General features: G+C 51.8%; 9 protein-coding genes across 15 annotated transcripts; 3 read left to right on the top strand and 6 right to left on the bottom strand.

Annotated features, from left to right (window-relative positions):
* Window positions 1-6471: 6471 nt before the first annotated feature.
* NODAL (nodal growth differentiation factor) lies at window positions 6472-8684 on the bottom strand. Its single transcript, XM_075724111.1, has 4 exons — window positions 8573-8684; window positions 8324-8428; window positions 6723-7513; window positions 6472-6624 (listed from the first exon to the last, which is right to left on the bottom strand). The coding sequence occupies exons 1-4, from the start codon at window positions 8682-8684 to the stop codon at window positions 6472-6474; spliced, it is 1161 nt and encodes a 386-aa protein (XP_075580226.1).
* Window positions 8685-10207: 1523 nt separating this feature from the next.
* ASH2L (ASH2 like, histone lysine methyltransferase complex subunit) lies at window positions 10208-20626 on the top strand. The gene is made up of 16 exons (XM_075724016.1): window positions 10208-10243; window positions 11044-11113; window positions 12051-12196; window positions 12932-13020; window positions 13374-13468; window positions 13602-13697; window positions 13995-14090; window positions 14333-14408; window positions 16508-16601; window positions 16979-17196; window positions 17417-17584; window positions 17943-18136; window positions 18578-18670; window positions 19027-19125; window positions 19450-19509; window positions 19958-20626. Exons 4-16 carry the CDS (start codon window positions 12948-12950, stop codon window positions 20063-20065), a joined length of 1470 nt encoding a protein of 489 aa, XP_075580131.1. The 5' UTR covers window positions 10208-10243; window positions 11044-11113; window positions 12051-12196; window positions 12932-12947; the 3' UTR covers window positions 20066-20626.
* Window positions 20627-21332: 706 nt separating this feature from the next.
* STAR (steroidogenic acute regulatory protein) lies at window positions 21333-24217 on the bottom strand. Its single transcript, XM_075724179.1, has 7 exons — window positions 24154-24217; window positions 23423-23536; window positions 22838-22965; window positions 22598-22756; window positions 21810-21994; window positions 21524-21617; window positions 21333-21440 (listed from the first exon to the last, which is right to left on the bottom strand). Exons 1-7 carry the CDS (start codon window positions 24215-24217, stop codon window positions 21333-21335), a joined length of 852 nt encoding a protein of 283 aa, XP_075580294.1.
* Window positions 24218-28267: 4050 nt separating this feature from the next.
* On the bottom strand, window positions 28268-37569 carry LOC142595527 (G protein-coupled receptor kinase 5-like). The gene is made up of 16 exons (XM_075723976.1): window positions 37518-37569; window positions 32586-32681; window positions 32300-32437; window positions 31396-31499; window positions 31062-31162; window positions 30897-30988; window positions 30742-30821; window positions 30526-30666; window positions 30256-30446; window positions 30134-30171; window positions 29449-29538; window positions 29146-29354; window positions 28927-29064; window positions 28708-28845; window positions 28480-28611; window positions 28268-28375 (listed from the first exon to the last, which is right to left on the bottom strand). The coding sequence occupies exons 1-16, from the start codon at window positions 37567-37569 to the stop codon at window positions 28268-28270; spliced, it is 1848 nt and encodes a 615-aa protein (XP_075580091.1).
* A 1925-nt stretch (window positions 37570-39494) lies between these two features.
* On the bottom strand, window positions 39495-42886 carry LSM1 (LSM1 homolog, mRNA degradation associated). The gene is made up of 4 exons (XM_075723934.1): window positions 42841-42886; window positions 42291-42359; window positions 41223-41338; window positions 39495-39665 (listed from the first exon to the last, which is right to left on the bottom strand). Exons 1-4 carry the CDS (start codon window positions 42884-42886, stop codon window positions 39495-39497), a joined length of 402 nt encoding a protein of 133 aa, XP_075580049.1.
* Window positions 42887-43116: 230 nt separating this feature from the next.
* On the top strand, window positions 43117-48685 carry BAG4 (BAG cochaperone 4). The gene is made up of 4 exons (XM_075723931.1): window positions 43117-43194; window positions 45202-45462; window positions 45825-46052; window positions 47172-48685. The coding sequence occupies exons 1-4, from the start codon at window positions 43117-43119 to the stop codon at window positions 47673-47675; spliced, it is 1071 nt and encodes a 356-aa protein (XP_075580046.1). The 3' UTR covers window positions 47676-48685.
* Window positions 48686-54155: 5470 nt separating this feature from the next.
* On the top strand, window positions 54156-64060 carry DDHD2 (DDHD domain containing 2). Its single transcript, XM_075723930.1, has 16 exons — window positions 54156-54330; window positions 55604-55794; window positions 56682-56771; window positions 57143-57263; window positions 58304-58393; window positions 59602-59737; window positions 60684-60892; window positions 61039-61109; window positions 61298-61417; window positions 61629-61724; window positions 62201-62329; window positions 62436-62591; window positions 62672-62774; window positions 62858-63022; window positions 63521-63683; window positions 63970-64060. Exons 1-16 carry the CDS (start codon window positions 54156-54158, stop codon window positions 64058-64060), a joined length of 2106 nt encoding a protein of 701 aa, XP_075580045.1.
* A 625-nt stretch (window positions 64061-64685) lies between these two features.
* Window positions 64686-71753, bottom strand: PLPP5 (phospholipid phosphatase 5). 2 transcript variants are annotated; one of them, XR_012831785.1, is made up of 9 exons: window positions 71698-71753; window positions 71379-71487; window positions 69838-69928; window positions 69515-69578; window positions 68620-68744; window positions 68051-68221; window positions 67392-67702; window positions 66614-66779; window positions 64686-64745 (listed from the first exon to the last, which is right to left on the bottom strand). XR_012831785.1 is itself a non-coding variant. In XM_075723932.1 (7 exons), exons 2-7 carry the CDS (start codon window positions 71481-71483, stop codon window positions 67533-67535), a joined length of 726 nt encoding a protein of 241 aa, XP_075580047.1. In that variant the 5' UTR covers window positions 71484-71487; window positions 71698-71753; the 3' UTR covers window positions 66907-67532. The 2 variants fall into 2 exon arrangements, 1 of the variants encoding a protein (XP_075580047.1); XM_075723932.1 differs by lacking the exons at window positions 64686-64745; window positions 66614-66779 and having other exon boundaries at window positions 66907-67702.
* A 2349-nt stretch (window positions 71754-74102) lies between these two features.
* NSD3 (nuclear receptor binding SET domain protein 3) lies at window positions 74103-121172 on the bottom strand. 6 transcript variants are annotated; one of them, XM_075723963.1, is made up of 25 exons: window positions 121100-121111; window positions 116282-116895; window positions 111715-112442; window positions 108054-108122; window positions 107435-107594; window positions 106834-106988; window positions 105508-106011; window positions 104595-104721; window positions 100571-100671; window positions 98011-98056; window positions 97275-97405; window positions 96579-96707; window positions 95767-95893; window positions 95158-95355; window positions 94378-94548; window positions 89925-90074; window positions 87432-87588; window positions 86638-86840; window positions 86055-86167; window positions 84962-85231; window positions 81402-81518; window positions 80869-81010; window positions 80189-80295; window positions 79615-79819; window positions 74103-78023 (listed from the first exon to the last, which is right to left on the bottom strand). In XM_075723963.1, exons 3-25 carry the CDS (start codon window positions 112396-112398, stop codon window positions 77782-77784), a joined length of 4308 nt encoding a protein of 1435 aa, XP_075580078.1. In that variant the 5' UTR covers window positions 112399-112442; window positions 116282-116895; window positions 121100-121111; the 3' UTR covers window positions 74103-77781. The 6 variants fall into 6 exon arrangements, with proteins under 6 accessions (XP_075580078.1, XP_075580080.1, XP_075580079.1 ...); XM_075723965.1 differs by having other exon boundaries at window positions 111715-112370; XM_075723964.1 differs by lacking the exon at window positions 116282-116895 and having other exon boundaries at window positions 111715-112370; window positions 121100-121172.
* Between the last annotated feature and the right edge of the window lie 2321 nt (window positions 121173-123493).

Below are 123493 nucleotides of genomic sequence, written 5' to 3'. Positions count from 1 at the left end.
TGATGAGGGGCAGGGCTCAGCCAGGCTACAGGTGAAGCAGCTGAAATTCGTTCCAGAGGAGCCACCGGTAGCTGAGCGCTGCAGAGAGGGGCCTGAATCCGAGCTGCCTTCTCCTGCCCTGCCAGGGGAAAACCTGAGCCTCCAGCTTCTGTCCTGCAATTCCTGCTTCCCAACATAGCGGATCTCTTCCGGCATGCAAGTGAGTGCTTAACTATGTTTTCTTCTGGTTTTTTTTTTTATCCATGCTGAAACTTTCCTGCTTCTTCACACTTGTTTCTCCTCTTCATAACTTGGTGGGCAGGGATTAAGACTTCACAATGACCTTGGAAGAAGAGGGGGGTTAACTGGTAGGTTAGAAATAAGCCTGTTTGGTTTTGAGAGGGAAATTTTAATCTGAGACAGTAATTTTACTGTGGGAGCGTTCAACCTGAGCCCCCAGGGAAAGGATCTACACTTGTAATCTCAGTGCAGCTTAACGAATACGCGTTACAGAGCGGTCTCCTAATGTGCTGCCGCGTTGCTGCTTCAGAGATGCTGCTGCTGGTGGCATCTTGTGGTGTGGGGGGCTGAGGCACCTCAGAGAAGGAGAATGCATATTAGGACATGGCCTCCGACTTCCAAAAAGACAATGAGTGTCTGTTCAAATCAGTCTTGGTAGATAGCATTTAAATATCTGCTAATTAAGCTCAATTGTGACATTATGATATGCAAGCCTTTAATAATGAGTAACAGAAGAAACAGAGACAAAGCAATTGCTGCAGATAAACTTGTGTTTTTTGAAGATAAGATTAAGTGTTTCTCCGAAACCTTAATTGGAGCAGATTGAAATTTATTGCCCTCAGGTGTCATTTTATCAGTGTTGCAACTCCCTACCAGTTGCTGGGTTTGGTTATGATGTGCGTTCGGAGAGGAGCTGCTGTTGCTGCTGGAATATGCGCTGTGACCTGCAGCTGCCTCTGCCGTGTCTCTTGCTAAATTAGTATTTTCAGATAGAAATGGCACTGCTAGACTGTTGTGTTGCTGATGGCGTCGTGCAGCAGTTCGGATCCACGTGTCCTCGGAGCCCTCCTGCTCTGGTCACTGCACATCACAGCAACCTTCAGCTTTGTTTTTTGGAGCAGGCAGCAGAAGACTTGTCTTTTTTTAAGAAAACTTACCGTGTTGATGTTAATTTGTCCAAAGGCAGTTACTTTAGGGTAGACTAAAAAAGCCATGACAGACTTGTGGGGTGTTTGCAGTAATTAAGTCTATGCACTCGGTGCTGAAGCTCATTTCCTTGCTCTGTCCTAACCGAAATGTTTGTAATTACTGCTTGAGCGTGCGTTTACAGCTGAAAGGGCTGTATTGATGCAGCCCTTGGCAAATAGGTTTCATTGGAAAAGGAGCGTTAGACACAGGATGGGGTTCTACCCCTCTTACTCTCCCGAAATTCTCTTCCACAATTACGATGCCCGTTCCCTTTACCGGGCAGCGTCCCGCTGCGTTACCCAGGGGTGAGGTTTCGGTGGGGGACGCAGCACTGGCGACCCCGGCTGACCCCGGCAGCGCTGTCCTGAGCCCCTCTCAGAGGTGCCCCTGCCGCGGTGCGTCCCGAGCCGTGTCCTGAGCCCCTCTCGGAGGTGTCCCCGCCGCTGTGCGTCCCGAGCCGCGGGCTGCATGTCCAGGCGGCTCCCTGCGGAGAAAAAAGCTGATTTCAGCCTTGCTGCTTTTTTAGCTGTGAGTTTCTGAGCTGCGGTGGCCCAGATGTGAACGGGAGCCTCGTGGTGCTGGGTTTTTTTTGTTGGTACGAAAGTGACTGCATGGATTTTTTTGCAGTAAGCGTCAACTATTGCAAGCAATGCTTTTAAATTCTGCTCCCTCCCACCCCCATACTAGAGGGTAACAAGTGTTTAAGTGTTAAGTATTTTGTCCGTGCCTGCGACAGCTTTGCATGGGTATCTGCGTGCTTATGTAGATCTGGGGAAGCATCAAAGCGCCAGGTGCCTCCGACAGCAATTCATGGCTGATAATTCGGAGAGAGGGAGACCGCCCTGTGAAGCACCCGGCCAGCTGCGAGAGGGGCTCCGGGAGGGTCAGGGCTCCTGCTGGCTTCCCGGTGCGGGGTCCTGGGGCCATGGGCACATCAGCGCAGTCACTGGGGGCAGAGCGAGTCGCTACCGAAGCTGTGAATGCGTGATGCAATGACGTGGCACTTGCGTGCATCTGCTCTGGTGCAATTTGTCCCAAGCCTGTGTCTTGAACTACTCCATCCATGGTGTGGGACCACGCGATTTCGGCATCCCCTGCTCCGGTCCGCCTCCCTCCTTTACACCCCCAGCCGGTGCTGCATCCTTCAGCCGGGCACAGGATCCGTCTCCCACGTGCATTCATGTTTCTAGCGCTCCAAGCTTGCCTAAGCCGTGCAAAGAGCAGCTCAGCGTTTCCCGGGCAGATCCCTGCTCGACCGGGGTCTGTTCTTCACACGGCACTTGCACCGACAGGCTGAGGAGCCGCTTTTGCGGCGGGCTGAGCCCCCAGGCGAGCGCAGGCTGCTGCCTGGCTGCCCTTGCGCGCACGGCAGGAGAGGGGGCAGCTGTGGGTGGCTGCCTCGCACAGCTGGGATGCTCCGGGGAGGTCTGAGGGACAAGTGTTGGCTTTGTCATTGCATTTTCTGTCCCTGCCCCTTTTTGTCTCGAGCAGGGCAGAGCAGCGTGCCTGCGTCCTGCTCCACGTCCTGGTCACGGGACGAACAATGCTTGTCTGACCCAGCTAGTGCCTTAATCCACCGTTTGTACAAATATTACCCTGGGCCTTTGATAAGCCTTTCGGTCTTTTTTTTTTTCTCACTCTTTTCTCGTGCATCCAAAGTAAACCGTGCCTATCTTCCCTCCCTGACCGCTGTTCCTCCCGAGGCGCGGGCGGCAGCTCGCACACAGGCTGGTGGTGGCTGCGACTCGCTGCCGTTGCCGGCAGCCCCTGCGTGTACGGCACGGCGGAGGGAAGCTGGGAGGCAGGCAGGGTCACAGGTCCCCGTCCTGATCCCAGCTGGACTGCGGCTGCTCCACGCTCCGGCGCTCCCCGAGCAGTCGCTGCTGGCATCCAAGTCTTGCAGCATCGGTAGGCAGCACTCCCGTTACGGCCAAGGCGCTTTTCCTGCCTGAAAGCTTTCCCTACATCAGGAAGGCTCCATCCTTCCCATGCCAATGTGTAAGGATGCTAAAGCCAAGCCAGTCCTTCTAAAAGCGGGGACCCTGCCAGCTCCCCAACACCATTGGGAGGGCAACGAGATGCTCCGCTGCCTCAGCACTCGCTGTTGGGTTTCTGCTCTGCAGCAAAACTCCCACTGAGAAACTGGTGCAAAAATGGGTCCCTTCTGCCCCGGGGAGGCTCACAAGAGCAGCTCTGCGTGGGGAGAGGCGAGCAGGGCTTGGCTGCGTGTGGCAGCCGCACCGTTCCCTGCCCGTGCAGCGGGAGCGGGGTGACAGCCTCCGTGTCCCGTTCCTGCTGTCCCACCGCGCAGCGTCCCTGCCCAGCAGCCCCTGGCCCCGGGGTGCCCAAGGGTCGCACCGGTCCCTGGAGAAGGGCTGAGCGCGGGGTGCGGCGATGCCTGGGGGGGGGCAGCCTGTGCCGGGCAGGACCCCTGCCGCAGGGCTGGGGCTGTCCCCCTGCTTTATTGCCCGGCGTGTCTGGGCTCCCCCTGCCACGCAGCTGATGTGTATTGGGGCAGGAGAAGGGCCAGGCGGCAGAGCTCTCCCCGCTCAGAGATTGGGTCTGCGCTCACAGCCCAAGCCTTGCAAAGCCGGGCTCGCTAGCAGATACCTCGCCTAAGCACGGCGGCGCAGCTTTATTGTCGCCGTCCGCACTTTGATGTTTTCCTTACAGCCCTGGAATCTCAGCCTTTATTTTTCCACCCGGCTCTTCCCAGGGAACAGCTGCTTTCCTCCCCCCTGCCCCATGACAACTTTTGAACCCGTTGCTCGATTTCAAACAGGCTTGATGGAGGGGCAGAGATGGCACAGATACAGCTTCCAGCAAGGCTGACGGACGCAGGGGGCTGGGGAGGGCAAGGAGCTGGCGGGCGTGGGAGAGCGAAACCTCCTGGCTTCACTGCTGGTGTGACAACAGCTTTTGAGAGGGAGCAGCAAAAGAAGAGGCAAAAAAAAAAAAAAAAATTGAATTTTATTTCATCAAGAGCCCAGATGGCCGGGGTTTCTGTGCACGTCTGCCTCCTGCCAGGGGTTAGCCCCACGCCTCCCTCACCCACCCTTGACAGCTCCTGCAAATGACCCTCTAATGACGGGATGGTCCCAGTGTGAAACGCTGTCGGAATATGTAAGCGGCCCAGGGTAGGGTCTGCGCGGGGAGGGGGGACCAGACACGCTTTGTTTATCCGCCGGCTGGGATGTGGATTGGGGATAATCAGGCTGGGCTGGGATGTGGAGTCGGGGCTGCTGGTCCCAGGAGGGGAGGGATGGGGATGGTCCCTGTCCCGCACGGCCACCCAGGCCACCCGCTGCCAGCCCCAACACCTGTGGTCCCGCGCGTCCCCTCTGCCGCGCTGGCCGTAGCCGGGGGCCGGCAGTGGGTCCCCACGTGTGTGCCGTGTCCCCATCCACGGCCGTGGGAGGGGGCAGCTGGGAGCCTGGGGGACCCCAGACCCATGGCCAGCGTGAGTTCGGCCAAACCCAGGGACTGACCCTCGCTGCCCCAGGAGGAGCGTCCCCGCAGGGCTGGCACGTAGGAGGGCATGGTCACCCCCGGGGGCACTCGAGACCACGGGCATCGTCTGGGGCTGGAGCTCTCCTGCTCCGGCTCCCATCCCAAGGGAGAGCTGCCTGTGCTGGCCGCTGCGTGTGGCTTAAAATTCATTGGTATTAGAGAATATGGCCCTTCCCCTTATCTCCAAGGGGTAAATAAAGGCGGAAAATCCCCTCAGCCCTCCTCTTCCACGCCTGCAGGTGCTGCCCCGCTTGCTCCTGAGGAGCCCCCCATCAGGAAGAGCTCCTTCGCTCTCTCACGCCAACTTTCCCGTTCACGGAGCTGTTAAGCATCTTTTGCGCCGTTCGAGGGGACCCCCTTGCTCTAGCAAGTTCCCATAGCAGCCCACTCGCTCTGGGTGTTACCGCCCGGCGTTGCCGGTTTTGCCGGGCGGTAATGGAGCAGGCTGCAGCCGGAGGTGAGCAGCGAGAGCCTCTGGGTGCAGCAGATGCACAGAGAGCTGGAGGGAACTGCACCCTGAAAGACCATTTGACAGCAAAAATGGGCTGTGGAAATCAGCAGAATCTACCAGGCATTTTTAATATATATAATTTATTGATGAATTATACAAACCACAGCCCTTTCACTACTGCCCCATTCAGCAAGTGGTGGGAAAGCCTTGAGCAAAGCCGTCGTTTTACAGAGGAAAGCAGCACAGGAGCCGAGATGTTCAGGGCAGGTGGGAGGGCTGGCGGGGGCTCAGACCCACCGAGACCAACCTCAGGGCTGCTTTATTTCCAGGGGCACCTCACCCGCCCGTGCAAACCCCCTCTGGCTCTGGCTGAGCGGATGATGCTTTGGAGAGGGATGCGGGAGCCCCAGGTCTTTTGCATCGTTCCCTGCATAGTCCTGGGCGAGGAGCTGTATGGTGGAGGTCGCTGCCTCCCTGCCTGCTGCCAGCAGCTCCTCCCAGGGCCCTTCCTCCCGTTCCTCCCGTTCCTCCCGGGGCCGTGCTCAGCCCCGCAGCTCAGGGCAGGCTGACATGAGCCCCTGCCTGCCGCTGCCCACGTGGTGCTGCCGGATGGGGCTCTGGGCACTGGGCTAACATGTTAACTTGGCGTAATTGCAATAGAAATCTGATAGGGCTTTAATAGAAATATAATAAGAGTCTTAAGAGAAATGCCTAAACCCCGGAGGAGATTGAAAATCCCAACAGTGCAGGTGCTCAGCGTGGGCAGACACTGGTGCCGCAGCGTCCTGCCGAGAGCCCGTAGCTGCCAGCGATACCTATCGCGGGCAGGAGGAGCGTCGCTGTGGGCAGCGTGTCGTGGCAGGGAGCGATGCTGCCGTGGCAGGGAGCAATGCTGCCGTGGCAGGGAGCGATGCTGCCGTGGCTCCAGCCCTGCGCCCCGGCTCCTGCCTCTGTGGAGCAGCACCAGCCCTCGGCTGCCCCGGCGCACACCGGCCGCCAGCACCGCGGCTCCTGGCTAAACGCAGCTGTCGGCACCCACCGCCTCGGTGCTGCAGCGAGGTCTCTGATGGCCTTCCCTGCGCGTAGCCTGGACCCGGCCATGCACCGCGGCCATGCAGTGCTGCAGAGCTGCTGACAGCTGGGCACCCCGCTCCTCCCCTGGCACAGCCAGAGCTTCACCAACCCATGGGCACGCAGGGTTCGGAGGTGGCGGGGGCTCGGTGATGCCCCGGTCTGCATGTCGGTCGTGGGTTGGGCAGCCAGTCCTCAAGGCCACTTTCTGGGCAGAGATGTGCCCCTTCCCGGCAGGGGACAAGCTGGCCTCAGTTGCAGCCGCACTCCTCGATGATCATGTCCTCGTGGTGGCGGACGACGATTTCGCCCTTCTCGTAGTAGAGCATGGAGAGGGGACTCATCCTGACCGGGGAGCAGGCGGGGCAGGGCACCTGGTTGGGTTTGTAGAGCTGCAGCAAACTCTGTGGGGAGACACGGGAAGGGCAAAGCATCACCCCCTGCCGCAGGCCGGCAGGGCCAGGGCTGCCTGGGGGGAGTGGAGGTGGCAACCCCCTCTTACCTGTATGTAGGCGTGGTTGGTGGGCTTGAAGGTCTCGTCCACAGGCGACGGACACCGCCCTTCGCACCGGTAGGCGTTGTACTTTTTGGGGTAGACGATCCAGTTGCCCCAGCCAGTCTGCTCGAAATCCACCATCATGTCCACCCTCCTGCACAAGGACTTGCCCTCCTCTCCCGGGATGGCAGCAGCAGCGTCGCTCACTTTGATCCTTTGCTTCTCCTTCCTGTTCCTGCGATGCCGGCGGGTCCCCACGCCCTGGGAGCCGCTGTCACGCATGACGTGCTTGGAGGTCTCTGCTGTCCTGATGAGGCTGTGGTCTCCTGGAGACTTGTCCCTAGAGAAGACGAGCAGCAGGACTCTGTCCGTCACGTCCCGGGGCAGGGCTGGCTCCCTGTGGCCAGTGTTGCTCGAGGTGGGCGAGTGTGTCGTGGCAGTGGCCAGGGTGGCCGACCTGCTCGCCTCCCACCACTCCCTTCCCGTGGGACCGTGGTGTCCAGGGGCCACGGCTTGGTGGAGCCAGGACCGGAGCAGGCTGGTGACCTCAAAGACTTTCCAGGAGGCCTGGGTGGAAGAGGGGCTGCCAGCCACGGTGCCCAGGAAGAGCTGGTGGACGCAGGTCCTGCTGCCCCGGCACCCCCGCCGCCGGCTGTGGTAGATGTCCAGGGAGACGTCGTGGGCTTGGGAGGTGCCGGGCAGGTGGACGCGGAGCTCGGCCAGACTCACCTCCTGGCTGCTGGAGAGGGAGGACATGTCGAAGGAGAGCGCCCAGCGGGAGCCGTTCTGCAGGGAGCCTGAAACCCAAGGGGCACGGTGAGGCGACCACCGGCTTTGCCAGGGAGTGCCAGCGCCGGAGGGGACCGTGCCCTCGCGTGCTGCCGGGGCACAACCCCTGCCGCGGGAGCCCAAGGGTCGGGGGAAAGCAGCTGGATCCACCCCAAGAGCCAGCGAGACCACCGGAGAGTGCCGGTCCCAGGGAGAGGGATGCTCGGGGACCATGTGGGTCTCTGAACAGGGATGCCTGGGGACAGTGCTGGTCCCGGGACAGGGATGCTCGGCGATGGTGCAGGTCCCTGGACAGGGATGCCTGGGGACAGTACGGGTCCTGGGGACAGTGCTGGTCCCAGGGACAGGGATGCTCAGGGATGGTGCGGGTCGCTGGACAGGGATGCCTGGGAACAGTGTGGATCCTGGGGACAGTGCTGGTCCCAGGGACAGGGATGCTCAGGGATGGTGCGGGTCCCGGGGACAGTGTCAGTCCCGGGACAGGGATGCTCGGGGATGGTGTGGGTCCCGGGGACAGTGTCAGTCCCGGGACAGGGATGCCCGGGGACAGTGTGGGTCCCGGGACAGGGATGCCCGGGGACCGTGCTGGTCCCGGGGACAGTGCTGATCCCAGGACAGGGATGCTCGGGATTGATGCGGGTGCCGGGGTCAGTGCCGGTCCCGGGGACAGGGATGCCCGGAGGCAAAGGCGGTCCCGGGGACAGTGCAGGTCTCGGGACAGGGATGTTCGGGGATGGTGCGGGTCCTGGCGTCAGTGCCGGTCCCGGGGACGGTGCCGGTCCCAGGACAGGGATGCCCGGGGCCGCGGCCCCACTCACCGTGCGGGGAGAGGCTGAGGGCAGCGGCGGCGGCGGCGCGGAGCGGGGCGGGAGGGGCGCGGAGCAGCTGCAGCATCAGCGGGGGGCAGCGCGGCGGGGCGCGGGGCGCGGCGCGGGTGGGTGCGTGGGCCGGTGCTTGGGCCGGTGCGTGGGTGGGTGCCCGGCTGGGTGCCCGGCTGGGTGCGTGGGTCAGTGCGTGGGCCGGTGCCCGGGTGGGTGCGTGGGTCGGTGCCCGGCTGGGTGCCCGGGTGGGTGCGTGGGTGGGTGCCCGGGTGGGTGCGTGGGTGGGTGCGCAGCCCAGGCGGAGCAGGGCGAGGGCGCAGAGCGCCAGGGCGGGCACGGAGCGCAGCGGGGCCCGCATGGCTGCAGGGGCCGCCCGCAGCCGCCCTATTTGTACAGCGGCCCCGAGCACCGCCCCGGGCGGCCCCGGCAGCCCCCTCCCCGCGGCCCCCTCCCGCCCGCCCTCCCCTCTTCTCCCCGTCCCTCTTCCCATCCCTCCGTCGCCGGCTCCATCCCTCCCTCCGTCCCTATCTCCATCCTCCCGCCCCTCCACCCCGCCCTACCCAGCCCTGCCCCATCCCTCCATCCCTCCATCCCTCCATCCCCCATCCCTCCATCCCCACATCCCTCATCCCTCCATCCCCCATCCCTCCGTCTCCCCATCCTTCCATCCCTCATCCCTTCATCCCCCATCCCTCCCTCTCCCCATCCCTCCATCCCCCATCCCTCCCTCTCCCCATCCCTCCATCCCCCATCCCCCCCTCTCCCCATCCCTCCATCCCCCATCCCTCCCTCTCCCCATCCCTCCATCCCCCATTCCTCCCTCCGGGCCTCGTCCCCAGCACCGTCCCTCTCCGGCCCTGCCCTGCCGGGGGGGGATGGCGGCCCCCCCCTCGCTGTGCGGGGACCCCGCTGTCCCCGTGTCCTGGTTTCGGCTGGGACAGAGTTCATTTTCTTCCCAGCAGCCGGCACAGTGCGGTGCTTTGGCTTTAGTGTGAGAATGGTGCTGAGAACACGGGGATGGTTTAGGTGGTGCTGAGCGGTGCTGACACCAGCTGAGGACTTCCCAGCTTCCCAGGCTCTGCCAGGGGCACAGCCAGAAGAGTTGATCCCAACTGCCCAAGGGCCATTCCATACCATACGGCGTCATGGGCAGTATAGAAACTGGGGGGGGTTGGCCGGGGAGCAGCGATCGCTGCTCAGGAACTGGCTGGGCATCGGTCGGCGGGTGGTGAGCAATTGCATTGTGCATCGCTTGCTTTGGATATTGTTATTATTATCATCATGATATTGTTATCATTACTACTACTATTTTACTTTATTTCAACTATTAAACTGCCCTTACCTCAGCCCAGGAGTTTTCTCACTCTCACCCACCGGGGAGGGGCAGCGAGCCGAGCTGCTGGCCGGGGTTAACCCACGCCAGCCCGGCCCCGGGGACCCCGGCAGCAACCCCGGCCCCGCCCCCCCCGCCGCCCCCGCCCTGCCCCCCTCGGCTCCCGCTTTTCCCAGCGCCGCCCGGAGCAGGAGCAGGAGCAGGGCAGGGGGTGCTGATGACCCCCTGAGCGGCCCCGCACCTCGCGCCCCGGCCGGGGGTGACGTCACGGCCGAGCAGGGTGACGTCACGGCTGCCCGCCGTGCCCGTGCCGGCGGCCGCCGGCAGGTGGCGCGCTGCGCCCCGGGCCCCACCGCCGCCGTTGCCCTTTGAAGCGGGAAGTCTCGCGAGAGCGGCGCCTTCTCGCGAGAGCGGCGGCGGCGGCTGAAGATGGCGGCGGCGGCGGCGGCGGCGCCGCCGGCGCCAGTGGCGGCCGTGGCCGGGATCGTTGCTCCTGTGCCCGAGGGCGCGGAGCCCGCCCCGGACCCTCCCGCCGCGGAGCCTCCGGCCCCGCCCGAGCCGGGCGCCACCGACGCCGAGACCGGGTATGGCCCCTCCCCGCCCGCCCGCCGCCGGGCCCGACACCCCCCCCCCCCCTCCCCGCACCTCTCAGCCCTGGAGCCCGTGAGGCTCCCGGGGGGCCTCTCCCCCATCCCCGTTACCCTGGAGCCCGTGAGGCTCCCGGGGGGCCTCTCCCCCATCCCCGTTACCCTGGAGCCCGTGAGGCTCCCGGGGGGCCTCTCCCCCATCCCCGTTACCCTGGAGCCCGTGAGGCTCCCGGGGGGCCTCTCCCCCATCCCCGTTACCCTGGAGCCCGTGAGGCTCCCGGGGGGCCTCTCCCCCATCCCCGTTACCCTGGAGCCCGTGAGGCTCCCGGGGGGCCTCTCCCCCATCCCCGTTACCCTGGAGCCCGTGAGGCTCCCGGGGGGCCTCTCCCCCATCCCCGTTACCCTGGAGCCCGTGAGGCTCCCGGGGGGCCTCTCCCCCATCCCCATTACCCTGGAGCCCCTGAGGGTAGAGGGGGCCTCTCCTCCCATCCCCGTTACCCTGGAGCCCGTGAGGGTCCTGGGGGGGACTCTCCTCCCATCCCCATTACTCTGGAGCCCGTGAGGGTACGGGGGTCCCCGCCCCTGGGAAGCCGTGGGGTTCCGGGTGGTCCTTCTGCCCCAGCGACACCGGGGGTGCCCGGGGTCCCCGGCCCGTGCTGCCCGGGAGGGCCCAGGCCGTGCCAGCCCCCGAGGCCAGGCTGCCCCAGGCCAGGCCCCAGGGCCAGGCTTCCCCCTGCCACGGTTACACCAGGACTGGGGTGGGAGCCTCTCTCAGGGTCTCGTTTCTGCTCTCGCAGGGGGGATGCCGCCCTGGTTGATGTCACCACAGCGCTGGAGACGGAGTCTGCCAACGGCAAGGACCCCCTGGTAGGTGGCTGCGGGCAGCCGGGGCTGGCTGGGAGAAGCCCAGTGCTCGGGGGTGAGTTCTGCAGAGCTGGGACAGGTAGGGAATGTGAGAACACCCAAAGCTGAGCGTGCAGCCTCTTGGTGAGGGTGCTGCCCGGCCGCCTTTGCCACCGGCCGCCGCAGTTTGCTTGTCCCTGCAGCGGAGCAGCGCTCGTGCTGGAGCCTGTGCGGGTCTGCGAGAGCACAGATCCTGCACTTGGAAATTGTCCTTCCCTCTTGCGGGTCATTGCGGGCTGAGGTTGAGGCTTAGGGATACCTCTTCACAGACTGCTAGCCCTCTTTGTTCGCCCATTCTTTTGGGTTTTTTTTTCCCGTCTCACCAGCAACGCATTTTCCCAAAGGGTTCTTGTTCAGTACTGATCTAGTGTCTTTGCGCAGATGACAGGAGATGCAAAGGCGTAAGATAGCTGCGGGTTGTACATGGTGTAGAAAAAGGGCAATTGTGGAATTTTTTTTCAGGAGATAAAATGTTTCTGTGTGACAAATGATGTCTGGTAATGCCTGATGTCTTAAGACTAAGAAGCATCCTCAGTTTTCCAAGATTACTAAGTCGGGGTAAGACGAAGACATAGAAGGAGAGAAGGTAGTTATTAAAAGAACAAAATCTGAACACGTTCCTGTGGTTCAGGTGAGAAGGACTTTCCATCTTGTTAGCTCCAGTTTTAGTTCTTTAAAGAATTATTTTGGAAATTAAATCCTCAACCCATCTGCCTAGTTCTAAGTAACTGAATCTACAAAATAGTTCCAGCTCACTCCCAGCATGGCTGTGGATCAGGGGAAAAAAATTTATTGCCTCTAAATTCTCCTGTCTTGACAGGTTACTGCACAAAACTTCTTTCCTGTCTGATTCGGTCAATCTTTAAGCCAGTCCAAGTTTGCTGATCTGCTCTGGTTGTAGGAAGCTGCCGGGGACAACTCCGAAGCCTTGGATGCTCAGGCAGGCTCAGTGGATGAAGAGAACGGACGGCAGCTTGGAGAGATAGAGCTGCAGTGTGGAATTTGTACAAAGTGGTTCACAGCAGACACGTTTGGCATTGATACCACGTACGTAAGCTCTGCTTCACGCTGGGCATGAAACTTTGGTTAGCAAAACCAGAAGTATTTAGAGTGTGAATGGAAATCAGTAAACTTGGAAACCAGTGTTATGTAAATAACAAAAGTTTTACCCAACACAGCGGAAATGTTTCTGTTCATGCATTTCAACTTTAAAAAAAAAAAAAAAATCATCTTTGTCCAGACCTCTGGACTGTCAGAGCCGCCTTGGACTTAGTGCCTTAGAGGCCTGTAAACATTATTTGACAAGCAGAGGGGGCTTCAACAGACATTTTCGATTGCTGTGAACAAAAAATAAAATCTTCCTGTAAGTGAAAAGTAAATTTGGCTTTCTTTCTAGAACATATGTGGGACTGACCTTAGACTTGTTAAAAACTTAACTTTTTTGGTTGTATTTTGTCCCTAGAAAGTACTCTAGACTTCCAGTTAAAATTAATTGACTCAGATGGAGCTCCTTGTCCGGAGTTTCTGGGTTGTCGTCTCTTATTTTGCTGAATGAATTTCAGGACTTCTCTAAAACAAGATGATGACACTTACCTTGCTTACATTTTTCTCAAAAGCTTTGTGGCTTTTCTTGATGCCCGTGATAAACCTAATTTGATGGAAATACCATTGAACCTGTGAGATATTTCTGGTTTTGGGGAGAGAGAGAATAATTAGTCTCTCAGCCTGATGTAGTAAGGAAAGTGTACACCAGAACTTACAAATCAACGTGCTTTTTTCCAGATCATGTCTGCCTTTCATGACCAACTACAGTTTCCATTGCAATGTTTGCCATCACAGTGGGAACACATATTTCTTAAGAAAACAAGCAAGTAAGTGTAGAAGCACATCCGTTGAAATTTTGTGCAAGATAATTCTAGAGGCTTCATTTTATCTAAAGTCGGCGGGAGAGTTCTGCTGAAACTTTTCAAAAATGACCAAAAAATCCCGTATTAGCAACAAGCATGTACGACTTTTTCTAAAAATGTTTTGCTACTAACTTATTAAGATGGTGAAGATCTTCTGTTTAGTGAAGGCTGCTGAGTTAGTACAGAACATGTGAGGGTTTTATTGTTATTCAAGATAGCATGGATGCTGTGTGGTTAGTAATTGCTGTGCACGTGGGTGTGTGTTTGATCTTCCCTATGAAGTGCAATTCTAGCTCTGGTGTATTTCTGTTTTTAAGATCTCAAGGAAATGTGCCTTAGTGCTCTGGCCAACTTAACGTGGCAGTCGAGGACACAAGATGAGCACCCGAAAACTATGTTCTCAAAAGATAAGGTACGGCTGTTAGAAAAATCACCGTGGATTTACGAAAGCTGTGATTTCAGTGAAGGGCAAGTTCAAACAAATACTGGCAGCGAGACTTTCAGACCCACGCTGTTAAGACTCAATTTTGTTTTCTTTTTTACAGGATATTATCCCATTTATTGATAAATACTGGGAGTGTATGACAACACGACAGAGACCTGGGAAAATGACTTGGCCTAATAATATTGTCAAAACTATGGTAAGTATTTGGAGTTAAATTTGTGGAGGATTTTCTGCAAGTGGTACAGTTGTCTGACGTTCATGTTTGCTGAGGCCTGGACTTAGAGCTAAATGGTGAAGATTCTAGCGCTTCTTATTTGACTTGGTAGTGTTAGGTTAATGGTTGGACTGGATGATCTTAAAGGTCTTTTCCAACCTAAACAATTCTATGATTCTATGTGGCTGATATACGTACTACATAGTAAATACTATGATTTAAATGCTTGTTAATGAACTTGGTATGATCTTACCCCGTGCAACTCCTCCTCTATTTTAGTGTAAAGAAAGAGATGTGTTCTTGGTGAAAGAGCATCCGGACCCGGGCAGTAAAGACCCAGAAGAAGATTACCCCAAGTTTGGACTCCTAGACCAAGTACGTAACCAGAGATGGAAGGACAGTGTGCCGTGGGAAATTGGGAGGAAGGGGGTGGGGGTTCTTTTTGCTGCTGCCTTATGCTCGGTTAAATGAGCAAAACTTAGTGAGGTCGTGCTGTGAGCCTGCGTTGTGCCGAGCGGTGTGTTGGAGTGCTCCAGCACCTGGAAGCGCCGCATTCAGGCTTTGAGCGGTAAGTCTGGCCGAATCTATACATCCAATTTTTTTTTTATCTCTTTCAGGATCTTGCCAATATTGGTCCTGCATATGATAACCAGAAACAGAACAGTGCTGTATCCACGAGCGGAAGCTTAAATGGCAAGTTCTTTAATTGGGCAGTTTTTGAATATCTGGGACTAAGCTGTGTTTTCCCAGTCCTATAGCTGGGTGCCCGTGCAGTTACGTCAGTTGAGATGCTGCAGTTAAACCTGTCGTGTGACCTGAGGTTATGCTTATTATGTTCAAAACAAGGTCAGCCAGCCTTACCATGCCTTTCTATAGAGAGAGATTAATTTTACCTTCTTGTGAAAGTTCAACTTTTTTTCTTCATGGCAGCCAGCTAAATCAAGATGCTTGCAAGAAAGCTGAGCTTGTCAGTTTTCTTCCATAATGATTTTAAGTTACCTACTCGTATTATTCAGATTTCCTGTTTCCCTCGCTCTGAAGTTTGAATAGTTGGGGAAAGTGTGTATTCTTCCTTAAAATCACTGCTTGTATTTTACTGTTATTCCTGCTTGCAGAATGACAGCTGTGCTAACGACTTTGCCTAGCTCGCTGCGATTACTTAGAGTAATCTTACTGTACTAATATTAACTGCCGATGAGATTTCTTGTGCGCAAGGCTACACTGTTCTATATTAAACACATTCACATAGTACCTAACAGGAGGTGTTTTGGGCTTTGTGAAGCAGGGTTGTAGATATCTAAGGCTGCGTTGTCTCCATTTTGTGCACTGGTTGTTTTTTATTTAATTTCTGGGAGATTGACGAATATGTGGTGCCACTTCTGTTCTTACAGGTGGAGCCTCTTTGGGAGGTGAATATTTACCTTTCAGCTTCTAAAACTTAAGTATTACTGTTTGCAAAGCTTTTTTGCTCAATTATCTTAGAAGCTAAAGTCAATTAAAAATCAAAAGCGTGCCCTGATGTGATTGCAGTAATACTTTAATACAAAACAACTACTTCACTTTCTAATCTTTAGCAGTTAGAAGCTTTTAATTATCATATTCTGCCCCACTTGACTGGTTTAAAGTTTTATTTTCACTAATGTTTATTTTTGCTTTGTACGATTTGACCTGATATTGTTGTATTTTTAAATCTTAATGCCTAAATAAGTGGTCTGAATCTGTGAGCTGGTATGATATTGTGATTGTTCAGGCAAATAAGTGATGACAAACCGGAGAGCCTAAATGTTCGTCTGCACTAAAACCAGCAAGTGCTAGTTGAGAGTTAAGATCATGTCATGTTTGTGCAGAATATGGTATTCCTTCAACGGTTTGAATCCCATACACCGTAAGGGGAATGCTGATAATTTAAAAGCTGACTATATTTTTGTTACGACACAGTATGCGGTTCTTAAAGGTGTTTATCTACAGTACATAAAAATTCTATAGTTTTCCTTGTGAATCAACAGTGATCTTTTTTGAAAGAGTGTAATGATAAAATGCATATACAATTTAATGTATTAAAATGTTATGCTGATATTAGTTTGATAACATTTGACATGTAACTTTTCCTATACTGTAGTTTCATTTATGAGTAAAAATTGGGTGCTGTAATATGAAATAATACACTGTTCAACCATAGTACTGATTTTGGTGATACTGAAGAGAAACACCTCTAATTGCTTTTCATTTTTCCTCAACTTAGGAGTATTTTATTTTATAGATGGAAATTTAATGTTAAGTGCTTATTGGTGTGAGAGTGTTTCTCCAGCATAGTGTGTCACTGGGGTGATGACTTGGCTTAAAATTAGATCGTGTGTGCTGTAGGTTGGGTTTTCTGCTGCTTTTGGAGAAATAAATTTGAACTGTGACTGGAATCTCCATGAAAGCAAATAATAATAATGCTTCTGAAGTGGATCCCAATGCTGCTGTCCGTAGATCTTTTGGTGACAGAAAAGATTCTTAATTCTCACCTTAAAAGCTTGAGTTGAGGTCATTTCGTTGATAAATCTCACTTAGCTTCCAGTCTAAATTTAGACATTTCAAAAGTTGACTGTACGCTACATAAAAGTTCTGGATTTTGCTGTGCTCATTTTCAATAAGTCCTGTTTCACGTGTAGCTGTGGAAGAACGTATCTGAGCTCCTGAACTGATTTTAATTTGGCTGCCTCTGCCCCGTTCTGTTTGTGGAGATTCCATGCTCACGGGCTCGCTCTGGTCATCAGCTGCTTAACGTGCCGTGGTTTCTGTGTTAGGGGGAATGGCTGCAGGAGGCAGTGGGAAGGGACGGGGAGCGAAGCGCAAGCAGCAAGACGGAGGGACCACAGGAACAGCCAAGAAAACCAGAAGGTAAGAGGAAGGATGATGCGGTGGCACAGGGATGAGCATCTAGAGCGAGGTGGTGTACGCTAGTCAGAGGGCCAGCTCTACTTCTGATGCCTTAAGCTGCCTCTCGCCTGTCTCTGCCCTTGGTCGGTTTATGGGGAATCATGCCATAACCCTGTGGTGTTGTTGATAGGTCACGTGCTAGAAATTATTTGAAATAGATGAGCATAGGCTCATTTCGTAGATGAGCGTACGCTCGTTTCACACAGACTCTTGGAAGCAAAGCGGTGCGCAGGCCCTGAGCACTGCAGGTACAGCTCTGTAAGAGGTTATCCTGGGCTGACTTGTGACTGAACCGTAGCCACCGTGAGATGCCAACCTGTAGTTTTTGTGTTTCGCAGCGACCCGTTGTTTTCTGCTCAGCGCTTACCGCCCCACGGTTATCCTTTGGAACACCCCTTTAATAAAGATGGATATCGTTACATCTTGGCTGAGCCTGACCCCCACGCACCTGACCCAGAAAAATTGGAGCTAGACTGTTGGGCAGGAAAGCCTATTCCTGGGGACCTCTACAGAGCCTGCCTGTATGAACGAGTCCTCCTAGCACTGCACGACCGAGGTACAAAGCTTGCTAATCGTACGCAAGTTATATGGCCAGCCCTTCTTGTGAGGGGCCATCTTCTGTAACCTCGCATTGCCGGTTACTGAAGTTTCAGACTTCATTGCTTTAAGAGGTGCAAATGTTAAATCCCCTTCTGTATGTTCATTTGCCTCTTGACATCACCGCATGTTAGAAATCACAAATGAACCGCTCATATCGTCTTTCTCATCTACTGCAGCTCCTCAGTTAAAGATTTCTGATGACAGACTGACCGTTATAGGCGAGAAGGGCTATTCAATGGTACGAGCCTCGCATGGAGTGCGGAAAGGAGCGTGGTACTTTGAAATATCCATGGATGAGATGCCTCCGGACACAGCTGCCAGGTTGGGCTGGTCACAGCCATTAGGTAAATAATTTTGCCAAATATTTCTTAGCAGTGGATTCCAACTGGTTCCTATATTTCTTTCCCCAGTAATTTAGACCTAAGGGGGGTAAGTCATGTTCAGCTTGCCTGCTTCTTCGCTGCTTTTTTTATGGGGAAGCTCTTTCTGCAGGTGATCTAGACTGTGCAGAACTGCAGTATGGGTGGATCCTTTATGCTGTTGCATGCTTGGCCTTGCTTAATGTTGTAGTCAACGCGTTTGTACTAATAGCAGTCTTACTTGTTAATTGAATGTAATTACTGTTCCAAAACTTGAAGTGGGACACGCAGAGGTGCTCCTGCTACGCTGTGCATGTTCATGAAGAAACGTTGGTTTCCGCAGGGAACCTCCAGGCGCCTCTGGGATATGACAAGTTCAGTTACTCCTGGCGCAGCAAAAAGGGAACAAAGTTTCACCAGTCGATAGGGAAACACTATTCATCTGGCTATGGACAGGGTGATATACTGGGATTTTACATCAGTCTTCCAGAAGATACTGAGACTGCCAAATCACTGCCTGACACTTACAAAGATAAGGTGAGGTGTGGAGTTCGCTATCGGATTAAGCGTTGGCTGGGTGGACAAGTGGAAAACAGGTTGCTGTAGCCTCACTTTTTCCCTCTTTGAGTGTGTCCTTCCCATCCTACCTCTGGGTGCCACTGTGGTTCGTAGCAGACAGGTCCAAAGCGTTGATCTCAAGAAAACAAAATACCCAGAACCACCCAGAGGTTCTGCGAGGGAAGACTCTGCATGGACTACTTCAGTAGAACAAGATTGCCCACATCTTGTTTCATCTCCTCTTCCCTTCCTGGTTCTCAACTATTTGAGATGCGTGAATCGCTCTTCATGGGTACTCTGACGCAACAGGCACGCCTGTCCCAGAGCAGGGCTCCTGTAGGTCTGCTGTTCTTTAATATGTCACTAAAAGTAGCGTTTTTTCTGGCTGGCTTCTGAAGTGGTTGTTTTCTAACATTTCAGGCTTTGATCAAATTCAAAAGCTACTTGTACTTTGAAGAGAAGGACTTCGTGGACAAAGCAGAGAAGAGCCTAAAGCAAGCACCCGGAAGCCAGGTAAGTTAAGTGTTGGTGGGTGGAGGATGCAGAACTTGAGGAAGAGTGGAGAGCCTGCTGAGACTGGCTTATTGTGTGTATTAATTGCTTGCATTTAATGAGCACAAGGGGAGGCTGATCATTAATTCTTCACCAAAACCAAGAATGCTTTTATTAAAGCAGCAATAAAGGTGAACTTAGCAAACCAGCTGCGCCCTTTGCTTGTAATGTTATTGCTGTCACTTAAGTAATTGTCTGGCATCAGGTAAAGGGGAGTGTAGCTTAAGCTGCCTCTTGAGGATTGCTTTGTAGTTCACAAGGAAGGTCATGAAAGTTAGCATCAATGGAAGAAAAACCCTCTTTGTTTTTCTTCTCAGATAATATTCTTCAAGAATGGTGCCAGTCAAGGAATTGCCTTTAAAGACATTTTTGAAGGAGTTTATTTTCCTGCTATTTCTTTGTACAAAGGCTGCACAGTAAGTAACATATCTTTGAAAGATATTTCCTGAGTCTGTCGTGGTTTTAGTAATGCATAGAGTGTGGGCGCTCTGGGAGCGTGTCGAGCAAGTGAAGAGGAAAGCTGGGAATTACTTTAGTGAAGTGACTCGAACAATGCTGCTGCTCGCTTCTGTGATGTGACTTTATCAAACTGCTGAACAAATGTTCTCCTTTCATGCCAAGCATGTTTGTTCCTGTGGTCTTGCACAGGGTGCAGGCAGGCTCAGGAGTGTGTGGGGGGGTGAAATTAAAAGAAATTTGCCTGGTTTTTTTGGATCTAATGACAAATTTGTCTTCCGCAGGTTTCTATAAACTTTGGGCCGTATTTCAAGTATCCACCCAGAGATATCACTTACCGTCCGGTAAGTAATAACTGAAGCTTTTTGATAGCCTTGCAGTATTTAAACAAAAGGTGGTTGAGCTTTTGTTGTGGTGGTGGGAGTCGATTTATACCAAGCCTGCATCTGTCCTCATCAGTCTTTGTACTTGCATAGTGTAGCCAAAAAGACTGTATTTAAAAATATTTAAGGACAGATAGCCTTAACAAATTATTTAGTTCAGATTTAGCTAAGTTGTCTTGTTCCTCTTGACAGATTATAAAGTCCCTGTTCCTGCCTGTGTTAGCCTCTTTTATCAGTAAGAGGGCTGAATTCTTATTTAAGGAAACACTTGGAAAATTCCTCCCCGCCCCCCCCAATGTTTTCAGGAGGGAAACAGTCCTGGAATGGTGCCATACAACAGGGCAAGGCACCCTTTGTCCTGAGCCTGTGCTTCAGGACCCGAGCTAACTGCCTTTCATTCCCTTTGCAGATGAGTGACATGGGCTGGGGTGCTGTCGTCGAACACACGCTGGCAGATGTACTGTATCACGTAGAGACAGAAGTTGATGGAAGACGAAGTCCACCCTGGGAGCCATAAACAGCGTAGGCGGCGCAGCGTTAACAAAAACGACACAGTGGGTATCCAGTCAAGTGGTTTTTATTCTAGAGGAACATGCATCACTCAGAGCGATCAGCCAACGAGCGAACAAGCTGAAGCCAACGCAGCTCTTGATGGCAGGCGTTATGTATATTTGTTACCTGCTGAAGATCCACGCCCTGCCACTATGCTGGAGTCTAAGTGAATGCAGTTCTGGTATGTATTGTGCTATTTGTGGGCATCTCCTGGAGTCTTCAGTAACTTTTACAGTGTAGCTAGCTGAAGGAGCAAGTAGTGTGTTGAGGTAACTTCTCATGCGGTGTACCTGGGTTGTAACAGTCATTTGTTCGGCGAGAGCAGGCTGTATGTACACTCACAGAAGCAACGTTGACACTTCTACTCGACTGTGTTTAACTAATTGTAAACAACAGCTTCCAGCCAGAAGGATTGTGTTGTAACAAGACTACTGCATGTAAGACTGAAATTTGGGCTTCCGTCCAAACTGCATTTTTTTTCCCCACAAACTGGAAACCAGTTTAAAAATAAAGGCTTTAACTCTTAGTCTTGGTATTTTTGTCTTGTGACTTGTTATGAATGAGATTTAAACTCAAAGTAGCTACACTTTAGAGATCTCGCAAGCTGAAGATCTCCTCCTGCTTACTGCATTGACAAGTTATACAGGGCCTCCTGCCAATGATCGTCATTGCAGAGCTTTGAATGAATAAATACTTGGACGCTTTGTGTGTGTCTGTACAGGAAAAATAAATTAGAGCTGCTTCACTGGGGGGAGAAGGGAGTAAAATTTTTAGGTAAGTAAGTGTGTGCTGCGTTTGTGTTTTGGGGGAAGGCGGGGAGTAAAATTTGAGGTTAAGTCCTGTGCTGGTCCTCCTGCCTTCCCAGTCTGGGACCTCACTCATAACTAATTAGCCAAGGCCTTTAATAGTAAACATCACTAATTGAACCTTTATTTATTGAAACTAAGTAGTTAGGGAGGTCACAGGGGCCTGACTGGGCCAGCATATGCTCAGCAGAACGCAGGCCTGCCTCTCACCTCAAAGTTTTGGTCCTGTGTTTGCACAAGGATTACCTAAATAATTAGTTTCAATAAACGAAGCTTTATTTAGTGAAACAATGTATTAATTAGCAGTGTCTACTATGAAAGGCCTCGGCTAATTAGCACAGGCTGTAATTAAATGGTGTCTGACTTAGCCCATTACAAGAGTCCCTGCTTTACCCCTGAACAAAGCACTACAACACGAGGCTGCGGTCAGCGGGGCACAGCCAGCGTCCGGGCCAGGCGCTGCCGCAGGTGGTTGGCAAAGTCGACCTGCGTCTGGGACAGGACCTGGTTGATGATGGTCTTCGGCAGCCAGCCCTGCAGAGGGGCAGATACAGCGTGAGCGCGGCTTGCCTCCACCGCAAAGCCCGCTTCTTGGAAATGTCTGCGGCAAAGCTTACCTTCAGGTCGATGCTGAGAAGCCACGTTAGCTTGGTTTGCGAAGGACTGCCGGGCAGCGGGCGCAGGACCATACACGTGGGACCGTTCTCGGCTCTGTAAGGGGAGCGCGCACGTTAGAAAGCGACGTCTGACAACTTAGCCTCGAAATTACAGCTGGGCTGAAGCGCTTTGTGAATTGCAGTGCCTGCTACTCAGACGAGCCTAATTACGCTGAGCCTGTGCTAAAAGCTGCTGTGTGACTCTGACTCGTGAAACACCCTGTAAGGGAACGCAAAAGGCAATTACCTTATAAATCCTTCCTGTTCTGGCATAGCTCCGTATTTTGTGGACATGCCGGCCAGGACGCAGGTGGAGCCGCGTCTCTTGGAGCACCGGACGCTCACAAAGTCCCGTGGTCCGACAATGTTACCGGGGGTAGCGGCCGCCTTCTCGTGGGTGATCACTGTGTCCTTTCCAATCTTCTGGAGGATCTGGACAGTTTAGAATTAAATGTTAATTTGAGGCGTTTACTGCAAACATAGCTAAAAGCCAGCTTGGATTACTGTGTGTTCAAATACATGCTCTTACAAAAAAAACCTCAGTGCTTATCGTGAGAAAAATTGCAAATATGTGCTTCATCCCAGAATACAGAATGTTAGTTTTCAACACCTGAGAAGGGAAGGTGTTGCTCTTCTTCCAGACAAGCTGTGGGATAGCAAAATCCTCTTCCCTGCACATTGGGGTACTGTGCTATTTCTCCTCCAGCAACAGCACAAATGTAACAACAGAGCTGGCCCCTGCCTTGCACGGGCATTCCCTGCAGAGCAAGTACCGCGCAGCCCTCCAGCCGCAGACAAGCTCTTACAGCCCCGCTTCTGCTGCAGCAGCGATGCGATCGCTGCAGAACAAGCTCTGCGTCTGCAGGAGGAAGCGGACAAGATAAAGCCTGGCTTCTCATTTCCCAAAGAACGGGAGGAGAAGTCCCCGTGCTCCTGCTGCGATGGGCAAAGCCATTCTTTGGCCCTTCCGCCTCCAGACAAAGCAGCAGGCGTGCATGAAGCCTGGCCGAGACGGCGCTGCCGTGCGCTCCCTACCTTGACTTCTTTGACGTTGGGATTCCACTCTCCCATCTGCTCCATGTTGTCCACCAGCTCGCTGTACACTGCGTCCAGGGGCTGGTCCACCACCACCTCGAGCCGGAACACCTTGCCCACATCCGGGAGCACCTTGCTCAGCACTTTGTCTCCATTACCCTGGGAGAGGGAAAGGCAGAATAAATACCACAAATATTTACAGGAGGCCTGTGGCATTCTGCTGCAAAGCAGAGCACCTACCACCACTGTCTCGGTCTTCCAGCCGTCCTGGTCCCCGAGGATGCTGAGCGATTTCTGGAGGGCTTCCTCTCCTTGCTTGAGGTAAGACATTTCCATCTCGCTGAAGGGCTTCTCCTCCAGCCTCGAGCCTGCACGGGATCGGGCAAAAGCAGGAGTGAGCGTAAGAACATTGCACAGTTGACTAATGAGTCATAGAATTGTTTAGGCTGACAAAGACCTTTAAGAGCATCCAGTCCAACCATTACCCTCACACTGCCAAGTCCACCACTAAACCAATTAAGGGCAGAGTAGCAACCCCACGCCTCCTGGCTTGGTGGCTGGATCATTTATAATGAAAGTAAAAACTAGGAATCATTAAGATGATTGGATAATGCCAGCTAAGCTTTATCTACATCACATACACTTCTCCGTGCCCAGGAGCTGGGGAAGAAAACTCAATTCCCACCGCTTGCCAGCCTTCACCATTTGTTTAGCAAAAGCACAGGCGACCACGAGCAGGTTTTCCTCCAACCACTCTCCCAAGACCCGGCCCGTGACAGGCGCCAGCCGGCAGAATGGGCCAGACCCCCCATGGTGGTCACTTACTGAGCAAGGAGCTCCTTCGGCGAACCTGGTTAATCCACGTGCTGGGGCCCGTGCTGCGGCAGGCGAGCTTGCTCAGCTCCTGGCTGATGGCAACAGCGGCTTGTCTTCGCAGACCTGAGAGCAGAGAGCGCATCACTCACCAGCTGCAGAGGGTTTGCTGGGCTGTGCTCTTTTTTTTTTTTTTTTTTTTTCCAGTTTAAACATACAACATTGAATGAGTCTCTGCTTGTCCCCTTTTACCCACTATCTTCACTGAAGTCCCTGCAGGCACAGGGAGCTGCTGGCTGCCATTGCGCTGCTCTGGGACAGAAGCTGTCCTACGCAACCCGGGCTTTGCTCCAGGTCCGAGCCACACAGCCCGCGAGGAGCGGATGACAGTCGTAAAAATACCGAGGAGCAATCATGCGGGTGCCCAGGAAAGGCCGTAGGAAACGGAGTACAGGCAGACAAAACCCTTGCAGCCAGCAGGAGTGTTACCTAGAGCTACCCTCTGCATTTGGGAATGGCACACAGCCGTCCCCCTCGGACCCCAGAAATGGGGCTGGTGGCAAAATGGGTCGTGGAGACAGTAAAACACGAAAGCCAAAAAGCAACAGGGCGTGGGGTGGGGAGAGCATCCCCGGAGGCTCCATCCTCCTCCCGCCCTGCGAGCCCTGCTGGCGCTGCCCACGGCAGGCAGCCCGTGGAGAGGGGCTCCCCCAGCCCCGCGGCCCGGCCCCCCGGCCCCTCACCGGTCATGTTGCGCAGGTGTCGGTAGGAGATGGCGGCGCAGAGCTTGAACGTCGCGGGCAGCATCTCTCCGGTCGGGCAGGAGCCGTGGGCTGCGGGCGGGCGTATCTGCGGTGAGCACTCCTCTGCCTCGGCCCTCCGGGCGCTCGGCCTTAAATACGCCCGCTGAAGGATGCTGGCTTGTCAGCAGAGAGATAAGAGCCATCACTTACGGCAGGGCCCCGGGGGCCAAGGCCAGACCCGGCCCCTCACGCATCTGCCGGGGGCCACGGGTCACCGCTGGCGCATCCGGCAAGCAGATGCACGCACGGGGCGGGTGCTCGTACGCCGGGCTGGCACGATGCTGCCCGGCCAGCCCCGCTCCATGCGGGTCCAGCCACGGGGGCACGGGCAGCTCCCGAAACAAGATGAGGGCAGGAGACGGAGGCGCAGCCGCCCCGCTCGGCTCGTACGGTGCTTCGCGGGCAACCCCTGCGCCAGGGACAAACCCCGCTGCGCAGGGACCTGGGGTCTGCGGCATGGCTGACCCCGCACGGATCATCAGCCGCCGATACGATCAATTCTGACAGGTAACAATGGATAAAGGCGGAAAACAGCGGATAACAACAGATAAGAATGGATAATGATGGGCACCACCACCTCGCAGCAGAACCATCCTGGAATAAGCGGAGCCAGGCTCAGCCCAACCCCAGCTAACACTGGACACAAGAACCGAACCGGGGCAGCCTGTCCCCACCCCAGGGAACCGGACCCCCCTGCAGAGCCCTGGCTGCGGCGGCTCACGAAAGCCCCAGTGCACGAAGCCAAACCCCGCCGGCAGAGCGGGACCTGCCGGCATCGCTGGCACCCGTGAGCGTGCGTGGGACCGGTGGGTGCACGGCAGGGCAGCACCGGGGATGCTTCACGCACGTTGCACGGACGAGAGCGCTGGGGACGGCGCACAGCCCTCCCTTTCGCCCCGCAGAGCCCGGCGCTAACGCAGCCTGTCCTCCAGCCTGCGTAAAGCTGAACGCTAAGTACATCGAGGGCCGGGAGCGAGGGGCAGCCCCGTACCTCCCCAGAGGCCGGTTTATCTGCCACGGGGCTGGGAGCGGTGGGCGACGGCAGAGCAGCGATAACACTCAAGGATGAAATGACATTTCTGGGATGAGTTACGGCCCCAGAGACCAGCACTCCCAAGAACCCGTGAATCACCAGCTGCTTCCTTTGACGTCAGCCCCTGCACCCTCCTGCGGGGAACCTGACCTTCCTCCCTGCTGTCGCAACAACTTGGCCAAGGGGGAGGTCAGCCGCTCGCTGCGCCGGTGGCCGGGCCCCGGGGAGCCCCTCGCCTCCCCCAGCCCGCCCGCCGAGCCCCCGAGAGATGATTTGGGTCCTACCTGCCATCCGGGAACGGCCCCCTGCTCCGGCCCTGCCGCCCCCCGGGACGGCTCCTCTCCATCGCCGGGGCTGCTGTTCTCCATCACGTGCAAGAAAAGACACCTGGCATTCACATCGGTGACGCGCAATTAGGTGGAGGTGCCGGTGGGACCAGGAAGAAGCTGGAAGCTGCGCCATCCCCTTCCCAAATGTTTACTGGGAAATCCCCACCGCAGCTGCGCTCCCCGCTCGCCCACCGGCACTGCAGCCCAGCGCAGGCGTGATTCCCGGGGCTTCGTTCCCCTGGTCCCCCCATGCCTGCGCACAGAGGGAGGAAAAATCAGGAGTTTTTCAAATCCCTGAGCTGCTGCCGGGAGCTCCGCAGCCAAACACACGCCAAGCCCCGACAGGTCTGCGGTGCCCGGGGAGAGCGGGCGAGACCCTCCAGCAAGGCGGGCAGCCCCCGGCCCCCCACAGCCCCCCCGCCTTGCCCTGCCCGGGCAGCGAGGCCGCCGGAGCACTCCGGCCGGGGGATGCAGCACCGAGGACCGGGGTGGCAGGGAGACCCCCCGGCCGCGAACCAGCCGGGCCCGCTGCTCTCCCAGACGGAGCAGCCGCTCCCAGGCACGAGGCCTTGGCACAAGGACGTGCTGTTGTTTGTGAGAAGAGCCAAAACAGAGCCCGGGCAGAGCCACCCCTCCGGCTCCGGGCTGGGGGGGCTGGAGGGGCACGAGCCCCTCTGTGCCCCTTGGGAGGGGACGCGCAGGGACGGTCCCGCTGCGCCATGGCGCACACGGGCAAACGCTCCGTCCCCAGAGCAGCACGCGGAGACCCGCAGCTTGCTGGAAAGCTGTGCCAAAAAGGCACCCGGGACCCTCCGGAAGGTCTGGTTAACCGGGACCACCACCCCCCGACCCTCGCCGGCTCCCAGCACCACCTCGGCATCTCCTCTGGACGTCTCTTGGGGGTCCCACGCCGCCGCCGTGCCGCACGCTGCGTCCGCTGAGCCTGCGAGGAGAAGGGCCGGCAGCCCTCCCACGGCACCCGGGATAGCACCGGGGACGGCGCCGGGCAGCAGCAGCGGTGCCGCAGGCATCGGAGTTGGGATTCGGGTCCCGGCACCTACCTCGAGCACCGGCGAGCTGCCTTCCGTCGGGGCAGGAGGGAGCACGGCTGGCCTGGCCGGCTGAGCCCACGCGTGCTCCGGCACCGCTCGCCTGCTCGGGGCAGGATGAAGCCCCGGCCACAGCCCGGACCCGCCCGGACCCACCCGGACCCCCGGCTGGCGATGCCGAGCTGGGCCCTGCCGAGCTGAGGGTGCTGGGGGTGCTGGGGGCAAGGGGGGAGCGCGGCCGCATCCTGCACACGCCAGCGAGGGGATGCCCGGGAAGACGGCACGGCCCCACTCTGCGACGGGCACCCAGCACCCTCCCACCCACGCCGCATGGCGGGAGGAGGGAGAAAGTACTGGGGGAGGCAAAACAGCCACGAAAGCCCCCGCAGCACCCGCTGAGCCCCCATCCCCCGTGAAACGTCCTCCACACCCCACACCCCCCGCCGCGTCCCCAGGCAAAGTCACCACACGGCTCCGTTTGCAGCTTTTAGCTTAAAAATGTACATCCAGGCGCTCAACGTACAAATATTTACAACTGTTTACAAATGTACAAAACCGGATCGAATGTAAACCAAAGGTGCCGGAGGCAGAGATGCACCGGGCCCAAAGGCACAGGGGCCCGGGAAGCACGGCCCCCCCAGCCCGCATGCGCTGCCTGCCCCTTGCACGCCCACGTGCTGCCCCTCGCACACCGTGTGCTGCCCCTCGCACGCCCACGTGCTGCCCCTCGCACGCCCACGTGTGCTGTCCCTCGCACGCCCACGTGCTGCCTGCCCCTTGCACGCCCACGTGCTGCCCCTCGCACGCCCACGTGTGCTGCCTGCCCCTTGCACACCCACGTGCTGCCCCTCGCACACCCACGTGCTGCCCCTCGCACGCCCAGCCCCGCGAGCGCTGCGCCCTCCTGCACCCCACCAGCCCCGGGGCAAGGCTGGGGCACCCCGAGGCTGCCCTGAGCTGTCCCATAGGGACAGAGGGAGCCCCCCCTGCCCCATGCCCACCCCCAGCCCAGCCATGCTGGAGAAAATTCCCTTTTCTGAGTCCAATTCACGTTGTGGTGGCCAGAGCAAGAGGGAGGCGGCTGTCCCCTGGGGAGGGGACTCTGTCGGGGTGACCCCATCCCTCCCTCTGCGGGGACCCCGCGGCACGGCCGGGGGGAGCCTGGGGCACCCCCCACTCCAAGGCTGCCTTTGTTTCTATTTGGAGAGCGCAGATAAACCCGCAGCCCCCCCGCGCCCGCAGAGGTCACGCACCGAGCCGGCGATAAGATAACGGGCTCAAACGCAGCAAAAATAGGTCCCTGCCCCGGCCCCTTCCCCTGGCAGCGGCCGGGGGGGCGGAGGGGGGGTGGTCCTGCAGCAGGAGCCCCCGAGAACAGGCTGGATGCGCCGTGGGGCTGGGGGAAAGGGGGCCGGGGAGCTGCCAGGGTTGGGGTCAGGCAGACGCTGCTCCTGCCCCGGTGCCCCTCCGTCACCCCCTGCCCGCGCCGGCAGCCCGCATCCACCTGCCCAGCGCCCTGCCTCGCCTCCGCCAGCAGCCCCGGAGACCCCGGCCCCCCCGCCGGTCCAAGATAACCCTGAGAGGGCGCAGGGTGGGCTGGGGGCTGCCCGGCCCCCGCGGCTCCCCCGGGACAGCGAGAGGGGTCAGGACGGGGCCGGGGCTCGGCAGGCAGAGTTGGCCGCGGGAGGGTGCGAGTTCACGGCAGCCGGGTGCTGGGGGTGGACGGTGGTGCCGATGGTGTACTCGGCCGGCTGTGAGGGACAGACAGACAGATGGCAGGTGGTGAGCTGGGGGGGTCTCAGGGAGACCCCAGGGCACACTCCCCCCCTGCCAAAAATACCCCCCGGTCTCTTACGTGGCGTCGGAATAGCCTCTGCAGAAGGCTCCGCTTGGGGGGCTCGGGCAGCTGCCTCCAGTCCAGGTCAGGGGAGCGGGTCCCGCTGGGTCCAAACACGTTGAGGTCCTTGAAGCACTCGGTCTCGATCATCTGGGGGGGGTCAGGTCACCGGGGGGCCAGGCACGGGCAGCCCCGGCGGCACTGCAGCAGGGCAGGACCCCCCCCGGTGCCCCACGCCCCCGGTACCTCGTTCTGCCAGGGGATGGAGACGCTGCCGGTGGCGAATTTGGCGTAGAAATCGTTGTCGGTTTGGTCCAGGTTGACGCCCTTCACCGTCGAGAACTGCTCGATGTCCAACACGTCCTTGCAATAAACCGCCCGGGGCTGCGGGAGCCGGAGAGCCGTCAGCGGGGGGAGCGGGGCTCACCCCCCGCCGCGGGTGCCCACCCCTGCCCTGCCCCTTACGTCCGGCACGAAGGAAGGCGTCATGATGCCGGCCTCCAGGCGCTTGAAGTTGATGGCCCTGAAGAAGGGATGGCGCTTCACCTCGGCCGCCCCGTCAGCCCCGCAGCCCAGCCGCTGCTTGGGGTCCTTGGCCAGGAGCTGGGGAGGGGCACGGGCAGTCACGGCGGGGGCACGGAGCCGGCCCCGGCTCCCGCGGGGACCAGCCGCTCCCCAGCTCACCATCTTGCAGACGGCCCGAGCGTCCTCGCTGAACTTGTCCGAGTACAGCTCCTGGTCCTCCCGCACCCGCTTCTCCACCTCCTCCCGCTTCACCCGCTCCTTGCGGGCGCGGAAGGGCGACTGCCCCTCGATCATCTCGTACACCAGGCAGCCCAGGCCCCACCAGTCGGGGCTGAAGGCGTAGCGCTCGTTGTTGATCACCTCCGGGGCTGCGAGGCACGGCCCCAAAGCCGTCAGCGGCCGGGCGCACCACGGCACGGGGACCCCCGGGCCAGCCCGGCCGGCACAGCCCCCCACGCTCACCCATGTAGCCGACGGTGCCCACGCGGCCGCGGATGGTCTCGCCCTCGGGGATCTTGATAGCCAGCCCCAGGTCGGAGATCCTGATGTGGCCTGGGGCAGGGAGGGGGTTGAGGGCAGCACCCCAGGGAAGGGCCATTCATTCACATTCACATTCATAGAATCAGAGAATCATAGAATCGTTTAGGTTGGAAAAGCCCTTTAAGATCATCCAGTCCAACCAGTAACCTACACTACCAAGCCCACACTAAACCAATCAAGGGTAGACTAGACTAAACCATGTCCCCAAGTGCCACCTCTGCCTGTTTTTTGAACCCCTCCAGGGATGGGGACTCCACCACCTCTCTGGGCAGCCTGTTCCAATGCTTGACCACCCTTTCCATGAAGACATTTTTCCTAATTTCCAACCTAAACCTCCCCTGGCGCAGCTTGAGCCCATTTCCTCTCGTCCTATCGCTAACTACTTGGGAGAAGAGCCCAACACCCCCCTCCCTGCCCCCTCCTGCCAGGCAGCTGTAGAGAGCGATCAGGTCTCCCCTCAGCCTCCTCTTCTCTAAGCTAAACAATCCCAGTTCAATCCTGCACGTCCTCCCCAAAACACAGCCGGAGACTCCCCAGGAGGCACACGAGGACCCATCCCCAAAGCCAAGAGCATGGGCAGAGCCAGACCCAGTAGCTCCCTCCTCACCATCATCATCCAGCAGGATGTTCTCCGGCTTCAGGTCCCTGCAGGGACAGACGGACAGACGGCTCAGCACGGCGCGGTCCCATCCAGCCGCCCCGCCGGCCCCGCGCCCACGCCCCGCTCACCGGTAGACGATGCCCTCCTGGTGCAGGTGCTGAAGCCCGCAGCAGATCTCCGCCGCGTAGAAGACCACGCGCTCGTCCTCGAAGCCGGGGTTGCCCATGTTGTAGATGTGGAACTTGAGGTCGCCGCCGTTCATGATGGTCAGCACCAGGCAGAGCGCGTCCTTCGTCTCGTAGGCGTACGCCAAGCTCACCTGCGCGCCCGCCCCGGCCGTCAGCGCCGGTCCCGGCCCCCCGCCGCTCCCCGGCCCCCCAGGAGAGCGCGACACGCACCACGAACCGGCTGTTGACCTTCTCCAGGATCTGCTTCTCGTTCAGGGCCATCGCCTCCCCTTTCCGCTTCTTGATCCGCTTCTTCTCCAGCTTCTTGCAGGCGTACATCTTCCCCGTGGCCCGCACCTGGCAGGCGCACACCTTGGGGAGGGGCGGCGGCGGGGTGAGCCCCCGCCAGCCCACCATCGCCCCCCCCTCCTCCCGCCATGGCCGTACCTCTCCGAAACCGCCCTTGCCCAGGATCCGGTACTGCCGAAACGTGTCCTTGGTGACCGACTGCCTGAAACGCACAGCCCCGGGCACGTCAGCCCCGCTGCCCCCCCAGACCCCTCCCCAGGACCCCTCGGCCCCCCCCAGGCCCCCCACTAACCTCTCCAGGTACTTCCACTGCAGGAACCGGTCAAAATACATGCTGTCCCGGTAGTCGGCGAAGGGGTCCCCGCTCAGGTACTCGTGCAGGGGGCTGTGGGGGGAGCGGGGATGGTTGGTGTCGCCCGCAGCCCCCCCGGCCGCCCGCCGCTGGGCAGGGCACTCACCGCAGGCAGCGGCTGAAGAGGTCCTTGCAGGGGCTCTTCTGTAGGTCCTGCAGGCAGCGGCTGGCGTGGGGCTGGCCCACCTCGGGCAGGAAATCCGGGGACTGCAGAGTGGAGCAGACGGATGCACCCCCATGCCCCGGCTGCATCGCTCCCGCATCCCACCTGTGATCCCGGCTGGGTGACAGGTGCCACTGGGATGCCCGGAGAGCAGGGACGTGGCTCTGTGGCCAGCAAGGGACCCCCCGTGCCCCCCCGCCGCTGCCCCTGCTCCCATCCCATCCTCACCCCGTGCTGCTCCAGCTGCCTGGGGCGGGAAAAGCCCCCCGGCACTCACCTCCTGCTTGAGGAACCTGCGGATGATCTCCTCCCCCATCTCCTTCCGCTTCTCATCCGGGGAGAGCTCGTAATCCGCCTGGGATGCCCGGGGAGAGGAGGATGCTGCAGACAGCGGCACTGGGCACGGCCCCCCCCGCCGAGCCCCCGGCCTCCCCAAATGAGGGGGGTCTGCCCCGGCTGCGGAGCCGCCTGCACCCACGCCACGGGCAGCTGCCTGCGCTGGGGGCTCCCGGTGGTGCCGGCAGCTGCAGGGGGGCTCCCACAGCAGGGAGGGGAGGCGGGCAGGGGAGCGGGCTGCCAGACCCAGGCCCGCTGCAGCCCGGGCAGCTCTGGGTACTCAAAAGGGGGGCAAGAAAAAAAAAATTGTCCTGCAAGAGCTCTAAGAGCCGGTACAAGCAGGGGCCATTTTACAGGCACAGCCCGCACGGCTGCTGGGTCTCTGCACGCCCGAGAGGCTCCGGCTGCTCCCCCCGAGGCCCCCGGCTCCCTGGGCAGCCCTGGAAAGCCGCCGCCGCTCCGCAGGGCACGCACCCGCTGCTGCCACAACCCGTGCAGTAATGGGAAAGACGGATCATTTTATCAGGCTTGTGTTTCCCGTTTGCCAGCATCTGAAATCTCCGGGCACGGAGGTAAACCTCACAGCAGGCGCGGATGGATTCTCCAGCAGCGTTTTGAGCTTGCTGGGGTGGCCAGCCCCCTTCCCCCGGCACGACCCAGAGAGAAACCTGCAGCGCACTGGGATGGGGTGGTCTCTGCCCCCCCTGCAGCGTCCCGGGTACCGCTCCGCAGCCGCTGCCCCGGGGCTCACGCTGCAAACCTGCCACGGGACTCGGCAAAACCCCGACCAGCCCCATCCCGGGAAAATGCCTCTGCGTGTCACCATCCCCGAGCAGAGCCAGCGCGGTGGCATCCCGCGGGGTCCCTCACCACGGCGTCCAGGAAGCGGATGCAGCGCAGGAGCTCCGGCCGCGTCTCGCAGAACTGCCGGAAGAGCAGCCGGCCGATGGGCTGCTTCTGGCACAGGCTGCCGTAGTCCGGCTCTGCAAGGGAAGGCGGGATGTGCCGCGAGCCGTGCCGAGCACATGCCGCAGCCCCGCGCCCGTCGTGTCCCCACCACAGCTGCGACCCGGTGCCGTGCCGGCAGCCGTGAGCCGGTTCTGCCGGTTCCCGGCGCCCTCCCCGCCTCACCCAGGCCCTTCCGCAGCTCATCGCACTGGCTGATGTGCGGGAACCGGAGGATCTCCCTCCACTTCTTGCTCCTGCCCTTCCGCTTGCCGCCACCTCCTGCAGCCGAGGGGAGAGGAAGAAGAGGTCACGCTGGAGGACGGGCATCGCTGCCCCGGCCCGGCCAGCGACGGGGCCGACGCGGTGGCAGAGCCCCTGCCCGGTCCCGCAGAGCCTCCCAGTTTGGGGCTTCCCCCCCCATCCCACCACTGCTGGTCCCCAAAACCCACGGCTCACACACGTACCCGCGCACCGCCAGCACCGGGGCTTCGGGCAGCTCTAAAGCCGCGTGGGAAAACAAACCCCCAGCCCTGGAGAGGCTCTGACCCCCGAGGGGACCCTCGCCCCGAACAGCCGAGGGGATCCCCACCCAGTCACAGCTCCCAGCCCCGCTCCAGGGCAGGAATGGGATCGCCCTTGGCATCACCCGGTGCCGGGGGAGGCTGAGCCCGGCGGGTGCAGGCTTCCTGCCCGAAAACAGCTGCAGCCCCGCATGGCTCCCTCCCGCACGCATCTGGCTTCCTCACCTCCCTACCGAGCTGCTCGCCCTGCACGTGGGGCTGCAGCAGCCCGGCCCCTGCCCCCTCGGGACGGGGGGTCCCCAGGGACGAGGAGGGGGGCAGAGGGATGGCCCCACAGCAGCAGCCGCTCCTCGCGGGCGGATGCTTGGCGCGTGAAGTCATCCCTGCAGGGACCTGACATCAGCGCGGCTCCGCGCTGGTGGCCGGCCAGCACCGCCCGCCGCCGGCCCCAGTGACGCCGAGGCGAGCCCACGGGACGCCGCGGTGCTGGGCTCCGGCGGGGCCGGCGTTTCGGCCGGGCAGAGCTTCCTGCCGTCATCGGCTCGCTTCCTCCGGCAGGAATAGCCCCGCGCCAGCCGGCGGAGCAGCCTCGGCGGCGAGAGGGCGCGGGTCCCCGGGCACCCCGCTCACCCTGACACCGGCGGCACGGGGTGCTGAGCACCCGGTGCCCGAGGAAGAGGAGCAGCCGCCGCCCTCGCCCCGCGGTGCCCGGGCTGGAGCCCCCCGGGCAGCTGGCAAAGGAGTGATGCCCAGGCAAGGACCCTCCGCCCGCCCCAGGAGCCACCCGACACGGGTGGCCCAGGCAGCCCCGACCTCGCAGGGATGCTCAGAGGCCGTGGCTTCGTGGCCGGGCTCAGCTGCCCGTGCAATTCCCTCCCTGCCACTTCCACAGACTCTGCAGGTATCAGCCCCCGGCACCCTGCACCGCCCGACGCTTCACGGCGCTCCTTCCGAATTTCAGCTTGTTTGCTGTGACGGTAAAAGTAAATTAACGCCCGTCGCCCACGCCCCAGCGCGTCTCCCCCGGCTGAGCCCCAGGGACGTGCTCTTGGCCGGGCTCTGCCGGTGCTCGCTGTGGGCTGGGACGCTGCTGCTGGGGAAAGGCTGGGGGCCGGGTGGGAGGGAGGGGAGCTGAGCGCGCGGGGAAGTTCAGGTCAGAAGCGTTTCGCCTCCACGCATGCTCCTGCTGCGGCATCCTCCTTCCCGGCCCGGTCCCCGCCGCCGCGTGCCAGGCACGGCACAGCCAGGGCGGGCGGGGATGGGCCCCGCGTCCCCAGCGCACGTCCTGGCCCCAGCGCATCCCTGGGTCAAACTACACCAAAACCGGCCCGCGGCAGAGCCCACCCAGCTGCCACCGAGGCCCAGGGCAAAGGGGGAGCGGGGCTCGGAGCGGGGACCTGCTCCTCCTCCCGTGGAGTGCTCGGGCAAAGCAAAACCCGTCCCGTTCCCTGCCCGGCACCCCGGCCACCGCCGCCTCTCTCACCCCAGCCGGTCGCCGCAGCGAGGAATGCAGGGATGGGGTTCCCACCAGGACGCAGAGCTACAGGCTGTGCGAGACCCAGACTCAAGTAAAAGGGGAAAAAAAAAAATATATATACAATCCTCGTGCCCAGCCGGCGCAAACCCCCGGGCAGGCAGGAGCCCCGCCGAGTGCTCCATCTGCTCCTGCTGCACACGGCCGCTCCCAGGGGATTCAGCTCCCCCTTCTCATCCCAGAGCATCAGGCTGCACCCCGCGGACCGGAGCTGTGAAGCGGGGTCCCCCCCCCCCCCGCCACGGCAGCCCAGGCAGCTTTCCACGGCAGCTGGAAAAGGAGACGTCGCCGCCACCTCCACTGCAGGCAGCACACGTGTCCCTGCGGGCGCTGAGCCCCGCCGCGGGGCAGGACCACCCCAGCCCACGGCCCCCGCCGCCGCCCGCAGCCCCCTGCGGAAGCGACCCTGCCCTCGCCTCGGCTTCCCAGGGTGGAGCCGGATCCCGGCAGCCGGCGGAGCCGCACGAAGGGCTGGCAGCCCTTCCTGGCCCGGCGTGGGGCTGCAGGCAGGGCAGGGGGCCCGGGCACAGCCACCCGCCGCCAGCACGGACCCCTTGGTGCTGGGCAGCCGAGCGCTGACGGGGACACTCCGGGGGCATCCAGCCCCTCTCCCGCAGCATCCCTGCGGGGTCGCGGCAGCGGGGAAGGAGGACGTGCCGGGAGCAGGCAGCAGCCGTGCTGGGGCATCCCACCGCTGCCTGCTCCCTGCCTGGACCGACGAGAGCCAGTCGCCTGCCAGGCAGCGACACGCAGCAGGGAAGACAAAATGAGAAATCGGCGCTCGCCTTGGCCCTGCTCCCCCCACGTGAACCGTGCCGGGGAAGCCCGTGAGGACGCTGCCGCCGGCGGCGACCAGAAAAGCTGCCAAAAGCGAAATAAAACCGTTCCTGGGTGGGAAGGAGCCCACGTGCCAAACGGCACGGCGCACGCGGGGAGCTGCGGTACACCAACACAGCTGCCGGTAGCGAAAGCCCCGCGGCAGGTGGGAGCGTGTCCCCCCGGGCCCCCCACCAGCAGCCGGCATGCGGTGGGACGGCACCGATGCCCAGCGAGCTGCGGACCCAGCTGCGCCCGCCCCGGCAAGCCATAAAGCCTTACTCACCGCCTCTTATCTCCTCCGTGCCCGCACGCTCCTGGGTTTTTATCCCGGGCACTTCCGCAGGCGGACAAGCCCTTCTGGCTCCCGGAGCTTTAGGAGCCCTCGGGGACATCGGCGCTCCCTCGAAAGCTCCGTCAGGAGCCGGGCACGGAGCCCAGGGAGCCCGGCCGGCCAGAGACCCCTGCGACCCCCGTGGGGCTGGGCGGGGGGAGCAGCCCCCCCAGGCCACCTTTTTGGGGGGCAAAGCCCCCAGCTGGGCGGCAGGAAGGGCCGTGAGGCCAAAGCGAGGGGCCCAGCAGCGGAGCAAGGCCCTTCCGAGGGGCGCAGCAGGCGGCAGCAGCTCGGGGAGCCCCCGAACCCGCGCCCCAGCCCGGCGCCGGCACCCACCCACGCCGCGTCCGAACGCCGGGTCCGACGCTGCCCGTGGTACGGGACCGCTGCTGCCAGCGCCCCCAAAAGCACTGGGGGTGCGGGGCCGCCTGGCCAGGCCGAGGCCCCCCAGCACACCCCAAGGACGGAGGAATTTGGCCAAACGCAATCGCAGGCGGCGATGGCTGCTCCAGGGTGCCGGGGCTGGACCTCGCCGAGCACCCCGCGCCCTCCGGCACGAGGCCGGCCCGCAACCCCCACACGTGGGGACCCCCAGCCCCGGCCGGCGGGGTCTCAGCTTTCCGCTGAGGCAGCTCCGGTCCTCCCCATGCCACTGGGGAGGGAAGTGGCCACCCGGCCGGGACCCAGCCCTCGTCCCGCTCTGCTTCTCGGTTTCCGGCACCTCTCGCAGCCGTCGCACGCCAACATTAACCCATTTGGCGCCCACGGCAGCAGAGCCCCCCTCGCCCTCGCTCCCGAGGCCGAAAACCCCTTCTCCAGCTCTGGCTCGGACGAGGCTCTGACTCACGCGGGCGGCCGTCGTGCATCCCGTGGGACAGGAGCAGGGTCCAGCCCCGAGCAGGGAGCGTCGGTGCGAACGCCTGGCCGGCCGCTCCAAGCTCCCGACGCCAAACCTCTCCCTCCCCGGCGAGGGCACCGGCACCTCTGTGGCCCCGGCACATGAGCGGTCCCTGCGGCGTCTCCAGTGCTGCTGGAAGCGACCGCGATGGGGGTGAGGAAACCTTTAGAAGACAGGGATTTACAAAAATAAAAAACGGGATCACGTCCGAGCCGCCCCGTTCGCTGCCTCGCCCGCGGGGCTGCACCAGCATCGGTGGCCCTCGGGGCCGTTTGCTTTTCGGTCGCAAAGGTTTAGCAGCGAGGGCGCCGGTTTTCCAAAGGAAACCAAAAGCAAACAAAGGCGCCCGCGCTCCCCCCGGGAGCCCGTGCCAAGCCCTGCTTCTGGAGGGGTGCGGACGCCCGCAGCCTTTCGCCCCCCAGGCCTCGCCCCGGCCGCCGGCGAGGCTCAAACCGGGGCGGCACCACCGGCACCACCCTGGCTCCGCCAGCGCACCGGCAAGGCCGTGTTTTTCCTGGCAGCGCCCATTTCGCTCAGGCCTGCACCGAGCCCTCCTGGCACCAGCGAAGTTTTGCTCCCACGAGCCCCGTCCACGCCAGACACGTCCCGCTGGCACGGACAGACGGACGGCCGGCCGGAGCGGCTGTCGGCCGACCCCACGCCCCGCGCCCGGGGCGCCTCGGCACACGCGCCGCTTGGGGAAACGGCGCCCGAATCACTTTTTCAGTTCTCTGCCCCGCGTCCCTGGGTGTGCAGGGTGGGTGGCTCAGACGGACAGACGGACGCGTGCCGCAGCACCCGGTAGAGCGGCGGGGCAGCCGTCCCCTGCGGGGGCTCGGCGGTGCCAACCGGGAGGAGCCCACCCGGCCACCCAGCACCCCGGACGGAGGGGTCCTGGGGTGCCCACGGCGCGGGGGGCGGGGGGGGGTGGCCGGGGCCGCGGGTGCCGGCCGGGAGCGGGGTGCGGGGGGGTGCGGGGCGCGGAGCCGGGATGCGGGCGGGGCGGCGGTACCTTCGCGGGCCTTCAGCAGGACGGTGTTGGCCACGATGTTCTCCAGCTCCATGGCGCGGGGGGGGCGGCGGAGCGGCCCCGCCGCCCGCACACCATGCCCGGCGCGGTGCTGCCCCGGCCCGGCGGCGCGGGGCGGTCCGGGCGCCTCCCGCCGCAACCGGCCGCCTCCGGGGCTGCGTCACCGCCGTGACGTCACGGGCCGCCCCCTGGCGTCACGGGCTTATGTAAGGGGCAGCGCCGCGCCCCGCCGCACGGGAGCGCCCGCCCCGCTCTGGGGTCCCCCCCCCCCCCCGGGTTGGGGGTCGGGCGGTGCCAGCTCCTTGCACCCCAATGGGGGGGGGGGCACCCACCCCTGGAGCCCCGGCAGCGGAGCAGCCTTCCTCCTCCTCCTCCTCCTGCGCAGCCCCCCAGAGCGACAGGGAGGGGAGCCCCGGCCCCCTCGCACCACGGGGCTGGGACCCCCCGGGGCCGCCCCCGAGCCCCCCGCACCCCAAACGCCCCGCTGCCCCCCCCCCCCCCCCAGCACCGGGGGCAACGGCAGAACGAAACCGAACAAGCCGCTTCCTCCCGGCGGCGATTTCCCAGCTGCAGGAGCCTCCACCGTCTCCATAAAGCTTTTTTTTTTTTGCTTTTTTTTTTTTTTTTTTTTGTTAAAGCAAGAAATTGCATTTCCTTGTTTACGCCTCGTCCACCACCAAACTCACAATATCCCGCTCGAGCCTACGCGAGCGAACACGACCGCCAAGACGCGTTTTCTCCCCAAAAGCGAGACGCCCGCAGCGCAGGGAAAGGCGTTTGGGGGCTGCCCCGGCGGCGAGGGGGGCCAGCCCTCCCTGCGCCCGCTGTTCGCTGCTGGAAAGGGCTGCAGCCAGACCCGCTCGCACCCGGTGCACGCGCCGGCGAGCGGAGCAGGGCTCGTCCTGCAAAATGAGCCACTTGGAGGAGAAAACCCGCTCGTGGGGACCCCCTCTGCCCCCCCCGCCACCAGCACAGGCGCTTCCCGAGAGCGTTTCACTGCGCGGGGAAGTGAGCGGAAAGGTTTCGCAGGAGAACCCGCTCCGCTCGCCGCCGAGGTTTGCTCTTTCCTGCCTGCACGCAGGAGGCTCCCACAGCCTGGCAGCTGCCCAAAGCCAACGCAAAGCCAACCCAAAACTAACCGCTGCCTCTGCCGCTCACTGCCAGTGCCGCGGCGCGGGACGGCTCCTGCCTGACACCGGCACTGAACACCCCGAACAGCGTCGGGACGAGCTCGACACGAAGGATTCTCCCACCTGCCGCGGCCACGCCAGCTCCTCCAAAGCACGGAGGCGAGGAGACGCTGCCCGAGGCAGAGGGGCTGCTGGGCCCAGCTGCGGCAGCAATTCGTCCGCAGTCATTAGCGGCTCCACTGCCCGGGAGCGGCCGCAGCCCGCATTCCTTGTAGGGGCACAGGGGCACCCAGGTCCCGCTCCCCATCCTGGAGGGAGGGATCTCACCACAGCCTTAAACTTTTCCTCAGAGCGAGCCCAGCCCACAGCAGGACCAAGGCTCTCGTTTCCCCCCTGCACAGCGCCTGGCGGGGACAAGAGCTGGCACGAGGGTGGTCGTCCCAAGAGAGGGGAAAGCATCAGGTCCCGAACATAGGCAAAACTATTGTTGAGCTCAAGGATTTATTTACACGTCAAGGAAAACTCTCACCCAGAGTCACGTGAGGAGGAAAGAGCAAACAAACCCCAAAGGACCAAGCGATTTGCCTCCCGAACACAAACGCTCGCGCTCCCCAGCACGCCTGACCACCCTGAAGGGCAGCCGAATGCCTTCTCTCCTCCTTCTCCGCAAGGAGAAACTAAAGGCATGATTTTTTCTTTACAGTTATCTGCACCACAAAACACAATCTGAAAATAAAAACTGCCTTTCCAAAGAGATCGGCCCGTGCGTGGGCCGATCACGGAGCACCCCTCGCTCCGCTGCGGAGGGAAGGTCCAAGGGGCAGCACATTTAGTACTCGTCCAGGGTGTCCGCCCGCGGGACGGAGAGGCCCCGCTCCTTCAGCGCCTGCACTTTCAGCTTCTCCGACTCCTGCTTGGCCTGCTGCTCCACCCGCTGCTCCTCCAGGATCTCCTCAATGGAGACCTGCTGCAGAGGCGTGTCGCTCTCCTTCTCCAGGTCCTGCAAGAGAAACAGCCCGTTTAGCACTGCAAGGCAGCCGAGGCACGCAGCTCTGCTTCACGGGATGCTCCGGGCACTGCGCCGCCCGCGGGGCGCTGGGGCTGGGCCGACGTCGCCTCTGCCGAGTGCATCTCGCCGGCCAGGGCAGCGCCGGTCTGGAGGGGCCAAAAGCCAGCGGGGACGGCAAAGGCCTGGGGCGGATCTGCACTCGCGTCCCCACCGGGACGCTGACGCACCCCCCTCGTGTTTGGCTTTCGGTGATGTCCGAGCACTTCCCACGACTGCCTGGCCAGGCCCTGTGCTCCCAGGGAGAGCGGGCATTGCTGCGCCGTGGACGACACGCTCCTTCGCTCTCACCAAAGCTGTCGGAGCAGGACGGTTCCCAAGGGGAGCAGCCGAGCCGTGGCAGGGCGTGCCTCCCAAGCTCACTAGCTCAAAGGAACCCTGGGGGTTTGGTCCTGTGAAGGCTCGGGTTCTCCCTGGGGCACGGTCACAGAGCTGCACGTGCAGGGCAGCCTCCTCCAGGCGAGCCCCGGAGGCCCCCGGACCACGGTGAGCCCGTGCCCACGCATCTTCCATGAATCCAGTCAAAAGGCAGAGGCGTTGCAAACCAGAGGTGCTGGAGGCACCCTGACGGGTGGGGGTGCAGGCAGGGACCCCCCACACAGCCAGGGACACCTGGGGACACCCGGGACAGCTGCCCATGGGAAGGGGCTCCCGGGGAGCAGCCGGGCTGAGCTCAGCCCAAAGGGCCAAAGCGAACAGCGAGCGAAATGGTGCTCGACTCCTCCCAAAAGCCCATCCCGGCCGGTGTGCCCTGGTGCCAAGCCAGCAGGGAGGTGACAGCCCCACCACCGACACCCTCCAGCAGTGCCACACAGCCAGGGCTGCCCCCGGCTCGCCAGCCCACGCTGCTCTTCACCCCTCACGTTGTCCCGGAGGAGCTGCAGCCGCGGGACGGCACCTCCGCCCCCCGCCCTTGGCTACCCGTGGACTACAGGCTGCCCAGAGAGGTGGGGGAGTCCCCATCCCTGGAGGGGTTAAAAAAATGGGCAGACATGGCACTTGGGGACATGGTTTAGTGGGCATGGGGGTGTTGGGTTGATGGTTGGAGTGATGATCTTAGAAGCCCTTTCCAATCTTAATAATTCCTGGTTTTTACTTTCATTAAAAATAATCCAGCCACCAAGCCAGGAAACATGAAATTGCTACTCTCCCCTTAATTGGTTTAGTGGTGGATTTGGCAGTGTGAGGGTAATGGTTGGACTGGATGACCTTAAAGTCTTCTCCAACCTAAATGATTCAATGATTCTAGGATTTTCTCAATGGCTCAGCCTGAATTGGCCCCAGGAGGAGCTCAAATTTTAGCCCCCCCCCCCAACGGGACAGTGACCGTATTTCACAGCAGGCAGGCAGACAGACGGACACCCAGCTCCAATGTCCGCCTCAGCAGCGCTGCTTGGAGTCACGTCACCACAAACACCACCAGCTCAGTCCCAGACCGCAGCGGAGCCGCTGCCCCGGGCAGAGAGCAGGCAGAAGGAGCCGCTTACTTACTATTTCCCCCAGCAGAACAACGTTCTCGCCTCTCACAACAAAGATGCCTCGAGGGATGTCCCCATACTTCTTGCCCACGTGGATGCGCTCCACAGTCTGGTGCAACACCAAGTTTGCTGCAGCAATCAAGAGAGAGAGAAAATAACCCATATTTCACCGTGTTTTCTAGCTATAAACAGCGTCCCATCCCAGCCAGGCAGAAAACCCAGAGCAGCGACGGCACCGGCACCTTCACACCTCTCGGCGGGTCCTCTGAGCCGGATCACCGAAAGCACCGACCGTCTCCCTGGCTGAAATGCAGCGGCTGCAGCGATGGACGCGGCACCTCGGGAGCAGCGGGGCAGCGCCCGCGCCATGAGGCAGCCTCTGCCCTCCAGCTCCCGCAGCCGGCGCAGGCAGGGCAGTGAGCTCAGGCCGCGGGGCCCCAACCCACCCAAGCACCACGTGGCGACGACAGCAGAGAGGCCAACGGCGTTGTTGGTGCTGCAGGTTCTGGGTGAGGAGCGAGGCGCTCGGTCACGAGCACAAGCATCACCCGTGCATCTCAGGCTGTTTCTGCCCAAAAAGGGATGCCAGAGCATCGACACTGGACACAATCAGGAGTGGGGGAAGCAGCCGGTTCTGGGAAAAATGTCTGTGAAGCACCAAGTCCGGGGGGACGCGCAGGCGAGCGTTTAATTCACAACACAAACACACTCTAAAAACGTGACCTGCAATCACATCACCCTATGCCTAACTACGCTGATTTAAAACTCAAGTTGTTTTTAGCCAAGGAAATGCACGCTCCTGCTCAGGACCGGCACGCGGTGCGGCCGCTGCCCTCAGCGGGGACCACGAAACGGGGAACTCTCCCCAAATCCAAACTCCCTCGTTACCGTGAAGTCACCGTTTGGGAAGGGAGCTGCTCCGGTAAGCGCGGCCCCAATGGGCACGCGAGCATCGCCCAGCTTGTGTGAACGGGCACCATGGGGCTCTCCTCTTCCTCCTCGCCAGCCCCTGCGCACGCTGACCCCGGAGCGTGCCCAACACCCGGCCCGAGCCCCCGGCAGCCCCCCGGCGCAGACCTACCGAACTGGTCGATGCTACGCAGGTACCCGATGAGCGTCCGGCCGTCCCGCAGCAGGACCAGGTGCTTCTCTGCAGGAGGAGAGCGGGAGGGTCAGCCACGGCCCCGCGTGGGCATTAACCCCCCCGACCCCCCCCCAGCGTGGGGAAGGCGGCGATGTGCGCCGAGCTGCGCCAAGGGGAGCGAGGACATTTTTGCAGCGGCCCCACGCGGGGCCGGTGCCCACGGCGGGCAGCTCCGCTGTGGCAAGAGGGGTCCCGAGCGCCCCACGGGGGGGGCAGCACCCACGGGGAAAGAGAAGGGGTCCGGCCCCCCCCGGGCGGCGGGCACCCACGGGGGACGGCGGGGCCCAGCTCCCCCCCCGGGGGGCTGCACCCACGGGGGACGGCGGGGCCCAGCTGCCCCCCCCCGGGGGGCTGCACCCACGGGGGACGGCGGGGCCCAGCTGCCCCCCCCCGGGGGGCTGCACCCACGGGGGACGGCGGGGCCCACGGGGAAGGGTGGGGCCCAGCCGCCCGCCGCGGGAAGGGCGCGGCACCGCGGCGCACTCACTGTCGATGTCCTGGATGAGGCTGGCCGTGCCGGGCATGTAGTTCATGGTGCCGCCGCGCCGCCCCCAGCGGAAGCGCCGCCATGCGCCGCCGCCGCCACCGCCGCCCCGGAACCTCCCGCCGCCGGGCGGGGCCCACCGCGCCGCTGCCCTTTTAAGCCGCTCCGGCCGTGCGCGCGGGGCGGCGGCTGATTGGTCGGCGCCGGCAGGACCTGGTCGCCCATTGGCGGCGGGGCGGGCGGCGACCATTGGCGGCGGGGCGGGGCGGGGCGGCGGCCATGGAGCCCCGCGGCCGCGCCGCCGAGCCGGGCCCGCCGTGGCCCCCCGGGTCCCCCCGCCCGCCGGCGGCGGCGCAGGTAACGGCGGGGGGGAGGCGGCCGCCCCGATCCCGGCTCAAGCCGAGCCTCCGGGGCTGGGGCGGAGGGCAGGCGCGGTTCTCCGTCCCCTCGGCCCGTAGCGGCGCCGGGGCAGAGCCCCGCGGGGCGTGGGCCCTTGCCGGGCGGGCGCCGCCTCGCTGCGGGCTGCCCGCCGGGGCCGCGCCGCGGAGGAGGGCAGGGCCGGGCCGGGCCGGGCAGGGCGGGCAGCGCTGCGGCCCCAGTCTCTTGCTGGCCCCGCTACCGGGCAGCCGCGCCTCCCCTCACAGCCGGGACCGGGAGGGTCCCGCCGCCCGGGTGAGGCAGCGGCGGCGGCGCGGAGCCCGGCTGCACGGGTCCGCTCGGCGGGGCCGTCGCCCGTTCCCCCAAAGGACCCCGGCCCGAGCGGCAGGGCCGCGTCGCCGAGCCGTGCCGAGCCGTGCCGTGCCGTCCGGACCTTTAAGCTCACCCCCCAAAGTCCGATTTATTTATTTCCCTCAGCTCTCGCAGCTTGATTTCCAAAAGGATCCGTGTGCCTTAAAAATCCGCTCTCCCGTCCCGCGGGGTTCGGGCAGGCGCTTAGCTGCAGAAAAACGCACAGAACGACAAACGCGGTGAAGTTTTACCTTCGTATCCAGTTCAAGGTGACATTTCTAGGGCAGGTATTTTAACGAAGAGACCACCGGGGAAACGCCGCCATCCTTGGATGGTTTGCTGCCGGGATGAGTGGTGAGAGCCGGGCATCGCCGGCCAGGACGTGCCCGGTGCCGGCTCACCGGCCCTTCGCCGACAGAACGGCCTCTTCCCCGGTGTGAGGATCCCATCCCCGCCGCATCCCCCTCGTCCGAGGCACGGCAGGCTGCAGGTGCCAGCCGCATCAGCGGCGGCATTTGCACGGCAGAGCCCGCCGGCGGGAAGGAGCCGGCAGCGCCAGGGCGGCAGCTCGGGGCAGAGCGGGGGGAAAAAAGTGTCCCCGGTTCCACTGTGCCCCAATCCCATGATTAGCTCTTCCCGGGATCTCTTCTTTGTTGTTCTGATTGCAGCAATAGCTCTTTTTTTAGAGGCCATTGCGCAAACGCTGCGTGAAGGGGAAGGCTTTACTCTTTCCAAAGAGGTTGTCTGCTGTCCAGTCGTAATTGCGGTTTGTTTTAATCCTACGGGACGTGTAGCTTTGATGCGGCTCTTTCGTAAATCCTGGCACGCAGGTGATACAACCTCTGTGAAACAGCTCGTGGGCAAAAAACTGCTTTGCCCAAAGCTACAGGGAGTCACCCGTGAGCTCCTGAAATCCTAACGCTTAATTGTCGCCTCTGCGGTTTGACGGAAGCTCACGTTCGCTACACATTGATTACGTGAACGTATTCAGATAAATTCTCACAAACGTTGTGGACGTACAGACCTTTCATACGACAAGTTCTGCAACCCGAGTGCTCCCACGGCTGCAGCACGCGACCTGCGGCTGGGTCATCTGAACACCCTGCTCCCCGGGCCCCAGAACTGGTAGTTCTCGTCCGCTTGCATCATTTCTGTTTGCAGACTGAAAGTGGAAATGAACTTTCCTGGAGCGTTCTTCATCCCCCAGTGTCATTGGTGACTACATTGACGTGGTTGAACCTCCTCCTGTGAGGAACTGCTCGCCTATTTCTGAGCAAAGCTTAGCTGGGTGAAGCATGGTTAAGCTTAGTCCACCCCCTCTCTTCCCACCCTCCGGACAAATCTATCCCGCTGTAATGCCCCCGACACCACCTGTCTCCCCGAGCGTGCTGCGAGGGCAGTGGGACCAACGCGCGAGGCAGACGGGCGTTTATTGACAGTGGCCAACAGAAAGCCACGTTGGAGCAGAAAAACCTAAACCTGGGGCAAATCAGCTTGGGGACGAAGGAACCCCTTAGTTAAACGCTGCAGGAAGGGTCAGTCCTCTTTCCCCAGGCTGCTGCTGGGCCGGAGCGGAGCCCCTCTGCCTCATGTCCATGGCCCATCACCTTTCCTCTGCTCTTCCCTCCTCCCCAGGCAATGGATTCTCCCTACGCAAACGGAGCCTACAGCCCCCCGTACCCTCCGGCTCCCAGCGCTGCCCCACACTACGCTGGCCTGCCGCAGGCACGGGGGTACTACTGCTCCGGGCCCCCGCGGACCCCCTACCCTGCGGAGTCCACGGGCATCTACCGGCCCCCGTCGCCCGCTCCCCCCTGGAGCTACGCCCCACCGGACTGCCCCGCCGAGGGGTCCTCTCTCAGGAGGCAGCAGGTTCCTGGCTACTCCCCACCACAGGTAAGAGGCTGGGCACTGGCTGCAGCGATTTCCAGCCCCGGTGCCGGTGCAGCTGCTGGGCTTGCAGTTCCTGGCGCGCAAGAAGTTGTTTTATGGGGCCGCAGCGGAGGGAAAGCCCACGGTGCCTCCTCTGATGGATCCGTGGGTCCTAATGGCTGCTGTGCCTTGAGCAGCTCGCCCCGCCTGGTTTTATTCATATAAAAACTGGTGGTCACCCCGTTCTCCAGAGACTCCAAGCTTGTGAGCTAATAAGCAGGAATCGGGCAGCAAGGCTGACGCTGCGGCTGTTCCCAGGGCTGCGTGGGGGGAACGGTGCTTGGAGTGACTCCAGGGGTAACGCCTGTTCCCTGCTTCTCTTGCAGACCCCGGGAATGCCCATCCCACAGTATCCATACGGAGACAACAATCCAGGGGTCACGCCGCAGCCCAGACCCCCGGAGGACACGTGGGCTGCCCCCACCACCTACGGGGTGCAGCCGCGGTACGCGTGGCCCGCTGCTCCGGTGCACGGGAACCTGTTCGTCTCCGATTCACACCCAGCCTGGACTGGCAGCGGAGCTCCTTCCCACCCTCCCGCGTGGGACTCAAAGGTACAGCTGATGCTTCTACAGCGCGTGCCTGTGCTAGCTCCCGGCTGCGGTCAGACCTCCTAGGTGATACAGCTTCCCGCAAAGCCTGCCTCTGTCTCCTGGGAATGCCCCTTTCTCCGAGCACAGTTAGTTTAGGCAGAAACAAAGCAGCAGGTATCCAGAGTACTGCCAGCAAAATCTCCTGTCTGCAAACAGAAAACCAAAATCGACGGCTGTGATTCCAGAAAGGTACTGGAGATACCAGATGTCCCAGGCCAGGTCTTGAAACGGGTCAGACCTTGTCCTGCTTGTCCAGCTCTTTCCTCTCAAGCAGCTGACATTGGCAGAAATCCTCCCATAGAGTGCGGGACTAACCTGCGGGGCAGTTTGCAGACTCTGCTATTCCTCTACAAGTACTTGTTTTGGGCACAGTCATCCTCTACCGAGAAATGTTTTAAGCAAAAAATCTGAGGAAATGATGCACTTGGTGGGGTCTGTTCATGCCGGCTTCCTCTGGGTTTGCTCAGGAGTCAAATGACTCTCCAGAGGTTTGGTCCGCAGGCCGCAGCGCTGGCGTGTGCAGCAGCAGCCCTGATGGGGGGATGTGTGGATTTGGGGGTGGGCACTGCTGTTATCTGGGAACAGTTCAAACGTGTGCCACCTGCAGACAAGTGTCTTCTCCAGAATATCCAAATGGGACCGTGCTGAAATCTATTCAGCATCTCCCCTGTTCACGGGTAACGAGTGTTCAGTGGCTCATGCTGTTTCTTCTAGACACGTGCCTCTTGCTGGGGCTCTGCTCTTTAACGGCCGGGGACTGGAGCGTGGGTCCTGTGGCCCTCTTTGGGACTTCTCGCAGAAACCAGCCCGCTTGGCAGGACACAGGGTGCCAGCCCGCAGGGACGTGATGTGTTATGACATCACGGTGTGTGACAGTCTCGAAAATGCTACCCAGATCCCTGGTAACGTCATGCATAACCCCGTCTGCCCTGTCCTCCCAGGCATGCACACCTCAAAGTAGTCACGGTGTCATCTGCTGCCCAATTCCCTCAGCCCTGCTTGCCTGCCTTTTGAGTGCAAGATTAAAAACCTGGCTTTAATGCACTGAAAGATTTTTTTTTCTTTTCTTTCTGACTGTAGGATACTGCTTACGACAAACCTGAGCAAAGTGCACACCAACACAACTACTATTCCGACGTCAATCACCAGCACTCTGGGACAGTGAATGACCACAAGCCAGCCACTCCGCCCAACGCCAAGCCATCCCCCTCCAACCCCAAGGTGCAGTACAGCGCACAGCCCCAAATGTACGACAGTGCCTCCCGGAAGCTTTTGGCTGGGAACCGGGAGGTTGGTTTTAAACCTGGTGACCAGCCTTCCACAAATTCTGCAGCCATCCAGCCAGAGATTCAGAGAATCCTCCACATTATGGGGGAGGCTGAACAGCTGGAGCAAGACGTAGATGAATTTGTAGGAAAAAAGACAGATAAATCCTACCGGCTTCTGGAGGAGATGTTGACCAAGCTGCTGTTGGAACTGGATTCCATCGAGACTGGGGGCCAGGACAGTGTTCGGCAGGCCAGGAAAGAGTCCGTCCACAGAATTCAGGCCGTACTGGAAAAACTGGAAAGAAAGGGATTGTGAAAGCACATCAGCCACAACACACAGCCTGTTGTTGAGGTTCCAAAGAGTTTTAGTTCTGTTAAATCTCAGCTCTTTCTGCTATGTACTATTGACAATGGAATAGCAATAAGTCCCGAGTTAAAAAAACAAAACAAAACCACCAAAAAACCCACCCCAACCCAGAAGCCCAGCCCCAACAAATAACTTGCCAGTGGACACATTAAGAGAGGTCTGAAGCAGCAAACTGAATTGTTTGTTTGTTCCAGGCTTTGGAAAAGCAGAACCGTCCAAGGTACTTCCGCTGTAGAGCTCCCCGGGGGGATCCGCATCCTCTTTATCAGCAGGAAGAAAATCACCGTATAAAGTTCCCCAAAGCAGGCCCAACCTATAGGTGCCTCCTGCAGCCACAGCACTCCCTTGAACAGCTGGAACACTTGTCAGATGCGGTCACAACGGTACTGCAACGTGCAGCCACAAACCAAGACTCTGGCCTTGTCAGTCACTGTGTGTCTTTTCAGCTTCAGCTTCCTCATCATAGGAACTTGTGTGTCGTCGTGGGGTTTTGTTTGGTTTTAGTGCACTCAAGTAGCTACACTGAAGTGCTGCAGAAAGGGACCACGCTGGCGGCCCATCAATGCAAGCAGATGTCACGTCGTGCTGTTCCTACTCTGTCGTGATGAGCCAGTCCCCGGTGACCCCGTGGACACGGGAACACAGCCTGGAAATCTCAGTTCTGCCACTGAAAAGGACGGGTACAAGCAGAGGAATGACGTCAGCAGAGCAACCTGAAATGGCAGGCTGCTTGGAAACGCTTCCCAGGTCACTTGGGTAAAAATCCACTTTTTAATTGTAATGTCCTTCCACATACTGCAAGTTTTGTATTCCGCTGCAATGCCATACTCATGGCACTGTACGATACGGAGGGGAAGGGAATGGCTCAGCCTACTGTTAACCTTCTGGTTACAACATGTTCAGTGAATCATCGCTGTGTGTGACGAGATAATAAACCCTTACACCTTTTAAATGTTATTTTGTAATTAAGACGTCTCAAAGTCTCTTTTCTTTAAAAAGAAGTTGTGGGCAAGGTTGCGTAACTTAGACCTGCTGGTAACCAAAGCACCAGCCAGGCTGTCTCAGCAGCTGAGGTTAGGGATAAATGCAGCAAGTTACCTCTGAGAATGCTTGTTTGGGGGTGCCCCAAATGCAGAGCAGCTTGCCTCCATCGCTTCCCAAGCGCTGCAGATGCTCCAGGAGCCTTCAGCTGTGGCTCTAGGGCCAGCGGCCGTGTTTTGGAAGGGGTCTGGAAGGGGTCTTGGCACGCCCGAGGCTGGGAGGGCTCTGACCGCATGCCCTGCAGGCTGACGGCCAGCCGATGTCCTGAAGGCACGCAGCAGGTCCCACATCATTCCCAGACAGGGCTGCATGCACGGGACTGACCTTTGCAGCTCCTTGGATGTGTCCATGATCACGTGTGGTGGTCAGGCTGCAAAAATGGCCCCGTCCGAGGTGAGCCAGGAGAGAGCTGAACGTCCTGGGACGCGTAAATGCTTGGTTGCTATTTTATTTCATCCTCTTGTCAGGCAGAGAGCAGCTGGGCCAAGCTATCCGTGCTTCGGATACAGCATGAAATCTGACTTCTGAGGGTCGGTGGCTGTACTGGGAGATAAAGCAGAGCACAATGAACAGACTGATGCCCTGTTACTGTACTGCATACAGAAAGCAAGGGCCCAGCCCCAATGAATGCCACCTTTCTTTCTCTGGTGAAGGCAGTAGTGTCATCAGCATCTCCAGGAATTAATCTGTGCTTTGGGTTTGTTTGTTTTTGTGAAAATACTCATGGTAGGATGGTTTCCACACAACCAGCCTTGCTACTGGTGGCTCTTTAAACTCAGAGGAATGCAGAGCAGCACTATGGTGTCTCTGCCCCGTTTGTTTTATCGTATGGTTGAAAGTCTTGTTAAATGCTGCCTCTAATGTCCTGAAATCTTTCCCAAGAGACTGCTGCGGGTTCACTGAACTAGCTTGATACAGTAATAACTTTATTTAGGTTTTCTGAAAGGGAACATGGGCAAGAAAAGCCATCCGCCCCTCTGAAGAAATGCTTGGGTGCGGGAGGCAAAAAGCCGAGTCCTTATGCTATAGGGTTGCTAGCAGCCTCAGTTCCAGATTTATTGAGTCCTATTCTCTGACCCTTTAGTATTTCCTGCAAGGTTTGACTATAAAAGGCTATAAAGGAGATGAAAAAGTAAAGAAGGAATGCAAGCACCCAAAGAGACCTAACTTGTCACTTCATAGAAAAGTCAAGAAGCGAAAAATCCAGCCAGTGGAGCGGGACGAGCCGCTGGGCTCGCAGCACACGGGTGGCAGCCCGAAGCACGCTGTGCAACAGGCAGAGGCTGCAGGGGAGGCTGTGCTGTGAGGCAAAGGGAAGCTTGGGAGGAGAGTACTGGCGACGCAGGAGGGGAGAACAGCCTCTGCCGCGTTTCTCCTTGGTGCTCAGGGCATTACTGAGCTCTGAAACCACCTGTACCTGGCTCGAAGGCGCTGCTTTCCGCTGGAGGCGGGTGCATGTTTCATCCCCGTAACTCATAGTCGGGCACGGAGCCAGCCCTGATGAAACGTGTGACCACCCTACCCTGCCGCTTCGCTCTCCAGCCCTTTCAGGTTTGGCACCAAGTCCAGGCCACAGTCTCACCCCATCTGCACTCTCTAAGGAATTACCAAAGAGCTCATTTCTTCCTCTGTTACCACATTTGTTTTTTTATTTGGTTGGCATGGCTGTTGAAATAAAGGTTTGGATTCCCTTCGTGCAGGACCTAGCCAAGTCTGAAACTTGTTGCAAGAGCTGGGGTGTGTAAGTCATACTTCAGCAGAGAAAGTGAAATCATTCAGCTCGTCAGTCAGCGCGTATTGACTTCTACAGCACGGAGCGCTGCTACAGCTGCAAGGGACAGCTCGCGGTGTAGGCAGGCCTCCTTCACCCCCCTCCTAACAGCAGGGTCTCCCCCTGCTTTGCCGAATCAACCCCTTTACAAAACCACACCGAGAACGGGCAGAACTGCAGCCTAGCTTTAACCCTGAGAGCTGCTCCACAAGCACAACGGCCATCCGCCCTAGGGCAGGGCTCCCTCCCGGCGACCCACGGGCTTTCACAGCTCCTTCTGCTACTGTCACTTGAGTAAGGTAGCAACAAACAGGGCACTGATGCGTCAGCCCTGCTGCTTTTTTGAGGATGTGGTGTTACGAGCAGAAGAGCTGCAGCAAGTCACTGCTTTCAGGTACATGAAAAGAAGCAGCCAGCTTCAGTTAGTCTGGAATCTGCGGAGCTGGCTGAAACCTTATTTTCTCTATTTGTTTCAGTAGCAAGAATCGCATCAGGAACAAAACCGCATTGTTTATTGCATCCTGTTTGCTCTAATGCTCATTTCCCTCCCCTGTCAGTTGCCAGGGAAAAGGGGTAAGTAGGTTCTGGCTGTGCAAGGAGGAGTGTGGAGCAATCCCGATACCTTGTAAACTCAGTAGCACTGCAATGCAGTCAGCTAGGAGAGAAGAAAAAGCTGTACACTCAGCTGCTGCATGACCAGTGCTCTGTGGACTGGGACAAAGGTTTCCCCCTGCGGAGACGTGGTAAGAATGGTACCTTTATCTGTTCATGAGAAAAACTGAAAGTACGTGCGTGGCATACGAGCCAAAGTCTGGGAGGAAGGAGGGAGGTGGGTTTCTTCTTTGGTCTTTTGGTGCTGAACCTATGAAGGTAACGTATTCCTTTACGATTCCTCTTCCGGAGCGTAAATCCCTGCATGTGGGAAGGACTTGGCAGAGGGTTATGTAAACCTCTAGTTAAAATCACATGAAAGAACATTAAAAAGGGAGCTGAAATGACAGGTTATCGTTTCAGCGAGGCTGGTTATTTGAGCAGCTCTGTGAGAAGACGTGGCTGCGTATGACGTTTCCGAGTCCCACGAGCAGATGGTGGGTTTTACGTGTTTTCCCCAAAGCTGAGCTGAGCCGAGAGCAGGGATCAGGGCATACCTTCCACTCCACAGCCTGCAGAAAACTCCCGCTGACGTAACCGCATCCATCGCTGCTGCATCCCCGCTGCCTTCCGTCTCCTTCAAAGCAGGACCAAAGTGGGTCACGGCTCGGATGGCGATCTGAAAGGAGAAAGACGCTGCAGCAGAGGTGCGGGCAGGAGCTGCGTCAGCACCGAGCTGGCACAGGCCCTGCACGGGCAAGGCTGCACGGACAAGGTTTGCAGCCATTTGCTCTACAGGCGCAAAACTGAGGATTTTTAGCACTTCTGGCCACTCAATCTTCCAAGCCAGTAACTGCGGTGGCGGAGGTGAGCACTGGGATGACAATTCCTGGCAACTGGTTTGTCTTACAGCATCCACCCACATCACAAAACCCCAAATTAGAAAGCGTATCTCTGTATTTATCGCGAGGCTCATCTCTACAGAAACCAAACTCTTGTTCTGGGGTTGCCTGTCGCTTCTGCAAGCAGCACCCGCCATCAGGAATTTCTCAATCTCCACTAAGGCGAAAGGCGCACGGTAGGATTGAAAGACAAACATCAGATCAGCGTCTCGCAGTTTCTGCCGCAGAGCCCAAGTGTTTGTCCATGCCGCACGTGGGAGGCAACTGGCACGAAGGCACGTGCTTCCCGGCGATGCTGCGCCAACAGCAGGCACCCCTGCCCGCCCGCATCTGGCTCAGGGGCGTAACGACCGGCCTGGAGCCAAGGCTTAGGCTGGAGAGTCCTAATTACCGCTGGCATCGCCTGCCTGCGATGGTGCGTGGGCATGGATCCACTCGGGCCGCTGCCAGCTGCGAGGGCTGCACAACCCTCCTGAGAGCTGCGGCTGCGGGCAGGGATTGCGGGCAGGGGTTACAGGCCAGGGCTGCGGGCAGGGGTTGTGGGCAGGGGCTGCGGGCAGGGGCTGCGGGCAGGGATTGCAGGCCAGGGCTGCAGGCAGGGATTGTGGACAGGGGCTGCGGGCAGGGGTTGCAGGCCAGGGCTGCAGGCAGGGGTTACGGGCAGGGGTTGCAGGCCAGGGCTGCAGGCTGGGGCCATGGGCCAGGGGTGCTGGCCAGGATTGCAGGCAGGGGCTGCGGGCAGGGGTTGCAAGCCAGAGCTGCGGGCAGGGGCTGCGGGCAGGGGTTGCAAGCCAGGGGTTGCAGGCCAGGGCTGCAGGCAGAGGTTATGGGCAGGGATTACAGGCTGGGGCTGTGGGCTGGGGCCATGGGCCAGGGTTGCTGGCCAGGACTGCAGGCAGGGGCTGCGGGCAGGGGTTACGGGCAGGGGTTGCAAGCCAGGGCTGCAGGCAGGGGCTGCAGACCAGGGTGGCAGGCAGGGGCTGCAGGCAGGAGCTGCAGACCAGGATGGCAGGCAGGGGCTGCAGACAGGGGCTGCAGGCAGAGGTTGCAGGCAGGGGCTGCAGACCAGGATGGCAGGCAGGGGCTGCAGGCAGGGGCTGCAGACCAGGGTGGCAGGCAGGGGCTGCAGGCAGGAGCTGCAGACCAGGATGGCAGGCAGGGGCTGCAGACAGGGGCTGCAGGCAGAGGTTGCAGGCAGGGGCTGCAGACCAGGATGGCAGGCAGGGGCTGCAGGCAGGGGCTGCAGACCAGGGTGGCAGGCAGGGGCTGCAGGCAGGGGCTGCAGAGCAGGGTGGCAGGCAGGGGCTGCAGGCAGAGGTTGCGGGCAGGGGCTGCAGGCCGGGGTCGCAGGCAGGGGCTGCAGAGCAGGGTGGCAGGCAGGGGCTGCAGGCAGGGGCTGCAGATCAGGGTGGCAGGCAGGGGCTGCAGGCAGGGGCTGCAGGCAGAGGTTGCGGGCAGGGGCTGCAGGCCAGGGTCGCAGGCAGGGGCTGCAGACCAGGGTGGCAGGCAGGGGCTGCAGGCAGGGGCTGCAGGCAGGGGCTGCAGACCAGGGTGGCAGGCAGGGGCTGCAGGCAGAGGTTGCAGGCAGGGGCTGCAGAGCAGGGTGGCAGGCAGGGGCTGCAGGCAGGGGTCGCAGGCCGGGGTCGCAGGCAGGGGCTGCAGGCAGGGGCTGCAGTGCAAGGGCTGCAGGCAGGGGTCGCAGGCAGGGGCTGCAGGCAGAGGTTGCGGGCAGGGGCCCGCTCCGTCCCCGCCCGCCCCACCGGTGACGGCAGCCGCGGCGGGGCCGGGCGTGGGGCGGGCCGGGCGGGGAGCACCGCCCCGGGCTGGGCGGTCGCGGGGGCCGGGAGCGGGGCCTGCGCTGCCGGCCGGGCCGCGCCGCCGGAGGAGCCGCCCGGGGAGCGGGGGGCAGGCGGCTGCGGGGGCCGCACACCCACGGACACGCGTGTGCGCCACGGGCAGCGGCGGGGGGGGGGGGAGCCCGCCGGGTCCGACCCCCCGCGACCCCCGGCCGGCCTCGACAGGCGGGGATCTGGCGGGGAGCGTCTTCTATTTGAGCCGGAATAAGCATTTCTGAGGGTCTTTAAATTCACCCACGCGTGTCTCCCGTGCCCAGGCAGGAGCATCATGTCTGCTCGGGAGCAGCCGCAGCCCCCCGCGCCCGAGGCTGCGGAGCCGGCCGCCGGCAGATACGAAGCGGTTGTTCCCCACTGGTTTTACTGCAAGGTCACGGGCGGCAGGGAGCGATGGGTCCCTTTCAGCGCGCAGGACTCGGAGAGGCTGGAAGAGGCTCACGGCTCAGGTAGGGCGAGAACACGCGTGGGAAGGGGCTGCCCCGTCAGGAACCGCGGATAAAATCCATCCACCGCCCCACGGGCTGGGGGATGTCACAGCGCTGCTCGCCTTCAGCTCCTACCATTTCTATTTTTAAATTGCCCTTTGATTTAAATACCTAGTCCCGGCTCTTAAAATCACTATAAGGAGCTGGCCTGGTAAGGTCCATGGGAGAGCATCAGGTGTGTGCTCAACGGAAACGCTGTCCGGGTATCGGAGGGAAATTCCCTGAACACATCCATGGCTTCCAGCCAGGATGCAAAATTTCCCCTGGGGAATTTCAAATCGGGACCTTTTTTTGGCAACGTGCCTGCTCCTAGAGCTGTAAACGCACGAATAACGAAGCTGTTCGGATGCATCGAACGGGCTGATCTCATTCATTTGATAATGCTCTAAATTATACATAATCATAATGCAAAGCACCCTTCTGCTATGGATGGGAGAGCGCTAGCAGGATGGCAGAAATTCCGCTGGGGAGGTCTCTGCCGTGCGGACGCGTGGTGCTCTGCCCGGGGTCTGCTCTGCGCGGCACCGCTTGCGACGAGGCCCTCGTGCCGCCGAATATCGCCCGTCTGTGCAACCCGCCGCCGGGACTGTGCTTCAAGCACCGCTGCTGCCGCTGACAGCCGTGGGCAGAGCACTGATGGCCCAAGGGTTGCTCCCATCCTCCCTCTCCCAGGAAGCTTCGGATTAGAGGCCGTGCCACCGGTCCTCAGTGCCGCAGCCGAGACGAGCGCGGCCTGGCACGGGGCTGCCGGCGGCGTGGCCAGCGGGCAGGGCCAACTGACAGAATTTTAAGTCTGTATCGGGATCTGTGCGGAGTTCTCCATTTTAGAGGGGAATGGCTCAGAGACCGGCAGACCCGCGCTTCCACCATTAAGCAATGCACTTCCCAGGGCCACAAATTCACATTTTACCATCTAAGTGAGGCAGGAAGAGTCCACGGAAGCCTGTGCCTGACCTAGAGAGGAAGACAGTTGTAGCTTAATGCCTTCACCTTACCTTCTGCCTCTGGGGGAAGTTTGACTTGGGGCGTGTCTCCAAGGATGCCCGGTGACGCTGTTCTCTGGGCTTGGGTACGGAGAACATGGGCGTCTACTGCCATTGCTCATGCATGCTCGTGCGTGCTGCCCGCAGAAGATGCTCGAGTCTCATCCCTCTGTTCTGGCGCGGCATACGGCTTTCTGGTAGCATGCCTTTCTGGTCCTCTCGCGATTAATTTCAGGCCTTGGTTCCTGCAGGGAGAGACAAAGAAGATCTGGTTGTCCCAACGTCGGGGGGTAGGTACGACGTGCACCTGAAGAAGAGGCAGCGCGTCGCAGTATACTGGGAGGAGGAGGTATCTGAAGTGCGTCGCTGCACCTGGTTTTACAAGGGAGACAAGGACAATAAGTATATTCCCTACTCGGAGACCTTCAGCGAAGAACTGGAGGTAAACACGCTTTTCCTGGTAGCATCCATCTCGCCAAGAAGCATCTTGGCTTCTCATCGTCAAATACTGGCCCTGATGTCCCAAACTCCTACTGGGCAACTGGCACCACAGTCACGCCTGAGGACATGAACTTGAAAGAGGCTTTGGCACGGCATTTTCACAGCTGATTAACAAAACTGTAAAGGCTGCCAGTGTCTCCCTCCCAGCCTGCTGTAGCTGGGCGGCCTCCCCTTCCTCCTGCCCTCGGCCAGCCGCGTCAGCACCCTTCTGCTACGCGTTTAGGTGCCCGGGTGCTCTCGGCATGCTGTGCGGCTCTGGCGTTGCTTGCAGCCTTGCTCTAGCAGCTTTGCTCTGGTTTTTTCCTGACCCTGTCTGCTCTAACTTCAATTTGACTCCCCTTGTGAGAATCATCCTCGCCATGCTCATAGTTTCACCAAAGCCAAGGGAGCTGTGGATGCAAGAAAGAGAAATCATCATTACAGGGACCCACTGAACGCTGTGTAGCATTAGGGACTTCAGTGGTCTGTACTGTTAATGGCTGGAAACTCTTCTTTGGAAAGATATATGCATAGAGATACATAGATATTTGTAGAAAAACATACATCTTTGCAATAATCTGTATTCTGATGTACCAAAAAATACAATTCTAAATTGATGGGGAAGACTGCAGCTGCCGTTAAAGTGGGGGCTTCTTGGAAACTCTCTAGCAGGCGATGCTCAGGTGACCTTGTTGCTCCTTCAGCTTGACCTGGCTGATTTCTCTGCCTCTTCCACAAAGTGTGTTGTGTTGATAAGAGATGCCGTAAAATGGGTGGGGAATGTCCCAAGTGGATGAATATTCATGGCAATACCTTCAGCTGACTGACAGAGGGTGTTCTTTTCCTCAGGAAGCTTACATGATTGCTGTGACCCTGGACGAGTGGAAGAAGAAACTGGAGTCCCCTAGCAGGGAAATCATTATCTTGCACAACCCAAAGGTGAGGAGGGCCTGGTGTGTTGACCACCAAGGACACCCCTTCGGTTCTCTTGACGGGCTGTCCTTATGCTCTGGCTTTATGCTGTTTCTTTTAACCATGTCTGCTGAGAAATCTATTCTGTCCAAGTGGCATTCCCCTCGCCTACCTGCTCTGGGGTAGAGGGCAATGCCACCAGAGACTCTGCTTCACACCTTAACATTTCTTTTCAACACACCTTTCACTCTCTTTGTGCAAAGGGCTCGTACCAGCACGGTTAAACGTTGCGGTCTGGTACCACCCTGTATCACCTACCAGCTGTCGCAGCAAAATTTCTCCTCTGATTAACCGTGGTATGCAGCGCAGCTTAATAACAGGCTCTTCTTGTTTACAAGCTGATGGTGCACTACCATCCGGTTGCCACCTCCGATGACTGGGGCTCAACTCCTACGGAACAAGGTAGACCTCGGACCGTGAAGAGAGGAGTAGAAAACATCGCTGCCGAGATCCCCAATGGTGAGCTCACTTCTCCCTCCCTTCCACCCATCCAAAGCTACAGGGTCTGTTTTTCCAACCCATTTTCTCAAAAAGATTGACGGAAGCTTCCATGATCCTTTAAATGAAAGGCACATCTAAAAATTTTGTGCCGAAATGAACTGGATGGTTTTCAGAAACCTTCCTAGCAGCAGAGAGCCCGCAGCGTAAATGAATGTGCAGAGGAGGCAGACACACAGGGAGAAGGCAGAGCGCTTCCAGCTCTTGCACTGAGACCAGAGCTGTTGAAAGCACTGCAGTGCCTGGAATTACCCGAGGTCTTGGCATGTATGTCCGTAAAGGCGGAGTTTCTTTCTGTGGTAGGGACACGGGTTTATCACTTACCTACATGCAGGTGACGCTCTGGCACACGTGCCCTCCCCATCTCTGAAGCTGTGCGTCAGCTCTGCCCCCTCCCAGCTGTCCCACAGCTCCTGGTCAGGCCTCAGGACTTGTCCCTGTGGTGAGGACAGGCAGTTACTCCCATCTAACCCCTTCATTTTCCGTGCGTGCATGCCTTCAGGAAAGTATATATGCAAACTAAAGCGTGTGGGAAGTAGAGAACAAGACCTAACTCCACCTGGTGCCTACCTGAGAGATGCAGCAATGCCGGGGCTGAGCACAGGGCAGCTGGACCGAGTCCTCCTGGTCCTGCCCTCTCCTGTGCTGAACGTGCCCCACGGCCGCGTAGGTGTGAACTGCGCGGACCCTCCGCTCCCGCTGAAGTGAGGATGGTGGCAGAAGGGGCATGAGCCGCCTCGCCCTTCTCTACTGTCCTGTAGGTCTGGATCCATCCCAGGGCGGGCAGCTGAATTTAGCAGGACAAACAGTTCAGAAACGTGAGAAATCCCACTACCCTTTAGGCATAAAATCCAGGCACTAACTCAAGATTTTTTTACCTGGCTGAGGTGAGGATGGGAGGCTCCGCTCTCCTTGCAGAGCATGTGGTTTCAGCGGGTCGGTTCCCCATTAAGTGATGTCTCCCGCAGGGTCTGTGCTCTGAACTCTTCTTTCTTCCTTAGGAGAGCCGCTGCAAATCGATCACCTGGTTTTCGTGGTGCACGGGATCGGCCCAGCGTGCGACATTCGGTTCAGGAGCATCATCCAGTGCGGTAGGTGTGGAGCCCGGCCGGGGTGCTCTTTCCATATGCTGCTTTTAACGGAGCCAGTAAACCCTCATCTGCATGGACAACGTGAAACGCTGTCAGAGCGCATTCAAACCATCCTGACACTCACGTTGGCAAGCCGTGCAGTCAGCTTTGCTGACTGCAGTGGCGAGCATGAATGCAACGCTCACTAACCCATTAAATCCTACCATCTGGAAAGGTTTGGGCAACCACTTTTCATCACTGTGTTCTGCTGCTGCTCAAAATAGTGAGTTTCCCAAATCGGATACAGATTTTCCAAGTAACTGTCTAAACCTGCTAAACTAATTAGTAACCTGCTCAGTCTATTGCTACGGGTTAATCTCACTGGGTGAAGTCTAACAGGCAACACCCCATCCAGCAGCCTCTGGAGTGATTTTGGACCAAAACCAGGGACGCTGCTTCTGGCTCAGGAAATCCCCAAGCTGCAAATGCCTGGACGTTAGGAGACGTGCGAGAAGAATTGCTGGTCTTCCGCTCTCCTCTAAGCATCCGCTGTTGATCAGTATTGGAGACAGGGTACTAAACCAATGACTCTGGTCTGACCTGTTCATTATTATTTGCTCCGAGTCTTCGGTTCTGTAGGAGAGGGGATCAGTGAAACTGCCTGGAAGCCCGACATGATTTAACTTGTAGAAATCAAAAGAGCTGAGATTTTTCACAGCAGACTGTCTTTAGTTCCTATAAAATATACCTTTGCTTTAATGCAGTCTGTTCTTCTATATGTTCATCTCATAAAACTATTTTCAAGGCTGCTGATCACTTGAAATGAAGGAAATCAGCCTTTCTCCCTCATAACTGAGTAATTTCAAGTTCATCTCCTCCCTCAGGACTCCCTTTCTAACACATGCCTCTTTGCAACAGATACATTTCTTTTAAATTCCTACAAGTACCTTTCTTATTCTGACTGCTGTGTTAAAGCCCTGCCCATGTGGAAAGGAGCCTTGTTACAGATGGGACAGCAAAATCCAGCAAACACACGTGTAAGGACATGGAGCCTTCCCCTGATCTTGTAGTTAAAGATTCAAGGTCTTAGGTTAGCAGCAGCAGATTAAAGACCCTGGTGGGATTTCCCCTGGTAATGATCTTTTCTTTTATCTTATTAAGTGTTGTTGATGCAGCAGGCTTGCCCTGTAGCCCAGTGGATCTTGGTAAGAGTTCATGCTCTTTTCCAGTGAACGACTTCAGGAACGTTTCCCTGAGCATGCTGCAAGCGCACTTCAAGAAAGCTCAGGAGCAGCAGCAGATCGGCCGGGTGGAGTTTCTACCTGTGAACTGGCACAGCTCCCTCCACTCTACCGGGGTGGACGTGTAAGTATCCCCAACAGCCACGTCCAACAGCCGGTGTCCGTGCGAATGGCAAAGCACACAGCCAGCCTCCTCCTGTGTAAACTCTGCTTTTTCTGGTGGCTGCTACAGGCAAAGGGAAAGCTGTGAGTGTTTAGGGCTGTGAGCATGCAGGGGTAAGCAGGACAGACGGGGTCCCGCAGAGCACCTCCGTGCCAGACCCTGTCCCCACCATCTTTTTGCAGCCCTGTTTTGCAGAGCACAGCACGTGCCTGCTCTGATCAACATCCAGCCAGAGAAGAGAGGCTTCTGCCTTTCCCTGGCTAATGTCAGGAGGGACCGTGGACATCCACACCTTGCTAAAGGCCTCTGGAAACTGAGTACCCTGCAGTTTCTGCACTCAAGCACTGCTCCCCCCTAGGAAGGGGAGAGAGCAGGTTAGGCTCCTGGGTAAGAAAGGCCGGGCTCCTTACTCCTGCCTGGAGTGTAAGAGCACAGGCTGTGCTCTACCTTCGGTCTTGGCATGAGCTGAGGCTCTGGATTACAACATAGAATCATAGAATCGTTTAGGTTGGAAAAGCCCTTTAAGATCATCCAGTCCAACCATTAACCTACACTACCAAGTCTACTCTAAACCATCAAGGGTAGGCTAGACTAAACCATGTCCCAAAGTGCCACCTCTGCCCGTTTTTTGAACACTTCCAGGGATGGGGACTCCCCCACCTCTCTGGGCAGCCTGTTCCAATGCTTGACCACCCTTTCCGTGAAGACATTTTTCCTAATATCCAATCTAAACCTTCCCTGGCGCAGCTTGAGCCCGTTTCCTCTTGTCCTATCGCTAACTACTTGGGAGCATCACGTCCTTTGAACTGTGGCAGTCCTCCTCTGAACTTAGATTTTGCTTCAGAGACGTGGTGGGGTTTAGCGGCACCCCTAACTGCAATTCCCTCCCTCTCCTTTCCCCCCATAGTGACCTGGAGCGAATCACTTTGCCGAGCATCAATCGCCTGCGTCACTTCATCAACGACACCATCCTGGACGTTTTCTTTTACAACAGCTCCACCTATTGCCAGACCATCGTGGACACGGTGGCGTCCGAAATGAACCGCCTGTACCAGCTCTTCTTGCAGAGGAACCCGCTCTTCAAAGGGGGGGTCTCCATTGCAGGGCACAGCTTGGGTAAGGGGTGTCACCCGCGGGTCCCGTGAGTGTCACCGTACTATGGGAGCAGGGAGGGTACTGGCCTTTTGTCTCAGAAAGGAGATGGCTCGGGGCTTTTCCACGACGAGATGCTGATGCTCTGTCTGCCTGCGCCTGGTTTCTAGGGTCGCTCATTTTGTTCGATCTCCTGACGAACCAGAAGGCCGCTCCCGAGGAGGACGAGCAGAGCGAAGAGGTACGTGCTCGCCAGCGCTGCACGGACCCGTGGGGTCCTCCTGCAGCACTCGCACGGGTAGCTGTGCTGGTGCAGCGTCACGCTGACCTCCTGCTTCTGTGGCTGCCTGGGGAAGGGGGAGAGACTCCAAAATGCACAGGAGAAAATCAGTGAGCAAAAAGCATGATCCCTGATGGCTCTATTCACAGGGGTCCAGGACAGCCTCAAGCAATGGGGGTATTGAGGAAGTAAAAGAAATCCTGAAGAAGCTGGAGCTGTCTGAATATTGCGATGTTTTTGAGAAGGAGAAAATGGACAGGCAAGCACTGGTAAGGAGCTCTCCTGTTTTTCCATCTTTTGTGTTTCTTCTTTGCTTTTCTTCCCAGTCCTCCCACCCAGCACACATCTTCCTGTACTGAGTCACTCACACATTAAATGTCTCCGAGGAGCGCAGCAGGAACAGAATTACAGAGAACAGAAATACCTCACCGCACACACCTCTCTGCTCCTGTACTAACATCTGGGTTGCTTATTTTCCAGTTCTTGTGCACAGAGAAAAATCTTAAAGAAATGGGAATTCCCTTAGGACCAAGAATGAAGATACTTCATTACATCAGCTCCAAGATGGAGATGCAGGTTTGTCTCCTGCACGGCTTGTGCTCATCCAGGCCACATCCCATCGCTCTCAGACAAGGACCAGCCTTCACCACTTAGGATCAGTCCCCGAGCACCCTGATCTCCTTGTTCCTGGCCACCCTCGCTCAGGCGGCTCTCACGGGCTTGTATTTGGCTGCAGTGACAGAGCTGCTTGCTGCTCCCACGTTACGCTGGCGTTACCCTACCGCAGGAGCACTTTATCCCATGGCCTGTAAGGGTGATCACAGAGCGGGAGGACTTGTTAACAGTGGTAGAGACTGAAGTTAGTGATGCCAGCAAGAGATGTGGGTGGCTGGAGTAGGATGATGCTGCCAAGACTGCCCTGATTCTGGAGGATACGGGATGCCGGGCAGTTCGTTGCCTCGCATACTTGCTCGTGGGCGGGTAGGACGGGCCGTGGCGTGGGCTCGCTGCAGGAGCCACACTAGCGGGGTTTCCCGTTTGTGTTGCTGCAGGACCAGAGAGCAGCAGCTCCCGGGCGCAGCAGGGAGCACAGAGCTGAGCCTGGGTCCCCGTCACAGCGTGACCCAGACAGTACAGATGATGGCAAGAATTGCCAATACCGGGACGTTGGCTTAGGACAGGTAACTACCGAGCTCGGCACCATGCTCTAACTGCAACAACAAGGCGCTTGTAACACCAGCATGGAGTTTGTCTCATGAAACAAATCTGAATCTCCCTCTCTCCTAGGTCTCGGCAAACTATCCTCAGCTAAACTACAAGCCCACCATCTTCTTTGCTTTTGGGTCTCCCATCGGGATGTTTCTCACGGTGCGAGGAGTGAAGCGGATCAACCCAAACTACAGCCTGCCCACCTGCAAAGGCTTCTTCAACATCTTCCACCCTGTAGGTATAAGAGCCAGAGCTTTCCTGCGTGAGACGCGTGGAGCACAAGCCCTGGCTCACCATCTCCCTCCTCCGTACAGTTTGACCCGGTGGCGTACAGGATTGAGCCGATGATCGTCCCAGATCTGGAGTTTGAGCCCATGCTGCTGCCTCATCACAAGGGCAGGAAGAGAATGCACCTAGGTAAGGGAAAGGGCAGCCCCTCTCCCCCGGCCTGGGCAGCTGCTGCAGCCCCCAGCCCGATGCCGACGCCTCCTGCCTTTCAGAGCTGAAAGAAGGGCTGACTCGCATGAGTGTGGACCTGAAGAACAACTTGCTGGGATCCCTGCGGGTAGCCTGGCAGTCCTTCACTCGAGCCCCACTGCCAGCTGTGGAGGCGGCGAATACCGACGCCGAAGTGGAGGCAGAGGCCAGCGCGGAGAAGCAGCCAGGTCGGTGGTGCGCGCGGGGAGCCGAGGATGCAGGGTTGCGACCTGCCCACGGAGCAGCGTGCTCGGGCTCCCTGCAGCCACGCCAGCGAGGTGCCCATCCTGGCATCAAACCCAGGCGCTGCTGCCCTCTTCTGTGCTCAGCAAAGGGGTTGCCTTTGGGCTGCAGATGCATATCGCTCTCCAAATGCTGTGGCCTTCCCCTGTTATTGCCTGGTGAAGGGGGAGAAGAGGCGACCTGCCTGGTCAGTATCAGCCTCCCGGGGGTCTCGGCACACCACATCGCTCTGTAAGCCTGCCGAGCCTGTCACCCTTCTCTAGCCGTCTCTTGCAATACTGTTTTCCAAGAGAGAGCCCTGGGGGGGGGAAGGACCGAGCACTTGAGCTGCCTCTGCTCTGCAAGAGCCCACAGTGGGGCAAAGGGAGGGCACGGTGATGCTGTTGTAATTTCATGGCTGCTGGTGCCCCTTGGCTGAACCATACTGTTCTTCATTCTTTCAGAGACAAAGCCAGATGAGACCCCCGCAGCAGTGAAGGAAGAGGCCACCCTTATTAATGTGGGGAGGCTGAACGGAGGGAATCGCATAGACTACGTGCTGCAGGAGAAGCCAATAGAGAGCTTTAACGAGTATTTATTTGCACTACAAGGGCATCTCTGCTATTGGTAAGCTTGTGCATAACCATCAACGCTTCAAATTCATGTCTGATGTAAGCAGAACACCATCATTTTTTAAAGTCAATGTATTAAGAAAAGCCGTAACTGAGTAAGCAAGATATGCTCCTGCCTGCAATGCACAGCGGGCAGGTAGGGACAGAGGAAGGAAGCCGTTGTAGTTCTCCTAGTCCAGTACTGCCTGCATTTGCTGAGCACTGCATCCATCCCATAACCATCACGGATGTCCTGACAGTGGAGGGAAGCGTCCCCCTCCAATTCCCATGTCGTCTTCCAGGGAATCGGAAGACACCGTTCTGCTGGTTCTGAAGGAGATCTACCAGACGCAAGGCATTACACTGGATCAACCTTTGCCAGGAAGCCAGTGACCAATCTGCGCTGTTCTGGCCGCTTGATGTAAGTCATCTTGCCTACACCTTCCTTCCGAATTTCCTAGGACACCTCAGAGGGCATCTGGTCCATTTGAGGGAGTACTATTCCTTATTTACAGCCCTGTGTCTAAGGCAGGAGCGTGTCGGGTTTTTTCTTTGCCCTGTCAGCATGTTTGGCTTCTTCCCACTTATCCTGCACGTAAGCACTATCAGACCCGAGGAGAGCTAATAAACTGCTGCTGCCGACAAGGGCAGCGGCGCCTGTGCACGGTTACGATCAGCTCAATCCACCAAGGGAACGACCAGATGTGTGGCTGTACTCCAAGCCTCCCAGGCTAAACATTTCTTATAGACAGGTAGCGAACCAGAGCGTGGGCCCTGCGGTTCTCGCAGGGGTGCTTTCACCCTCTGCTGCTAATTGCTGGCTGATGGTGGACTAGGGGAAGGCGCATCCTTATGTTTTCTTGCCCTCAAAGCCCAGTGCTGGTAATAGTTGGGTAAGGGAGGTGGGGCTGGGTGGATTTTGGTCTGCCCTTGGCATGATGTGCCTATGTTCTCCTTTTGCTTTCTTAGATCCAATTCAACCGAGTACTCACCAGGAAAGTCCAGATTTCTTCTCTGCCTTCCTCTCTCCTCTGCTGCTGTGTCCCCCACATGCTGCTTCCCAAGTACTTGCTGCTACCTGGAGATAAAGATGATTTTCCTCCATTTTGGGTAGGGGCGGGGGGAAAAAATATCAAGGGAAAACACCTCTGCTGAAACACACACACCACTTGCACTGTGACTCCCTGTGGCAACATGTACTTTTTACCCTCCACCTTGTTAAATTACCACACTAGCTCCTCTAGCACCGAAGCAGGCTAGCTGTCTGGGCTAGGAGCTGGCATCGAGGGCCTGACTCTGCTCCTTGCATGGTGAGGGAACTCGCAGCTTGTGACATTGAGGACTAAAAGCCTTAAACACGCAGCGTGGAGAGAGCTATAGCAGCCTTGTCGAGCGAAGGAGATTGCTGACTTCTCCCTGCCCTAAGAGAGCACCAGGCGCAAGGAGTGCGGTCTTTGGGAGGTGAAGCCCAGGGCACAGGCGCCTGCTGTTAAGCGAGCAGGAATGTGTCTACCAGCCATTCTCATCTCCTTGAATTGCTGCTGCATGGTTTGTGCACCCGTGGGTTGTGCCAGGCAGCACTGCCCCATAAGAGCTCGTCAGAGCGGCACGTTTGTGCACACTTGACCCAGGCGCTCCTGCCTGCTGTAGTGACTTGTCAGCATCCTCACCCAGCCCGCAGCAGCCGGCAAACCAAGGGCCTCCCTGAGGCACTGCCTGCATCTTGCGTAGGACCAAGCTAGTGGCCAGGTGTAACTATACAGGAGGAAAGCTTCACCTCCAGATCAAACTACAGCTATAGCGGGGGAAAGCAGCTGCTCCTCAGCAGCGTCCAGGCAACTTGGAGGCCTGGAGGCACTCCGTGCTTTGCAGGGGCACGGAGCAACGCTACCATCCTGCTGCAGCATGGCTTTCAGGGTGGCTACGGGGATCTCATGCCAGCCAGGCTCCAGTCATTTTCATTTTAAATACACAAAATGCAGCCAGCACGTCGGAGCCCAGATCTGTAGGGTCTGGACACTGTGTCCCAATGACCCCACTGAAGAAACACCACCAGCTCTGCGGGCAGTTCAGTCTGCAGGTGCCTGTGGCGTGCTAGCTCTGCTCCAAGGGGGACTGGGCCAGAGAGCCTCCAGTGATTCCCCCTTTGCGACCAAAACCACCCAGGCTGGCTCACTGGCTGGGCTGAGGCCACAGCCTCGGGGCAAGGCAGAGGCGGACCCTTCAATGATGCGTAAGGTCGTTGCGGTTCGGAAAGAGCCAGACCACTTTCCCTCCCACTGACTTTTGCCCTGCGTGGGGTAAGGAGCCTTTTTTCCACAGCCTGTTTGTCTGTCCTCCGTTGTACTACGTTATTTGCACTATTTGAAAGGTTTTGTTTGCAGCCTACAACCCTCCTCCCATCCCAAAGGAACTGAAGCTGTTCATTTACCTGACTACAGAAACAGACATGCTGCTCAGTCGGCGCCTGAACTACTGATTGCTAAAGCGTCTCCTACAAGAGTAGGAAAAGGAACAGTCTTAACACGGGACACTCTCATGATCAGCTTTTTAAGTTATGCACTTTGTTTAAAAAAAAAAAAGTTAATTACATTTTAAATGTTATTTAATGTCTTTTCCAGCAAAAGCCAAAATAAATTAAGTAGATGACTGTGGTGTGTGCATGTTTGGGGGGAGAGGAGGGGGTTGAAGAATTCACATGTGCTCAATGTTAGAGGAAAGTAAAGCTATTTCTGTAACTTCTGTTGAAGTTTCAGGATCATAGAGGGCTTATGTGGCCCAAACTGAAGATGACGGACTGGCATTTTCATTACTGCCATGTCCTGAGCTTGGCAGAGGCACACGTGCCTCGCTCTGCTACAGCCTCACCTTTGCTGTTTGCATGTAAATACACTTGGTAAGAATACTGACATCTATGGAGGAGACTGGTGACAAATAACTACTTACAACAGTCCTGCCATACAGCTGTGCCTTGGATTGCTCAGCAGCACTCTACCCTTCCATTGTCTGAGAAAACAAACCACGGTGTAGAGAAACAAGCACCTCTGAAGGGATGCTTTCAGACACCATTTCATTTTCTGCTGATTGTCATCTCTTTACAACCGTATTAAAGCTGCAAGGAAAGACATACAAAATAAACACCCACCTAGAAACCCCTGCAGACGCACCAAAGGAAATGGTTTACACAGCAATAAACTCAGTCCTTGAAGTAAAGTTTTTAGTATCACAGCTCATTAAAAAAATTAAACTCCTTTATTTGGAAAATTAGAAAAAATCATGGCTAGCACAGTAACACAAATAATGACCATGCTAGTTTGATCTTCCCTCTCCCCCACTTAATCCATGGTTAAAGACTGCAACCTCACACTCTTTACTCCAAATTAGCTCAGCTGCGATTGAAAAGACGGACTTAAACCCAGCACCAGGAGCAGGTCCTGTGCTTCATTTTGATGTACGCTTCCCATGAGAAGGGATGGGACAGCTCGGCTGGATTGAAGGGAGACGACTGACGGCACTTTCTGGACTGGACACAAGAACACCCACCGGCCAGGGCACATCAGATTGTCATGTTTCTAGTTCTTGCTTCAGGACCTTTCGTACCCAGGCTGTCCTCCTGCAGGCTTGCACGCCGAATGCCTCGCTCGCTTTGCAGCGGGCCCAAAGGGAGGCACGCCTACAAAATTTGGTTAATGAAGCAACACAGGCCCTGAGCAGGACAACTTACCAGCACTGCAGAAAACATCTGCTTGGGTTCCAGGTTCATCCTCATTAGAGCCACTTCTCGCAGACCAACCTCCCCAAAGCCTTCCCCTGCCCTGGCACTCAAGGAGCAGCAGGAAAGGTGCTGGCAGGACAGAGCCCATCACTATACATCTAGGTGAAAGCTGGAAGCTGCAGGCTTTTCTTGCTGCGCTGGCAGTTGTTTGCATTTGTACAGAAATGGTTTGTGGCACATGGAGTCCGTCAGAGGAGGGTAATACTGCCTGTAGCAGAGGTACGCAAGCACGAAGCCAATCGCTGAGCCAACCGACACATCTGCGGGCAAGACCAGAGGAGAGTTAACTTCCCTTTACCCTCACAATCCTCGCCCGTGAATTCTCCAGCAGGCAGCTCTTCAGCCTGCTCAGAGCTGAGCTGGATTGGTGACTTGACCCTTGGCTATAAAACTAAGCTCAGCATGTATTTCAAAAACAAAGAGAAAGGCATCATCACCTTGCAGGCAGCAAACCAAATTACCACCAGAGGAGTCACCAAAAAAACCAGGTTGCCATCATGGACTCTGAATTCCTCTGCACAAACACGGGCCCTCCCCACGCTCAGAGGCCCCCGCGCAGGGCACCCAGCTGTGCCCCCCACCAGGTCCGCAGGCGGACGCCGACCCACCTTGCCAGTGGTGCTTGTAGTCGCAGGTGCGGGACACAGCGATGAGGCTGGCAAGGAAGAGCGGGAGGAGGAAGGCACAGAGCCGCAGAGCCCTGCCTCCCCGGCCGGGAGTGAAGCAGTGCAGCTTCCCAGCTACGTAGAAGGCAGAGAAGGCGAGACCAGCGAAGGCAACTGAAAGAGAAGCATGTCGCTTCAGAAACGGCTCTGGGCTCTGCCGCGGGTCCTCAGCCAGATCCTCACCCTCTCTCCCGCTGCAGTGGAGGAGCTGCAAGAGGATGTCTGTCCTGCCCACGTAAACCAAGGGAAGCACCAGCCTGGGAGCGACAGATGAACTACAGAAGCTGGTGCTTCGCAGGTGTCCCTCCTGCCAGGAGCTATAGACAGCTTCACTTTACATTTGTCACCCCATTGCTTTGCAAAGAGAAAGTTGAGGCCCCCAAACAGGCCAATGAATGTAGCCAAAGCCGCGGGGTGCATGAAAGCAACCCCGAGCTGCCCTCCCCATAGGCTCCTGCTCACCACGGTTCATTGTCTGGCACTGCAGTGGGTAGGGGACATGGAAAACTTACACGAAGCGTGCCCGCTGGGGAAGCTTTTGCGTCCCTCAGTCACTATGCCAGGGTCACCTGTGCACACCAGCTCCACGTTCGCTCGTCCATCTGGGAAGCATCGATAGAAGAAATCCGGCCGTGGCCTAGGGCAGAGAACAAAGCACATAGTGCTTGGGTGTGCAGCGCTCCCAGCACAGCGCTCAGGAGACACCTGAGCACCCAGCCCTCCCACGGAGCACCCACATCCAAATGCAGCCACCAGCCACCTCGCACAGCTCCCTCCCTTCTGCAAAGGGAAGGCGGCGCGATCCAGGCTGTGAGAAATGCAAAACTGAGCGTCGCACCCAGCTCCGCTCCTGCCTGGGCAGGCAGGGCTTGGCAGACAAGAGCCAGGCTGCAGCAGCGCACCCTCACCGGCCCACCGCCACTCGGGCAGGACCCTGTTTAGCCCCTGAGGATTAGCACTGTGCTGGTTCTCCCCCTCCAGCCCAGCGGAGCAAACGCCTTACAAGAACCAAATTCCCACGTGGCCTCAAAGCGCCCCGGTCGCACAGCCTGCGGGCACACCAGAGCAAACCTCTCAGGCTGTGACTCGGCACAGGTAACTTCTTGCCACCCTGACCGGTCCGGGGAGATGAAATCATCCCATCCGCTCCCTGTACACGTGCCAAAGCGCTCCTCCCTGGCGCATGCCTGAACGTGTCCATCTAAATGATGCCCGGAGACAGCAGGTCCCTGCCAGTGTTTGTTCTAATATTTGTCTTTACAGCTAGAAAAAACACATTCTTGCCAGGCTGGGTAGGTCCAGCTTCTGGCCCTTACTCCTACTATTGTAGCCCTACCGCTGCACAGATGTGCCTCCCCTCCCCTCCCCGCACAGCGCGGCGCGGATAAGAATGAGCCAGTTTCTCACCTCCCCACAATGAGCTTCAAGGCATTTGTAAAAACCCCGTTCAGGGTGAGAGCAAGGCTGGCAGCTAGGAGAGAGCAGAGAGGTCACGTCAGCATCGTCCCCGCCTGAATGTGCAGCTTTGAGGCAGCTTCAAGGCACACTCAGGCACAGGCAGTGCTCAAACTTCAGCTGGAGCCACACGGCTCAGCTTTGATACCCCTGGCACAACGCTTGTGCCCCAGCAAGAGCAAAAGGACTCATCTGTGAGACCCCCGGCTCACAGCCACAGCATCAGGGCAGACCCCTCCGGGGACTGCAGCTCTCTGGGATAAGAAGGAGCTCACCAAGGCAGGCTTCCCGTGTGTCTTCTCGGTCGGCGTTCATGAACGCCCTTGCCAGGACAATGAGCAATAAGGGAGACAGAAAGGCGATGAACTGCCACAAAACGAGAAGATTGTTAGGTGTCTGTTAGCAAAGCAGATTTAAGCACTCTCACCAGAACACAACAGCAATTCCTCAGAGACTATACACTTTCCTTCCCCAAAGCCAAGCAGCAACCAAACACTACACTTCTATCAGAAAGCAAAACCAACGCCAGCTCTATCTGCAGCGAACCTTGACTAGCCCCATTGCTCCCCAGAGCATGGCTATTCCTCCGTTTGGCACCCAATGGCAGCACCTCATGTACAAAAGCAAGCCTGTGGGCTGCTGGACACTGCCTGTGCCGAAGCATGAGAGAAAAAAACCCAACAAAACAGGCAGCATAAATAATGCAGTGCTCCAAAAAGCCCCTCTCTGCATCCCACTGCTTCCTGTGCTTTACCCACTCAGCACACACGCTCGGCAGAGCAGCAGAGCCTTCCCTCCTCTGAGAAAAGCCCAGCACATCCTCAAGCTCTCACACAGCACCTCTGGCACGAGAGCGCTGCTTTGGCTGGCTTCACGTCACTCCTGCCCGCAGCTCCCTCCTCTCCTGCTTGCAGGTTCCCTTCACAGCATCAGCCACAGCACCTCAACTCACCCCATCCCCGCAAGCACAAGGATTAGCTCTTTGTCAGCAACACCCATGCTGCTTTGTCAGCAAAAAATACAGGAGCTGCTGATTCAGAGAAAACCAGTTATCATTCCCATCTCGGTGGTGACTGCTGCTGTGGGATGTCACCCAGGGACGTCCATGGTGTGCCTGATGGGCTCCCAAGAAGTCTGCTACCACCTAAGTCTGGCACACGTCATGCTTCGCACCGCCAAATCCAAACGCTACACCGAGGTTCTGTCTTTTAGCGTTCAGTGCCCACCTCTTGCAGAAAATCAAAAATGGTATTTGCTAAGAAAGTGGATGCTTGCCCAAGCCAGGAGCCACAGCATCTCACCGCAAGACCCCCACTTCAGAGGAAGACACAACCCCTTTAACGGGCTATTGTCTACTTGAAATCCAATGCTTAACAGTTTTACATTAGACCCTTTTAACAGAGCCTAGAGACCTAGGGAAAACATTTTCACAGTAAAATTATAGTAAAACTTTGCTGAAAATAGCTGCTTCCAAGCAAAATGTTTCCTGATAGTGAGAGATCCGCTATCCCCTGTGGTCCTAGCAACCGGGACGTGAAGCTGACTGCAATCACCAGTGGAAAGTCCCCACTAGTTTTTATAAACTTAGTTAAAATCCCAAAGGTTGCTTAGATGGTAAAGCCTAAAAAGATGACAAAGATGACAAAAATGACTGTAAATGTTGTCTAGCTTCCAATAATATATTGCAGTTTCAGCGACACACATGAAGAACTACAGGCATTCGCAATACAAGTCTTTTGGTGAGTAGCTGTGCTTTAAAAGGATCTTTTATAGTTCGAGAAAAAACGAAGTAAATGCAGGAAACCGCCGAACTTACAAACATGGGGACTGTGGGTACGTGATCCACTTCTACGTAGGGGTTTTTATAAAGCCACATCTCTTCGGGCTGTACCACGCGCTGAAACGGAGGCAAAAACTCCATGATCCTGGAGAGGGAAAAGGGGGGAGGAAAAAAAATAATAATAATAAAAAAAGAACAAGCAGATTTTGGGCAGGCTGCGGCCACACAACCGGCGACGGAGGGAGGCCGGGCGAGCGGGAGGGGAGGCGGCGGGGGGCCCCGGCAGCCCCCGGCCCCCCCCGGTGCCGCCCCGCCGGCGGGGTGCGGGGGCCCGGCCGCCCCGGCCCGCACTCACAGGAAGGCGGCCAGCAGCAGGGCCCGCACCGCCGCCTCCGCCGCCGCCTCCGCCGCGCCGCCCGCCCGCCGCATGGCCGCCCCGCCGACGTGGCGCCGCCGCCCTCCCCGGGGCGGAGCGGAGCGGAGCGGCCCGGCCCGGCCGCGGGAGCAGGAAGCCCCCGGGCGGGGAGGCCCCGCGCCCTCGCAGCCGCCCGGCTCCCTCAGGAGCGCAGCCCCGGGGCGGGGAGCGGCGGGCGCCGGAGGCAGGGCGCTGCTGCCCGAGGCAGCCGGGCCCCGGGCCCAGCCGAGGCCCCGGGCCCCGGGCCCAAGCCCCGGGCCAAAGCCCAGGCCCCGGGCCCAGCCGAGGCCCAAGCCCCGGGCCCAGCCGAGGCCCCAGGCCCCGGGCCCAAGCCCAAGCCCCAGGCCCAAGCCCCGGGCCCAGCCGGGGCCCAGCCGAGGCCCCGGGCCCCGGGCCCAAGCCCAAGCCCCAGGCCCAAGCCCCGGGCCCAGCCGAGGCCCAAGGCCCCGGGCCCCGGGCCCAAGCCCAAGCCCGGGCCCAAGCCCCAGGCCCAAGCCCCGGGCCCAAGCCCCAGCCTGGGCCCAAGCCCCAGCCCGGTACCCCCCGGCCTTGCCGCCACCGGGAGCCAGCGAGAGGGACGGAAAAGCGTCAGAACATTCAGAACGATTTATTGAAGTCAACCTCAAGCAAAAGTTCAAATCAGTGGAATGTCATTAAAAACCTTTCCAAATTAATCCTCACGGAAGCAAAAACACATCTGAATTCCAAAGTATTTGTAAAATAAAAAAAGGCAACATCTCAGTAAATATAATGTACAAAAATTATATGTTCCTACCATCACACACATTCAGTAAGAAGCTAAAATATTACAGGCAATTCTAGATACGCTATAACTAGTTGACGGTAAGCTATCTATATACAGGTTAACCAAGCTTTACAGGTTTCACACTATGCAAGAGAACATAGGCCGAACAACAAAACCCCCAAAATATCGTATATCTCAAAGTCTATGCGGCAACATCAAGTCATAATACAGTAATGCCCCAGTGGAACATCGCCAGGGAAATTTAACACTACTTCGTTAGTGTCAAGAGCTTCTAGTCAACTTCCAAAAACTCTTAAGATATCGACTTCAGTGAATATTGATGCTTTGCTATTAAAGACTCGAGTGATTTCGTTAAAATAACATTTCACAGAATCTACAAAGTTTGTTACAGATAAAGTCTACAGAAATAACGACTCTACAAAGGTCATCCTTACAGATAAAGAGTACATGGGAATGGAAACGGAATCTGCAGGTATCTGCGTTGTGCACCGCCACTCGCGTGGAACCACGCGGGTTCGGTTTCTCGCAGCGACCCAGGAGCGCGCACACCCCACGCGAACGAAGCCCCTCACGACCAGCCAGCGGAAACAGTTATCACCTTGTCTTCTGCGGCAACGCGACCGGTTTGTTTGAAAAGGAAAAGTGACACCAGAAATGAGATACAGCTCGACCAGTGAATAGGAAACGCTCTTTTCATCCAGCCTGTTTGTAACCCAAAAGCGAGGAAGAACTGCTCGGAAGGGTGCGGTGCCCGGGGGGGCTCGGGTGCCAGAGAGGACCAGCACCCAGCCACCGCGGCCGCGGCCGGACGGGACGGCGCTGGGAAAGGCAGCTGGCTTCTCTCTCACCCCCCGGCAGCTGGTACCACGCGAGACACAGCGAATGAGCGAATGGCTTTGGCAAATTCATACGCGTTTTCCCTTTCTGATTTCACATTAATTACAGAAGTCTTCTACGCAAAGCACAGACAGAGGTTCAGCTTAACAACTCCCCTCCCTCCAGAGCAGTGAGATAGCCCCTCACGGGGTAGTGAGGACCTGAGCTTGCCACTCAGGCATAGAATGTCATAGGAAACAGCTTTTTTTTTTTTGCTTTTTTTTTTTTTGCCTTTTTTTTTTCCTTTTCTCCTCAGAACAACATTGTGAATACATCCAAAGTGTAGGAGTGTATCGTAAGTGCAAACGTTTTTGCTACACAAAAGGTAAACGGCAGGGGAAAGTTCATGGCAAACTGAAAGCAAACGGACAGCGTTACTCCACGGCTGCCGTCCCTCGTGCGACACGCTGCTTGAACACGCACAAGTCTGAGACAGCTGCTTTGAAACACTCTCCCGTTTGCCATAGATTCGCTGTGCAGTGGGAGCAGAAAGTAACTTCAGGGAACTTAAAGACATTTTCAACGTAGTATACAAAAAAAAAAAAGTTATGTATAAATAAAAAAAAGCTGTATAAGGAACTGCAGAGCTTCAAGTACATTAAACCCTGAATTCAATGAGGCAGAGGTTTCAATGTTAAAGTGACTACTTCGTACCAGCGTTGGACATCCCCCCCGCCCGCCTCCCCCACCCCACCCACATATTTCTGTAAAGTTTCAATATATACAGATTTTATGCTCATTGTTAATTACGTCTAGTAATTGTGTCTTTCCCATTCTATCCTGAAACTAAGATACAATAAGTTTTTTAGAAGAAAGGCCAAAATTCAACATTCCAGCCCTATTACTCCATTTTAACAGATTCTCTAAGACCATGATGGTGACCAGAGAAGGTAATTTGCCCACAAAATTGCCTTTAACGTTATCCTTCCTGAGCTGCAAATGCCTTCAACAGTCTATTGATAGGACAAGTCTATACTAATAATCTGAAAGCTACAATAACTAATGCTTGCACCATGTATTTAGAAAATGGTAGTAACCAGCCATTGCACCATTTGGCCATTGTCTGCAGAAGGTCTGCGCTGTGCTAAGGTGCGAACGGTAGAGTAAAAGCTCCAGTAAACAACAAAATCCCGGTAACTTTGCAGAGCAACTCGGACACTGCATGCTATAGAGAGCGCACAGGCGACAGAGTGCGTGGTGCTATCTCAAACATTTAAAACAAAAGTAAGGGAAAAGCGTGATGGGGCGTTCCAGTTAATGAACAACCGACAGTCTTAGACAGCAGATTGAGGTTCTCAACCGGAATCACCAGCAGTTCTGTGGATTTCTTCCAGGCCTCAGCACGAAACGACCAAACTACCCAATATTACTTATCCCATTTTATAGACACCGCACGAATTTGATTCAGCAGCTGACTTCCTCTCTGCTGATGCCAGTTATCAAAACGCAGCCATTAAATCTTTTCATTACAAACGAATTGCATTATCGTTCTATTCAGTTTGTGAAAACGTGGTTAAAACGCGTGCATACTTTAACATTTTGTGTTTGGTATATAGAACAAACCCCCTACATTTACCAAGATACTTTGCATTAGGTATTTTCTTATCTCAGACTGTTAAAAGTTTTTTGAAAGATTCACCTTCTCTCCAATAGCGTGAAATCCAGTTCAGACTTTTTGTTCATAAGTATGTACAACCTTACAAACCAATCTCCTATTTTCCCTTTTAAGTCCAAGCCCAGCTGTTGGCTATTATTAACCTTTTTTTTGGTGGAAAAAAGGAGCACCTGTAAGAAGTTTGAAAACAAAGTTAACCAAGACATCAAGTGGCATGGCACAGGAGTAGCAGCAGGCCTCAATTCACAGCATTTTACAAGTTTTTAAGCCTTCTGTGAACCTTCACATGTTCTGCGATACTGAGCGCACCGGCACGTCACAGCAGTACGTCTCACGTGGCGACTGATGGTCCATGGCTCTTGTCTGCTCCCTGCCATGTCAAACGCTCGTCAGGGCGTTCTGGTGCTGCCACACCATTTGCCTCCGGTCAGGAAGTCACCACGGACACGGAATGAAAAAAGCACGTAGGTTCACTCACATGATAGCATATTTGCAATATTCAGAATGCTCTAAGAGAAAAATCATTTGAACATTACCAAGCCTAATAAATAATATCAAGTAAACACATCGGGCCTTACAGACACTGTAGCCAGAGCTACGTTTGGAATTTCTGAAAAGGTTAAACACCCCCAGTAAGAGCTTAAAAAGAGACATATATATCACACAAAACGTTAAGAAAAATAAAATCCTTTTTGTAAATTTTTTTTTGTAAAAAATACCAAAATATAGCACTGCTTTCAAGCAAGAGTAGTGTTTCAGACATTCACTGTAGTACGGACCACAAGATGAAGTGCTTTACAGATCCCATTAGCCCCCTGTACCATGAACTGACCCACGAGATATCTGCACAGTTATGCCACCCGAGACACCCACAAGTTCGTAGGAAAGGCATCTGCAGACTGTTCAGAAGATGAACTGCCAGATCAGTTAAATGGCACAGCAGGTGCTTAAGGAGATTGTAGTGTATTTTGTAATTTTACAATTGCACACACAAAAATTTTCCCCCTGTACATAAATTTGAGGACGAGAAGCACACCAGCCAGAGGCAAGACATTTTCTAAAATCCCACATGTACTTTTTCAGCTTACTACTTTCTTGTACTGAGAAGTCACCATGTTCCTGTAGGTTTTATGTAAGCAGTTTTCCAGAGACAAGGTTCGTAATTCTTAATTCAAAGGCTTAATTTAGCCAGATGCCAGCAACACTTGACATCAATTCTTTTCATTCAGGATTGTTTTCAATACCCATTAGCAAAAAGCTAGCACAAAGTTAGCTAATATCAGTATACAAGTTCACTCTAACTATACCAGGGCAGGGGGAAGATGCACAGTGCTTTCTAAGATTGGGGGCTACGGGAGAAGAATCACCAAAGACTAACTTCAGCCTGGGGAAACTAGTCCCCCTAGGCTCCTTGCACAAGAAATGGAGGAGGACAGGTTTTCAAAAGATCTGGAGCCGGAGCCTACCTAAGCCACTTCAAAAGCCTCACTGAAGGAGCCTGCCTCTCTGCTGATTAACAGAGGAAATGGGGAGAGAACTGTCGCCTGAGGCTAAAGTGGGCTGCTGTGAATACGGCCCGCTACCCAGACAGAAAATACCCTGTTCACTGAAGAAGTGCTGAGATTTTTCTTAGCTCCATTAACAATGAAGATTAAAGTGAGAAGATCTCTCTCAGCAAAAAAAAAAAATCTAAAAATTCAATCAAAACAAACATGCACATGGGTCAGATTCCTTAAGCACGCAAGTTTCCTTTGGAGCTAACGGGAGTCTGAGAAAGCAGCAATAAAGAATCACGCTAATGTGACTGCCATAGAGCAAGTGCAGACTTGGCCGATGACAAATACGCACAGAACAATCCTCCATCGAAAGAAGTCAGTGGCAGAGCTCCCACTGGCAGGATTAATACCTCAGTTCTGAGTGTGCTGCGCTATGTGACCGAGGCCAGGAGGCTCTCCTAACTAGGAAGGTTTTCCAAATTAGGTGGGATAAAGAAATGACCGTTGTGCAATTAAGCTCTTTCTGAATTTCAACCTGTCTGCAAACACCGATTATAGCTCTCGAGCAAGGAACCATGATTTCTTCCCTCCTTAAACAATGCTAGGTCTTGTGTTACAAGCACTTCCAAGAAGTTGTACACCTGATTTCTCATAGGAAAAGCTTTACAATAATATTCATAAGTTAATATGATATATAACCTACCTTCTCAAAATGCCTTTAAAAATTAAGTACTGGAATGGAGGCATTTCAGGGTCACCTGGTCTGAAACCCACATCTGTCTTTATGGCATCTCAATGTTACACAGAGTGGGGAGGCTTGACTCTTTTCATAAACTAGACATAAAAGTTACATTGGCTTTGCTATTTTGTTTTTAAAGACACGTTGACTGATCAAAACCAGATCTTCAACACCCTTTAAAAATTAAATAAATAAATATGTTGCTATGCTTTGCTTTCTACACTCAAAGAACATATTTTAAACAGAATATTCTTTTCACTGTCAAAAGGTCTACGTTTTTCTTTGAAGGCCAAGACGTTTCTGGTTTCCAACATTAAGAGCTGCTGTAGCACATTCAAGGGTAAAAGAAAGACCAAACAATAAAAAACAAACACCACTGCCTGCTTCTGCTTGCTAAGATTAAATGGTCCCGTTCCGAGTTCACACATGACGGCTCCAATGACAAAGACTGAATGTGTCATAGCAGTCTCTTCAAGTTCATCGCCTGTTTGCCCCCCTTTTCTCCCCTCCCTTGTTAGTTTTTAAACCAAATTCACTCCTTTGCTTCTTCTACAGGATTCTGTGGTTCCAATTTGCACTTTATCTTGCTCCAGTACTCGGGTGCCACAGGAGATTTGGGGTCATGTGCGGAGCAGCAGAGACGGCCATCCAACGCCGATGCCACCAGGGCTCCCTTCTCGTGATCTTTACAGAACGAATGAGGGCAAAACTCACAGAATGAAACTGCAGGATTGCTACAGACGTCGCACTGATGCCACGGACATTCCCACTTTCCTGAGGATGGGAGGGGAAGGGAGAAGAGAGAGACAGGAAGCTGAAATTAGTGCATTTCGGGGACAGCACTGGCCTTCAACCCTTACTCCATGTTGTAATCGTTCAGATGAACGCAAAGAAAGTTCAGAAAAATCAGTTCTTACTGTAGCTGCTACTTCTGCTTCTCATTTACAAGAACATGACTGGAAACAGTTCTTAAGTCACTTTGCATTTTTTAGGCCTCGCTTGGCTCAAAACATTGCTGCATGCGTAACCAAAGCTTAAAATAGTTAGATCAACCTCCTTTGGCATCAAGACAACAAATATTCTTGCAAGATGGAGAGTTTGTTTTGGTATGTTTTTCTGATTTGTGCGCATCTCTTATTGATCTGGACACAGTATTCGCTCAGACAGGTATCTCCAAATTAAGTTTTAGTTCAACTGCAGTGTACTTTAATGCTGAAGATCAAATGATTAGTTTTGACAAACAAGCGAGAAGTGGCTCAGAGAAGAAGTTGTGTAAAAATATGTTTGAGCATAAAAACCCCAGATCCCCCAAACCATTCAGACATGTATTTGTATGGCCATGTGCTGAACTCTCAGACTGCAAAGGTATACTGAACATAGCCAAAAAGGAAAATCAAAAGCTTCTTGCTGCTGTCTGCAAGCCTCGCTGAAGTCCCTTTTGGCTGGGTTACTGTTGAGAAACAGAGAGCACTCCCCTTCACAGGGACATGACACACGGCCCGTACGGTGTGCCGAAGCCCGCATCCCAAAGAGTGAGAACAGCACCAGGATGGGACTCCAGACCTCTAATGAAGTTGTGACTAGCTTATCTGGGCCAGGCTAACCCCGCTGCCCCGAACTTCAAAGAAAAACAAAGCCAAACAAAAAAACCTAACTCACATTGCTCTTGGTGCTGAGATGCTATCATTTCTTTCGCCAGCAAATAAGCTATTTTGAGGATAGCTTCCATGTTTCTAATATGCTGAAAAGGCATGTGACAGATTCAACTTCACTCATGGCAGCCTCCTGGTTAATTTAATCATAGACTAATCTGGGCTTCCAATTATTTTCACCAAAGTCTTTGGAATTGGGAAGATTAAAGAGATAAGGACTTTTACAAAATCGTGCAATTGGATTCAGATGTTGTATTGCTGAACAACTTGAGCCCTGGCTACAAAAAGCTATGCCTTAACATGGAAAAAGTCAAATAGATAAGCCATCAGGATACAGCAGATAATTTAAACGCATTTACTGATTAATCGAGCCCTATGCATCATGCTTGCTATGTCAGTGGTTTGAACTGTCATTTGATTTGTGCTTGGTGATCTTGCAACATCAAGATGATGCTTATATTTCAATCAAAATAAGAGGAGGGAATTTGATCCAAGAAAGAGATGCAACAATAAGAACATTAAAAAGTATCACAATGCCTCTCTGTCCCTTGGTTCTCATTTAGGAACACTGCCACCTGATGTATTTCTAAAAATGAGCGGTATTGAAAAAGCAAATATGCTGCATTTCATGTAAATGAGTACTGAATTTCAGCTCAAACATTGTCTTGCTGCAGGAAGAACAGAGGAATAGGAAGCCATACAATCGCTCTTACCAAAAGGTGGTTGAGTCAGGTTAAGGCATAGGAGGTGGTATGCTTTGGGACAGTCCTTTTTATCACACATGACTAGTTCTCCCCCATCTCCACACTGGAAACAGTTGTCTTCATGCATCTGCTTCTGCTCTGTTTTTATTTTCCGTTTCTTCTGCTTTAATTTTGCATTCTTCACCTTCTCTTCATTTGCGGTTGCAAACGCTGTCTAGCAATTACAAAGATCACAGCATACAGTCACTTTATAAACCCCTTGCATTAAAATTAATTTAATCAACTTTGGGTTATAATTTGCATGAACTATGCTTAAATTAAATCCACTCGAAAAAGTTTTTAAGCTATAAAAGCCAGAAATGCCCATCCATATGTATATGAATTAACACAATTTGGTAAATTAACTTCACCCTAGACACAATAGCGCTACCGTGCATAACTGTAAAATCTTTATAGACTTTCAAGGGTGGAAAGTATTACATAAACTAAAGTAAAAAGTTAAATAAAACAAAAACCTCTCTTTGCCCTACTCCCACTAGATCTCCGGATTTGGGAAGAGAAGCTTCAGTTTTCATCCATGTACCTTTGGACGCACTCCTAGGAAACCACTGCAGTTTTCTGCTCCACAATGACATTCAGTCCTACCATTGCCCAGGCAATCCAAATTATAATTAAATGTTAACTCCATTCCTAAAATGTAAAGAAAAACAATTCGCCCACACAGACACTGAGGAAGGACAGGCTTGTGACAATGACATTTCATTAGCATTTATCTCGTCATAGTCTGAGCGATCTAGCAGCAATGTTTTAAAAGAGCAAGCTTGAAACAGTGCCTTGATTTCATAAACTTCGAACATAGCAAATTCTGCCTAGATCAGACACAAGCAGAAGCTACACTATCACGCAGACCCGGTTAAAATGACAGATCACGTCAAACCCTTAACATGGAAAGGTAATACCAGACCAGACAAATATCGGTGAAAGCATCAACGCTATGGTAAGTGTTTACGTGACACAGAGTTAACATTGTACTTTGCAGCCAACCCTGTAGTTAACTTTAACAGTAGCTTCCAGCTTCAAACTATTTCTAAGATCCCTGCTAAAACTGGAACTCAAATACTTGTCTCCACTCCAATGACTGACAAAGTTCCTATAAACATCACTGGTATTAAGTAACTTCAGAGGCAAAAAAAACACGGCCAAGTTAGGAATGTAGCCATTTCAAGACAGAAGTATCCATACAAAATAGTGCCATCTTTTTACCTGCAGGAATATCACAAAGAGCAAACAGTCCAACTCTAATGTCACCATTCACTGTCCATTTCTGTGTTTCACAGTTTGGATTACAACTATGGTTCATAAAACGAGAATAATTCCCCTTTGGGCCAGCATCTATTATCCGGTCCTTCAAATAAAAAGACAAAGATGTATTTAGTACTTACAAACAAAAAAAAGGTTTCCTGCTGACAAGTGACTACTAATGGCTAAGGCAGCAAAAAATACGCTTATTTTTAATTAGTTGGGAGTGGTAAGTTTTCCCTGCAGAGTTCTTTTTACAAAAGAGCATCTGAATATTTGTGCTTATGGAAGTGAAACAGGCACAGAGTGCACAACCTAAGATACAGGCTTTGTGTTTTGTCTCTTCACCCATGCCACTAAAGAGAAACACAGATGTTATCCTCCTACCAACACGCAGGTGTCAGTAGGTAGGAGGATAACATCAAACAGTTTCTGCCAGCATTCTGCCCCTAGTTTCAACCATAAACAGTTTATACTGAACAAGACATAATATTTACCTTTGTTACAGTTAACATATAAAAATTGGTTACACTGTTTTCATGTGCACGTTTGATCCGCAATCTGCACTCTTCTTCATCAATTAGCTCGCCAACATACTCATTCACAAATTCACCCTGGAAAGTAAAGGAAAACAAAAATAAGAAATCCATGCTTACTACTACTTATGATGATAAAAGGAAGCAGCACAGGAAAAAGCATTTCCTATAAAAATATACTCTAATCATCACAAAAAGCATTAAATTTTAACCATCTAGTAGACAAGACGTGAATATGTGCACCAGGTATTTGTTGTCTAAGCAATAAGCCCACTCAAAATAAAAAGGCAGCAGAGTCAAGCACTATTTCTGTATTCACCACACAAGCCGTATTTGTCCGTTCTCTAGAATCCTTTGAAGTTTCATGCTTTCTTTGAAAAAGGACAATGAGGCAATACACTCCTAAGGAAATGTGAACTATTACAACGGCAAGTATTTTCACTACATGCTTCACTTTTATTAGGACTTTTAATAGTCAATAAACTCAGAACATTTGCAGTAACAAAGTTTTAATGAAACACAGATTATACAAAAATTGTCAATTTAAAAAAATTAATCGCTAAAAACCGTGTTTAAAAGTAGCCCTCCAGAAGAGCTGGGACGTGATTGATACCTTGATACAAGGGAGTCGATACTCAGCACTCTGAGCATCGCTTTACCAAGACAGCCAGTTGCTGGTGGTTTAAAACACTGAGCTATATGAAATACTCAAATTCAGGTGTCCAACAAGCACCTGGCATTTCAAGAAGAACTCTCGTAACGTACAGTACCAACGTTACCAAGCGCTGCCCTGTCAGCCGGGCACGGGGCAGACACCCGGGCAGGCGACTTCTGAGACGCACTGAAGGACGCGACGGGCTCCACGCAGTTATGCCCGTCCCTGCCCGCCCTCGCCCGTGGCCATCACAACCCAGCATGAACGAAGAAAGTGGTAAACGAAAGGGATAAGGGTGGAAACAGGGCAATTCGGGTCACGTTTCTGAGAGGTAAGTCACCGAAGTGACTCAGAAGCTCAGCACTCCTTAAGACTGATTTGCAGTCTGGAATAGTCCGAGTCTTATCTAACACACATTCACTTGATAAAAAACACTTAGACGCTTCTGACAATATTAGCCCAAATCAAAGGGAAAAAACTAAAGTCCCTTCACTGCCAAGTTGCTTTCAGTTCAGTCTGTGTGTTTGGGAACGCTTGGGACAATTCAACAGAACCACCAACAGTTTTCAGTAAAGCTCTTAGAGGACAGAAATGCATTTCTAAATTTTGCATATTAAATTCACAGGAACTCTACTATTAAAAAAAACCCCAAACCTGCTATGGAAGTTCACCAGGTACTCGGGACAGGAATAATTGTAGTGTATTGAAAGGTTTTTAAACACAGCTTTCCCCCCCACTATTCCTCTAGCTGCTTGCTGTCAAATCAGCCAGGTGTGCATAGGTTGGAAAATGCAGTCAGAAGTTTCCACCTCTAACCGATGGGGTGGTTAACAGCATCCTCAGCAAAACTGGTCTGTTAAAACACCTCCAGTATCACCCTACGCAATATTTCTCCATCTCAGATTTCTAGAGACTGTAAACTACATTTTAAAAAGCCAAGGAGGTAGATGTCTAGTAAAAATGGACAGAAGCAAAGAATTCACAGTTGAAATTACTATAACATAAGCCCAAAGCTTTCATCTTGACATTGCAGGACCTCTTCAGTGGATGACCCTACGCACTACCTGTGCATACAGTTAAATACCACACTGCCTAATGGTAAAAGAAATCAATTCAGGATGTCTTTGCTTTTTCTATACTTTCTGGTTACAATGGAAGCTAAACACGTCATCCCACAGTGATCATCCGATCCAAAATATCACAGCAGAATTTCTAGTCTGGAGAGCAGCCACTTTCTCTCTACAGAGCAGAGCAGCATAATCCTCGCATCAAGTTCAAGTCCACCAAAACCACGGCCTACTTCCTCATGATGGGAAGCTCCAGGATACTGTTGCTGTTAAGACGAGTGCAAATTCAAACTGAAGAAAATATGAAGGCAACAAAGAGCAAAAGAGTTCTCTAGAGCAGAGTCTTGAGGACGTGGGTTACATGACAAAAACCAACTTCTCCTGAAGTCTTAAAGTGTCCAATTCCATCCGTGGGCATAACTGCATCTTCCACTCTTCAGGTATGCGCAGCCATCTCCTTGTTCAGAAACAACGAAGCCTGCATGAGTAAGAGCAAAACACACATCCGTCCGTCAGATCCATTCCTCTGCCTGGCAAGTTAAAGCAGAGGTGAAATCCAGGCCAATCATCCTCATGCTTGCCTCGAAGTACAGCAAGACTGCAATCCAGCTAGACGAGGATTCTCACACTTAGATAGCCAAGTGTAAGATTTTGTTTTTTCCGTATCAAATGTTGCGTATCCCACCAGAATCCCAGACTGGTATCCCCAGTAATACAGTGTGCAGCAATACCGTGGAGAGGAAAACCAAAAAGTGATCCACATCCAATGGCTTTCTGACAGCCAGGGAAGAACATTCCCGTTCCCCCAGCTCACTGACTGCACCCACTAATACTCTCAAAGACACCATCCATTCTAGTATTTAAGCCAAAGTCCGTAACACTTCCTGAGGCTAGTCAGTCCTTGCTGCTTTTTGTTATAATAGCAGCGTCACATCCATCAACAGAAATCTTTTTCTTCGTTATTCTTCTCTGCCTTCTTGAACTTCTAAGAACCTTTAAAGTTTCTTGTCCAATGCAGCCTGATCACCTCCAGCATTTCATTAATCCCCTACGAGTTCTTCTGAAACAAATCCAGGCCGAAGAGTTGAACACCAGGAGGGTGAGAAAGCTGACTCGTTACCAGACGTCTGTAAGAGTAATACTCCAAACTCCCCCACTCCAAGCAACCCACTAATGGGAAAATGCCGTCAGCACGTTGCTGTGTAACAGCGCAAAAGGAAGAGGCAAAAGGAAAGACTTAAGAACAACCCCCTGAAAAGGGCCTCACAATTCAAGCTGACTCCACCCACCCTTTGAGCTTCTCTCATATTTTGTGATTGTCATTTGCTGGCTTATGATAAGGATGAGGGTAAGAAAAAGAAAAAAAGAAAGAGAAAAAAACCCAGGCGACTTATTTTGCTAGCCCTCTAAGATTTCATCATCTTCAATAGCCTTATTTAGGGAAAGACACCATCATTCAGACTACTTTTTCCCAGACTGCTCTCTCCCTTTTTGCCCAGTAGGCAGTGAGAAAACACACGCACTCTCTTTCCCTCCACCAAGAGAATTCATAAATTCAGAGTCACCTGGAGCTAGCTTTTCTTCTCTAAGTACCAAGGTTAAGATGCTTCTGTCAAAACAGCTAAGCGGATCTCACCATTACTGCTTCACCTACAGAAGTTTCATGTCTTCTTAACACAAAGCATTTACTTGCAAGTGCTGAAACTTTTGTGTGCATTCGCTTAAGGTACAAGAGTTGCAGTGTTTTCACATAAAACCACACTGATGGCTATCACAACCTTTGTCCGTTGTAATTCTACCTTTTTAATGCTCCTTTTTGTCCTGAGACCCCATCCACGTCGATCAGTTTTTATGATTTCAGCATCAGGGTAGAGTCTTTTGGTGAAACACTGGTTCTGACATCGCTCTCCCGCTGGGCACACCTGGGGGTGGCACTCGTACTGCAGCATCCTGTTCAGACACTCTGACTCCAGGCCGCAGGGGTTCTCGTCCGATGGCTTGCAGTTACAGCGAGGGATTTCTGACAGATCAGCTACCTGAATCTGAACCTTCCCTATTACCTTGTTGGACTGTGGAACAAAGCAGGAAAAAAAAAAAATGAATGAAGATGACAATGCACAAACACCACAAACTCAACAGCGTTATTGGAGGCCAATCATCAACTGACACGAGAAGGCAAGAAAATAATGATTACGTTATTATTTTTCTTCTAGACCCTTTTGAAGGATAGCATGTCACAACAAGTATACTTCCTGCAATTCAGAAGCAGACACGTGCATGCACGTTTGCAGATGGCACAGTTGCTGCTCCGCTGCCAACTTAACTGGGGACATACACTGTTCAGAGAAGCCAGTAGCAAGTAATTTAAGTGAAGAACATCAAAACTCATGACTGCAGACAGTACAGTGTGAGTCTCTCACCAGTAAAATTACTGATTCGGTAACTCAGAGCGCACAAAGTTTATTAAGTACATCACTGGGATTTCTTCCAACTAAAACTAAAACCACTGAAGACACAACACCAAGCCCTTGTGTGCAAAATTGCTGGCAAGACACAGACTCTGCAGTCGGTATTCCTACTAATACTGAGTTCAGTGTTAACAAAGTTTAGTAAGTTGTAATAGCCAGCATGTATCTACGACACGACACAAGCTTGCGACCAGCAAAATTCTACCTTAGGTAAAACTGTTCTTCAGCCATTAATCCCCTTTCACAAATATTCTGATAAAAGAATGGTTTATGGTACTATAAGACAACACAAAAGATTCTTGAAAAGAACAGCAAAGCGATTTATTTGAATTTTCCTTAAGCTTGAATTGTTGCAAATATTGGTTTAAATACATAGCTTACCAATGCACAGAATAAAAATAGGAAAAGAAAGAAGCCAACTCACTTTAATGTGTTTATAAGGTGGCGGTTTCCTTGAATTCCTTTCAATTTCTAATGCCTCTTTGCTTTCTCTTTGTGCTTTCAGCTCCTGGAAGCGCTTTGCCGCTTCTTCAAGTGCTGTGCAAGGGAGTTCAAAATAGAAAGCAATTAGCACCAGCTGCTGTTAATCAAATATATACATGTATGCATTTAAATTTTTTATTTCTTTTTAAAAGCTAGGAATAGAACTCTATAAACAAAAACACAAGCTGAAAATGAGTTACTGCAGTATATCATGAATCTATCATCAGGTACTTTTCAGTAGGTACGGAGATACCAAACAATGATCCCATGCAGCAGAGCCCAAGCTCCATCTTAACATTTCCCCGTTTGTGGAAGAATTGAACTTGCCCACAACAATATACAACGAGTAGGCACTTAAAGAAACATTATTTTTATCTGCAGTCAAGGGATCTACATAATGTTTGCAATTTTACGTGAACACAGAACACTAGTCACATAATATTCCCATGCAGGTTAAGTGGTGATGGAGACACAAACACGTGGAATTTTTGTCATAAACCACTATAAACTTTGTTTGATTTTACCTTTCTTGAAGGTCTTGTTAATACTAGTTTGCCCCTCAGCAAAGCTTTTATCTCCTTCAACATAAGGGAAAACTCTGCCCTGGTGTACCCAATAGTAGTCATGTGAACCAAAGAAAAATACTGGGAAGTCCCCGATATCATGTTTGAGGCCCTGTATGTTGAGAGGCACAGACCTGGGATTGCAGATCTCTGCTGGCCACCACCTGAGAAGTAGAAAAAAAAAAAAACAACAGAAGAAGAATATAAGCTCCTTGAACCTCCTCCTTACCTTAGGTTTTGAGTTTGCCTAACTGGATTGAGAAATAAAAGCCAGTTTTCCTTTCTTAAAGAAACAAACTCCTTCCTTAGGCAATCAGGGCTCCCTTTAGCAATACTTGGGAAGCACCATGCAAAAGACAAGAAAAGTTCTTATTCCAGATTTTGGAAAAGCCTTGTAAGAAGATACGTGGCACAAGAGTGGACTTCTAACGTCACCTATAAGTGCTTGTGTTCCTGCAGGTGACTAACAGCAAGCACAAGCTAGGACGTCTTGGTTCTGTAAGACAGCCCCTGGTTTTCCATATCGCTATTACGCTCTACAGAGCAAATGTAAGCGCAATCAAGTATCCATCATTGCCTGGAAAAAGCAGGAGAATGTAATTTAAAGGGCGACATTGATGTCTGACACAAAGTAGATGAATGATTGTGTTTCTACTTCTTGTTTACGAAGACTGAACTGCTTTGAGTTGTATTCCTGTAATTCTATAGTACATTAAAGACATCAAAGCATTAAAAAACAAAAATAGCGAACTCGCCTGTAATTTCCAAGCTTGACCCAAACAATCTGCTTGTAACGTAGCTTCTTGCCAGCTTTACAGTCATTGCAATTCCAGCATCCTTCAGGCATTTCTATGTTGAGACACTCAGGGTGAAAGGAAGCTGGGCAGGATTCACAGCATAACAGTTTTCCACCTTTAAACAAAGAAACCCTGCTTGGTTTATAGAAGTAAGGATTCGCTTCCCCTTGTGCATAGCAATTGACATTCATTTTAAACCATCCATTCTACATTCTCGTTTGCCTCAGAGAAAAAAATGGCAAAAGACAGGATTAAGTCAAACTTAACAATGTTGGTTAAAAAAGACTGCGCGGTGCAATCATCTAATGTGCAAGTTGTGACTCTTAACTGCATCAAAGATCCACAAAAAAGCAGCTGAGTGTTTTTCAAACATGAGGCAAGTTGGCAGGAGAAGCAACATTCCCAAAGGAAGCACTGCATCTGAAAGCAGTGCTGTTAGCTTTTATTTCTTTGGTGACGGCCAAAACTTTGGTTCATTTCTTTGGTGATGGCCAAAACAATGACACATAACCAAATTCTAAGGAAGACGTTTTCAATCAACATTGTTATGACTGAATCCCTCAGCAATCAGTTAGTGCGCATTAAAAAACCCCACAGCCTATAGGTTGATCAATGCTTTTCTGTACCAAGGACATTACAAAAGAATTGTTATAAGTCTGTTTATTCCACAAAAAGTTTACCAGTATGAGCAGAGTACCTAATGAAGAATGAGACACCACACAAGTTGTCCCCATCCCAAAAGTTGCTTTTGCGCACAAAGGAAGTCTTAGCGCAGTGGTTAACATTAATTTCCAACGTTTACATTTATTTGGACAAAAGTTGTTTTGACTGGCTTATATTTTGGCAGATGTATTAAACGTGGGGAGCCACAGCACATCTCTAAGCCACCCTCAGCAAACGAAGCAGCTCATACAATAAGACTTGATACATTACACATATTGTAATATTTTATATATGTACGTATATAAAATATATATACACATTTTTATAGATAAATGATTTTTTAAAAAGTTAACAAGTTTTTGTGTCCCAGATGGAAAATCCGGGAGAGACTTAGGAGTATTTAAAGCAATTTTCCAGCACAATATCAAAAGAAGTGTGAATAGTAACTTTCAAACATTTATCAGAAAATCTTGTCCACCTATAGACTTTCAAAAATGTCATTGCATTAATTGATTGTTGCATGTCACAATAAGCATTCCTTAAACAAATCAGTTGCATGACCAATACTGTATTTCCTCTGCTAAAAACGGTAAAATCCAACCACAGGGATGGATTCGCTCCCCAAACCCATAATAAAATTTTACCTTTTAAAATATTTTTTTTGCAATGTTATTTCAGAGGAAATACAGACCCAGTGTAAATTACTGAAACATTATCCAATATGGTAAGATGCCAAGAGATGCAAAAATCAAACAAAATCAAACACAAAACTTTCAGTGCTAAGCAAGAAAAAAAACCAACACTTTGCTCTCAGGATGCATTAGTAAGATATTGCTCAAGCTAAGCAGAGGGCTCAAAATAATTTTTGTTTTCAGGAATTACAGGAACTACTGAAAGCCATCAATCTAGCAACGTTCAAAATAACCTAACTTCAGAATGGTTAATTGGGCACCGTTTCTGAACACTCTCGGGAAATCAAATTTCTGTGGGGAATAAAATATTACATCTGAGTATTTTATACAGACAACAGTTACCTCCCCACAAGGTATTCTGAGATGCTACAGCACCCCCCGCACCGGAATAGAACGACCTCCCTCTCTGCCCCGGAGCTGCAGGGTTTTCTGCCCAGGACAGAGCATCTCCCGCCTCTCCCGCACGCAGCACTGCTTCAGCAAGCGAGTACCTGTCCCGCGAGGAGGGCAAGGAGCACCGGCTGTCCCAGCTGGCGGAGGTGGAACACGAGGCCCAGGGACTAATGGACACGTACGCAGGCCAAACCTCGCCGCCTTCCCCCTCCGGGCATCCTCTGGGTGGCACAGGACCCACCCGCGTTCAACCCGAAAATCCCTTTCTTCTCTCAGGCTCTGCATAAGCTACCTGAAGGATCTGAAACAGAACACCCCCCCTCTTCTTCCATATATAAAATCGATTTAAGAAGCTGGTTTACGTCATCCTGGTCAGTGCTGAACTGCAACAGTATCTCGCTCTATTAGCCACCTCTTCACATGACTGTGTAAAGAGCTTCCCTCAAGCTGGAGCAGCCTAGGCCGGATACAAAGGGATTTAACCTCTTCCAAGGAGAATTTAGCGACAGTAATTATTTTAAGCCCTTTTGTAATAAAAAAATTGCCAACAACATGAACACACGCTCACAATAATCAATGAGTGAAGTTTACTGAAAAGCAGTAAGTGGTGCTGGACAAGCAGACATTTCTTGTTTGATTCAAAGAGAGAGAAATAATAGAAAAAGCGAAAGTAAATTAAAGAGAAAGAAACTATTTTGGTTACCTTTCTCACATTTCTTTTTGGAAGCTGACGAAGGAGGAGGAATCATAGGTAATTTCATCAACTCAGCACGATTTGATTCATTCAGTAGGTAGTGGGACTTATAGGCATATGAACTGAACAGGGGGTCTGAATGATCCTGCACTACCAACCCTATACGAAACAAACAGAAAGAGATGAGTTGCAATGAAACTACCCATGATTCCATAAAGGAGAAAATAAAATAAATCGAATGAACACCTCTAATGCATTTATGTGTGAATGAAAAAAAGATAAAATGAAGAAAAAGAAAAGTCTGACAGAAAGTTTCTTCACTAAGAAAGAGGTTATGTGTTTGAGAGACTAAATTAAAATGCAACTGGAAAAGCCTATGATGAATAAGCTGCTTCTAAGTGGAATTTCAATTGTGCTTTTACCCTTAATTTATGCATTTATAGAAAAGCACAAGAAAAGCAACCGATTTTATATCTGTGTGAACCACCCTCCCTCCCAAATGAAAAAAGCAAAGCTAATTTGAAGAGCTGGGGGACAACAGTCATTGCATCAAAGTTCATGCTGTTAGTTGGGGCTACAAACCGAAAAAGCAGACGTCGTATACGAGAACTCGCCATCCCACTTACTACAAATCTATCTCTAAGATCTTATCTGTGAAAGTGTTTTGCCTTTATAATTGTGCTGGAAAAAAATAACAAGGGGGCGGTCAGTGATTCTGCAAGGCACCAGAGGGGAAAGAACAGATGAAAGTTCTGCCCTACGCCATTTGTTTTTAAGTAAAGCTCCACCAACCCTGCCCTCCCACAGCTACCAAATTAAACACTTTGGAGCAGTCAAGCACTCTGTTCTCCTATATGCATTTATTTCAAACGATGTGTTTGCATTTCTCTGTCTTTCTCCACCAAGAAGAGTTTTTCCTCATTGCTCCAAAGAGCCAGGCAGCCCAGGCGAGAGCCCCATAGCTACAGATCAGAAGCATTTGGCCAGAAATTCATGGGAAGAGCAGAGCAACCGAGACCCAAAGAAGCAGGAAAGAGGAGCTACCGAGACAGCCGCCAGTTCTTTCCCGTGTGGGACACACACGGAGCTGAGTGCTGTAGGGAAGCTTTTGAACCGGGGCGCCTGAAAACCTGCTGTAAGGAGAATGGCGTCAGCCTACCTGGAAAGCATGTCCTCGGGAGGATTCATAACACACGTATGACCTACACATGCAATTATGTGAACTATAACGTGCTTAATGAAGGATATTTGAGGAAGGTGAATAAGAAGTCTTAAAATATACCGTATTTCAAGTGCCTCGTGATAAGCAAGTTTGTGTATTTTATAGATTGTCTCATATCTACATTTTCTCACTTCAGTAACGTTTTGCATCTAAAGACAAAGTTTCTCCTTCTGGTATCAGCTAGAACTAATTAAGTAACCGTTCTCACATACAGATGCCCAAGTATTTCTAAAGCATTCAGTTCCCCATTTCTTTCTGAGCAGGTACTCTCAGTGCTCCTGCCACAGATGCTGTCCTCACCTTATGTCCCTCATGCTGACCACATATGACTAGACAGGACTCAATTCAACCCATCCGGGGGAGTTTGCTAAATGTAAACCTCGCACAATCTTTCTTCGGTGAAGCACACTGGCTCCTGATTCCAGCTATGCCTAGTAGAAACAAACCCCACAAAAATTTTCTAGAAGAACAAGTACATATAGTTGCTGTAAAATACAGAGGATTCAGTCAGTGGTAGCGGTTTGTAACTTTTCAAGTTCTCATAACTAAGAGTCAGTCAATATACAGGACAGGAAATTCCATCTGCTGGGGTTCAGAGGTTACTTATATTGCCAGAAGAAAAAAAAACCCTACAGACTTCTGTAGTTTCATCTCTGATGAAGCTAGATTCAGGTATAAACAGAATTACTAAAACAATGTCAAATGGGGAAAACAAAAAACAAAACAAAAAAGCATGAAAATTTTCTTCTGCACTTCATTTACTTTTTAGAAATAAATGCAGGTCTGCATCTTCAGCAAGCATAAGACTCCCTTACTGTAATTCAGTTTTGGAATCCTACTCCTAAATTCTGATTTCTGTGCCACGTACGTAAGATGGATGCCAAATAGAAGGTATTCCTTTTCATAAAGCTTTTAGGTTCTACCCAAGAGAAGTAGGAGGCCTCTATTTTACACCTTTGTGTCACAGAGTAAGTAGCCAAAACCTGGAGAAAAAATTCCTGAGGAGGTTCACCTTCATATGGATCTGTAACAAGCTACTGCAGATTTATAATCTAGAGTAGGTTCTTCTATGATATTTGGATCTTAAGTCAGCTTCAAGCATCTGTAGTAGCTTGCCACAGGGTTAATAAAGTACAACTTCAAAGAAAGTTATTTAGCTGTTTTATATCATGCAATGTATTTTGATACTACAGCTTAATGTCGTTTTGAAGTTGGTAGAAAACAAAATATTTAGGATAAATGCAATGGCAGAAGCCTGCCACTGCTTCCCATTCACATCTTAGTACAAACACAGCTTTCATAATTGAGATCAGCAACATTTGCATCAACACAGTTCTCTAATGGCTAAAATCCTATGACCTACCTCATGTATGAGCAGAACAGCAGGACAAGACATCATCCTACCATACAGAATTCTTCACATTAATACTTACAGGGGCAGACTAAAGCCACCGTTGGACCTTGCCAAGAGACATTTCTAATCTGACATTCAAACCAGGAAAGATCCACAGAAACTCTTCTGTCATAAACCTCTATCTGATCCTGGTACCAGACTGACTCCGGACAACTGAGATAAAAACATAAAACCAAAGTGCTGAAAGTATTATGGAACTGCTCTACCTACCACAAAAATTGTTTTTAATGATTCTACTCCAGCTGTAGAAAACAAACAACTTCTTTCTGCGTATTTATGTTGGGCTTTTGGACGTAACTATTGGTTAAATTAATAACGTTGAAGGATAGGTAATCGTTTCTCTCACAGTTAGCATCTGATGCAGAATGCCCCAAAGCATCTATCTGCAAACAGAATGCTGCATCGCACATTTTCAGCTAGCTCCACTTCAAAGACACAGCATCTGGTTTGGTTTTGTTGTTCAGACTGTGCATTTGTATGTGTAATAATACTATCAACCAAGATTAAACACAAAACATGTATAAGGCTACCTAAAAACCTAAAATAAAGAAGCATAAAGACACATACAACGTCAAATTTGTATGTGTACATTTAGGCAATGCTGCTGTGATTCACACCTCGCGTATCCTGTTCTGGGGTGGCCCCAAAATGTTTAAATAAGCCCACAAAAGGAGAAACACCAACCCATGCTGTAAACATCTTTTTATGCATTCGGAGAGGCTTTTCTAAGGCTTGTTCTAAAACTTACTGTTTCTCTCTGAGCTTCTGGATTTTTTATTTATTTTATTTTAAACTCGATTATTTGTGATGGCTCCTAAATTACTTGGAAATGAGGGAAGGGGAAGAAAGGAGAGAGGTAGAAAGGAAATTATTCTGGCACCATCTTTCCCTTCCTATTCAAAGGTCTTTAATTACTACTCTGCTCTTCCAAATTCAAGGCAATCTTTCCCATACTAAGCCTCCAACTGAATGAACACAAGTGAAAACAAGTAACTTAAAGATTCATCTCTCCTTCGTTTCCTTATTAGTGACTTTCAAAGCTGCTGAAAAGAATACATCCAACATAAACTTTAGAAATACTTCCAACCCAAAGCATGCTATGATTCTATTATTCAAACACCTGTGTCACTTTGATTAATCTGAGAAAATAATGGTATTTTTGCATTGTGCAACTAAAGCTACTGATGCACCAAAACTTTTCAACCTGCTGTCTGGCAGAACACTAGTGACAAGAGCCATAAGTAACAAGTGGGAAAAAGGGGAAAAGGGAAAGGACAAAAAAAAGAAAAAAAAAAAGAGAACTTTGGTATATGGAAAATCCTAGCATGAAACTTGTTTATACGGTATTGTAAATGTTTTTCTTTCAAAGTTCTCAAATGTGATGATAGTTAAAAACTAAAATGAATTTTTCTAGTTCATGAGTAAATCCTACCTTTTAGTCTTAAAAATTTAAACAGTTTTAAATTTGTGAGTAGCGAAAGAATCCCCTTCTGCTTAACAGACAGTGAATAATAACACAGCATCCATTCTCAGCTTGCAATGGCTGGAATTGGGGGGCTCAGCATCCACTTTTTCCTACTGGCAACACAAGTAGGCCTTCTGAGTACCTATTGCTGTTTCTGAGTATCAAATATTACAGACCAAAATAGCAAGTGGAAGTCTCATGAGAACTGTTGACCAAAAAAAAAAAAAAAATCACAGGCAGCATTTAAATCCCAGAGAGCCCTAAGGGAGTTTTTCTTTATGAAATACATTATTTTTATCACTAAACTGCACAAGTGACCATAGAAGAACTATAAAACAGGGGAAAAAACAAGTGTGCTCACCTCTTGCACAAACGAAACAAAAGCCTACATTTACAGCTGATGAGGAGTGATTCCTTTTGGAATGGTTACTACAGATGAGAATGTGGGATGACACAAACAAGCTTCCTGCAGCAATACAGCCATCTCCTGAGTGATAGGCAATGGGACATCTGAAACATCTCACCATGCGACCTGTTTAATATAAATGCAGAAAAATGCACCATGTCACCCTGGAGTCAGGATATGGCAGAAGACACCACAGACAGATGCAAGGCTGATCTTTATTCCAATCAGAGTACTAGATTTAAAAGAAAGATTTACATCTTAAAAAAAAAAGTTTTACAAAAGTTAGCTCTGAACTTGCACTTTAAAACTCTGTTAAGAAAACGAAATACATGGTTTTAATCATTCTAAAGTCTACTTTGTTTAAATATTTTGGTTAATTTCTAAAAGGATTCTTTTTTCTTGAAAAATAATTGTTCTAAAGGCCACCACCAACTGGCTTTTAAAAAAAAAAAAAAGAAAAAATTTCCTTGGCCTTGCACTACTAACCCTTGGCTCCCATTAAAGCCAGCAACAAAAGGTGACTTAAGCGTTGCGGGTCCAGGTATACTCAAGACAGCGGACTCAAGCTGCTCGCTGTTTTCCCACCCATGACAGATTGAAGTTAACGACCTCATTAAGAAGGAAACCCTTGTTCCTTGCTGCATGCTGCATTACAGAGGGTAGAGTTATATTCGTTGTTATTGTGATGACGCATTTGTGTTTCTTCCTGCTGTTCAAAGCCAGCTCTGTTCTCACCTTTGCTTGCTTTATGAATATCCTTATCCATGGAGCAGGCAGTACAGCAATGCTGCGGGCAACGAAATCCTCGCGACTCGAACAGAGCAGTGGCAAACTTGCGAACGCAGGCCTCATGATAAAATTTACCGCACGTGTTGACGGAACAGCGCTTCACGTCTTTGCCAGGAAGTTTGCATGAAAAGCACGTATGTTCTCCTTGTGAAAGAAGGAATAAGGAAGCCCAACTGTAACGGCCAATTCTCTGAGATACAGATGATGTTAAAAAAATTCTGAAGCGAACAGTTACACCGGTTTGAGCAACACAGGCTCCTTCCCTTCAAACAGGTAAGTTGGTTACTGTAATTCACACTAACTATGTAATTGCTGTTAACATGGAGTCCCTTATTCTGAGTAAAACCCTAAAGAGTTTATTACTTTTTTTTTTAGCAGGTATTTGCTATGTGGAAAATGAGAATTTGGCCTCAGAGGTTAAAAAAAGGAACAGAATAACCCAAACGCACTCCCAAAACCTGGAAACTTACCATCTCAGTTTGTTCTGAGCAGAACACAGCTCCCCAGCAAAGCGGCAAACCTCTCCCCGTTTTTCAGCCGCGGGAACACACTCACCGTTTTTACACTCGGTGCAGATGAACTTCTCATCGGGCATTGACTTCAGGCCGAGACACTCCATATGAAAGACGCTGCAACACTCGCCCTCGCAGGACACCAGAGACTCGCCAGAGCTCTCGCAGATCTTAAAACAAACAGACAGCTACTCAGAGAACAACGGGTACCTGATATACTTAAATGCAATCACTACCAGATGTTAACAAAGAACAGAAACTGGCTGAAATCTCCTCAGAGCTAAGATAAGGCAGGAGAACTGGCCGACATCCCACGGCAGACCTGATAAGTCTCTGGCTGAAGACAATCCCAGCACTTTCTGTATCTTGCGCTCGGAACAGCGCGAGCCTGGACAGAGATAGCAGAGGCACTGCAGGATCCATCCGGACTCCTTGTTTTCTCACGCACCTGAAGAGCAAGAGCAGCTTGCTCCCTTACTATCAACCAGGAAACCAGCCAGAAGATTCCAGGATCTTCTCTCCAAAAATACTGGAAAATTCTCACTCTGCCCTGTCCTGAAAGACCATCTGAAATCTTCGAATGGAGTAGAAAATGGCATCTACTTTTTCTACGTATGCTAGCGGGCATGGATTAGATACCACTTTCTAGCTTTTGAGCTTTCTAGCATGCAGGAGGGTTTATGAATCATTTTCAGAGCACAAGAACTCCTAAAAACCTTGATATTTTATCCGAGACATCAAATTATGAGACACGGTTAAAACAAAGTAGTGTAATTTGAAAAGTCTGTCGGCTCAAACTAACAGAAATGGATGATACATCTTTAGTATTCATTTCTTTACAGTACAATCATTTACCTGACAAACAGTGTCTTTTTTATTTGTTCCAGTTCCTCTCCTGGATAAGCTAGAGTCTACCGACTGCACATCAGAAGCATCAGCATCGGCAGTAGCTGATGGGCTGTCTGAACGTTTTCCAAAACTACCCTACAAAGAGGAAAAATCCAAGGCACTCAAACAAGACACTTTCAAAGGACAACCACATTCTGAAAAAAATAGTTAAGTCGCCACCGATTAAAAGATCATTCAATATGTGAAGAGATACAAAGGTCCTGGCAAGTTGCTGAACTTCATTACAATGATACAAGGAGTGCTGCCTTCTTGACATATCTTTTACCTGTACAAGCAAAAAACCACAAAGATACCTATTTTACTTTTTCCAGACACCTCTCAATTTTACACCAAAATACAGCGGCATCTCCCAGGTCCTGAAGAATGTAATAACCTTCCAAAAAGCAAACCGAGTTGGTGATCTAAACCAATGTTTTGTCAGACAAAGAACTAGGAAAATTTGTAAAGAAAGACTGTATCTTTTTTTATATCAATACAATGGAGGGGATTAGAACGAAAAAGACTAGGCTTTATTTTTTAGACAATAAAAGACATGAAATTTGTAGAAAATAGTGTTCACATATTCAGCAATATGCAACTGAAAAGCCAGTTATACTGACAGATAAAATGAACAAGTCCCTGTGAGAAACAATATGCCTTTACCTGTAAATCATTAAGTCCTCTTGAATCAGAGTCAGATGTATCTCTGTAAGCTGAGCTAGTCAGTTCTACATCAGTTGAGGCACGACTCCTTTTCTTTAAAGGTTTACAAGAATCTGAAATCTCGCTGGCACCTTAACACAACATACTAAAATTAGTTTTAATATACGTTCTCAACTTTTTGCTTAAAATTAATAAAGGAAAAAGAAAGAGGAGAGACAGCCTGAAACTGTACTTTATTTGCTAGCCTTAATTTTCAGTTTCCAACTTCAATACTAGTTTAATTCTTCCCGAAAAGATAATTAGCTGAAAACCACCTTAGGAAGACCTTTTGACAAACTTCTGAACATGCTGACATAGTGGAGGAAGCGACTACATTGTCTGTGACAGAGGATAAGCCCTTAGGAAATTACCTCTTTGTCATTTATCTTTAAAATATGGCTAGGCAAAGAGGGGTGGTTTTTTTTTTTTGACTAACAAATGTCCAGAAGAAGGACTTCTCTTATGTGCTTACAGCACATTCCCAAACGCTATACTTCCAACTAGCAATGCACAAACAAATGAACAACAACAAAAAAACGCCCAGAAAACCCTCGCAAGAGAAATTAAGATCAGCATCTATGACGCTCATCACCAGAAAGCGTTAAGACCTCTACACTTTACACAGAACGAAAACCATTGCCGAAGTGTGATGAGCCAGGAACTTTATTAATAAAGTTTATTTTTGTATGTAACTCACCTTTCTGCAATCCTGTCTTCACTGCTGTCAGTGGAACCATTTCAACCTGTTTGAATAGGAAAATCCATAGTTAAAACCAGAGGAATTTTTCTCCCTAGTATTAAAAAGAAAACATTTAAGTTTAAGTGATTAGCATCTCTGAACTCAGATGTAGTCTGTCATCCCCTTCTCAGTGTGCGCCTTCTTGTCCTGTTGGATTTAATCCTAGCTGCCTACGCTGAGTACCAGGAGACAAGGCAGCCATACGTTCACTAGCAAGGTCCTTTCCAATCACTCCCTTTGGGCATGAAGATGAGAGGAAAGCTTTCTCCGTGTCCAGCAGGCAGGAGCGGGGTTCGTTTTGGCAGCCAACCCTGATGCTTTTGTAAAACCCCACACCTGTGTAAGCGCAAGCTCCCCTCAACAGGTATGACGCTCGGGTTAGTGAGAGACGTAATGCGCTGCCGTTTACGGCACTTCCACCAAGCATGCACTCTCGAGCTCCTGGGAACAGCCTTCCTCTGTATAGAGCGCTGCAAGGCGCCCAGCGATGGCGAGACGGACTTCGCGCACAGCGTTGCAGAGCTCTATACAGCTGGAAACTCAATGTCAGTACACACTTAAGCAGACCAGTTTACAATCTTGCAAAAGCGGTTCAAGTTCTCGATCCTATACCAGAAGGACAAGTTTAGAAACTGTTCTGCCAATGTACATGTAACACGTGAGAATTTGGCGACTGCATGATAATTATAGAAGGAAGTTGTTGCCTAAAATCCTGTTTTTAAGGTTAAGAATTACAAGTTATTTCTTTACAATGTGGTTACATATGCATGTAGAAACACATTTAGTAAATATTTAAGGATTATTCTATAATTTTTTTAAAAAATATTTTATTTTGTTGTACAATAGGTAAAAACATACAATAGAAGGATTTGTATAGGATACATTTCGTAATACAAATATAAAATCTAAACAATCAATTTTATTTCTCCACTAGTCACTGTAACAGTAGCATTAACATTTTGTTTTTCCCATTAATTGTACTCGTTCCAGTTATAATTTTATACCAAGTTGTTGCAGACTAATTTGGGAATCAGTTGCAAGAAAACTTGACTTTGGGTAACAAATATTGTTGCATAATTGTAAGAAGTTAGTAAGATTTTTTTTTTTTTAATATAACTTAATACATTCAAGGTTATGCGCATTACAGTGCATCTGTGTTTAATTTTTAGTCATACACTTTTCCTGAGAAAAGCACTTTAATGTTCATAGTCTTAGTTAGCTAGATAATATAAGCAAGCAAAGCTAACTGGGATCCATGAAGTTCATATTGTTGGTTCTTATACCTTTGTTAAATTAAGAAACATTTACAAACATAGAATCATAGAATGCTTTGGGTTGGAAGGGACCTTTGGAGATCATCGAGCCCAACCCCCAACATAAAATAACTCATTTGAAAACAGGGAGGCTGCAACACCTCATGACAAGAGGCTTAAGGGACTACGTCAGGTATCTTACGCCCAACATTTAAGTTGCTTTAAAGTTTCAGCAAGAAACTTTCTAGAGTTAAGAGCATTCTTCTGCTGAACACAGATGTAAATGCTATGGCATCAAAAGAAAAATATGGAAAAAAAAAAAAAGGGCGCAACTGGGTCCACTTTCAATCTCTGAAGTGAATGAAGTGCAAAACAAAGCATAAAGGGCAAAGAATAAATTAAAATAAAAGAGATAAAAACAATTTTCCCCCTTCCCATATAAATCTTTAGCCTGACTGTCCCTTTTAAAAAATTCTCACTGGTAAAAGCTATACTATGGAACATTTTATATAAAATTCTCAGGTTTCAAGCGGACAGGCCCTTGAAGAGGGAAAATCAACCATGTAAGGAAAAGAACCAACAACTTTGACAAACTTGTTAAAAAAGTATATTCCGTTTTTAATATTAATGTCCATCCACTGAACTTTCCTACTCATTCCCACGCAGAATTTTTTATAATTTTTTTTTTTTAAAAGCAACAACATTTGTCTGTCTGACATCCAGATTAAAGGAATGCCCTGTACATGTTAGATCTACTTAAGGGGAAAAAAAACGTATATCCCAGAAGATCTGTTTTGCTGATGTCTGCCAACATAAAAGTCTGACTATTCATCTTTAAGTTAAATCATTCTTAAAGTCCATTTTCAAGAGTGGTCAGATTAATCAGTCTAACTTCATTTGAAAAACAAAACCTCAATACAAACCAGCAGCTAAATCAAGAGCAAAAGGAAGGAACCTGGTGGCAATTCCATCAAATAGAAATTACTGAAACAAGATCATTTTGCTCATAGCAGAAATCTCAAAGTAAACATGGCAGGTTCATTAGGAGTCTTGCATCATTGAGTTCCCATTTTCCATAGCCTGACTGATACTGTGAAGATGCCAGTAGCAGAGTCACAGCAATGGTATTGACAAGGGGATTTCATGAAGGATAGTCCAAAACGAAACCCGATGGGGAAAAATGGAGAAAAATAAAAAGGCACCAATATAAGCCACAACATTTATGAATACAATATATTTTAACTCTCTACATGGAGGAAGCCAACCTGCTCCTTTTTGATCTTCTTCTTTGGCACAACTTCAGTGGATTTCTCAGACTCTGAGCGGGTTCGAATCGATCTTCTCTGTTGCTTCTTTTCTACAGAACCTGAAGAAGGAAAAAGGTTTCCATGATATGATTCCTTGTATTTCTGAGGTACAGCAAGATGTTCAACACCAAAACAACAGATAAAGTAACGAAACCAAGACTTTTTCCTCTTTTGAATGTTTTATTTTTAAATTCAGTTCCAAGCTATTTGCCAACTGGTGCTGTGGTTGCAGACAACACGTTCTGATTCCATAGACAGAGAGACCAGCTTCATGAAAAGACACTAGTAACAGAGCGAAACAAAAAGCTGGAATCCAGTTTAGGGCAAACAGATTTTCATAACACACCTCTCAAGCACAGTCTTCACTTTGGTTAATTTTTAACCAAATAGTCCATCTTTGGTGTTTATGGGAAGGTATTCACAATCGACTTCTTCAACTAAAACAAACTAGAAATTCAAGACACAAAACACAGCTTCCAAGTTTTCACTCAAAACACCAGTTCTGTGCCCCTCCTCTGCAGGGGGATAGCCTTCTCTCAGAACTGGCTAACACAAAAACTTAAAGCAAGAACCACGCTATAACACGTGCCATCAACATGAATTCTGAATGCTCAACTAAAAATTTCAAGGGGTGAAGAAAAACTCAGCACAAACAGAAGCAGTGATCGTGATGTGTTATTATAATTAAAGTGAAAAACAAGTTTTTTGAAATATTACCGTGGAAAACAAACTCCGATTAATGAAGGTTATTGTGACATTTCAAGAGATGAAGTAGGAGCTACTGGTTTTTTGACAACTAAGATTGGCAAAATCAGAAGACCTTTCATGCTGCAGTACCTCCAAAAAGGGCATAGAGAAACATGTACACAACACTTAACACCATGTGCAACTTCTGAAACAAAGTACACACTTAGAGCTGTACAGACAGAAAACTGCAATTTGAAGATTTACAATTATCTGTTGTGAAGCATTATTCTTGGGTTTGGGCGTTTCACCTAAAGACGACATGAATGTAAAATACCTCATATTCTTCCAAGCAAAAATACAAACTCTTGGGAACAGGAGTTAGCTTACTGTGCCAGATAGATGTACTGTTAGAAGCTGTAAACCTGCATCTTCTTGTTAGGAGATAAAATATCTAGAGATAGGCAGGCTTTCATCAGACACTAAAAGAAAGCCTTTCAAATGGACTCCAGAAAAAAAATGAAGATTCATCTTGATTAAGTGGATGAGCATTTTTATCAAGGTTGCGTGGCTCAGTAACTAAACTTTCCCGTTGAAAAAGTTGTCATTTTACAATAACTGTATTTCTGAGGGGAAAAAAATGTCTTTTTCTTCAAAGGACAAAAAGTTTTACAGCGTATTAACTAATTAATAATAGCCATGAGTTATTAATAATTCAGAAATTAGTAACTCGGCTCAACATCCTTCATGTTAGCACACATGTAGCTTTTGGTTCCAGTGAGACGCATCCTTTGAGAGACACACACAACTATGATGGATGTCAACACTAAAGCTAGGGGCCATCTTTTGTCACCTTCGTGTACAGCCAAAATTCTCTGAAGCAGCTTAAAGCAAATTTGAGCAAGTGTGACCAAACAGTTCATTTAATCAATAATGCATTTGCTCCCTGTCCTGCCCCACTGCAGTAAGGGAAATAAGATGCAAGTCCTGTGTCAGAGGAGAAACTCCAGATTCAGTGCATCTAATATTGGCTGAAAGCAACTGATCAATGCAACGGGCACTTTTTCCTCTTCCTGTTCTCCAAGGATCCAGTGCATCACCTCCACAATGCTCTCCTATCCCGTCTTCGTGCATATTTTGATCCAGAGTTTCAGGACAGATTTCAGACCAGCAATCTACCTCACTACTGGCCAGGTCAGGTCAGGTTAATCCTGTTTCAGCTGTATGTGGAGACCAGAGGCACTATGAATTCTCATGGTTGTTCTCTTATTATCAGATTTCAAGTTACAGAATTATTTTCCCGGCACTATGGAATTCTGTATATCTAACTGCAGTTTATTAATAAGGACTCCCAGAGCCATTCTGTAAAATACTTTACCGTAAAGGTATTCTGAAGTTCCGGTGACCTTAAATTTGAAAAAAGGACTTCGCAGTTATGTTCCATGAGAGGGGACCAATAACTGTCTGGACTTTGGAAATGGCTTTGAAAGTGACTGTTTGGAGTGTATACTGAAGTAAAGCTCATGCACTCTATAGGGTGTTATCAGGTGGAGTTTTACGTATCCAAAAAACCTAAGAAAATGAAAAAAGAGAGGCTCAGAATTCTCACCCCCCTACGTCTGAAGAGCCATTGTGAAGGTGAAGCCTTTAGTTCCCAGGTGAGAGAAACAAAACAGCGATCACCTCTCCTGCAAGGCAATTAAAGTAGCAACTGTTTGAAAAAACTGAAGTAGCTACAGCAACTAAAACTGGAAAGAAGAACCACTGTCGACAACACCAGAGGAAACCCCACTTGCACCAGAATATCCGGAGTACTCAGCCTGTACTGTAAAGTCCCCAAATACAGTCCATAAAACAAGGTATATAAAAATAAGCCTACCTAAAAGCTATAAAAGCACAGAAACTGAACCGTGTTTGCAGAGGACAGTGACCCCGTGTATGTTGACCACTGAGGTTTTTGACCTGGAATCTCATTTATTTTACGTTTGAAAGGGAGAAATAACCAAACAGATGGACAGTTAAAGCAGAAGTGACACGTGGCAACATTATGAGAATTTTTTTTCTGAAGAAGGAAAGAGGGGGTTTTACCATGTGCACTGTAATACATCTTCAATCATTTTTTGCTTCCATACCATGAGCATTTGTACACCCTACTGAGAGAGAATTAATCTGCTGCAACCTAAAATTTACTTTTACATACCCAATGTAAAACTACGTATGTTTGAGACTATACTGAGGAGAAAATTACAAGCACAGTAACAAACATGCAATAGTTAATGGATTTTACATGGCCTGTACAAAATCTGTGGTTGAAAAACAGAAGTCACTATAGGGACTGGAGGAACTTGAAAAGCTCTTGGTTTAGGATGACTCAAAACTGTCTCTTTTCAGGAACCTCCATCCTTTCACCAAAGGGTATCTGTCTCCTCCTGAGGATGATGAGAGGGCATACTGCAGACATGCAGAAATTTCTGCTGGCAGGAAAAAGCTCAATCCCTTTGGAAGATTTCCCATTAGCTATTTCTCAAAAATCAAAACACGAAAAAAATGTTTTTCTGTTCCAAGTCTAGAAAGCACTCATTCAGTTTATCTTTCTCATTCTTCTCTACTACTGTACTACAAATTAAACTTCAAATAGCTTGTTCCAGGCTTTCCCTTTTCAGCCTCAAGCTCCATTATTTGCTTCAGTGGTTCTTTTCCCTCAGACATAATACTTCAAAATTCAGTGCTTTATGACAGGGCCCCTAAAATGCCTTCAGAAGGCAAGCATTATCTCATTTTGCTGATGGAGTTAGTTGAAGCAGTTTAAAAAAAAAAAAAAATCACTATCCTTTACAAAGGTCAAGCAGGAACTCAAAGTCTAGGAAAGCACCCATCCTGATTCAGAGTCATTCCTTACTGAACTATGCCACTTCCAGATTCTCCTCCTTTGATCCCAGCTGTTGTATTTTACCTTTGGTGCCAAAAGCCATTACAATACTCTGCTAATACACATCCACTATGTTGTCTTCCAGAACAACTTGCCATCTGCTCTCCATGATATGTTGACTTAGATACTGCAAGTTGCAGGCGCTAAAAGTTCAGAGGCCAAACCAGCTAATCCCATCACCAAGAGATCCTGTGTTTCTCAAGCATCTGGGCTCACCATGTGTTATAGTAGCCGTGCTTTCTACAACTATTATGTAAACAGGAAGATGTTAATAATCATTTTTAACTAATGAGAAAATGTTGGGTTTGATATTTGAATTTAAATGCTAGATTGCTAAGGTTCAGACAAGGATTCTGCAATTTTTCCTACCTGTTGACCCAGAAGTCGTTTCAGGAGAGGACACATTTTGCACCACTGCTTTTTCATTTCTCTGATTTGATGAAGAATTAAGTTTCTCTTGTCCTTTGACGCTTATTTCTGTTTTGTTACCAACTCCCTTAAAAAGAAAAAGAAGAAAAGATTCTAGCAGGCATATTGATCTACTCCTAAGTCTCACAACAGAAACATTCAACGCCCTTCAATGCGACACGTACACATGATGATATCTACTACTGAGCTGTTTCCTTGCAGAACTTTCCATCCCTCTCAATCTCCCCTTACACGCAAGGAAAAAAAAAAAATTCCAGTGACTTTTCTAAACATTACCTTCTCTCTAATGCTTAGGATGGAATAAATACCCTCCAGGTAGAGAGGCAGAAGAAGGAGGCAGAGAAATAGTCCTAAACCTTTTCCTTACACTGACTGTGAGAAGCTGCTGTGCGCCTGAAGGAAGCTAGGAGGCAGAATTCATTTTAGAAGTCTGTTACACAAAATGTAGTTATTAATTTTTAATACATTATTAACAGTTTTGTCATCTCATCTGTTTCCCACAAATCCATTGTTTTTAAGATTTACAGAGAATTTCTGGATTATTTCAACTAGGAAGCTGGAATTAAACAGCTTTTATATCTTGAATGTGTTATGAGCAACAATGCGACCATCTGCAGGGAGCTCCTCTGCCCCCAATCAAAGTGGCTACTGCCAGAGACTTTTGGATGCACTGAAATTAAGAGTTCAGTGCACTAAAAGATTCTGTTGTCACATCTATCTTCTGTTGGATTTAATCTCTCCAATGAAAGGAACGTGTATTGCAAAAGCTTGGTGGACACAAGTTTAAGCTCCACAGTAAGACAGACCTGGAATAATTTATGAGCAAAGAGGAGTCACTACACAAAGTACATACCTTAGTGGAATAAACAAATTGATCGATGAGTTTTCCATCCCCAGCAGCATTCTGAAGGGCAAAAACCTGTTCAATTTTAACAACTGGAGACATGTTACATTTTTGGAGATCCAAGTTGTGCATGGTTATTGAAGCTGGTAAGGATTTTCTAGCTGCAGCTGTTTTCCATGCGATTTTCACAGGAGGTGGCTCCTCTTCTTCCACACTTGACTGCCTCCGTTGGCTTTGTCTTCGCACCTCAGCATTTGAAGGTGATGCTGCTACCACGTTGGCATGTTCTGGCTGGGTGTTCAATGCTGGCTTCGGTCGTCGGTTCTTCTTGGTCTCCGATTTAGAAGCAGCAGTCTTTTTGGCTTTTGACAAAACCTCCTCTGGCTCTTTGTCTATATAAATGAAGGTGTATTGTTCTATCCTTTCTTCCCGAGTCATTTTCAATGCTTTCTCAGCATGGGCAATACCAATATCCCACTGAGCACGCTCTCTTTGCGGCCTTGGTTTGCGAATCTTAAGGAACAAAGACAAGCAGCTAATTACACTGAAGACTTTGCCATGTACAGCACTTAAAATGCAATCCTGAGGTTCTGTAAATCTCTCAGGCATCAGATTTAAGTTTGCTCTCCATTTTTGAAAGGTGGACAGCGAATCCCCTGCTCAGAGTACAAGCAGACACTCAAGCTGGATCATTATAACCATCACAATTAGAAGTGTCTGCCCTGAGTTACAACTTCACTAGAGACAAGAACAGGCAATATTCAAGCCCATAATTCTGTTATTAGACACAGAATTAATCCTAATTCATCTACTTTTTAAATCCTCTTTATCTTTCTATAAACATTCTTTTCCTTCCACATCAATTTTTTGAATAGCATAAATATTGACTGAAGTAGTCCATCTACACAGTAAGTAATTCCTGTAGCTAACACTTCCTTTCCAATAAAACAACGGAAAAGAACATATCCACCAGCAGCAGGGGCTGGAAGAGCGTCCTTTAAAAATAAACTGTATTTTCCAAAGAACAGGTTAATAGTGAACACACAGGTACTGTTTTTATTTAATATTCTAACACAGATATCAAATTATCTCCAATGCCCAGGATGACTACCACCATGAGGAATCGACAAAGTAGGTTCAGCTATCAGCCTTTTCACATGGAAGTCGTAAGAGTATGGAAACATTTTCGGTATCTTGGCAAAAAACACTTCTGCCAGTGAAATGCAGTCAACCCTTTACAGGGTAAAGTACTACAGTGTTTCAGAACTGCCCCACGAGAGTTCCACTTACACGGGCACTGCAGATAACCCTCTACACAATTAGTGTTCATCATACCTTCTGTTTCTCAGAGTGGTTGCTGGCTTGCTTAGCAGCCTCAGCCAATAACTGCTCATACTGTTTGTGTCCTTTGTACTCTCGAACCCGCTTCTCGTGCACCCACGCCCTCTCTGGCTGGTTGCTAAAAAACTGAACATGGTATTCACGGGCACCTGAAAATGAAAAATTCTAGTCAGCGGTTTTATCAACATCACTTTGCTGGTTTAGCTTACGCGTTCCTCCTCCACATCACTCAATTCCTGCAGGTGGAAGCAGCTAGCTAAAGTTTAGAAATAAGACAGCCCTAGATTCCGAACAGCTTAAAATGGGAAGATAAGTATACCTTGCCCACACTGAACACTCTCACACTTATCAGTGTCTGCTCATAAAAAGATTGACTTGAGAAAAGTGGGAGCATCTGTGCAAAAGCCTAGTTTGCACAGGCTCATCTGCAGAGGTCATTTAATAAGTACTAGTTTTATACATTTCAGGAATAGTCCTGTTTAGCATACACACAAGCAGAATTCATCCTGCAAAGGGAGTTCAAAGATAAGATATTTTTAATAAAGGAACAACTACAGACATTTGATATATTCTGGCAAAGATCTTCCTCCCTTACCTCTTGTATTAATTTTGGTATGAACATCAAGCTGTGGATCACATGAAACCATGCAAGGCCACCACGGGTATGTTCCCACCTTGGACCAAACCAGATCGCCAACCTGAAACTTGATGTCATGGGTGACTTGTGTTGGAAGAGAAGGCAAGAACTGCTGGACCTACAAAGAAAATGCAAGCTTAAAGCCACAGAAGACAATTTAATGTACTCAGAGACGCACACGCTATCCACAGGGACTTGTTATTTTCCTCTCGGGTACCCCTGATGTTTGAGAATCTAACATGAGATAAACATGTCTTAGAAACATGACAGAAAGGAGTTACATACAATGAGGATTTACACAAGATAGTCACTGACAAACCAAGACACACAACAGCAACCTCCACCACCACCCCAAAAAAGTTTCTGCTTCATAAGTTGATTAAGAATGTTGCTTTTGGATAAAATAAAGCTATAAATACATTACGACAAGAGATGTTTTGATGCAGTAATGACTACTAACAGTTTGAAAGAAATGGCAACTAGTTTATCTGACAAATTAAAGGATCCATATAATAATTAGTCCAAAAATAGTAACACACTAGAAGTTCAAAAAGTATTAATTAGTATATGTACTAACCGGGGTTTCCTCCAACACTGTATCTTCTCTTGGTCTTTCTGATAGCATGCTAAGCCTCTCATTTGGTCTCTAGGAAATGGGTAACAATGAAGAGAAAAAAGGAAAACAAACATAAACAAGGTAAGGGGACAGTAAAACAAACAAAAAAAAAGCATAATAATGAACCCAGGCAGAAAAAATAATTCACAGAAAGGCAACCATGAACCCAGAAAATATGAATATGATGACTCCTTATGCCCAGTTCAAAACACAGTAGCATCACAGTCAAAAAATACCTTTTCTCCCTACAGTATTTTCATTACCATCACACCTACATTCAACAATGTTCTCCTGTAACAGGTGATAGAAGAAGATACACTCAGGGACAGTAAACCCAAATAACTTTCCACTAAATTAATATACAACTTCAAAGAAACAGAGAAGAACATATGAAGGATATCCATAGTAACATGATTAGTCTCACTGGATACCAGTTATTTGCAAAAACTACATTACAAAAATCATATTTAATATACCATACGAAAATTGTAAAATCAATGTTAAATTGCAAATAGTTGACAAATATATTTGGAGGATCAAAAGTCAACAACATAAATCCTACAGTGCATTTACAAGCCACGCTGAAGCACGCATGCAGTCTGTTCTGGCAGAGCAGGACAGGAAAAGGTTTTGACGGAAGAGGGCTCGCCAGTGAACAGAAGCTGACATCAGCGGTGGAGTGGCCGTGATAGGCAGCGTGATGACACAGCACGTGAGAAGATAAGAGGTGGGCCGTGAGCTATCTAACGAGACAGAGACCAGACATTTGCTTTTACCATAGCAGAGAAGAAGTCATTAGTCAAAAGACTCAAAGAGCAGCAAAAAGAGGCGTCGGACACACGCAATGAGAAACTAATAACGCTGTTAATCCAAATTATACCCAGTCCGTTTAAAACAAAGAGCCCGTGTTATCAATACTGCATGCTTCAGCTCAGAGAACTAGGAAGCACACATGTAAACATCATCTAGAACAATGAAGGTCAGTTCTGGCATAGGTCAGAATCTCATTTAGAGCTGTCTGGAGGAAACGACCATTTAAGACCGACCATATTAATATTTGCTGGGCAGAAATCATTCCTCCCCGCTGCAGCAGGAAGCATGGCAATGGCTCCTGCCTTTCTTTTGCTACAGTGAGTTAGTGGAAACTTCACCCCTGCCAGAAGAGCCAAGCTGATGCCACAGACTGCAAACTTCCGTCTCCTCACAGAATGCAACTAATGAGCAGAGTAACTTATTCTTAAAACAATCATTCAGAGCTTAAAGTTCAACAATGTTTTTATAACATTTTCATTTCAGATCAGCCTTTCAAGTATGAACATCTCCCCACAGTCAGGGGGCTTCCACAGAGATTACAGCGTCAGAATGAGGAAACAACTGCAGATCACCCTACTTTCAAATCGCCGTGCTGAGTATAGATGCGTAAAACAACCGTTGTAGCACAAGTTTTGTTTGTTCCTATTAAGACAATCCTAAGTTACAAGTCTCATACCGTTAATACTGAAGTTGACAAAAAGTGTACATGATGAACGTACATGAAGATGAAATCGTGTAGTGGAAAGCCAAATGGTGGGAGGATGAAACCAAGACTGCACTGGGTAATTCATAACGAAAACCACTAGCACAAAATCCTGTTCATGTCACAGTGATCTGCTGTCTGAAACAAGGGCGAATAACACGAAAGATTTTACTGCGACGCCTTTTGAAAGGGAAATGGAAGCTACAAGGAGGACAAAAGCAAGACCAAGATTTCTGGCGAATTCTGGATGACACATATGACTCGGAACTTGGAATTTGGGAGGCAAGGTTTTAGTTCAGTCTGGGAAAGACAGCACACCGGGAAAGACAGAAAACTATGTTCTCGTGACAACCAAGTAACACCAGTCAAACAGAGGGACAGGCACAGCTGAAGCTGCAAGAGTAGAATCAGAGTCCCTGCTAAGAGGGAGGACAAAATGGTAAGGCAAAACTGACAGCCTGATGGGGGGGGTGACGAAGTCTGGAGAAGAGGCCAGAAAGCCTGGATAAAAGAGCCGTGTCTTTAGCTGAACTCCGAAAAGAGCCAAACTCGCTGAGATTTAAGTCAAACTTGGGGGATAAACGTATGATGACAGCAGCAAACAGAGGACAGGTGGACGAACAGCATACGAGCGGCAGAGGCATTCAGCAGGGAGCTGACGCTGAGAACAGAGCCCTCTTCCTAGCTCTGTGTGCAGGCAAACGCGGGCGCGAGGGAGGCACTGCCCTCCCACCACTGCCTCCCGCTAGCAGGTTGCCAGCTGGGCACGTCAGCCGCTACGGCCACTTGACAGCGGCTTCAAACAGCATTTCCAATATCAAATGCAGTCACGTATGGCTCTTATTTTAATTGGACAGTCCATTTCAAGTTTGGATTACAATGTTTATTAAGATCTTACTGAGCTTCATTAGAGTCATCTATGGTAATCAAATATAGTAGAAACTCAAAATCTTGGTACATCACCAACCTGACCCCTGAAGAGGTCCACTTACCAGAAGGGAGATATAACAGTTATAGAACTTGTAAATATTCCTGGTAAGGGGGGTGTGTGTGTGCGTGTGTGTGTGTGAAACCAGTGCATCTTCCATTAAAAATAACAACAACAATAATAATAATAATAATACATCAAGCATATGAACCTGCTGTCCTAGATCAGAGTCCTGATCCAGGACAGGATCTTCTCCCAAACCTGCCAACAGCAGCAGCTATTAAGGGGTTTCACAGGAACTGACAAGAACTCCGCTATACACTGCAACAGCCCAGCCCGGGTGGGCAATTTGTCCTGGCCCGATACAGCAACTTCCCCATTCCTGACACTCGCCACCCCTCTCTGCTACCCATTCCCCTCAAACTGGGAAATACAGAAAGCAGTATCACACGGTTGGCAGGAATAAGGAAGAGAAAAGGAAACAGAAGTGGCTTATAAAACTGAAGAAAAAAGAATGGCTGAGAGTACTGAAGACCAGTAATTTGCGTGTCTACTTCCTGGAATCTAAGTTAAAACACCACATATATATACACACCCTGTATATGTACAACCGTATTACAAAACTTGACAGAAACTGTAATAGACATCAATATTGAATTTTTCCCAAAGTTTGTGAGTCAACTGGTACTTCTAATTTGCCTACTGTTTTAGAATACTAATTTCTACTGGCTTCTACATATGCTACATAGCTCTTGGGTTTTGTACATCACCGTGATATTTAAAGTATCTTTCAAAAATTAACTAAAAGCTGCAGTGCTGAATACTCCAAGTAACCCGACTTTCCACTGAATAACCCAGCATTATTTTGAGAGGCAATTTTAGGAATGTGTACGCTTGCATGCTTTTGGCCAAAAGCTCCATCTTCAACACTGTCCAAAGTGTAGCAAACTCTGAACATGCCAAAACACTAAATAATATTAAAAAATATTATATAACCTTTTCTAACACTTGTTTTTCATATGCAGTCTTTTAACCAAAACTGTGTTGTTCCAGAAATACAGTTCCTAGCAACCTCCTATTGAGTATGTGACAAGTAAATAAAGCCTCGTGACTTTCAGTATGGATACTCCGTCAACAATATCAGGTATACAGATGGCTGAAACTATTATTCCACTTACATTTTGCTCCTCTGGTTCTAATTTTGGAATTTTGTGCGACTTGCGCTCTTCCGATCGGGAAGAGTCATGCTTGCTACTTTTTTTCCTTTTCTCTTTTCTCCCTTCATGTTTCGCCTTAGCATACTCACTCGCTTGTACTTCATTTAAAAGGTCCCCACATAGAGAGGACTCAAACAATTCCCTGCCGTTCTGGATAGTTTTGGTTATTTTTAATTTGATCTCTGGTGAGCCAGTCTTCTTTGGAATCGCCGTTTGTGAAACTGAAGGTGGTGGTGGAGGCGGCGGCTGTGGAGGGGAAGGTTTTTCCAGAACTTCGTGCGGCCTTGCGTTAGAGTTTTCCATTTGGTAATACTCTGGGGGACTAAAGTTTCTGACTGTGCCAAAACCATTGGCCGAACCATTGGGATATTGACTGTACGTCTGGTATTTGGCTTGAGGTTCGTACATATTGATTGTTGGTGGGTAGCCATTAGTGATGGGCGGAAGGTCCTCCGTCGTGGGCGTAGGGTACTGAAAGCCTTGCTGCAGGGCAGTTTCGTATGGCGTTTGTCCACCATCTTCAGCAATGTCACTGCTGGCATCAAAGGCATCCTCTTGGCGGATGTTGGCTGAGTCAATGAGTTGAGGTGGTTGCTGAATTGTGTTTCCCATGATCCCTTGCATGAAAGAGAAAGAGAAATCCATTGTTCTGCTCCAGCATCCTTAGCTTTCCCTTTTTCTCATAGGGCCTAAAGGCAGGGGAAGGGAAATAAGAAGTCAGTGTAAATCAAAAGATAATAATTAAGCAAATGAAATTGTTGAGAAAAAAAAGGGTTCTAAAGACCAATTTCCCCCTCTCCATTCAGTAGCCACCCTCTCATGGACTTAAGAGGACTGGTATTGCTGAATCTTTAAAAAGGGCTCTTTACACATTTCTGCAGAACAGCTTTTTTACATGACCGCTTTCTTCTTTTCCAAGGCATTTCAAGAAATGTGATAAGCACCTACAAGTGCTCAAAACCTATGAGCCCAAGTGTCACAAAGTCAGAATAACGGCGCTGTAATTCCAACCACTCTCTACAGCCCTCCTAGTTTGGCGCTAGGAAGCATTACTCTAACACAAAGCAGTAAGACAGCAGGCTCTGACCCTCAAGCATACAGAAGGTACCAAGTTCTCTTGACACCATGGTCACTGCAAGCCAGAAAAAACACAGGAAGACCACTCAAGACAAGAGAGAAACCTCTTCTCTTCCTTCCCACCTCCTTGCCAAAATGCGAGACAGAAGAGTAGCCCTTACGCCAGCAGCAGACCTAAGCCATGGCCTTTGCTGAACAATGGCACAATTAAAGGGAATAGGTCATTCCACCTCAGCTGCTGGGAAAACCAGTTCAGATGGTGTGACAGCCTCAGATGGGGTTTCCCAACCTCCTCCCTCCCCACAAAAGCAGAGCAGAGCTTGCACCGGTTGGTTCTCAGCAGCTAGCGAGGACGGTTATACTCCTCACTCCCCGCCCCTCCACCTTATTTTAATATTAAACACTTAGGGCTTAAACACTATGTGTTCTGAGGGAGAGAAAAACAGCCTCAGCATCAGAAGGTCTCCAAAACCTGAGGTTAGTCACAGAATTAGATTACAGCTGAGAAAGCTGTCATACACCCTTTCAATTTTCCATTGCATATGAAAATACCAAAATCAGACTAAACCAAAGTTAGATTTCCAAAACTCAATTATTGGCTCAGAGAAGTCTTTTGCATTCACCTACATAATCTCAATGTTCAACCAGAAGAAATATACAGTGACCTAAACTTCAGGTAAGAAATACAAGTTTGCTTCCAAGCAAGGTCAATTCAGCCCTTCCAAAGTAAACATAGCTCTGTATTATTTATTCTGTCTCTGTGTAGGCATAAAACAGGGTTACTGTGCCCTTTTGGTCAGGGTTTGAAATGACATTAACACATCCCACAGATACTTCTCATAATAAGAATCTACATATAACCCTGCCCACATTGAATTCTCACCCTCCCAGTGCAACGCATCTCAATACCTTATCTAATAGTTTTCAAAACACTAAGAACACTTCCCTCCTCTGAGATTGAAAAAAAAAAAAAAATTTTGAAGTTATAACAGTAACAAGTGAGAACTTGACCAGAATCTTGCTCTATGTTTTGCGGACATCACAGTCAGGTTATATTGATGTTTGCATTCAGCTTTACTGCCCCGTGCAATCAACTAGGGGCACATTTGTCACTGTAATTAAGCGACTTGGGGAAACAACTTAATAGCACAATGCTATGCAGCAAAATTCTCTAATTGCAGTAACTTTTAAATCTCGTGGCTGTAAAACCATTTCTTCTCTCCAGCAGCTCTCTGCAGATTAGCCACAAAACCAGCACAAAAATGTTACTGTCGAGGGGACAGCATATCTGAGGGACAGCACATGGAGCAAGCAGGGTGGCGTATCAAGGTCAAAAACACAAAACCACCACCCATTCTAGGAAGAGGAAGTGGGACTGTTTGATCTATTTACCAATTAATTGTGACTCTACCTCTGCCAAACTGAAGAGCAAACAACAGATTTCTCACACTAGTAAGAAACTGTACCCTAGGCTGCTTTTATTTGTTACTAAAACCACACTAAATCTTTTTTTTTTTTTTTTCTTCTGAATACTTGGAAAAAAAACCCAAAACACAACAACTTATCTTGAGAAACTGCAACAGTGCTTCAGTCATCCTGGCACATCCATTGCTGGTTGGACAGAGTCAAAGCAGAAATAGTTTAAGAAATTTTAGAATTACTCTCATCTTCCCAGTTTTTTTATTGTTGTTATTTTCTTTTAATAGTAATGAAATCACTTTCTTTTACCCAAATAATCTGAAAGTAAGACCATCCATTTAGTTCACTAGAACTAAGCACCAGAATGTAAAATAAGGGACCTGTTAAAGTATATCACACCGGGACCCAAACTTTGGTGTGGCCACACCAGAACTATAAAAAGCAAAAATCAACCTGCAGAAAGTGAAACTCTACAAAACAAAAAAACTACACAGCACTCTGCGCTTCATTAAGGATATAACTTTGCTAATGTCACATGGCATTTTAATAATTATGCTTTATGTTTTCCTGCTTATAAGTCTGACTAAGAGTGGAAACTGTAAGTTTTGGGTCCTGCTGGAGGATGCTAATCTGATGTGGTAAAATAATTTTAACGCTTTTCATTTCTCTCTTGGGAGGGAAGAGAAAGGATGATAATTCAATTAAAAGACATTTTTCCCCAGGTGCAGGTTCTTTGGCCTTATTTACAGTGTCAAATATCGAGGCAGACTACTCATTTCACTAAACAGGACAGCTCCTCTAACAAGCAAGTATCTCATGGTGCAAGAGGAAAAAAAAACCTCACTGCCACTACCAGAACAACTAATCCTCCTCCAGACAACACCATCAGATTTAGAGCCTCCACGAACCTTGCTTTTCAAATCAGCAGTGGGCATTTACATTCAGAAGACTGCCTTGAAACTGTACATCTGTATAACCATCTTCTAGTCATACAACTCAGCAAGTACAGACCGAGAACTTGTGCCTCAACTGCTGCATCAGGGAGAAAAAAACCCTCCCTCCTACTGCCGTGACCTGTGCGTTACGTGATTTGGTTATCCAGTTCATTCCTCCGGCAGCAGTTTAATGGCATGTCGCTGTGGACAATGTTACAGAAATCCTCATCTGTTACCAGGCTGGTATGTCGAATTCATTTAAATCTTCCTTAAAGACTTCTCTAAAATTGAGCCACAGCATCAGGTGAGGCTGCATACAGAACACTAGAAAGCTGTTCGTACAATCTACAGCCAAACATTTAAGTTTGAGAAGCACTGAAATTGTACAACAGCCTAAGTAAAATGTTTCTGTCCTAAAAAGCATCACCTTATCCCATCTCTTTTCAAATAAGAACAGACCTTTTTCCATCACACTGGCAACTTTCGATCTTTCCTTAAAAGAGCTTCCACACTTTAAAAAGTTGGGATATCACCCAAACTAGTTTGTGCAGCATTTCACTAGGACAGCAAGGTTTCTTTTTCTCTGGGATGTTACATGCACACATCTGGCCGACCACAATGTACTGTATTAGGCTATTCCTATTCACCCATGCCAACTGCACCTATAAACATCATTCGAAAGTTTGTGATCTACAGACTGCTGAGTGATTTAACAAAGATGGTTTATGAGCCTCAGCCCTGTTCCTCATAGGAAGAACTCCCTGTCACACGGCTAGAGCACTAAGCTGTGACAACACTACAGGCTTCTCGTCACGGTCACGTCTGTCTGGGTCTACAGTAAGATGCAATACTTCATCAACGTAGGCAGCAAAAGTCCTTACCCATACTCAGACAAAGAATGCTCTTGCCAGGACAGCTTATTTTTCTCAGAAGGGCTGAAATAAGGTATAGCAGCAAAAATGCAGTTTTGCTAGTATTGAGAAGCAGAAGTTCTCTGCTGATACCTTGGTATAACTATCCCACAAAGTGGTATTAATGAGAGCCAGACACGGTATTAACAGAACTCAAAAGCTGCATGATGGCGTCTGCTCCCTTACCTCCTCCACATGCAGCCCTCCAGGTCGCAGTCTGCCCACACTGTATCGCTCTTCACAGCAGCCAGTCCCCAGCTGTGACTGCTCCTAACGCTGTCAATGCACTCGCTTCCACAGGCACTGACTGAAGAGCCATCAGCGTACTTCATCTTGTTACGTGACAAAAGCTGTGGATCAGTGAACTTCAAAACACTCTACTTGCATTGGATTTAAGAGTTACCAGTGGAAGAAATAGTTTTGATGATTTTTTTTTTCCACAAGTAACTCCTTTCTGGAGCTCACCTGTGTAAAAGAGTCCTCAATGCTAGCCTATGTTTCAGTCGGGACAATTTGTACACCAGCCTCATTATCTTCCTAGGCAGGCTGCAGAAGCAAGGATTATTGCTTCACTCAATTGCTACACTCAACAGTCTTAAAACACAAGAGGTTGTTCTCCCACAAAGCTTACATCATCGAGAGCTTCTTCCTTCCGAGTCTCTCGCTGTCATCATGGTTAACACCCAGATTTTCCCATTCTTCTTCCTTTCCAAAACTCTGCATCAGTTTGTTCATTTCTCAGTTGCTGCCCAGTGAAGCAGCATCTGGGCTGTGTTACAGTGAAAGGCCAGCCCCTGGAGCTACCGAAATAATAGAACAAAACAATGAATCCTGAATGCACAGGAATCTCAACGTTTAAACCTATGGATGGATTGCTTTGTCAAAGTCACCCCCAAGTGCTAATGCAAAGAACACCCCATTGTCATTGAAATATCAACAACAGGCTCCAGAGTCATACCTATCCTTCCTCAGCAAAGGAACACTACCTAAAACCACAAGTGATTTTTCAGTGCTATGTGTTGATCTTGCAGAAAAGTATTTCAGAGTAAATTCTTCTCACTACAACAGCGATTATTAAATTACAGTATCAGCCTCCTGCAAGCTGTAGAATTTAGCTTCCAAATACAACCTGTAACAGATACTGCACTGATAAGACACTGGAACTCAACCAACAGATAAAGAAGCTATTTAATTATTTCAAGGTTTATAAGAAATTGATCCTTTACAGCAGCTGAACTTGAAATCAACAATACCTTCAAAACCACAACTGAACTAACTAATGAGAGAAAAAGAGTTTGTTCTGTGAAACTGGGTAGCCAGCACTCCATACTTGTCCTTTCCCACACTTGTAGAATCTTCTGACTGAGCAGGAAAACAGGACTGTTTACAGACACTGAGAGTCTACACAGGGACACTGTTCGAGCAAATATTTTCATGTAGCCCATGGGAAAGTCACAATTCAAAGTAAATGAAATAAAAAATATAAGCAGTACAAGATAAGGTAGGTCAACCTAATAGAGCTCTTAAACAGTGTTAATTTAAGAAAGAACACTGTGTTTCACTTCCCATCCAGAGCTTCTTAGCTTGAGTGAGCGTAACTAAAAAAAAAAACATCAGTTACACCTTCAACAGTGAGTGCCCAGTCATGGGAAAGTTTCAAAGAGATTAGGAATCCTCTGGGTTCATGTTTTTCACCACCAATTGCACTTGCCTAAAGCCATTTTTAGCATGAGTATTTTGCAACTCTACTCTCGGAACACAAGACACTTAGGAAGTTCTCAAATACTGCTTTCATGCTGCAGTAGACTAAGTAATAACTGACCTCTCAGATTATCAAACAATTCTGAACAATGCTGATCCCATTTGATGAAAGCTTTTCTTCCTCCCAAAGAAGGAGCTTTGTAGGTTTGCACAAAATACAGCGATACGGTAGGACTTACCTATAAAATACACAAACATGCATCTATCCACCATATTATTGCTCAATCAGGAAGAGCTCAAAAAAGTGAGAAAAGATACGGTAACCATGCAATGCATAAGAGAAATTTCCTAAATGTCAGAAGCACCCACCGCTGCTCATCACGGAACAGGAGCCCAAGGTAAAAACTCCCAAGTACGAGGAGGAAGGACTGTCTCCAAAGCCTGCTGGATGCAGGACTCTGAGAACTGCCCGTAGCTAGCCAGAGGCCGCCAGAAGCCAGTGTACAACGACAGCGCTTTCCCCAAACAACTGAGACCCACGGGGTTCTGCGCGCCTTCTGCCCTCTGCTACCAGCCGACGAACCCTGCTCGGACCAGCGCAGCCGCCTGTTCATCCGAGGCTGGCTACCACCACGGTGATGAGCTGACACAACACCTACTGATAAAAAGTGTAGCACGCACATATTTTAAACCGAGTTGCCACAAAACCTTTTTGAATTAATTTTACCCTTTTCTGCTGACAACCACCATGGGGGTCGCCCTGCCTAAAGCACTCAGGTTAGCACTTGTAAGAGGCAAGGCATTTTACATAGACGGAAAGTATCTGCTGGGGGAACAGAAACTGTCCTACTGGCTCAGTGCCCGAGTTGAAAAACCAATAATTTGAGTCAGTCTTACATGCTCAGCGAACAGTGTCACTGCCTTGTCACCCTGAGCTGGACTTTCTATCAACAGTCTTGAAAGCAGAAGTTCTAGGCCATCTTTACACACAAACAACAACCCAGCTCCTGTCCACACAGACCTAAATGAGAGAGATCGAAAGATCTGTTTGTGTCCTACCACCCCTTCATTACCCGAGTCACCACACACACGTTTACCACCATTTTCTGTGCCATTTCATTCCAGTGTCTGCCTGGATCTAACCTGCGCTGGTACCGGTCATCTCAAGGGTCTAATCCACGCAGCAACTATTCTCAATAAACATTCACTGCTCTATGTGCTTTACAAGCAGACAGCTGTTTGGCCAGAACAGGCTAGGTTGGTTGGGATTTTCAAGTGATGCAATCAACTTCTGCCGTGTTTCCATTCCTCCTCCCAAAACCTTAAGACTGCCCAGCTGGAACCACATAAAATATGCAACTCGGCTTTCGCGGGAGTTCAGCATACACACCTGCCACCGAACTCCTCACGAGAGCTGAACATACCCACACCTTTTCTACAGTCATGTCAAAAATCACCTGGAGGGCTGCCTTGATCAACTGTAACAGCATCCTGTGGTGTTCAAATTATACAAACTGTAGACAGAAACAAAATAATTATTCTTACTGATTCCTGCATCCAGTATTTGCAGTCTGCTTTGTCCCATTTTGCTCTGGATGTCCTTAAGAGATCATGCACGGAAAGTTTTATTTACGTACGTTAAGACAATGCCAAGTTTTTCAACAGCACGTAGATTCATTAGCAGAAAAACTGTAGCCTGTGGATTTCTACTGACTTCAGCTGGACTGAGCAGTCTCTTCTGGCAGACACCGATGGTGAATCAGAGGCCTCTTGACAAACTTTAAAGCATGTGGTAAGGCTGACTACTTCCCTGTATACCTTTTTAAAGGTGGTTTGTTTTTCTTTTAAATGCCAGAAGAAACAGTCATGACTGTAATATGGTTTTGATAAGGCCACTTTTAAGAAGTTTCCCATGGTGACATGGAAAGAAACAACTTGGACAGCAGCAAAGAAAATGGTACACGTTAAAAAGAAGAAAAAAAAGAGAGAAGTGGTTAGTCTTGAAAATGAGCTTAAATACTCATTTGTTTTTAGAGCCTTTGGATTCAAATAGGAAACATGGAGGAAAACCTTCTTTCTTCAGGGAGAGTCACGGATTGATATTCACGTAAAACCAGCAGCCAGACCTTTGGCAATACCAAGTATTGTAAGAGTCATGACACGCTTTCACATATCAAAACCAGTGTAATAACTGCAACATATCTCATGTGCATCACCTCAAACTCAGGCAAACTTGCTGAACTGAAAAATGCAAACCACGGTTGTGTTAAAACAAAACATGCAGTCTTTGATCATCATCCTCTACTCTTAGTCTATACCTTCATAAAGCATACACTCACTTTTTGGAGCAAAATCTTTTCAAGCAGTTGTGGGGTTTTTTTAAATCTAACTGCCAAAACATTCTTTGTGCATCTCTACAGTAAGCCACTGAAGACCTAAACAGTCATCAAAACAGGCTACAGCTTTTTCTTCAACTATGATTACAGGCTACTTTACATTGTCTTTTGGGTTGGTTGGTATATATAAAAATGTGTTATCATTACTTTTTTTTTTAAAACTACAAACTGAAAACCTTAAGCCTGTATTAAAACTGTCGAGCGTATTGACAGTCAAGAGAGAGCAGAGCGAGACACAGAACAAAGTAGAGTACAATGCAACAGTACCTCAAAAAAAAAAAAAAATCCAAGCAGCAACAAATCCTCCACTTCTATGCAGTTCTGAAGAGCGCGCACTGAAACCCTCCTAGCTGAGCAGAAGTTGACAAGTGCGCGGTTCGCTCACCGAGACAGCCCCGCATCGTTTCAGGAGAGCGCAGGGCAGGCTGCACCCCAGGTTTCGTCCCCCCAGGAGCTCTGGGGCTCGCCCCGGAGCCCGGGCGCCCAACCCCGCTCCCCGCCGCGGGACCGCCCGCCGGCCGGGGCGTGGACGAGGAGGCGCTGGGGGCCGCCGCCTGCCCGAAGCGCAGCCGGGGGGGGGACGAGCCCGCGGGTCCCGCTGCGCCTCACGGAGCCCGGCCCGCCCCGGCCCTCTGCGGCCCGGCTCCGCGCCTCACGGAGACGGCGGGCGGCCTCCGCCCGGCCCGGCCCGGCCCTGCCCGCGGGCTCGGCTCGGGACGACCCGGAGCCCACCGCCCCCTCCCTCCTTCCCTCCCTCCGCGGGGGCGGCCCCGGGGGCCGCGCCGCCGCCGCCGCAGCGCCGGCAGCAAACATGGCGGCCGCGGCCGCGGCCCCTTTAAGCCCGGGCGGGCCGGCGCCGCCGCGGCCACCCCCGCCGCCCGCCAGCGCGGCCGCCCGCCGCCCTCACCTTCAGTCTGTTCCATTCTAACTGCCCCCGCCGCGTCCACCCAGCCCAGCGGAGACAAAGGCCGGCGGCGGGGGCGGCGGTGGCGGCGGGCCTCCCCGCCTCCTCCCGCAGCAGCAGGCCGCGACGGAGCCCCGGCCTCGATTTCCGCGCCCCCGCCGCTGGCGCCGGGCTCCGCCCCGGGAGGCCGCCCGCCCCCCCACCGCCCGCTCCCGGCCGGTGCGGCCAAGGGGAGGCGCTCGGCGGGGCGCGGGCGGGCGCGGGCGACCGCTGGCGGCGGGGGAAGGCGGCGCTCCGTGCCGCTCTGCCCGGCTCCCGGCCCCGCTCCCGCGCCCTCCGCCTCCGCCCCCCCGCCGCCGCGCACCGCGCAGGCGCTCCGCGCAGGCGCCGGCCCCGCCCCCCGCGCCCCATTGGCCGTCCGGGCGGCGCCCGCCGCAAGGCACGCCGGGGGATGTAGTCCGGCGCGCCGGGCCCGCGGCGGCGGCGAGGCGGGGCCGGGCGGGAGCTCCGGGCGAACGGGCGCTGGAACGCGACGTCCCGCGGGGCGCACGGCCGGGCCCGGGGGCAGCCAGACCCGCGCCGGGTGCCCCGGGGCACCGGGAGCCCAGCCGCCCTCCAGCTGCCGCTCTGCACGCCCCAGCCTCACGGCAGCGCCCGCGGGAAGGCGCGAACGGCCTGCTGGCGAGGCCTGCCCACGAACCACGCGACGCGCAGAGCTGCGGCGAGAAAATCCCGTGTCCAGTTTCGGGCCCCTCAGCACAAGGAGGACATTGGGGTGCTGGAGCGTGGCCAGGGAAGGGCAACGGAGCTGGGGCAGGGTCTGGAGCACAGGGCTGGTGGGGAGCGGCTGAGGGAGCTGGGGGTGTTCAGCCTGGAGAAGAGGAGGCTGAGGGGAGACCTGATCGCTCTGCAGCTCCTGACAGGAGGGGGCAGGGAGGGGGTGTTGGGCTCTTCTCCCAAGGAACAAGCGATAGGACGAGAGGAAATGGGCTCAAGGTGCGTCAGGGGACCCGCTGAGGGACTGCATCAATACTGGAATAAGAGTGGGCAGAGGGCAGCACAGCCCCAGCTCACTGCCACCCCCAAAACCCTTCAGAGAGCTGGCGACAGCATGCAAACCCCAGCACAGCACCCGCCTGCAGCACCCCCCTGCACCATGCTATGGGCTCAAGCTGCACCAGGGGAGGTTTAGGTTGGATATTAGGAAAAATTTCTTCACGAAAAGGGTAGTCAAGCATTGGAACAGGCTGCCCAGAGAGGTGGGGGAGTCCCCATCCCTGCAAGAGTTCAAAAAACGGGCAGACGTGGCACTTGGGGACATGGTTTAGTGGGCATGGGGGTGTTGGGCTGATGTTTGGACTGATGATCTTAGAGGTCCTTTCCAACCTCAGTGATTCCTAGTTTTACTTTCATTAAAAAACAATCCAGCCACCAAGCTAGGAAGCATGAAATTAATTATTACTCTCCCCTTAACTGGTTTAGTGGTGGACTTGGTTGCTGGTTGGACTGGATGATCTTAAAGGTCTTTTCCAACCTAAACAATTCGATGATTCTGTGAGAGGACGGCGGCTCCAGCAGCCCCGGCTGGCCCTGCTGCACTCGCCAGCGCGATGACAGCCGCACATTGAGCAGCGAGGACGCTGGCGGGCACCGAGTGCCGGGCACAGACGCGTGTTCCGGCGAAGCCTGGCACATGCCAAGGCGTTACCGAGCCCGCTGTGCAGCGGGAACCGTCCCACCAAACCGTGCCACGCGCTTGCACCGCTGTTAGGAAATGGGGACAGCATAGCCCAGACGTACCATGCGTGTTTAATTATGGCCGGGCGGCATGAGGCCTGGGAAAAAAATAAATTCTGCTGGAGAGCCTGTAACATGCCTTGCAGAGCCTAGGTCTAGCTGCTGAGGTTTGGCGTCTGGCTTGGATCGACAATGAAAATGCTGTCATCCTCAGTAGTTTCTAATCCTATTTTGGCTGAAAAATGACGCATTGAGATGTTTGCAATTAATTCCCCTCCTCCACAACCCTCAAGTCTTTCTTTTGCGGAAGAAAACACAACTGAAGTGCACACAATAAATCTTTCCTGCAGCAAAAACGTTAACATGCAAGAAAAAAAAAAGGAAAATGGAAAGCAAGAAAAGCACAAGAGAACGGAAAGTAAACAAGATGGGAAGATGACGTCTGTTACCAGAAAAAAACGAAGTCAGATAATAAACCAAGAAGAATTAGGTAGAGAGACATGACCCAATGTGGAAGAGGAAGCTGAAGAGTTACAAGCTTTACGAGTCACTGAGCAAAGGCTAAGCAACGATTTCCAAATTCGCAGCATTTCCCACTGCCCAGAAAGCGGAGGCTTGGAGCCCACAGCGAGGAGGTGTTTTTCTTGTCTAGGGGGGGCA

The sequence above is a fragment of the Pelecanus crispus genome, chromosome 21 (genome assembly GCF_030463565.1).
Source record: "Pelecanus crispus isolate bPelCri1 chromosome 21, bPelCri1.pri, whole genome shotgun sequence".
In the NCBI taxonomy this organism is placed as follows: Eukaryota; Metazoa; Chordata; class Aves; order Pelecaniformes; family Pelecanidae; genus Pelecanus; species Pelecanus crispus.
The sequence above is the reverse complement of the archived record's forward strand: the minus strand, read 5'-3'. Positions and strand labels throughout refer to the sequence as shown.

Excerpts from the sequence above, each read along its gene's own strand:
- NODAL (XM_075724111.1), bottom strand. The coding sequence starts at position 8,684 with ATGCGGGCCCCGCTGCGCTCCGTGCCCGCCCTGGCGCTCTGCGCCCTC. Across the intron at positions 8,429-8,572 it reads GGCACCCACCCACGCACCCA|CCCGCGCCCCGCCGCGCTGC; the intron begins CCCGGGCACCCA and ends CCCGCGCCGCGC. Across the intron at positions 6,625-6,722 it reads CCAACCACGCCTACATACAG|AGTTTGCTGCAGCTCTACAA; the intron begins GTAAGAGGGGGT and ends GTCTCCCCACAG.
- ASH2L (XM_075724016.1), top strand. The coding sequence starts at position 12,948 with ATGACCAACTACAGTTTCCATTGCAATGTTTGCCATCACAGTGGGAAC. Across the intron at positions 16,602-16,978 it reads ACAGCCAAGAAAACCAGAAG|CGACCCGTTGTTTTCTGCTC; the intron begins GTAAGAGGAAGG and ends TGTGTTTCGCAG. Across the intron at positions 19,126-19,449 it reads CTTTGTACAAAGGCTGCACA|GTTTCTATAAACTTTGGGCC; the intron begins GTAAGTAACATA and ends TGTCTTCCGCAG.
- STAR (XM_075724179.1), bottom strand. The coding sequence starts at position 24,217 with ATGCTGCCCGCGACGTTCAAGCTCTGCGCCGCCATCTCCTACCGACAC. Across the intron at positions 22,966-23,422 it reads CCGAAGGAGCTCCTTGCTCA|GCTCGAGGCTGGAGGAGAAG; the intron begins GTAAGTGACCAC and ends GATCCCGTGCAG. Across the intron at positions 21,995-22,597 it reads CCAACGTCAAAGAAGTCAAG|ATCCTCCAGAAGATTGGAAA; the intron begins GTAGGGAGCGCA and ends TAAACTGTCCAG.
- LOC142595527 (XM_075723976.1), bottom strand. The coding sequence starts at position 37,569 with ATGGAGCTGGAGAACATCGTGGCCAACACCGTCCTGCTGAAGGCCCGC. Across the intron at positions 29,539-30,133 it reads CATCCTGCTGGATGATGATG|GCCACATCAGGATCTCCGAC; the intron begins GTGAGGAGGGAG and ends TCCCTGCCCCAG. Across the intron at positions 28,376-28,479 it reads AGAGGCTATTCCGACGCCAC|CCGGCCGAGTACACCATCGG; the intron begins GTAAGAGACCGG and ends TGTCCCTCACAG.
- LSM1 (XM_075723934.1), bottom strand. The coding sequence starts at position 42,886 with ATGAACTACATGCCCGGCACGGCCAGCCTCATCCAGGACATCGACA. Across the intron at positions 42,360-42,840 it reads CCTCATCCAGGACATCGACA|AGAAGCACCTGGTCCTGCTG; the intron begins GTGAGTGCGCCG and ends CTCCTCCTGCAG. Across the intron at positions 41,339-42,290 it reads GCGTAGCATCGACCAGTTCG|CAAACTTGGTGTTGCACCAG; the intron begins GTAGGTCTGCGC and ends TGATTGCTGCAG.
- BAG4 (XM_075723931.1), top strand. The coding sequence starts at position 43,117 with ATGGAGCCCCGCGGCCGCGCCGCCGAGCCGGGCCCGCCGTGGCCCCCC. Across the intron at positions 43,195-45,201 it reads GCCCGCCGGCGGCGGCGCAG|GCAATGGATTCTCCCTACGC; the intron begins GTAACGGCGGGG and ends CCTCCTCCCCAG. Across the intron at positions 46,053-47,171 it reads CTCCCGCGTGGGACTCAAAG|GATACTGCTTACGACAAACC; the intron begins GTACAGCTGATG and ends TTCTGACTGTAG.
- DDHD2 (XM_075723930.1), top strand. The coding sequence starts at position 54,156 with ATGTCTGCTCGGGAGCAGCCGCAGCCCCCCGCGCCCGAGGCTGCGGAG. Across the intron at positions 59,738-60,683 it reads CACTCTACCGGGGTGGACGT|TGACCTGGAGCGAATCACTT; the intron begins GTAAGTATCCCC and ends TTCCCCCCATAG. Across the intron at positions 61,110-61,297 it reads AGGACGAGCAGAGCGAAGAG|GGGTCCAGGACAGCCTCAAG; the intron begins GTACGTGCTCGC and ends CTCTATTCACAG.
- PLPP5 (XM_075723932.1), bottom strand. The coding sequence starts at position 71,483 with ATGGAGTTTTTGCCTCCGTTTCAGCGCGTGGTACAGCCCGAAGAGATG. Across the intron at positions 69,579-69,837 it reads CACACGGGAAGCCTGCCTTG|CTGCCAGCCTTGCTCTCACC; the intron begins GTGAGCTCCTTC and ends GCTCTCTCCTAG. Across the intron at positions 68,745-69,514 it reads TTGAAGCTCATTGTGGGGAG|GCCACGGCCGGATTTCTTCT; the intron begins GTGAGAAACTGG and ends TCTCTGCCCTAG.
- NSD3 (XM_075723963.1), bottom strand. The coding sequence starts at position 112,398 with ATGGATTTCTCTTTCTCTTTCATGCAAGGGATCATGGGAAACACAATT. Across the intron at positions 107,595-108,053 it reads CAGTGTTGGAGGAAACCCCG|GTCCAGCAGTTCTTGCCTTC; the intron begins GTTAGTACATAT and ends TTTTCTTTGTAG. Across the intron at positions 96,708-97,274 it reads GAGGACTTAATGATTTACAG|GGTAGTTTTGGAAAACGTTC; the intron begins GTAAAGGCATAT and ends TCCTCTTTGTAG.